At 41.5% G+C, this 144179-nt stretch overlaps 1 protein-coding gene and 2 long non-coding RNA genes across 4 annotated transcripts; 2 read left to right on the top strand and 1 right to left on the bottom strand.

Moving 5' to 3' along the window:
- Nucleotides 1-67325: 67325 nt before the first annotated feature.
- Nucleotides 67326-68571, top strand: SMIM2 (small integral membrane protein 2). Its single transcript, XM_058438162.1, has 2 exons — nucleotides 67326-67367; nucleotides 68141-68571. Exons 1-2 carry the CDS (start codon nucleotides 67326-67328, stop codon nucleotides 68552-68554), a joined length of 456 nt encoding a protein of 151 aa, XP_058294145.1. The 3' UTR covers nucleotides 68555-68571.
- A 12409-nt stretch (nucleotides 68572-80980) lies between these two features.
- Nucleotides 80981-86680, bottom strand: LOC116466415 (uncharacterized). 2 transcript variants are annotated; one of them, XR_009213246.1, is made up of 4 exons: nucleotides 86065-86680; nucleotides 85257-85441; nucleotides 82155-82228; nucleotides 80981-81076 (listed from the first exon to the last, which is right to left on the bottom strand). It is a non-coding gene; the product is annotated as an uncharacterized LOC116466415 (long non-coding RNA). The 2 variants fall into 2 exon arrangements; XR_009213247.1 differs by having other exon boundaries at nucleotides 86323-86680.
- On the top strand, nucleotides 81267-121177 carry LOC116466416 (uncharacterized). Its single transcript, XR_004247535.1, has 4 exons — nucleotides 81267-81418; nucleotides 91520-91702; nucleotides 120052-120176; nucleotides 120811-121177. It is a non-coding gene; the product is annotated as an uncharacterized LOC116466416 (long non-coding RNA).
- The last annotated feature ends 23002 nt before the right edge of the window (nucleotides 121178-144179 follow it).

Genomic DNA, 144179 nt, shown 5'->3' with positions numbered 1-144179 from the left:
TGGACAGAAGAATCTGGAGCCTAAGGAGGAGGTTAGGGCTGTGTTTATTTCTTATCAGTTTTCTTAGCCCCATTGATGCTTCAGCAATGTCGTGAGCAAGCAGGCAAATATATGGTTCAAATTTTACCAGTGCCATCATGACAGGATGACTGACTAGCTGTTCACCAAAAGTTCTTACTCCCCAAAGAATAGTTGTTGCTGGAAACAGCTGCCCCCTCAGACTAATTTCTCAACCCCTCTTGCATTTGGGCAGGAGTTTCATGACTATATTGATCCAGGCCAAGACATTTACAAAGTGGCTCAGTCTTATCAATTCCCTCTCTTATAGTTTAGCTGGCTACATACAGAAGATGACACGTCCGTTGGGCAACGTTTCTCAACCCTAGCACCAATGACATTTTGGACCAAAAAAATACTTTGTTGTAGGAGCCATCCTGTGTACTATGGGATGTTTAGCAGTGTCCCTGCTCCCTACCCACTAGATGCCAAGAGAATCTCGCTAAGTAGCGACAATCAAAATACCTCCAGACATTGCCAAATGTGCCCTAGGGGACAAAGTCACCCCTGGCTGGGAACCACTACCCTCAGATGGTGATGCCACAAACTGGAAGGACTTGGGTCCCTGAGACACTGTATGGAGGAGAGCCATCACCTGCTGAAAACCCACATCGTATTGTCACATGCATGATAAATAAACATTTATTGTGTTAAGCAATTGAGCATCAAGGGCCTCATTTGTTACAGCAGCTATTTTACTCTGAGAAGTCCAGCACCATAATAATGCCATAAACAAAGACCAAAAAAACAACAAAACCTAGAAACTAGAACCTTCTTGTCACTTAAATGCCACTAATTACCTTTGTAACTCTATATAAATCACTGACTTCATTAGCTTCTCTGAGCCTTAGCTTATTTCTCATCTGAAGATAAGATAATGTTGGCCTCAATATGTGGCTTCCATGCATTAAAGACTGCAACACACAGGAAGAAATGGATTGTGACTGAAGATCCACATGAGTTTCACAGAGCAATGCTTACCGTGAGCACGTAACTTTGATATGGACAGAATACTAAACCACCATTACAGTTATGGGTGTAAAGAGTGCTTAAGAAAATGGGAAAATGTTGATTTTACAGTGTTGAAAAGCAAGATGTCTTAACTGAGTTCCTTCTCATGGCAATTACCTTGAACACCATGCATAAAAGCCCATTTTTGCTTAGAAACGTTGTTTTTCTAATAGAAAGGAAACCTAACACTACATTTTGAATCCAAAGAAAACCCAGATTCTGGCTTCTACAACACTTCTGACAGACTATATAATCTATAAAAGTGGTGTGAGGAAAATATGGTGCTTCCATTAGGAATTCTGGGGGCAGAGACAATGGCATTATTTGTAGTAGTTTCCAAGGACCCATTCTATATAAATACAAGATGTTATTCTATCTGCCTTTCACAATTAAAAGGAAAAAATAGGAAAATTTTTCTTTTCAAACATAAGACTTTGAACCCTGTGTCATTGGTATCATAGACATTGATTACGGCATGGAGGACAAACTCAAAGAGTAACCTATTTTCCTGTCCCCAACTCTTTTTCTTAATTGAAAAATTTCTACGTCTGAAATCTACAGGCTGCAGGATTCCTGACAGCTACAGTGGAAGTGAAGGAATCAGTCTTGGTTGAGACGTTCCCCTTTCTGGAGCCTTCTCTGGAAAGTTTCATGAAAAGTAAGATATAATAGAGTTAATGAGGTAGAAGCATATTTTTTGAAGACTCCAGTTTTTCCTATATGTCCTCACAGTTGCATCCTTTGCAACATAGTCTGGTGGGGTTATACATTACTTTGCCAATTGGTTCCAGAAGTTGGTCAACTGTTTTAATATCCCTCTGAGGAGTTATCCTTTGTTGCTCATAGCATAGACACCTCCTAAGACTGCAATTTCCTGGACCTCAATTGCCTGTGAAATCTCTTTTGGAAAGGCTACATCAAGTATCAAGGGTACCATTATCTTCCTTTTCCTACCTAGATATATTAGTATTTTATGCCTCAGTGGATAAGAAGAGAAATTACGGAAAGTGGAAGAGGGAGGTTTGAAACATATCTAATGCACGGGATAGGGTTGCATATCAGTGGCGAGGACATATAATGAAATGTTTCTTATTCCATAAAGATGGTAGAATGGAACACCATCACTATCGTTCATCCCAAAACTCTCTCACCTTGAATTTCCTAGGCATTCTTGATGATGATGATGATAATGATGGTGATGATGAAGTAAGAATACTGATGCTTAAACAGGGTTAGTAACTTGCCCATGTACCAAAGCCAACAAGTGACACTGCTAGGGTATGAACTTGAGTCTGTTAGAATCCAAGTTTGTGCCCTTAGTCATTATGGTATGCTGCCTTTTTCGTTCCCCTAAGATGTCCACAGTGGAAGTAGCTGTGGCATTCTAGATTATCATGGATAATCAGTGCTAGTGCACCACTGATGATGATGGTATCCTCTTTTGTTGACACCTTGTCTTTTTCAAAGAAATAATGCTTTCTCTAAAATCCTAACATATTAGCTTCAAGGCTTTGTAAGAGCATTTCTTTTTGCTTCTTTCAAGTTTCCCTAGGTGGCCATCTACAATCCCATTTTCTTCTGGAAATATATCCACTTTTGCTGATCACATGCCATGTGGGCATGTGACCTGGGCCCAGCCACAGTGGTTGGGCCACACTTTAGCACATGGTTCAGCTGGGCCAATCAGAGTCATTCCCTGAGGTCTTTCCAACCGGAGGCGGTAGAGAAGACTGTTTAGCTACATGAGTCAATAAATAATCTTTTGTTTTGTTTTGTTTTGCTTATTTTAATTTGGAGTTCTGAAAGAGTCCCAATAAATACAATCTTATCCCCAATTCTTTTCAGCTTTTGTCTTATTATAGGCCCCAGTGTACTTTAGCTATAGGAGAATTTGGTTTTGTACCAATAAAGACCAAGATGTTCATTTGAGAGTAAACCAAACATGAGATAAAGATGAGAATGGTACCTATATGGAAGCATACTTATTGTAAGTGTTGGAGGACATAGTTCCAAGGGAAGTTATATCTTCTCAAAATATTTGTTTAAATATGGTAAGAAATTTTCACAAGGAGGAGGTGCTAGAGAAGATGTTGTTCTGGCTAAATGTAGGAGAGTCCTGAGGATTTTCTGGATCTAATCTCTACTACTTTATGCCAAGTTTGAGGACTCATCATACTTTAGGCTTTATAAAATGTTTCTCCTCTGGGTGCTTCTGTTTGCGTAAAATTTCTATATTGGGTAGGCATGTTTTTTTCTAGTGGAACCTTTCTCCATTGTGTACATCTTTTTCCCCCCTAGGGACCCACAAGGAAAAAATATGTATCAGCTTGTTTTTCTAAATGGAGGTTTGTACTCAATACAAAATTCTAGCTACAAGTAAATTATGCTCTGATCTTGAGGGATAAAATAAACACAAAGCAATGCAGAACTGTGTTTTGCCAGAGCCAAATGGAACATGACGTTCAGAAGTTTCCAGTTGAGTTCCAAAATTAGACTGAATCTTGGCAAAATGCATACTCATGTCCCATTAGGAGTCTTATCATTTGAACTCAGTTCTGACTATTCCACTCCTTACTCATTCCAGTAGCTCCTAGGAGGCCTGAGGACCTGCCTCCGTGTGTTTCAGACCTGCCCCAGGATTGCTGATTTCGTTTTTGCTATTGGCAAGACTATGTCCCAGTTGGGATGGAAATAGGGCAACAAAAACCTATTCAGTGATCTAAGATTTGAAGGCCAACCTTCAGCTCCATTGCTTCTAGGAAGTCCAGTTGTTGCTGATGGGACATTGAGTAGTTATCACCACTTGGTTTTACAACTGTAGCCTTCTCAGAAGCACTTGGTGGTAGGTGCTGGATCTAAGCCTTTTGGCTGGTCCTTGAGTGCTGGCTTACTATGAAAGACTCTCTGGATTATACAGTCTATAAGACATATTTCATTTCCAGATTAGAGGCCTTCTTGGATAGGTACTTGGGTTCAAGTGTGAGTGTAAGAGTCCTTATCAGTTCCTATCTGGAAGTTGTTAAAAGCAGCCATATGATTGCCAGTTAGTGTCAAGCAAGGATACGTAAATACTTGCTGAGTTACCTTCCAGGGGCCAGAATACCAACCTTCACCACCAAAGTGGACTTGAAACTCTTCCTTCTTTTGTTTATGTGCCTCTAAGCACAAGATATTATCTTATCTCCCCCAACTCATGAATCAGAGTGTACATTTTAGTCAACCAGTGTCTTCTTAATCCCTTAACATGCTGAGTTCATTCTAATCTCAAAATTTGACTCATTCCAGTTTCCCCTCTTGGAATGCTTCCCTCCATTCCACTCTCTAACTTCTATTCCTCCCTCAAGCTCATCTCAAATCTTCAAGATCCTCTGTGAGGCATCCCTGTCAACAATTTCAGCTCACTTCAATTGCTTGCTTCTTTCTTTTCTCATTGCCTACTATCACACAATGATGGCCTCATTAATATTCAGGCTTCTATTTTTCTGCAACTGAGTTCTACTATTGTACCAAAGCATTTTGAAGTCAGGGCACATATTTCAAAATTTCTTTTTTATATCTCTTGCAATTTTAAAAGATAGGTATTTGCTCGAAGTTTCATGTACATCCAACAAAAGATGTGCAAAATCTTTATACTAAAAGCTAGAGAACATTACTGAGATAAATTGAAGAAGGCCTAAGTAGATCTTAAGTATTTTCATCACACACACAAAAAAGGTAACTGTGTGAGGCGGTGGACATGTTAATTAGCTTGATTGTGGCAATTATTTTACAATGTATACATATGTCAAAACATCACATTGTACACCTTGAATATGTACAACTTTTATTTGTCAATTATACCTCCTAAAGAAAAAAAAAAGCTTAAATAAGTAAAAGTATAAATCGTGCTCTCGGATGGAACTCAGTGTTATGATGCAGAAGAATATCTTTGCAATAGTGGGAAAGACAAAGCTTTTGTAAGTAGCACATAAAATGTACTAAACATAAAGTTGATTGACATAAAAGAAATTAGACTGCATTAAAAATAAAAATATTTGTTTATCAGAAGACACCATTAAGGGAGTGAAAAACAAGGCCATGGATTGGGAGACGATATTTGTAAATCACATATCTGAAAAAAGAAACAAAACCGTGTATCCAAATATACAAAGCTCTCCTACAAATTAATAAAAAAAAGATAGACATCCCAACAGAAAAATGTGCAAAACGCTCATAGAGTTTACAAAAGATGAACTGTAAGTGGTCAATAAATGCATAAAAAGCTGCCTCTGACTTCATTACTCAACAGAAAAATGCCAATTAAAATCATGAACTTCAAAAACACACCCACCAGAATGGCTAAAAAGAAAAAGACATTCAATACCAAGTGTTGGCAAGGATTTGTAGTATTTGGAACTCTTAAACACTTACACACAGTATACAGTGTTAGTATATAGCTGTTACAACCACTTTTCAAATCTATGCAGCAGGATCTTCAGCTTTAGGACTGAACATACACGTGCCACATGACCTAGCACTTTCACTCCTAGATATACATGAGTACGTATGCATATCAAAAGACACGTAGGAAGAACATTCATAGCAGCACTATGCATAATAATAAAAAAGCAGAAACAACCCAAATTTCGACGGTAGAATGGACAAATAAGTGTGGTATGTTCACACAATGAAATCCTTTCAGCAACAAAAATGAACAAAGTATGGCTACATGTAAGCCTTGATGGATCTCACAGACATTTACTGAGCAAAAGAGGTCAGAGTCAGAGTATCTAGTGTATCGTTCCATTTCTTTAAAGTTAGAAAAGAAACAAAACAAGTCTAAGGAAATCTGTAAGAGGAGGTAGAGATTGAAAGAACAACCAAGAGAGCTTTGTGAATGTGACACTCTTCTATTTCTGCATCTGGGTGGTGGTTACAGGGTTTTTTCTTTTAGTGAAAATTCATTGGTCACTTATGATTAGCGCACGTTTTCTTTATATGAAGTGTTTATGCTTAAAAGCAAAAGGCTGTGTCCTAGGAGGATGAACTCCTGCTCAGCAGGGATTCTTCTCACTGCTTCGCTTCTGCTCATAAGCTCAGGAGTGGGAAATAAGGAAAGTTTGATTAAACAAACAGACTCACAAATCAGTTTTTAAACCTCGTCATGACCCTGGAAAGGATAAAACACTGGTTTGAGCTATTCAGCTCCTGCTGCTTCAACAAATTTACTCATAAAACCATTTTATAGATGTCACTTTGTTAGCTTTCAACAGGGAGAGTATCTTTATTAGAACATTCCCGTCCTCATTATCTCCCGACTGTGGCTTATCTCCTGGCTTAGAATTTCAGGTCTCATGACTGTGATCTTGTTGAATCCTGCATTATAATTGCGTATATTCTTTTCTTATTCTACCACCCCCACCTCCTGAGGGCAAAGTGGCCCTCTGCTGCTCAGTTGTGTACATAGAAGAGGCTCAAGCCTGAAGTTTTATAAAATTTAATTTAGTTGGATTAACTGCAAGGCTCAGTTACAAGTTAAGTGGGTGGCTACAACTTCACCTCATTAGGCCACCATTCCCACCAAAACTCATTGTGGTGCTGAGGCATTTTTGCTGGAGTCTATATGACCATAGGCATGATTTCCTAAGGTTCTTCTTGGATGTGCAAATTGGCTTAGGATATTCCAACTGGAACATTCTTAAAGGTTAAAGGCAAATTAGTAAAGGTATTATCCTAATTTTGTGTAAATTCTATCAATTACACCAAAGTAGGGTGTGAAAGTATTGGGTTTAGAGTCTAGAAGTTCTGAATTTAAAGTTTCTACTGCAGCACTTACTAACTCTGGGACTTTGATGGTGTTGGAGGGGGGCATTTAGCATCTGTTCTCTTATCTTTCCCAATAGGGCAGCAATGCCACCCCTCGGGAGTATTGGAAGGATTCATTCATGCATGCATCCATTCAGCTTTCAACAGCCAACATTTCTTCAAAAGCACTTCATGTGTCAGGCACTCCATTGGCTCTGGGGATTCACAGAGGACTCACGGTCCAGTTGGTGAGGAAGACATACAAACAAACCGGTTCAGTATTTCTCAATCTTTTTTTCATTATTGGCCTCTAAGGAGCCTTGGTAGACATTTTTTCATAATCTTCCCTTCTCTACCCTGTGAAATTTTAATATCACAGATATACTGTATTTGTGTACTATATGCATATCTGTGATTTATAATAAAAAGAACAAAATTTTTCCAGCCTCCCTCGACCAAGAACCACTTCTGGCTCCCTTGAGGATATCAACTCCTTTGAGAATGAAATGAATGATTAAGCAGGAGTGTAGTGAGTGCAATTGGATGAAGGACAAGCTGCCAAGTTTGCCTCACCGTGGGTATGGGAGACTCACTGCAATGGGTGAAGTCAGGAAAGGTCTCAGGGAGAAAAGTAGGATGCCAGCGATCCAAAAGAAGGAACCTGAACTCTCCGGTGGCCACAAGCAGGGGAAGTTCTCTTGGAAAGGCACAGGGGTGCACCTACTCAGGGTAGGCACAAGAAGAGAGGCCGAGGGACAGGAGGAGGGCAGCGGCAGCAACAGAGGGCCTCAAATGCTGAGCCCAGGAGAGCAGACATGACCCAAAGGAAACTGGCAATGCATAAAGTCTTTAGAAGGGGAATGACTTGCTCATATTTATATGTTTCCAAGTTCATTCAGGCTATGTGCGGATGAGTCAGGGAAATCCAGTCAGAGATAAAGGTAGAAATCATGACTTCAATGAGAACGGTTGCCTGTAAGGATGACGGGAGAGAGATTTTGGAATAGGATCAAGCAAAACAATTTATATACAAGCACTTGGCATGCAGTGGGTCACTGATAATAGTGCCTATGACTTATGTTTGGGCATTTGGTACCATTTAGCAGGTTGGCATTGCAGAAGCTTCCTACAGGCCACAGAACCTGATTGCTTCAATGTCTCAGAGACCCAAGGTTTGATATTTGTTAAATCGATGTTTTTCTTTGAGATGAAACTAGGCAGGGTAAACCCGGCCAGTGGGCTCCTGGGGGAACTGCACAGGCTGCTGCAGTCTGGCTGGGCCCTGACCACTCAGCTACCAACTCCATGAATTACATATAAATGTGACAACAGCACAGGCCAGGCCACGGGCATTCTCAGAGCTGTGCAGTGTTTTATTCATTCACTTCAGACGTTCCCTTACCTCAGCTCCAGCCAAATCAGAACCCACTGACTACATTAGCTGCTACATTTGCCATCTCTTCTGCCTGGCTTTGATCTCTTCTGGGAATCACCCAACTGGCCACCAACACCCTTGAGAGATGACCACACTGTCCTGTTTGTGGCTCTTGTTCACAGTAAATGAGATTGCTATGGATTGTCCAACATAAACTTATTCATTTCCTGGTAGTAGTTTTTAGGGCTTTTGAAAAAACTAAAAGAAGTCAGCAGTGATGTAACATGCAGGGAAGAGTGAGGAGTGTTAATGTGTGATGGCTTTTCTATGAAGTGGAGGGGTGGTGCTTGGGGGCCTTTTGGTAATGCAAGGACCGTTTGCCCTTTCTCGAAGCTGAGAAGGAATTCGGGGAGGCAGAACAGGGAGGGCGGTATGCTGGTGGTGCCAACTCTCCTGTCCAGGTCGGGAGCTGCCCAGTAAGGCCTTGGGGTTCGCAGGGAGGTGCCTGCCTGTCCTCTCTGGGACCCTGAGATGTATGCTAGAGCCTGTGGTCTTTAGCCTTATGCAGAGCACGCTTGCTGTGTTTGATAAATGGCTTTGAAGTGAAGATGATGCCTCTTTTTTCTATTCCGAATCAAATCCATCCTCTGGTGGCCACCTCCTTGGCTCTCATCTTTACGGTCCCTTTCAAGGCTTCCAGAGCCCACTGCAATGGCAGCAGAAGTCAAGAACTGCCAAAGCCTCCTTCTCAACTACCCCTTCAAACCTCCCTTCTCTTTGGCTTCCTCGGCTTCTCTTGACTTCCCACGCTGGCTGTCCACATTGCCTAACCCCAGTTGGACTGGCAGCTGTGTCTCAGGCTGTTTACCTTGGCTCTGACACTGAGTGCCTTTAGAGTGCTGCTTTCTGAAATTGTCCTTCATGGGTTTGTAAGGAAACTTGGGCAAAGGGCCCTGCCTCTCTGCTTGCCCAGGGTGCGGCCGTTGGATTCAGGCAGGCCCCTGGGGCCCTCCAATTTCCACTTATCTGTTAGGAGAAGGAAACAACAGTGCTGAGAAGGAGCTCGAGCAGGAGAGAGTTAAGGAGCTTGCTAGTGAGCTCCCAGGTGCTCCATGAGGCCAGAGCGACGGACCTGGCTCAAGTTCCATTCCAGGCAGGGCTTACTTAATGAGTGAAAGGACATATCCAAAGGGTGCTGCTGATTCGTGCATTTTGGTATCTATCTGGAGGCCTTCCTTAGGTACTGTGCTACAGGTTCTGACATAGCCAATGTTTACCAATTAACTGGATTAACAGCTTTGGGAATATGTTAAATAAATACTGACACAATGCAAAGCTGGGAGTGGAGATAAGTACACTGATAAGCTCAGGATTTAGAGCAACTTCAAGAGGCTGAACAACTACCTAACATTCAGGGAAGAATGAGAAATGTTAATGAGAAGGGTGAATGGTTTTTCTCTTAGCTACAAAGTGCAAGAGAGAGGAAATGCGGGATGTTCTCATGAATTAGAAGAGCCTTTACGATTTTAGTTGACAATAAGGTAAAGGGCCTAATGCACTTGATCTGGCATCTCAAATTTCACATACCCAAAACTGAACATGTCAAATTCATACCTTCCCTGTCAGTCCCAATTTCTGTTGATTACAGCTGTTAGCCTCCCAGGATTATTTATTATATGATTGCATTCTGTGACCAACTATTTAATAAACATATATATGGTATATAATCCTATAAAATATTTTAATGAGTCATTTGATCATTCATTCTTTTTTTTTTTTTTAAATGGAGTCTCACTCTGTTGCACAGACTGGAGTGCAGTGGCACAATCTCAGCTCACTGCAACCTCTGCCTCCCAGGTTCAAGTGATTCTCTTGCCTCCACCTCCCAAGTAGCTGGGACTATAGGCATGCACCACCACGTCTGGCTAATTTCTGTATTTTTAGTTGAGATGGGGTTTTGCCATGTTGCCAAGGCTGGTCTCGAACTCCTCAGCTCAGGGAATCTGCCCACCTTCGCCTCCCAAAGTGCTGGGATTACAGGCGTGAGCCACCACATCTGGCCTCACTCATTATTTCAATAAATATTTATTGAGCACTGAGTAAGTATCACACATTGTAGTAACTGAGACATTCGTCTCTACCCTCCTAGAGCTTATTCTACCAGGGGAAATGGACATTAAACTTGTGAATACACACGAGCTTATTCAAAATTATAATCCTCATTGACTTTATGAAAGAAGAAGTTTCTAGACGGCATAGAGTGGGCAGATGAAGCCTAATTTTGGAAGGCGGATTAAGGGAATGTTCCTTGAGGAAGTGAATTTTGAGTTCATGGAAAGTTATACGGCTATGTTGTCCAATATGGTAGCCACTAGCCCCATGTTGGCATTTAAGTTTAAATAAATTAAATGTAAATAAAACTAAAAGTTCAGTTTCTCAGTTGCGCTACCCATATTCAAGTGCTCACTAGCCACCTGCAGCAAGTGGCTACCATATTACATAAGACAGATAATGAATGTTTCCATCATTGCAGAAAATTCTATTGGATGGTGTTGTTACATAGGATTTAACTGGATGAAAAGGCCAGGCACGGTGGCTCACGCCTTTAATACCAGCAGTTTGGGAGGCTGAGGCGGGAAGATCACTTGAGGTCAGGAGTTCAAGACCAGCCTGGCCAACATGGAGAAACCATGTCTCTACTAAAAATACAAAAATTAGCTTGGCATGGGGCTAGGTGCCTTTAATCCCAGCTACTGGGGAGGCTGAAGTGGGAGAATCACTTGAACCTGGTAGGCGGAGGTTGCAGTGAGCCAAGATCATGCCACTGCACTCCAGCCTGGGCGATAGAGGGAGACTTTGTCTTAAAAACAAAAAACAAATAAACAAAAAACTAGCTGAAAAGGAGCACAGGGGAAGACGAAGGAAACACCTTAAGCAAAGAAGATACTACTTAATTTAGAGAAACTCAACTATAACTTAAGATAATTCTTCAGAATGTTCATTGATGGTGACATTGGATGATGGGGTTTTGGGGAAGGATCAGAGGATATTGGGAATGTCTCTTTTTCCTGTTTTCTAACTCAGGGTCTGGACAGTTCATACCTAGCCAATTGTGCAGTGCTTATTAACAGATGGGGCCCCTCTTCTCAACCCTTGCTTTGGTTCCCAGGTATACAAAATAGTGATCAAGACAACATAACAGAGAACAATATTGTGCTTGAATTGTCCAATGAAATATAAAATGAGGGACATAGAATAGGATAATTAACAGTAAGTTTCCAGTTGTATGGTAAAAAGTCACACATAACTGAATATTGGAAGTGGTTGCCCTCTGTGTCTTTTGCCATTTACCACAGTTCCTTGTCCTCTGTCCATCACATAAGCACCAGTGCTCCTGGGCATTCTACCCTGGGCCCTGTTCTTTTTTCATGCCATCTATTCCTGAGCAAGGTCATTCATTCCATGACTTAACATGTCATCCACATGCTGATGGGTCCCAAGTCTGTATTTCTAGCCCCGGACTGCTCTGCTTCAGAAATCCAAATTCAAATGCCCAATAAGAGACTCCAATCAGCTGTCCTACGGACACTTCAAACTTACCCCATATAGTGCCCACCTAAACTGCACTTCCTTCTCAGTTCCTACCTCAACAATGGCAACTCTGTCCACACCAGAAGCCAGAAGACTGTGCCTCGTCCTTAACTTCCGTACTGAAACCCCATCAGTCACTAAGTCCTGTTGATTTTACCTCCCAAGTAACCTCTCGAATGTATTGACTTTTCTCCCTTCCCTTCAGCATCATCCTAACTTGTCATGCACTGCCTGGATAGTGTTACCATTTCCTAACCAGTCTCCTTATTTCTAGTCTTGGCCTGCTCCAAACCGTTCTTCACTCTCCAGCCATAGCAATCTTCCTAAATCTGGTAATGTCCTTCCCTTGCTGAAAACCCTTCAATGCCTCCCCATTACATCGGCCAGATTGACTTTGTGGTTACAAGGCCCATCTAGATTTGGCCCTGATTACTTCTCCAGCTGCTTCTTTTACCCTTTCTTCCTTGTACTGCTAAGTATTCTGTAGACACACTTAGCTTCTTTCAGTTCCAGGTATCCAGGATGCTTAACTTTGTATTGGGATCTTTGCACATATTATTTTCAGAAACACTTTCACTCCTCCACACCCTTCTTTCCACCCTTGCCTGACTTATTCAGTTTAAATGTTAACTTATTCAAGAAGACCTCCCCCAACTTCCCAGTGTGGGGTTACTGCCCTGTCATAAACCCTCTGAAGTGAATTCAGTGGTGATCCCCACCCCTCACCACCAAAGATACATCTACAACCTGATTCCCAGAACTTGGTAATGTTACCTTAGTTTAAAAAGGGCTGTTTGCAGACATAACGAAGTTAAGGATCTTGAGAGGTGATAATCCTGGATTATCCAGGTGGGCCCTTAATACAATGATGAGTGTCTTTTTGAGAAGCATGCAGAGGAGAGACACAGAGAGAAGAGGGAAATGGCATGTGGAGAAGGAGACAAAGACTGGAGCTGTGCAAGCCCCAAACCAAGAAGCACCAGAAGCTAAGACTGGCAAGGAAGGATGCTTCCCTGGAGCCTTCAGAGGGGGCGTGGCCCTGTTGACACCTTGATTTCAGACTTGTCTCCTCCAGGATGGTGGGAGAACACATTTGTGTTGCTGTAAGCCACGCAGTGGGTGGTAATTTGTTAGAGCAGCCCTGGGAAATGCGTGCATCCTCCCCTTACTTCTTCTGTGACACCTCTGGTCACACTGCACTAAAGTGACCCTTTTACTTGTTTGCATCCTTAACTTCATCGGGCAGGGGCTTGCACATGTTATTACAATCATATCCCCCACACTGGCTCAGTACCTCCACAGATTAAGACATCAATAATCATGCAATGTGTGAATGAAGCACTATTGGCTGATATTAATACACAGGGCACACTTTGTGGACTTGAGCTGCTCTGAGAATGTGTGCAGGATTTGGGTAACACTGAGAAGGGGAGTGATTACTCCTAGAAACTGGATTTGTATGAATGAGGGCCTGGAGATGACAGTGTGACTAATACATGAACTCACAGAGATCAGCCTGACTGCAGGATAAGCTTCCTGAGATAAAGCTGATGAGAACTATAGTGAACTCACAGGCTCTCTCTTGCAGACCAGAACTTCTGTCACAGGTGTACTCAGCATTTTTGGTTGAAGCTAAAGGGTCACAATTTGCCATCACATCTGTTTTCTCCTGCATGGCTGGCCAGGCTCTGGGTTTCCAGAGCAGCCCACTGCAGTGTACAAATGTTATTACATTCTTTGTCATTGTTCAGAAAAGATGGAAATACTACTAAGGTTAGAAGTCATCAAAGCTTCTTGAATTGAAACATGAACAGGACCAGCTATATTACTTGCCAGCCCCAGTGCAAAATAAAAATGCAGGCCTTTGTTCAGAAATCATTAGACATTTCAAAATGCAATAGCAAGGCATAAACCAGCTGAGAGGTCCTTCTAAGCGGGATCTTATGTAACTTCACACCCATGAGGCTGACTCTGGCCATGAAAGAAGGATTTGCTTGCAAATCAAAACCATAGTGTGATACCATCTTACTCCTGCAAGAATGGCCATAATCAAAAAATAAAAAATAATAGATGTTGCCATGGATGTGGTGAACAGGGAACACTTCTACACTGCTGGGGGAATGTAAACTAGTACAACCACTATGGAAAACAGTGTGGAGATTCCTTAAAGAACCAAAAATAGAACTACCATTTGATCCAGCAATCCCACTACTGAGTATTTACCCAGAGGAAAAGAAGTCATTCATTATACAAAAAAGATACTTGCACATGCATGTTTATAGCAGCACAATTCACAATTGCAAAAATGTAGAACCAACCTATATACCCATCAATCAACGAGTGGCTAAAGAAACTGTGGCATATGTATATATGATGGAATACTACTCAGCCATAAAAAGGAATGAATTAATGGTATTTGCAGCAACCTGGATGGGAATGGAGACTGTTATTCTAAGTGAAGTAACTCAAGAATGGAAAACCAAGCATCGTATGTTCTCACTTATAAGTGGGGGCTAAACTATGAGGATGCAAAGGCATAAGAATAACACAATAGAGATTGGGGACTCAGGGGGAAAGGGTGGGAAGGGGGTGAGGGATAAAAGATTACAATTCGGGTTCAGTGTATACTGCTTGGGTGATGGGTGCACCCAAATCTCACAAATCATCACTGAAGAACTTACTCATGTAACCAAATACCACCTGTCCCCACAAAACTTACGGAAATAAAAAAATAAGAAAAGAAGGATTTGCTGAAGATGAATATGAAGGTTTTGAATGGGTGGGGGTATGTTAGGGGGTCAGGTGGAAGGCTACTGCAATAATCCAGGAAGGCAGAGGTGAGGAGTCTCTTGGCTAAGATAGTTTTCTGGGAGATCAAAGGGAGGAAAAAGACGAACCTAAGGGATGATATATGCTCAGAGCCAGGGGGATGCTTCTGGGTCTTTCCAGGCTTAGAGCAGAGGGAGGCCTCAGGAGGGCCCCCGAGGAATCCAGGAGACTATTCGTGTGTTATTGACATTGTACTGGGAGTTGCATCAGACAGGAATGACTAGAATTCAGCAGAGATGAGAGTTACCGCAGGCATTTTACTCCACAAAGGAATCACATACAGATACCGGATTGTTGCCTAACAACTTTATGGCTTTAGAGAGGAATATGGATGTAAAAGGCAGTGGGAGAGAAGTCAAATCCTCAGATGCTCCCAGGGGCCCGGTGGTTGCCTGAATGTGAGGATGAGGAGCAGGTGGACTGTGACACACTCCTGGCTGTCCAAAAGTGACAGCCACTGGACAGCTCCAGCCTGTCATGTTTACATGAGAACACAGGAGCAGGGTAACCAGAACTTCAGATTTTTAAAGCGAAGCCAAAGATTAAGAACTGTGACACCTCTCCCAATTTTTAACTCTTGGCAAATAAGTTAGATTTTTAAAAATAAATACAGTAAGCCATAGCAAACATATCCGTAAGCCAGATCTGGCTCGTGGGACTCAGGTTACAATCTTGGTACAGGATTCTGTGAATAGAGCTGGGGCTGAGTTCCAATCCTGTCTCCACCTCTTAACTAGCTGTAGTCCTCAGGCAAAGGCTTTCTAAGCCTCATTTTTCTGTAGAATGGGGATAATTGTAGTATCTACCTCTCAGGGTAGTGGTGAGGGTTCAATGGCATCTTCTAGGTAAAGCACTGAAGCCAACGTCTTCATACAGAAGCTAAATAAATGTTGGCTGTCACTGTTCTTACCCATTTACTACATGCCCAGTTCCTCACGTGTGTACTTTATATATTCCACTTTATTTTATGCTCACAGTCACCCTGTCCCAAAGGCTTTATTATAGAATATCTATTTCCCAGAGGTGGGTTAGAAATGAGAGGTATAGACAATAACCTCACTTGCTTCATATCATTCTCTATGTGTGAGCAAGAATTCAAATCTTGTTATTTCTGTCTCCGAAGGTGTTGCTTTCTAAACAGTATCTCTTACCCTGTATTGCCTCTAGTATTTCCTAATGGAGGTTTCTAGAAAGAATGTTCTAGCAAATGGTATTTTTCAAAGAAAATTTTAATAACAAAGGAAACTCCAAGAAGAAAAAAAGGGCTCCTCCCCGCCCCACATACTGAAGTGTGCATGAACACGTGCACGCACACACCCAGCCACCCACACACACACATATGCAGGCGTACACGCATGTGTGCTCAAAGCAAGCATAAGAAAAGCTGCCAGTACATTTTCCCCCATCTGATGGACTGTTAAATAACACCGTTTGGGGGAACACATTATCCTTTGTGTTTTCCCAATCCCACGGGACAATTATTGCATTTTTATTCCGCCTCAGAGGTGAAGGAGTTGACAGTATAATGAATAAGGGACCTATGTACAGGCCCTGAGGTGAGAGATTAACAGGTAGGACCCTAATGCCTTTATTGAGCAGACAAACTCCCTTGGGTCCACTCAAGAGTGGTGACAGGTGTCAGAGCCAAGTGTGGGGCCTTAGGGCCTCTGTGCCCTGAAAGGCAATTAGATATTTGCTCAGCGGCCTACACTTCATGTACATGCTCTAGTCGTGGAAACTGATCATTCCATCTCCTTCTTTTACTCAGGGGCTTTAGACTCTAGAGCTCTCTGCCCAGGATCTTCCCGCAATCAGCATTTCTTTTCTTAACAAAAAAAGAAAAGACTTGCATTATTGGTAAGTCTGAAACCAGCAGGAATTTTAACTTGTTCCTGAAACAAATTCTAGAGCATTCGAATTGAGAGTGGAATTAGGGTAGGGGTGGGGGGAGATCCCAGCTGGGCAAGGCAGAATGATGAAATTCATGGCAAACAGCTTTGTTTGATTCTTTTGACTATGGCCAAGCCAGTAGGGCTGAGAGCATGATGTTCTCAGTAACAGCCTTGACAATAACATGATTTGTTTCTCTTCCAAAGCCGAAAATGGCATCTCTGCCTGCAAAGGGGAGCTTTCTTCTGAACCTGTGGGATGAGAGGGCTGCTTTCGTCCTACAGAGTAGGAAACGAAGGCATTAGGCACAGCAGACTGGAATTGAAATGTCATCCGGTAATAACGCTTGCCTAAACAATACATGTTTTATTTTATTTTATTTTGGACTGTTTTCATGGGTAGGATTTCAGACTAAGATGTTCCTTCCTCTTTCCTAACCACCAGATTGAAATTGAATATTACCTTGGTCCAGGGAGCACAATACCTGTGTTATTTCTGTGTGGTTTTCTTTTCTTTACATTTTCTGGATTCTTTCAGGGAACTGGGAGGATGTGAAGTAAGCCTCAGTGCATTCTCAACAGGGAACACTGAAAGCTCGTAGGCATTTATGTCACTAAGAAAAATAATTGGTGCAGTTAGCTAGCAGTTAATAATAATCGCAGTGATTGCAAATCTCCTGTCCTTCAAACATTTCTACAGACAGAAGCAAGTGACAGTTCCCTTACTTTCTTTATCAGTGAAAAGCATAGATTAACCTCAACTCTGGCCAAAGTGATGCTCTAGTGCTGCAAGGAAAAAAACAAGTCAACAAAACATGTGATCCCTGCCCTTACTGAACTTCTAGTATAGTGCAAGAACAAGGTGCACACAGTAGCATGCATGCACACACAGGTGGAAGAGGCAAGTCTCCGAATATGTGCATTGCACAAGTTCATTTCCAAGTCAGTGGTTTGAACTCACATTGCATCTGCCAATATAAATTGCATTATAAGGGTTAAGTACTTAGGCCGGCAAACCACAGCCAATCTGCTTCTTCAAACAAGTGTAGGATTTGTCTACCTTTTATAACTTTGTCTCTGTGGACAAAGGTACTGATTGATTCCCATGGTGTTCATAGCAAAACCCAGAGGCACCAAGTCACCGTCCCCCTCGTTCCTTTTGCATAAATTCTGCTTTCTTAAGAGTTTCAGTGGGAATGAGGAGATGATACTTGGCCATTAGTGGGAGTATTGAGCAGTAGGTGGCTTAGGTGGGAATGGGAAATCAGGGGGCATTCAGGGAGTGGCTCATCTTTAGGAAGAAATTTAAATCTTAGCCATGGCACTTATTAGTTTTGGGGCCTCAGGTAACACCTTCTTGGTGAGACTTTATTTTCTTTCTTTCTTCTTCTTCTTTTTTTTTTTAAAGAGATGATATCTTCCTCTTTCACCCAGGCTGGAGTTCAGTGGTGCAATCATAGCTCACTGCACCCTCCAACTTCTGGGCTCAAGGGATCCTCCTGCCTCAACTTCCAAAGAAGCTGGAATTACAGACTCACACACTGAGCCCAGCTACAGGGAATCTTTGAAGCTCAGTTTTCTCATCTGGAGAAGAGGAATAGCAATAATAATAATTGAGGCTTCCCTCACAGGGTTGTTGTGAAGATAAGGACAGCACCTCATACTATTCTCCATCTCATTGTTGGCATTTCGTAAATATTGAATCTGGATCTGTTAAAGAAAGAGACAGCATGTACAAAGGTATCAGCAGGTACAAATACATTGAATGCAAACTATTTATATGCAGACTGAGAGACAGGTATGGAACTGTTTGGATATGAAGTAATTAGGGGGCAGTAGATAAAGCTAACCAGGTCAGTTCTGGAAAAATTCTATGTGGATGAACCTCTATAGGGCAAATCTTTTAGGACAGCAGTAGCCAGGCTTGGTGGGTTCTTCATGAGAGTTTGGGTTTAGTCAGCACTTTCATGTGGGGCTCTTGGCTCTGCTTCTGTTCCTGTTAAGAGAGGACCAGCTCTACCTGTCTACAGTTGCAAGATTTAGCAAGTAAAAATACAAGATGCTCAGTTAAATAAACAATAAATAATTGTTTAGTATAAGTATATCCCATTCAGTACTTGAGATATACTTATCCTAAAAAAATCCAGTTTTTGATCTGAAATGGAAATGTAACCAGGTGTCCTCTTGTATTTGGCAATGCTTCTCTTGTCATCTCAAGGTCTAAGGGGACAAGAACAGAGCTCAACAGGATACTCCACACTGATGTCTTGGGAGAAGAGGAATTACCTATGCTCCGGGTGGCTGTTTTTCAGGAAAAACAGTGAGTTTGGTTCCGAGTGACACAAAGAAATTTCTGTTGTCAAGAAAGTTCTGTCGCCTGCACTCTCCTTAGCTCTTCTCTTTGGATCAGGGGCTTTCCTTGCACAAACACCAGGACTGATGGCCCTGGACTGTGGTAGCCTCAGGACTTCAGCCTCAGAGGGAGACTGCTTTCTGCCCTGGCTAAGGATCTAAATGCAGTCACATGTGACCATAGGTCAGGAGTTTTTCTAGGTTACCAGTGGTTCACCGCCTCAGAGTCAAGCCTTACAGCATCAAATCCACTGCCCCCTTCAGTGCCACCATCTTTATGGCTCCCTGATGGATACTCAGCCTACACATGGGGACCTTTCATTGGTCCTTTGCTCTGTGGAGATGGAGCTTCGTGAATTCTTCCCACAACAGCATGGCTTGAAGAGAAAGATATAAAGGAGAAAAGAGAACCTTGAAAGTACACAGATAATGGTATCACTGACAGAAGTGTGGAGGGGGGTGCAAAAGTTTAATCTTACACAGTGGATGGTAAACCAATGCTGTCTAAAGCAGATGGAACAAGATCCAAATACATAATTTACAGTGATATGCATAGCCAATAGGAAAACCTAAAAAGAATAATAAAACGAATCAAACTCAAGAAATGGGCTGTATGAAAGCCCAAAGAGAGAGTAAGGGAGATTCATTCTTCATCTTTTAGAATAGGGAGAAAAAAAAAACTATAAAAATGTTTATACATAAAGATATGTAGTATACCAGTTAGCTTTTGATAGGTTATATTGAGGCAACAACTGATGCCCACATATTAAAAGCATACTTTTTTTTTTCCCCCTTAGTCCTCCTGTCTGTGGCTGTGACAGCCAGGCTTCAAGATGGCCCTAGTGATCCTTGCCTCTTGGCATGCACACCCTTCTGTTGTCCCCTCCCACATGGCACTAGAGTTGGTATTCTACAACCAACAGAATACAACACAATACTACAGCAGTGATGAGATACCATTTCTCAGATTAGGTAATAAAAGACACTGTGGCTTCCATCTTGAGCACATGCTATCTCTCTCTTCCTTGGATCACTTATTTTGGAGGAAATCAGTTGCCATGTTGAGAAGCTCTATGGAGAGCCCCATGTGGCGAGAACTGAGACCTCCTGATAACAACTAGCAAGAAATTGAGGCCTCCTGCAGATGTCCATACAAGGGAGTCATATTGGCAGCAGATGCCTGAGCCCCAGTCAAGCCTTCAAATGGCTGAAGACCCATTGGCAGCTTGACTGAAACCTTATGAGACCCTGAGCCAGAATCACCCTACTAAGTTGCTTCCAGATTCTTGACCTTCAGAAATTTTGTGCGAGAGTAAATAGCTTTATGTAAGCTGCTGTTCAATTTTAGGGTGATTTGTTATGCAGCAATAGCTAATTAATACAGTGGCTGTGAGTTTGCTGAGACTGCTCCACAAAACATATGAAGCCCAGGCTGGAAGAGCAGCTCCTTGGACATCTGTTCTCATGGCAGAGGAAAAGAGTCAGAAGGGAGTGGAAGCCTACAATGGCTTTAGGCTTTCTGCTTAGAACTGGTATACATGACTTCTGCTCACATTTCATTGGTCAGAGTGAGTCACAGGGGTGTGTCTGTTTATGGGGTGGCAGGTATGCTTCTTCCACTCCTTCCAGAAGTGCCTCCTTCCAGAAGGCACTGCCCAGCCAACAATGAGGAAAGAGGCATTCCTCTTTACTGGGAAAGGGGGTATCAATAACTGGAAACTGTGATACATTTTATCCCAAGAGGCATGATTTATTTGCAAATCTATGCATAAAATATCTCTGGAAACATACACAGGAGGATACTAACATTGGTTGCCTCTATGGAAGAGAACTTAGTATCTATGAAATAAGGATGGGAAGGAGATTTTTCTCTACATGCCTTTTTGAACCATCCAGGTAAATATAGTACCTACTTAAAAATGCTTACTTTAAATTGAACCACGAAGTGGAAGACGTGAGCCTTCTGTTTTGAATTACGCTGCCTGCAGACACTTGGAGAAGCAGCAGTTACTTACGGAGACTGCAGTGAGGGTAAGGCGGGAGCAACGAGGAGCTGTGATGTTTTCTTTAGGTTGTGTTAGTTATTTTTTAAAAATAAAATAAACGTTTGCTTCTAGAAAGATGGAGTAGATGTACTTTTCCCTATTTCTTCACTAAATACAACTAAAATCCCTGGATATTCGATCTAAAACAAACATGAGATGTTTCTGAAAGGTGGGGAGAAGGAAGCATGAGCCGCTAGGGACCTCGGGACCTGTGAAATGACATAGTGGTGAGTTCCCTGAGTTTTCCTTTTGCTTCATTTACCCCAGGCTTGGAGCTGAGGAAGCCAGCTCAGCTCTAAGCCTGAGAAAGCCTTTCTGAGAACCCAGAAATGCTAACAGGAGCAGACCCCTGGCCCCTGAAAAAAGCCCCAAGGAAAGCCTGCTCTCTTTAGCCAAAGGAAGAGGAAAGGGGCAGTCTAGAAAGACAGACTTTTAGCCAATAACTGCTCTGCTGTATTTTAGCCAAACACCTTAGAAAACACTGTGGTCCCACCCCTACCCATGCCAGTGAAGGCCCGATGGAGAACCTACGCTTCCCCTTCTGTGAGGCTGTATTGAGGAACCCCCATCCCCCAGTGCAGTACTGTCAGAGAAGACCACGTAGGGCACCAGGACTTGCATCTTTGGCCTGTACAAAAGTCTCCCACTCTCCACCAACAGTGTCAGTGGAGATTATATGGGGAGCCCAACTCCCATCTTCACCCAGCAGTAACAAGGAGCCCCCAACTCTGGTGCTTATACAGGCTGAGTGATGGACCTGGATTTCTAGCTCCATTTGGCAGTAACAAGGAGGTGACTTCCATCCCCCACCCACCATCTGTCCAAAGCAGCATCAGAAGAAGCCAGTTAATAACAGGTTTAGATAAGATCCAAAGTCTTGTAACGTATTTTGATATACAGCTTTTTTATTGTTAACTGAGTAGCTTAAAATAACAGAAATTTATTCTCTCCCAGTTCTGAAGGCCAGAAGTTTAAAGTCAAGGTATTGGCACTCAGGTCCTTTCTTCGAAGGCCCCAGGGGAGAATCCTTTCTTGCATTTTCCAGCTTCTGGTGGCTGTCGGCATTCCTTGGCTTGTGGCCTCACTACTCCAAACTCTGCCTCCATGATGATCACATGGCCTCCTCCTTTTCTGTCTGCTTCTGTGTGTCTCTTATGAGGACACTTTTTGCTGGATTGAGGTCTCACTTGGATAATCCAGGACGATCTCATCTCAAAATCCATAACTTAGTTACACTGGCAAAGATCCCTTCTCCAAATGAGGTCACATTCACTTGTTTCAGAGATTATGACATGTATATATTTTTGGAGCTACCACCATTCCACCCACCATAAGGCTTAGCCCAATTCTATCAAAACTTCGGCAGGATTTTTGTAGACATAGACAAGATTATTCTAGAATTTATATGAGAAGGCAAAAACTTCAGAATGGCTGAAAGAATTTTGAAAAAGAAGAATAAGAGGAATCAATCTATCAGATTTCAAGACTTATTAAACAGTTGCAGTTATCAAGACTATATGGCCAGGTGCAGTGGCTCACACCTGTAATCCCAGCAGTTTGGAAGGCTGAGGTGGGCAGATCACTTGAGGTCAGGAGTTCAAGACCAGACCGGCCAACACGGCAAAACCCCATCTCTACTAAAAATACAAAAATTAGCCAGGCGTGGTGTTGCATACCTGTAATCCTAGCTACTCAGGAGGCTGAGGCAGGAGAATCACTTGAACCCAGGAGGCAGAGGTTGTAGTGAGCCGAGATCGCGCCACTGCACTCCAGCCTGGGCAAGAGTGTGACTCCATCTCAGGAAAAAAAAAAAAAAAAAAAAAGACTATATGATAGTGGTGGAGAGATAGACACATGGATCAATGGAACAGAGCAGAGAACCTAGAAATAGACCCACACAAATATTCTCTACTGGTTTTTAACAAAAGGTTTTAAAAAAAAAGCAAGAAAGATAGCTCTGGAGCCATATCCATAGGCAAAAATTGAACCTCAATCTAACTTTCACACTTTACACAGAATTAATACAAAATGAATTACAAACTTAAATGTTAAATTTACAACTATAAAACTGTTAGAAAAAAATAGGAGAATGTTTTTAGGATACAGGGCAAAGAGTCATTAGACTTGATACCAAAAGTACAATCCATTTGGAAAATTTAATTAATTAGAAATGTCAAAATTTTGCTCTGTGACAGACCCTATTAAGTGGAAGAAAAGACAAGATACATAGTGGGAGAAAATATTTGCAGACCACATATCTGACAAAGGACTAATATCCGAATATACAAAGAACCCTCACAACTGAACAGTGCAAAAATCAAACAATGCAGTCAGAAAATGGGCAAAAGATATAAAGAGATATTTCACCAAAGAGGAGAGATAAATGGCAATAAGCACATGAAAAGATATTCAGTATCAGTGGGCATTAGGGAAATGCAAATGAAGACCACAATAAGATATCACTATCCAGCTAGCTGAGCTAAAATAAAAAATAGTGACAGCACCAAATGCTGGTAAGGATGCAGAAAAACTGGGTGATTTATACACTGCTGGGGGGAATATAGAATAGTTCAGACACTCTGAAAACAGCTTGGTAATTTCTTAAAAAAAACTAAAGACGCAACTACTGTATAAGGCAGCAATCATACCCCTAGATATTCATCCTAGATAAATGAAGATTTATGTTCATATAAAAATCTGTACATGAATGTTTATTGTAGCTCTTTTGTAGTAGCAAAAACTGGAAATAACGGAGATGTTACTCAAAGAGTGAATGGTTAAGCAAACTGAGATACATCTCTACCATGGAATACTACTTAGTAATAAAAAGGAACACACTACTGACGCATGCAACAAACTGGATGAATCTCCAGAGAATTATGCTGAGTGAAAAAAAAAAAGATCCCAAAAGGTTACATACAGCATGCTTCCATTTATGTAACAGTCTAGAAATGACAAAATTATAGAAATGGAGAACAGATTAGTGGTTGCCAGGGGTTAAGGAGAGGGTTAAGGAGAGGGTGCCAGGGATTAATTAGTGGGTGTGACTCTAAAAGAGCAACACGAGGCATTGATGCCAATAGCTGGTTGTGATGTTGTGCCATAGCTTTGCAAGATGTTACCACTGAAGAGAACTTGGTAACGAATAAAGAGGATTGTCTATATTATTTCTTATAATTGCATGAGAATCTACAATTGTCTCAAAAGGGTTGAATTAAGAAATCTGAAGCAAACTTTAAAAACTATGTTTTTGTATTGCTTTCAAAACTAAAAATAAAATAAGTGACCTACAGGGAATATATATTTAACACAAATCACAAAGGATTAATATTATTATTATTATAACATGACCTTTATGTGATTAAGAAAAGAGCAGACAACTCAATAGAAAAGTAAGAAAACGCTACAAACAAGGAATTCTCAAACTAAGAAATGCAAGTGGTCAGCCATAGTGTGACCATAAGCCCTCACTGACCCTCCAGTCAGCACCCACTTCTACTCTTAAAATACTCCAGATTGGACAAGAAATGATATGATCATCTTACTAATATACCAATAAAAAGATCTTCACCTTTGTAAGTAGTGAAAGAAAGGTGAACAGAGTTATTGTTTTTCCCTATCAGCTGTTGAAGAATAACGGTTTGCTAATTGTCACTGTTGCGGCAGTGTGGGAAAGGTAAATGCTTATGCTGTCCTCGTGAGCCTATAAATAGACTCAGCTTTTTGGGAGAGTGATTTTCAACATGTTTTTAAAAACCATTTAAACGTATATTCCTATGAACAGCAATTCCGTTTCTAGAAAATGAGACAAGTATACAAAGATGAATGTTCAAAGATTTTCATTGAAATGCTATATATGCATTGAAAAGAAACCAAGCAGCAAGTGTTCGTTAATTAGGGATTAGGGACAGAATGCTTACATAAATAATGGTACACACATACATGTATATTTGATGAAATATTATGAAGCCATTATACACACACACACACACACACACACTCACATGAAGTATATACCAGACATTAATGTTATCATATCTTGGTAAGTGGGATACTTGTTAAATGCTTACTTTTTTCTTTATTCTACCCTATATTTTCTAAATTATTTTCTTTTTTCTTTATATATATATATTTTTATTATACTTTAAGTTCTAGGGTACATGTGCACAACGTGCAGGTTTGTTACATATGTATACATGTGCCATGTTGGTGTGCTGCACCCATTAACTGGTCATTTAACATTAGGTATATCTCCTAATGCTATCCCTCCCCCCTCCCCCCACCCCACAACAGGCCCCAGTGTGTGATGTTCCCCTTCCTGTGTCCATGTGTTCTCATTGTTCAATTCCCATCTATAAGTGAGAACATGCGGTGTTTGGTTTTTTGTCCTTGCGATAGTTTGCTGAGAATGATGGTTTCCAGCTTCATCCATGTCCCTACAAAGGACATGAACTCATCATTTTTTATGGCTGCATAGTATTCCATGGTGTATATGTGCCACATTTTCTTAATCTAGTCTATCATTGTTGGACATTTGGGTTGGTTCCAAGTCTTTGCTATTGTGAATAGTGCCACAGTAAACATACGTGTTCATGTGTCTTTATAGCAGCATGATTTATATTCCTTTGGGCATATACCCAGTAATGGGATGGCTGGGTCAAATGGTATTTCCCAAATTATTTTCAAAAGGCGTATACTGTTTGTATAATCATGATACAGCAAATCTGTTTTTAAAGGATCAAGAAAATTATACCTAGAGGATCAAGGTAACTTCAAAGAGATGAAGTGAAGCAAGAAAACTCAGTGTCACTTAGGAAAGTGGACTTCAGGATGTGGAAATTGATTCGGCATCTAAGAATATTGTTAGGTGGTGCCTAGCCAGCTTGAAAAATATCATCACCTTACTGTTCTGTGTTTGAATGCAGTGGCTTTGCATTCAAAATGAGAACATGAGATAGGTATTTTATAAACAATAGCATGTAATGAAAATGTTGGTTATAATTATTAAAAGTGGTCTCTCCATGGGGCTGAGATAGGATTTAAGGGCTGCTCTGAAACTGATGAGCCAGTTGGATTGTGAACCGGGTCCCCAGCGCTCAGTTTACGCTCACCCTTTGGCCGTCCTTGGGTGCCACGCTGAGATGCCACGTAGTGTGGTACCAAAAGCAAAGATTTGGGCAATGTTTAAAACATGGGCTCAAATTCTGATGGGCCCATTTCCTACCTTAGAAAACCTGGGCAGATTGCTATAATTCCCCAAGGTGCTTCATTCACTTAAAATTGAAGAAAATAATGATTCTCATATTACAGGAGTGTTCTGAGGATCTAGTGACACAGGTCATGTGGAAGGGCTTTGTCAATGCACATCTGCAAAGCTCAGCTATGATTATCAGAGAGGCAGTATCCATACTAGGAAGAGCACGGGCGCTCCAGTTGGAAGCCAGAGTGGCCGCTTTGTAGTCACATGAACTAGATAAGTTACTTAAACTCTAAACTTGTTTTCTTGTCTGTAAAATAAATATAATAGCTTCCTCATGGTGTCTTCCATGAAAACTGAGTGAGATAGTGAGGGAGGGAAGAAAACTCACGTTTATTGAGTACCTGCTTTGTGTCAGGCACAAACTAGGTGCTCTTCTATGACAGTAAGCAAACAAATATAAGGCATATTTTCCCCCAAAGTATCCTTTGATATAGACAGCTTTGCCTTACACTCAGGTCCTTACAATGTTTCTTATATTATGGGGTGTTCTCTGTTATTCTATTTTATATTTTTCAGTTTTATTTGAGACCGAGTCTCGCTCTGTTGCCCAGGTTGGAGTGCAGTGGTGTGATCACGGCTCACTGCAACTTTGGCCTTCTGGGCTCAAGCGATCCTCCTGCTTCAGACTTCAGGGTAGCTGGAACTACAGGTGCACACCACCATGCCCAGCTGATTTTTAAATTTTTTGTAGAGACGAGGTCTCACTGTATTAGCCAGGCTGGTCTCGAACTCCTGGGCTCAAGTGATCCTCCCACTTTGGCCTCCCAAATTGCTGGGATTATAGGTGTGAGCCACTGCGCCCAGCCAATTATTTTAATTTGGAACAACAAAGTACCATTTGGGGAAGGCATACGAGAACAAAATGACTTAATGGTGCTGATTTTGGACACATGGAGGTAATCAGGTGGGACCTGTAAAACAGGAGGCCTATGCACCAAATCAGAAGCAACACTCCAGGGTGGTGAGCCAGCCCATGAGGAGCCTGATCATGAACCAGAATCTGCAGGGGCATTATTTAGCATTCCCCACATCTTCAGTGAAATCACTTCTTTGGTAATATGAATACTGTCAAGACTGGGAGTAGTTAGAAATATTGCACTGACTTCGCTCTCCTTTATGAACAAGGCACAATAAGGTGGTAAATCTAGAACCACAGTCAGTCCGTGACCCTCTGTCCCTTCCTTCACAGAGGACCCTCTTGCCTGATCCCACCCAGAACTGTCCAGTGCTGTCCTAGGACTATCAGGACATCTGCCCCAGCTGGAGTCTTCAATGCATGGTGCTTGCTGGAGTACCTAGGCCAGAGTAGGTCTTCCCCAAACTGCTGAACAAGTTGAATAAGTGTATTTGTGCTTCCTTGCCAATATGCATCTATATGTCACATGGAGTTCAATTAGACATTTTTGAGGTCATAGGGAGGGGATTTATAGTTCCCCAGAAGTCTCTAACCTCAAGAGGTTAACAGTAGTTGTGAAAAGAACCTGAAATTTTCTGAAAGGCTGAATTTGCTTAAGTCAGAAGGCAGCACTGTCTGTTTCTCCCCCAAGACTATAAACTCCTTTAAAGGTAGGGATCATGATATTTTAGCTTCTTTCGAATGCCTAGTATTTGTACTAGCTTTGTACAAAAGTAAATATAGGAAGCAGATATGTTTACTGACTAAAAGTGTGTGATTTGGAATAAAATTTCCTATGTTCTAACCCTGGCTTTTGCATACAGTGAGAGACTTTGGGGAACTTACTTAAGCTCACTATGCCTCAGTTTCCTCCTCTGTAGAATGTGAGTGGTAACAACAGTACCCACTTCATAGAGTTATTGTGGAGATGAATAGATATGTAGAGCTCAGAACAGCATGTGACCTTCAATAAAGGTTAGTTATTCTCAATAAGTAGGTGTAAAATGTTTGTTATGTAAATGAATAGTAGTAATACAGAGTTCTGGCAATTGCTCAAGAGCTCTGTTCAGGCCAGCTATTATTGTGCAATTAGTTGCCATAAATCTGTTACCACTTCCAATATATGTATCCCTGTCAAGAAATCCACCTGCACCTCACACTAAGCCACCGCTGGCAGGGTTGGAAGGAATCTGCACAGCCAGCCTCTCTGTCTCTGGTTCCTGCTTCTCACAAGACAGCAGAATGCTTTCTGGCAAGGCCACCAGGAATCCAATCCCAACTCATTCCTAATGGGTTCTATTTTTTCCTCATCAAGTGACCTCCCCACCAGGATGTTGGTGATGGCAATGGGTAGACATTCTTCTTTGCTCCATTCCATCTCATTACTTAACTCTCCTCCTTCCCCAGCTATGCTAAGTGATTCCCAGAATGTGAACCTGAATATGGTTTCTGTCAGCTCTTGGAAGAGGCTTTTTGCATTAGAGCTGGGTTTGGCAATGGTTCTGTGGTTAGGCTAACATGTGGTGTGCTTGTATAGTTTGCAGCATCATATGGGTTTGTACATGTCCAGAAGCACCAGCACATGCACACAGGATCCACATGGAGTGGTGTACATACCCCATTGCACATACACATGTTCACACCCCTTCTGCTCTTCACACAATGTTCAGACTTATCCTGAAAAGACCTGACATAGTGACCAACGAGTGGGGCCTGGGAGCGCAATCCACTTTAATTCTTTCATCCTGTTGCTTCACATTTGTTTTGAAGAACCAGGGCCCCTACCCTGATGTTTATTCTCTTCCTGTCACCCACTTGGCTCCCATCCTTTCCTCCTCCACCCCTGGGGAGGTTCTGCCCTGCGGTACAAGGCTGGGGTGTGTGTGTGTGTGCTCAGTATGATGACTCGCTCTAAATGCAGCCTTCAGGCCCTTTGTGTCCCACCAGGAGGGAGTCAGGACATGGTCCTCCCATGCTGACAGTCCACCCATTAGCCCCGGGCTAATGTGGTGAGGATAGGTATAGGGGAAGGAACATTCCAGACTTGAGGGCTGAGATTCTATCTTCTCAGGGCTGACTTCTTTACTCTGGTTGTTGCTTGTCTTAGGAGACTGTGCCCCTAAAACTCCTAAGCATTTAGAGGCTGCTACCTCCCATATCCTGGAAATTGTCCAGCTTGTTAGGCAAATCCCTGAGATGGCTGGTGTTGCATGCCAAGAGAGCAAATACGAGCATGGTCTCCATGAGGAGGAGGAAAGGTCTCTCCTCCTTGTCTAAGATGGTGACAACATGGCCTTCACACACAGAGGAGGCTATTTAACAGTTGGTGTCTATGGCTACCTCAGTGTGTCTCTATAAATAGAGAGCTTTCCAGGAAAACCTTCCTAGTGAATTTTCTTATCAGTCCCTTAAATAGTGTTGACTGAGAGGGAGAAGCAAGGCTATATTAGCTTTCCACCAGTAAGTGAAAGGCATGGCTGATAAATGAGGCAAGGGTGATGTTAGTGAGGTTGAGTGGGTGAACTCTCCACCAGAGAGCAATGAGGGATATTGTTTAAGAGCTGTGAACTCTTTCATCTTGCATGTATATTTTCCCCCAACTAATTATACACTGGCTTTGGCAAAGAGAATGGATAATTCAGGTAAGACATGTTTGTATTCTGGTTGTCAAGGAGACAGGGAATCCGTTTGCTTAGCTTAATGCACAGGTACACTTAGTAAGCACACCCAGCATTTAGATTTCTGGACCTTTACCAAATCTCTACATCTCTGCCCCAAATCTATCTTGTTTAGTCATCTGTGGCATATTCTCTTCGTGCTTCTCTTATCTCTATCAGTCCCTCAGCCTATGAAACTGCTGACATAAAATGAAATCCTTTGTGGTGAGAGAGTTTCAGCCAGCAGGAGACTCTGCCCAATGTTGGCAAGCCCCTAGAATGACAGACAGCAAAGGGAACATCTACAGCTCAGCTCCCAGCACCCTTTCCTCTGCGAGGAAAGTAGAGACTCCTCAGCTCACAGATCAGCTGGTTCAAAAGACAAGTGACTTACATGGAGTGATGTGGTTGTAAAAGGCTGGAGGGAAAGGGGCTTGGAGCCAGAGAGGAACATGCTGGACTTGAGGGCAAGAAGGCTGAAGCATAGATGTTGTTTGGATAAGACAACACTGAGTGTTGTCAAAGGCAGGTCAGAAAGTGACAAATGTGGAATTCTGACTAGGAAGGGAGAGAGGATGAGATATGAGGAAACATGGCAGCAAAATGTCTTGGGTCCAGGTGCTGGGATGACAAGGTTTGCCTGGCAGGATGGTGGGAAAAGTTATGGGACCAGCTAGGTGAGCCTGGCCAGCTATACTGTTTCTCCTGGGATCTTCTGTGGAGCTTGTTTTGCTTCAGTCAATGGGTAAACCATTACAGAGCCATAACTAGACTCCTCGTGAGTGTTCCCCAGGCCTCATTAGCCTTAGACCCAAGTGAGACTGGTGACTGCAGACCAGATTTTGCTTGCCCAGCTGCATGCCTCTGTGAGACTTTGGTCCTCCCTTCACAGGACGAGCCCCTCCCTGCCCCAGTATCTCTGAGAGTTCCAAGGCTATGTCTCCTGTGCTCAGTGGTCAGCTCAGCTGTATAGACACTGCATCCTATCTTTGTGGTCTGCTCTTTTAAAGAGTCTCACACGAAGTTGCTTGGACTATAGAAGTTTTGTGGATCAGGTTTGAGTTATATACAATCCTTTCTCTTCAGGACACACTCAGTCATCACCAAAATGGATAGCTAGGATGAAGCCCAACAAAAGCCACGCCTCTCTCTCTCCCATTATCTTCCTTCTCTGGGATCCAACCTCCTTAAGAAGACACACCATTTTCATTTCTTCCAGTCGGCCTTCTTTTATCCTCTCCTCCCCCATTACAGTTCACCAGTTGAGGAGGCACGTTCAGCAAATATATTGCTGCAGATGAATAAATCAACAAATACAGATATATTCTGAAAATTTGGCATAAATGAGAGGAGCAGATGAAGGGTCAGGCACAGAAAGCCCCCTAGGAGAGGTGAGCTGGGTCAGACAGAGAAGGAGCTGACGGCTGATATTATTGGAGATGGGGAAGGTAGATGACCTAGGTGCTTCCATAGCAACCTGGGCTTTCCTCCGAATCATGTACCATAGTGATGGGACTTTGTTATTGCTCTTTCAGCTGTCTTGCACTAATCTAGGAGCATCAGAGACTGGAGTTTTAATCTCTGTATTCCCAGAACCCAGCTCAGTTCCTGATATGGGACAGGTGCTCAAAACACAGAAGAATGGCTCAGGAAAAGATCTGGAGGCAACACAGGCAAATCACAGGCCAGGGGCAGTCAACAACGCTGCTTGGTTTAGAACAATAGATACATGTAGGGAAATGACAGTTAGCCTTGAGTGCTGAGATTTTACTCAACAATGAGTCAGAAGCCAAAATCAATCCTGGAGTGTGGATCTGACAACAGGGCTTGAGAATTAATTTTTAGGTGTTGTATGTGTTGTGGGGCACAGGGAGGGAGAGAGGAGAAAAGAGGCTGTGGGTTGAGGAACCCACCAATGGGGTGCTGCAGGAAGTCAGTGTGAGACAAGGGAGGTCAGGGCTGGAGGGGTGCTTATGGGACTAAAAGGGAGGAGCAGAGGGTAGGGTGAATGAGCAGGAATGAAAGCTGGATTGTATGAAAGACTCAGAGAGTGGGTTTACTCACTTGCTCCTTCACCTTTCATTCATGCATCCACACCTGCCTTCTTCAGCATTGGGTTGTGCAAGTGCCTGGGTTCAGTGATCATCTCTGCTGGCTGTAGAGCAGCAGACAGAGGGGACACCACAGGCCTCCAGAGGGTGGCCATGCAGCACAGTGTGGACTCGAGATTCAGTCTGCGCTGGTTCATGTCCATATTCTGCCTGTGTGGTCCTGGGCAATTTATTTAATTTCTCTAAAGCTCACTCTCCTCATCGAATAATGACCAACTCCATAGGGTTATAAGGAGGACTGCCTGAGATAATGCGCTGAGCTAACAAAAGCTAGCTATTACACGATAAAGGAATGTTTGTGAAGCACCTTCCTATGTGTTAGGCACTGTGATAGATGTCAGGATGCCAAGACAGATAAGACCTCATCTTGTTCCTCTAGCACCCCAAAGACAACCTTAGGGGAGAGGCAGGGAAACTAGCAAACTACACTGTGTACTGTAATGTGGTAAATAATCTAATAGAAGGATGACATTCATGCCATGAAATTCAGACAAAGGGATTAATGGGGCTTGGGGAGTTCAGGCAGATGCCACAAAGGAAATAGTAATTGAACTGGGCTTTGAAAAGGAGTAGAAATTTGGAAGGTGAGTGGAGGGAGAAATCAAAAAGAATTTCAGATAAAAGGAACATCATGGACAAAAGGAACATCACAGACAAAAGGGACATCATGTACAAAACAGCAAAGCTAAGGACCCACCACTCTTGCAGGGTTTTCTTGGGGATGAGCACAGGCACCACATGCAGGGTGGCGGGGCCACAGGTACGGAGGAAGCAGCAACCAACCAGTGAACACTCATTTCCTCCCTCTCTTTGCTGAACTCCACCTATGTCTTCTTTAGAAAGCTTATAGCTCAAACCCAGAAAATGAAGAAACATCTCAAAAAAGAGGAGAAAGAAAGCACAGATCCTGTTCATATCCTTTGCCCACTTTTTGATGGAGTTGTTTGTTTTTTTCTTGTAAATTTGTTTGAGTCCATTGTAGATTCTGGATATTAGCCCTTTGTCAGATGAGTAGGTTGCAAAAATTTTCTCCCATTCTGTAGGTTGCCTGTTCACTCTGATGGTAGTTTCTTTTGCTGTGCAGAAGCTCTTTAGTTTAATTAGATCCCATTTGCGAATTTTGGCTTTTGTTGCCATTGCTTTTGGTGTTTTAGACATGAAGTCCTTGCCCATGCCTATATGAACAGACACTTCTCAAAATAAGACATTTATGCGGCCAAAAAGCACATGAAAAAATGCTCATCTTCACTGGCCATCAGAGAAATGCAAATCAAAACCACAATGAGATACCATCTCACACCAGTTAGAAGGGCGATCATTAAAAAGTCAGGAAACAACAGGTGCTGGAGAGGATGTGGAGAAATAGGAACACTTCTACACTGTTGGTGGGACTGTAAACTAGTTCAACCATTGTGGAAGTCGGTGTGGCAATTCCTCAGGGATCTAGAACTAGAAATACCATTTGACCCAGCCATCCTATTACTGGGTATATACCCAAAAGATTATAAATCATGCTGCTATAAAGACACATGCACACGTATATTTATTGCAGCACTATTCACAATAGCAAAGACTTGGAACCAACACAAATGTCCAACAATGATAGACTGGATTAAGAAAATGTGGCACATATACACTATGGAATACTATGCAGCCATAAAAAATGATGAGTTCATGTCCTTTGTAGGGACATGGAGGAAGCTGGAAACCATCATTCTCAGCAAACTATCGCAAGGACAAAAAACCAAACACCACATGTTCTCACTCATAGGTGGGAATTGAACAATGAGAACACATGGACACAGGAAGGGGAACATCACACGCCAGGGATGGTTGTGGGCTGGGGGGAGGGAGGAAGGATAGCATTAGGAGATATACCTAATGTTAAATGACGAGTTAATGGGTGCAGCACACCAACATGGCACATGTATACATATGTAACAAACCTGCACGTTGTGCACATGTACCCTAAAACTTAAAGTATAATAATAAAATAAAATAAAACATAAAAAATAAAAAAAATGGGGAAAAAAAAGAAAGCAGGGATCCTAAGACCGGATTTTTGTAACTGTGATTAATGAGTGAATGAAGAGAGAGTGAAGTAAGTGTCTGCAAAGGAGGCTGACAGAGGTCACTTGGGGTGAGAGGAGCAGAACCAAGAGGGTTCATGTCACATAAACTAAGGAAGGAGAAGTCTCCAGAATGAGTTTGGTCAGTTATGTCAAATGTAATGAGAGGTCAGAAATGGAAGAATGTTGCCAGGGCTGCTTCTAGTGGCCTTCGGCGGTCTCCTTGGGAGTTTCCATGGTAATAGTGGTTGTTGTGCAGGGCCTGGCCCTCCAGTGTCTGCCACAGCTCAAATGACATTTCTTCTCCCGCTGGTATCCCCACTTGCCCTCTGCACCCCCACCTCAGGACACGACCAGGTCCACAGTGTAGGCAGATCCCAGAGAGGTGGGAGGAAGAGGGTACCCCAGCTCTATCCATGGGCCACCTCACAGACCCAGCCACTCCCCCTGGAAGGCCCCAACCACCTGAATCTTCTGGAAGGTTGTGGCCTCAGGCAGGAGAATCTCAGTGGCATGAAGGACAGCTGCCTGACATTCCTGATTCAGCTTAGGGGAGCAATGAGTTAAGACCAAAATAAAGCAAGGCAAAGGCTCCTTATGTTGCTATGTAGCTGGGGTTGGTCTTCAAACTACCTGGCAATGCAGTTCTCCCAGGAGATGACTTTAAAGGACTCAGACCACAAATATTTAATGACAAATAGACTTGGTTGACAAGATAAACTCCTACAAGACTGGGTCACTCACAAATGCACTGGTAAGTAATGAGACCACGTTAAATCCTTACAATATCCACCTATTCCAGTACCTATGATGAAACTCAGGGAGCTTACAGTTACCAAAAACTACATATTCGTGGGTTTGCCTTTGCTCTAATCTTATGTCAATACATAGGATATGGACTCCCTCTGCTTCACAGTGGAAACCCTGAAGACAGAAATTACATTTGAAAATACGATAATACAGTGGAGAAGACAAACCCAATATGTTCCTTTATTTTCTTGCTTCCTCTTCTTTGCTCCCCAAATTGCCTCATATTTTCTAAAATTTAAACAGTGAATCGATTCTGAAGAACTACAGTAGATAGCAATGTAAACTAATAAATTAATGTTTAATTCACTTTTGGTTTACCAGGCATTGAAAACTTTGAACAAAATGGACTTAAATAAAGATAAAAGATGGATGAAAATCTTAATATAATTTTGGCAGGGAAAAAAGGCAAAAGTAAAGGATTAAGGAGGAAGTAGTCCCATCAGGGGCTGGGCTGTATTTTCACTGGTTCTCATTCTGCTAGATCTTCCTCACTTGCTAGTTGGTCACCAAATATGAATCTAGCATCTGCTAATTGCAAAGCAGAGTATTTAGCACGTGAGAGTACAACAAAGAAGAATGATACTCTAAAAACCCCCTTCATCTTCACCTATCTCCGAGATCCTTTCCTGGCCCCCAGACTAGGTGAGGGCACCCATTGTGTGCTTGTGCAACACCCCGTGTGTTTTTGTTTCTATTTCACAACAGCTATCATGCTTGTGTTTACTTGATCAATATCTGTCTCTCCACAAAATGTAAGCTCAAAGAGGACAATGATTCTTGGTGAATCGATCCCACTTGTATCTGGAACATCTCATACACTGCCTGACACACAGAGTAGGTCTTCAATACACAATGTGTGAACGAATGAAATGAGCAAACAATGGAAAATAAACACCATTTCTAGGTTACTGAGATTATTAATTCATCCCTCTTCTGGAACAGCAATGGAAGTTAGGTCCTTCAAATATCAGCTCACTCCCCACTCCTCCTCTATATCCTTTCTTTCTTTCTCTTTCTTTCTTCTTTCTTTCTTTCTTTCTTTCTTTCTTTCTTTCTTTCTTTCTTTCTTTCTTTTTTTCTTTTTCTCTCTTTCTCTTTCTCTTTCCTTCCTTCCCTCCTTCCTTCCTTCTTTCCTTCCTTCCTCCCTAACTTCCTTCTCCTATTACTTCCATGTGCCCCACTTGCCACCTCTCCCACCAGTCCCTCAAATATTAGAAGAACAACATCATCATCAACAACAAAATGCACTCTGTCTGCATCCTGGAGGAGGAGGTGGTGTCTTCCTGGACTGCACAAGCACAAGCCCACATCCTTGGCTGTGCTGCCTGGGGTTTTTATGTAATAGGAACATGTTGATTGGTATGTTCTCAGTTTGGAAAGAGAAGCCATGCCTTGTTGTGGCTTTGAGTTCAGACCATTTTTCTTTCATCTTTGAAGATGACAAGCGCTATAAGCAAAGAAAGTCAAAATGAGCCTGAATGCTTCAAGCTCTAGGCAAGGCAGGAAGAATGCCGTGTGGTGATACTGTTTAGAGAGAGACTCGGTAATTGCTGCACTGGACAGCCGTCATTTGCAGAACTCAATTGTGTGGCGTCCGACTGAGTAAGTTAGCAAAATAAAGACAGATGGCAATGGATTAACTCCAACGCACCCACCAAACAATGGCAGCCAAAATGGAGAACTGTGGTGTGCTCTAAAACACGCTCTTTCTGGGAGAGTTCACCCGGTGCCTCAATTAGATGCCACCTAGTGACTGACCAAAACATTGCATCTTGCACAACCCTGTATATTTCGGACACAGCTTAAGGAGACCGCACTATAGATTGTTTGGCTTCGTTTTCAAAAGACAGAGGGAGAGATGCCAGGTGACGGCTGACTTGAAAACTTACAGTTTGATGTTTAGTTCACTGAGAAATAATGGTTGAAATCTCTGTTCTTCCTTGTATGCTTAGAGGAAAATAGAAAAACAAAAAAGAAAGAAAACAAATCCTGCAAGACAAGCAACTGCCTTTGATTTAGAAATGCATGACCTAGAGTTAGACAAAAGTTTGAGGACAGTTTGTACATTCTGGTCCTGGCTTTATACAACTGAAACTGAGGATGGCAAATAATTTCATTACATCTAACAGCTCCAGTTGATTGTGAAGGCTCTCTGGACCATGAGGAATTATGAGGTGAGCTCCAAGGCTTGGGTTGGGACCCTGTGGTTATTGATGGTTGTCTGCCATACTGCAGAAGAGGAGAGTGGTGGAAACTGGGTCCTTGTTGAACAACTGTGCATCCTTAAACAATTAGGAAATCTCCTAATTTGTTTAATCGTGAGTGTTTAGAGAAAGAGTTCTCCATATTCCTGAGAGTCTGAGGGCAGAAGCTGAAATGGGCATAGAACATATAGAAAAGGCGACACTTTTCCAACTAAAGGAGAGACGAAGAAATAATGAGCAATTCTGTTACGATCTACCAAACTAAGGTTTCATTATGTTTGCCCCTCATTGTGGAAGGCACTGTTTGATTGGCAATTTGCACCACTACCATATATAATTTAGTACTGGAGTATGTGCCAAGAACTTTGTAATGAAACCCTGGTTATTCCTAACTATAGGATTTATTTTTCAAGTGAAGGTCTAGACAATTTCAGTAACTGGCCCAGAGTGTGAGGTTGAGAACGGAAGGAGCTTTAGTTCCCAGGCTTCTCAACCACTACCTACCATGGTGGGCTGATGTTGCATTTCTTGCTTTTCCCTAGCAGTCACCTAGTCTGTGCTCCTGGCTAAAAGAGAGATCCTTTTCTCTTTTGACCCTTAACATCCACTGGTGACTAGCAAACAGTGCCAGCTATGTCTACAGATCTGGGGGACATGCAGCGTGGAGGGTCAGGTAGTTGTGTGGTTAACTGGTCTAGGTCTGCCCAACGGAGTCCATGTGTCAGGGTAAGAACCTGAATCCCCATCTGCTATACTTTTGTCTTCTCAAGTAACTCCCTAGAGGCCCATGTCTTTTGAGCTCAGTTTATAAACAGGGCAGAAAGCTGCACACACAGGCATCAAACTGCTCAGCCTTTTCTAGTTTTAATTCAACTTAACACTCATTGATTAACTGAATGCTTACCACATGCAAAACACTGTGCTAGGAGTCAAGACCCAGGCGTCAGACAAGGGTTCTAGCTTCAGCCCTGCATGGGGCAAGTTATTTTGCTGTCAGAGATCTCTGCTTCCACTTCAGTTGAATGAGAATACAGAGCTCAAGTAAACCCTCTAAATGCCTTTCTTAATCTAAAGCTTTACGGCTTTATGAAAAGAATGCTTGAAAAATGAGGCTTGGTTTCAGATTTGATGTGTTAAAATATGATAACTTTATTATTTCTTCATTCAAAAATATTTTTGAGTGCCCACTAATGTGCAATGAACAAGACAAAGCCCTTAACCTCACAGAGCCTATAGTCTACTTGGGGGAGACAATGAACAGACTTAACAGTAAATGCAAAATAAAATGTACCAGATGTGCTGTGAAGACACAAGGCAGAATAACGAGAGAAAGGGAGAAGGACCAGAGAAAGCTGCTCTGACTGATGTGGGGGAGAGGGCTATGTGAGGTCTGGAGAGAGTTCTGGGCAGAGATAGGTGCAAACGTGAGGGCTATGGGGGAAAGCAGGCTTGGCAGGCTTGAGGAACAGCAAGGGGGCACTTAGATAAATAGTTTACTCGTCGCCACATGCAACCCACCCATCTGAGGAGCCTAGAAGAGTACCCCCAAGGAGACTGTAGTTGGTGAATGCCCCCTCTGTGCCAGGCACTATCCTAGGCATTAGAGGGCACAGAGATGGGAAGGAGACACTACCTGTGTGGGAGAAGTTCACATTTTAACCAACAGTCAAGGATGCCAATATGATGAAAGAAGCATTGTGACTAAAATTATGGCTGAGGGCAATGGGAATTCAACAGAGAAGGTTGAGTTCAACATTTTAGCTGGGTCTTGCAGGATAAGGGGAGAATTGGACAGGCTGGAGATGAGGGACTGGAGGTTGCAAGGGCAGGCCCACATGGAAATGTAAAGCATAACTGGGAAATAATGAGTCAAAGTCCAGGCTGGCAAAGCAGAGGGCAACAAGACTTTATTGTCAACAAAACCAGAATGGCTTTTGTGTCTCATCTGTTTTGATGTGTCATGTTTGGACTTTTTTCTGTAGGCCAGTGGTCCACAATATTCATTCTTAAGGACTCTCTTTAAATATTTTATTTCCTATGGCTCACGTGTGTTCATAGATTTGTTTTTAATCCCCTCAAATCTTGCAATTAGTAAGAAGTAACTAATTTGTTTCCCTATTCAAAAAAGTCATCCAACATTCATGACTTCTGATCAGAGCCACAGATAACCATGAAATATAGCATGTTACCACATTGAGTTGATCAAATTAGTCCCATGCTCCAACCTGACTGCAAAGGAGGCTGGAATATATAGGGATACACAAGGAATATTTGTTAATCACTAACTACCTCTGCTACATGGCATAAATGTACAATTTTGCCCCTGGATTCTTGGAGTTCAGGGGAGTCTTCAGTTGAGAATCCTACTCTGGCATTAAGAAGCAGAGGAGTGACAGGATTGGTTTGTTTTCCAGAAAGATCACTCAGGTGGAAGGTCAGAGGATGGACTGTCTGGGTAGACTGGAGGCAGGAGGACAAGTTGGGAGGCTCTTACTGCTCCAAATAAGAAAGGAGGAAGGCCTGACTCAACACATTGGTAGTGGGATGGAGCAAGGAACAGGCTCAAAATATAGTCTGGGGTTAAAATTCCTCCGTGTTGACGACCAGGTATGCCATGCATGGGAATGAAGTGTCAGAGTTGATTCTTGGGTTCTTAGGCTGGATGAGTCAAAGGCACCATCACGACCACAGCATGAGTCAGCAAGAGAGGCAGGGCCAGGCAGGCAGGACCCTCTTTCCCAGGGTGCAGGAATAATGGTTGCCAGTTATTCTTTTTTCACTTCTTACCCCATAATTTGCCATATTCCTTTCCCATCCCAGAAAACTCAGGTCTGAGTCACAGCTGTGGGAATGCGAAAGCCAAGACACCCGAGTAAAGGCAGACCTGGCTGGAAGTTTTGGATCCAACCCAGGCATCAAAAACAATCTTAGCTCTACCCATCTAGGCTTAGGTGCTCTGTTGAGTGTCTGGGTCAAAGGCACTTACAATGGCCACCGTGGCCGTCCCCTGGTGCTCCTTCTTCTCTTCCATTCACTTTCCTTCATCAGGTTTCTTCTTTTGGACTCGTCCCACTTGTCCCTACTGACCTTGCCAATTTGCACCAAGCATTATAGCAACCCTCTCAATCACTCAGGGAATACTGAAATCAAATGTATTCATGTACTTATTCAGAAACCCAGTCTGTTCTATCTCCCATTAGACAACCACCTCACCTGTAGAGAGACCATGGCTTTCCAACTGCTGCAAAATAGAACCTCTCCCACCCCTTTCAATAAAGGGCGTACACTCCTTAATAAGGTTAGCCCACTCTGGACATTAGAATCCTGAATGAAAAAAATCAACTGCATTTCTCTGCTTGAAGCATCTTCTTCTTAGCAGAATCTGCATGATAGGGTTTCTTCAAACTTTATATAGGCAATTAAAAACAAAAAAACTTGAGATGAATTGAAACCACACTTAGAGACAAACTCTGCCCAGTTTTCTGAAAGTCCATCCTGTTTACTCAATATGATGAACTATGAATAACACATAATACAACATAATGCTATAGCCACAGTGTGGGACCATTATAATGGATATCAAAAGAGAATGGGCTTGGGCATCATGGAAAACTTTGTACTTGGGTTCTAACTCCACCATGTAGTGCATCTTACAGAGCTTCACTATCCTTATCTGCAAATGAGGGATCCTACAAGTCAAATGGCAGTGCTGTGCTCAGCTTAAGCCCATGATATGTAGAGCACCTAGTGCAGGCCTTGCAGAGTAAGAAACGCTCAATAGAAGGTAGCCAGTGCTGCAATTTTTCGTCCAGTCCCTTCCTGATAACTTTATGGTGTAACCTGAAATGTTTCTGCCTTCCTTCTTATCTAGCTCCCATTCTCTTGTTATCATCCTGACTTTGTGTCCTTCAGTGATCCTCATCCATGCTTCACACCCAACCTTGATGGGCTCATCACTTCCTAGTCTTAGTATTAATTGCAAAGGGTGCTCTGTATATTGTTTGCTCAAAACTTGAACCTAAAAGTAGTCTACATGAACTGCTTTTGTGCATACAGATTGAGCTCTTTATGGTACTATTTGCTGCTCGATGAGACCAGGCAAATACTGGAGGAAAAACGTGCTTCCAGTTCTCCCAGAGCTGCCTGGAAATATCTTGTGGTGGAGGAAGCAGAGCCAGAGAAATGTGTTCAGCTTGAAATAAATGATTATACTACTCATCGATAAATTACTGTAAGGATCCAGCTTACCATGAATTATTCATGTTAGCTACAGAGAAGCTGGGGTTAAAAACTGGACTATTGTTGCCTTGCTGCAGATTTTCTATTCAACCATTCTTCACTCATTTATATGTGTAGGAGCAGTGAGTACAAGGCTGTGTGGTATGGACTGCATTTAAGCTCCTGTTCCACATATTTGATATGTTACCAATATAGTTTGCATGTTCAAAGCTGCTCTATATAGCCTTTCAAGAAAAGGATCTGTAGAAATACACCGAAGCAAACAAATACATACAAACATTAAACGACACATATTTTTCCACCTGGGCCTGCACACAGTGTCTTGGCATCTTTACAGTGTCTTAATGCTTTGATTTCCTTTTACAGATGTTTGATCAACATGTAGAAGTAACCAAAGCAAACCAAGAAGAAGAAAGTTACATCTTGGGAGAGGCAGTGTGGTTGGAGGGTGGCTGAAATAGGAAAAATGTCCATGGTGGAAGAGGGAAGGGGTGGGAAGCATGCTGAATTGTGTCTCCCCAAATTTCATATATTGAAGTCCTAACCCCCAATACCTCAGAATGTGACTGCATTTGGAGATAGGGTCTTTAAAGAGGTAATTAAGTTAAAACGAACTCATTAAGGTGGACTGTAATCCAGTATGAACAGTGTCCTTATAAGAAACGGTGATTAGAACACAGAGGGAAGACCATGTGAAGACACAGCAAAAAGGTGGCCATCTATAAGCCTAGGAGAGAGATCTCAAGAGATTAACCCTGCTGACACCTTGATCTTGGACTTCCAGCCTCCTGAATTGTGAGAAAATAAATTTCTGTTGTTTAAGCCATCTAGTCTACGGTACCTTGTCATAGCAGCCCTAGGAAACTAATGCACATCCCTTGCTAGTATGTAGTCACAAGTGAATATTTCACAAGTAAAGAAGCTACATAATGCTAGAATAAATGATTATGTATCTATAAAATATTGTGGGTAGGCATGTTGGTATTTTATACAATTTGAAAGTGCCCTATACCTTCTATACCTAAAATTATTGTTCAAGTTTAAATTGTTCAAGATCTTGGGGTTTAACTCGTGCAGAATCATACTCGAAGACCCCTCTTTTAAAGAGATATTAAATGAATAATTCTCAAACTCTTCCTTCTAGGTATTCTTAAAAGCAGATCAGAAAAAAATGGATGCAGCAGTGAATTTGCCTGGAAAGGGAGCCTGGAGTAACCTGACTTTCCTTAAAGTTAGATTTGAGATATAATTTACATAAGTAAAATTTTTATTGTATAGTTGGTTGAATTTTTACAAATACATTCAATCATGTAACCACCATCACAATGAAGGTAAAGGGTATTTTTTATCATTCCCAAATTTCCTTATGCTCCTTTGCAGTCAATTTCCTTCCTCTGCTCCCAGCCCCTGGCAACCACCAAGCTAATTTGTACCACTGTAATTTTGCCTTTTTCAAAATATAAATTGATTCAGACAGTATGAAGCCTTTTGTGTCTGGCTTCTTTAGTATTGTTTAAGGCCTGTTTTCCCCCTTTTTATTGGTACATAATAGTTGCACATATTTGTGGGGTACATGGATATTTTCATACAATCATACAATGTGTAATGCTCAAATCAGGGTAATTGGGATATCCGTCACCTCAAATATTTATCTTTTCTTTGCATTCAGAACATTCCCAGTCTTCTAGGTATTTTGAAATTTATGATAAGTTATTGTTAACTGTAGTTGTCCTACTGTACTATAAAACACTAGAAGTTACTCCTTCTATTTAACTGTGTTATTGTACCTATTAACCAACCTCTCTTCATCCCCTTTTCCTCTCCCCTTTCCAGCCTCTGGTCACCACCATTCTGTTTACTACCTCCATATATTTTTCACCACATATGAGTGAAAAAATGCAGTATTTGTATTTATGTGCCTGGCTTATTTCATTTAATAACTTCTAGTTTTATCCATGTTGCTGCAAATGACAGGATTTAATCATTTTTCATGGCCAAATAATATTCCATTACATATATATACCACATTTTCTTTATCCATTCATTTGTTGATGGATACTTAGGCTGATTCCATGTCTTGACTATTGTGAATAGTGCTGCAATAAACACGGGAATGCAGATATCTCCTTCACATACTGATACTGACTGCCTTTCTTTTGGGTATATACTCAGCAGTGGGATTGCTGGATCATATGGTAATTCTGTTTTTATTTTTTTGAGGAATCTCCCTACTGTTTTTTGTAGTTGTACTAGTTTACATTCCCACCAATAGTGTAAAAGTGTTCCTCTTCCTCTGCATTCTCACCAGCTCTTGTTATTTTTTGTCTTTTGATTATAACCTTTTCAATTGGGATAAGGTGATATCTTATTATGGTTTTGATTTGCTTTTCTCTGACAACTAGTGATTTTGAATATTTTTTCATAGACCTGTGGACCACTTGGATGTCTTCCTGTGAGAAATGTCTATTCACATCTTTTGCTCATTATGAAATCAGATTATTTGTTTTATTGCTATTAAGTTGTTTGTGTTCCTTATGTATTATGGTTATTAATTTCTTGTCAGTTGGATAATTTGTTTTCTACCATTCTGTAGGTTGTCTTTTCACTTTGTTAATTGTTTCTTTTGCTATGCAGAAGCCTTTTAGCTTGATGTAATCCCATTTATCAATTTTTGCTTTTGCTGCCTATGCTTTTGGGATCTTACCAAAAAAAAAAAAAAAACTTTGTCTAGACAAACGTTCTGAAACATTTTCCCAAAGTTTCCTGCTAGGAGTTTTATAGTTTCAGGCCTTACATTTAAGTTTTCAATTAATTTTGATTTTTGTATATGATTAGCGATAGGAGTCTAGTTTTATTCTTCTCTATATGGATATCCTGTTTTCCTAGCACCATTTACTGATGAGACAATAATTTCCACAATGTATGTTCTTGGCACCTCTGTTGAAAATTTGTTGGCTGTAAATGCATGAGTTTATTTCTGGACTTTCTATTCTGTTCCATTGGTTTATGTGTCTGTTTTTATGCCAGTACCATGCTGCTTTGGTTACTGTAACTTTACAGTATATTTTGAAATCAGATAGTATGATGCCTCCAGCTTTGTTCTTTTTGCTTAGGATTGCTTTAGCTATTCAGAATTGATATGAATTTTAGGATGGTTTTTTCTATTTCTATGAACAATGTAGTTGGTATTGGATAGGGTTTGCATTGCATCTGTAGATTACTTTGGGTAGTCTGGACATTTTAACAATATTAATTCTTCCAGTGTATGAACATGGGCTATCTTTCCATTTTTGGGGGTGTGTCATCTTCAATTTTTTTCATCAGTGCTTTATCTTTTTCCTTGTAGAAATCTTTCTCTTCTTTGGGACAGGCATGGTGGCCCACGCCTGAAATCCCAAGCATTTTGGGAGGCTGAGGCAGGTGGATCACTTGAAATCAAGAGTCGAAGACCAGCTTGGCCACGTGGTGAAACCCTGTCTCTACTAAAAATACAAAATATAGCTGGGTGTGGTGGCCAGCACCTGTAATCCCAGCTACTTGGGAGGCTGAAGCAGGAGAATAGCTTGAAACCAGGAGGTGGATGACAGAGTGAAACTCTGTCTCAAAAAAAAAAAAAAAAAAATTCTTTCTCTCATTTGCTTCATTTTATTCCTAAGTATTTTATTTCTTGGTAGTTACTATAAATGGGATTGCTTTCTTGATTTCTTTTTTTTCAGATTGTTCGCTGTTGGCTTATGGGAATTGCTGCTGATTTTTGTATTTGATTTTGTATCCCGCAAATTTACTTAATTTGTTTATCAGTTCTAACAGTTTTTTGGTGGAGTCTTTAGTTCTTTCCTAAATCTAAGATCATTTTACCTGTAAACAAGGATAATCTGACTTCTTTCCAGTTTGGGTGTTCTTTATTTTTTTTTCTCTTATTTAAAAGAGATCTGTTGTATGATTCTAGAAACTATTTGAATTTTATATTCAATGCTGACATATATGCTATGTATATCAAAAGTTGAGTAATATATCTATGTTTGTTCTAGTATTGGAATACATTTAAACCTTATATTTGGAACTTAATTAAATTACTTAAGTGCAACTGAATAATAATTAAAGAAAATTAATACTCTGTGAAGATGCATCTTTTTCAAATTTAACAACATCTCTACTAATTATAAAGGTGTTGTGTTCCGCATGTTCTCACTCATAGGTGGGAATTGAACAATGAGAACACATGGACACAGAAGGGGAACATCACACACTGGGGCCTGTTGTGCAGTGGGGGGACGGGGGAGGGATAGCATTAGGAGATACACCTAATGTTAAATGACGAGTTAATGGGTGCAGCACACCAACATGGCACATGTATACATATGTAACAAACCTGCATGTTATGCACCTGTACCGTAAAACTTAAAGTATAATTAAAAATAAATAAAGGTGTTGTGTTAGAAGACACCCCCAAGAAAGTTCAAAGAGAGATTCGTTAAATACTAAAAATATATGAAGCAGGCAATAATGAGCAGTAGCCTTCTTACCTTTACCAGAGATTGAGATTATAAGTGTCTTACACCAATATTATATGTGAAATAAATGAAAAACATTTTTAATAAGAAATACATCCAAATAGGCCACATGAAATGCTCAACAGTAATGAGTCATTGAAACATCATGATACCCCAAAGTCTAAAACTAGTACATAACAGTAGGAATAATAGTAGTAATGGCCGTGGGCCGCTGATGTTAAGTTAGTAACCACTAAGCCAGTTCCTTACAAATGGAGTCGTTTGTGGTTGGTTGTTTCCCTGGGCATGACTCATTTGTTGGATATGTTTAATATCTGTCTCTGTAATGTTTATTTTTTTAAAAAGTTATTGTATGAAGGTTGTTCTTTTCACTGAAGGTCTAGGTTATGGATGAGATAAACACAAAAAGAAGAGGCACCCACTTGGTCAGCTGGACAAGCTTCCTGGGCTGCTCTTCTCAGCCATTCCTTACTGAATTCTTTAAGATCCAGATCAAGTATTGCCTATTCTGTGCTCCCATCATGACCCATTCCCTAGCCCAAGGCAGAATGATTTTTCTTACTTTTGGCCTCTCATAACACTGTGCACATATAGTTATCACATTTTATGGCAATTAATTCTTATATGTGTGTATCTGCTGCTACACTTTCACCTGCTTGAAGACAAGGATTGTCTGACCTCTGTATTATAGATCCTGGCATATGGCAAATCCTTAATAAATATATGCTAAATTTAGTTGAGCCTTGCCGGGTACAGTGGCTCACGCTTGTAATGCCAGCACTTTGGGGGGCCAAGGCAGGCAGATCACTTGAGGCCAGGAGTTCAAGACCAGCCTGGCCAACATGGTGAAACCCCGTCTCTATCAAAAATACAAAAACATTAGCCAGGTGTGGTGGCACGTGCCTGTAATCCCAGCTACTCAGGAGGTTGAGGTAGGAGAATTGCTTGAATCCCGGAGGCAGAGGTTGCAGTGAGCCAAGATTGTGCCACTGCACTCCAGCCTGGGTAACAAAGCAAGGCTCTGTATCACAAAGAAAGAAAAAAAGAATTTAGTTGGCCCTTGCAATCCATGATATGCCACATGTCACAGAACCCCCCAGTCAGACTTATGAGAACCAAGAACTGGCCTGTGTAGATGGAAAGCTAGTATCTATCCTAATTTGTGCATCAGGCCTCAGGTTTCCTGCCAGTCTGCCAAGCTTTTGACACAGATTCCTTCTCTGAGCCTATTTGCCCAGTCCAACTACAAGTATAATTCCTGCTCTGACCCAGATCCACTGCCCCTTCTTGTTCCAGCTCACCAAGGTCTCCTGGTTTGGCCCCATGTATGAAATCTAATAGGTGACCAAGGCAACCCTGTTGAAGAGCCTGGCAGGGCAAGCTGGCACTGCCAGGTCCCAAGTGATACCCAACTCTCCTGGATGTCTGCAAGCCAACTGGGAGGGCCAAGCAGAATAAACTTTCACATGAGTATTGGGTCAAGTAGCTCATGTACTGCCCACAGCAAGCCCTGAGGCAAGAAGCAGTTGCAGGTGCAGGCCAGGGTGAAGCCCAGGAATAAGCAGATTTGTTGCTTGTGATTTCTTGCTTGTTCTTCTGGCTGTGACCATCCCATCTATGGGAAATAGGCAAAACTGGAACAAGTGTTCAGGGAAAAGAAAAAAGGAAAAGGAAGTACAGGTAGGTCCAAACAAGGTTAATGGGTGCTTTCTATTCGGCCCCAATTAGGGCTCGGTTATCCCTTATAGTGAGTTCAATAGTTGACCCCCAAAGATGTGGCCACATTCTAACCCTCAGTTCCTGTAAATGTGAACCTATCTGGAAACGTGTCTTTGCAGATGTAATTAAGTTAAGGATCTTGAGATTATCCAGAATTTAGGGTGAACTCTAAATTCAAAGACAGGTAATAAGAAAAAGGCAGGAGATTTGGGACAGAAACAGACAGAGGGAGAGGGCCAAGTGAAGACAAACACAGATTGGCATTCTGCTGCCTAAAGCCAAGGAATGCCTGGAGCCACCAGAAGCCAGAAGAGGCAAGTAAATTCTCCTCTAGAGCCTTAAGAGGAGCATAGCCCTGCTGACACCTTGATTTCAGACTTCTGGATCCAGAACTGTGAGAGAATAAATTTCTGTTCCTTTAAGCCAACAAATTTATGGTACTTTCTCATGACAGCCCTTGGAAACTAATGCACCTCTCCTTTGTTTATCTGCCAGAGAAATGGATATGTATTGGAGTGTTTGGGTCTATGAAGAAGGTTCAGAACATTAGACAAAGAGGCAAGCCAGAAGGGGTGTGACTGGCCCAGAACCACGAAGAAACAGCTTCTTTTCTCCCAAAATTGTCAGTTGAGACCAGAAGTATCCACAGGAAGGATTCTATTAATCAATTTAGTTTACCCTAGAAAGAATATTCCACTTACAAGAGAAGTAACAGTAATGGAAATAATATAATTACTGAGAATGACCCATATGTGAGACATTGCACCAAATGTTCTACATATGTCCATTTTTTCTAATGAGAAAATTGAGGCTTAGAATGGTTAGGTAAATCTAGTATAGTACTTACTATTTGCCAAATGCAGTTCTAAGAACTTTATAATTATTAACTCCTTAACCCTCATAATAGCCCTATGAAGCAGGAATTATTATTCTCTGCTTTACAGATGAGAAAACTGAGGCACAGACAGGTTACATAATGTGTCTAATGTCACACAGCCAGGAAGTGGAGAAGCTGAGATTCAATTCTAAGAAGTCTTGCCCCAAAGATTCTGCCCTTAACCTCCACCCCACAGCTCTAGGGTAAAGAATAGGGATTTGAATTCAGGTGTATCTGACCCCAAATCCCATGTTCATTCCATAAACTGCACTGCCTCTTAAATAAACAAGTGATGGAATTGCACTGTGAGCAGCAGTCCTGCCCATATGACTGTCCGTAACTGTCCTGGTCCTTCTGGGTTGCAGGCTCTGAGCGTCTTCAGCCAACAGGTTGATTCCTCCCTGTTCCTTACACAATCTTAAGTACAACAGCCAACACAGATAGGGGCTTAGACCCAGCCCCTGGCAGAGGTGGGCATTGGTTCTGAGGGCAAGTCTCTGGGATATTGCAAAGGAGCCCTGGCCAACCCCTTCCCCATGCTGTCACATGCATGTTTGCCCAGTTGTGTAACTGAGAATTTCATTATTTTAACAAACATTTATCAGGTATGTATTGTATGCTCTGCAATGTACCGAAAGCTGGAGATACAGTGAAGGCCCAGGAGGCCCAGGCATACAGTTCAGAATGATATGTACTATCAAGGAAGAATAATATCAATAGTGGCCACTGTCTTTAGAGTGTTTATGATGTGCCAGTCATTATATCATGCTTGCACATATGCTGCTCTGGTAGAACACAGAAGGGTCACCTAACCCAGTCTAGGGAAGTCAAGAAAGGCTTCCTGGAAGGTCCTGGTGGACACCTGAGGGATGAGTAGGCATTATTCAAGTAAAGAAAGAGTGCCAAGGAGAACGGTCTTCAAGTAGAGGAGTCAAGTTGAAAGAGCACACAGCATATGTTGTAGAGAGGGAAAAGAGTTCAGTGTAGTTGGGGAGCAGGGCAGGAGGTGGGAGTAGCAATGGTTGTGGCAAGACAGTATGTGTGGGCCAGGTGCGGTGGCTCACGCTTGTAATCCCAGCACTTTAGGAGGCCAAGGCGGGTGGATAACAAGGTCAGGAGATTGAGACCATCCTGGCTAACACGGTGAAACCCCATCTCTACTGAAAATACAAAAAAAAATTAGTTGGGTGTGGTGGTGGGCACCTGTAGTCCCAGCTACTCGGGAGGCTGAGGCAGGAGAATGGCACAAACCCGGGAGGCGGAACTTGCAGTGAGCTGAGATCGCGCCACTGCACTCCAGCCTGGGAGACAGAGCGAGACTCCATCTCAAAATAAAAAGAGTATGCCTGCAGGGACAAGATCATCATGACCTTATAAGCCATGCTGAAAGTTTACTAGTCCAGCTGAACTGGAGCCCTCCATATTAGTGCCTGTCAGCAGGACCCTTAGCATCTTTCAGCTCTTGCTGAATCTCTATCCCTTTTCTAGTGTGTGGAGTCCTGATTCCAGCTGGATGGACAACCCAGAACTATTGCCTGACCACCCATCTGACTGCAAGCACTACCACTTCCCAAAAGCTCCTTGGATACTGACAGTGGCCTGAGTGGTGCCCAAGTTCACATCCTCCTGTGGACACCTTCAATTTGACGATTGGATACTATCAGCCGTGAAGAGCAGATCCACAGGAGAGTTACTTCTTTAGCCCTGGCCCAGCTGTCCTTCCTCCCCACTTTCTGATGCCTTAAGGAGCCCCTGATTGCTCCAGGAACATATCTACCCTCTCCAGTTTAAGAAGAGATTCAGAGCTGTGTGTCTTGGTGAAGTCTGCACAGCCGATCAGTGGGACAGGACCCTGGTCTTGTGACTCATGTCTAGGGTTTTCTCTGCTGCTGATGGCTCCCTTTGCCAGGGATGCTCACATTCAGTGATGGGTCGAGGTGGGAATACAAAGTCTGGCCCCCTTTCCCATGGGCTTGGATCTTTGTCATCACTACAAGGGGCTCAATTTCTCCTTCCAAGAGATTGTTCCCTAGAGCAGACTCCAATAAATTTCCTGCATGCGAATCTCAGACTCACATTACCCAAGCCCTAATGATGAGGAAGATGGGATGGTGATTATACCTCACTGTCTTTAAAGATTGAGCCTGAGCTGATATTGACAAGAATATTCAACTGGTGGCAAATGAATCAATTGGCTTATATTTACTGCCTATTTTAAAATATGTTATTTCTTCATTTGAAGTTCCCATTAGGAAGAGAATACACAAACTTGAATTTCAGAAGTATGTGTGAATTATAAAAGTGTGATAGATTTTTAGCAAGAATACAGTTTTAGGCTGCTTTCAGACATTGATGGTTCTCAGTAAGGCATGGAATCTGAGTCGAGAAATATTATCTTTTATGTTAGAACTGTAAACTGAACAACTAATTAATAATTCACTAATAACTGTTGTTACCTATTTCTTCCCAAAGTCTAAATATATCATAAACTCTATTATTAGGCTTAGTAAGAATATAGGACCTTTTGGGAAAACTAATATCCTGATAAATAGAGTTGTCACATTTCCATAATGCTTTACCAATTTTTAATGAATTTTAAAATAGTAAGATACATTTAATACCAAAAGTCTGACACACATAGTTTAATTTTATTTTCGGTAATTCCAAAGACATTTGGCATATGAGTAATTATCCATGTGTTATAAATGTGCAGTGATAACAGTTACTAGAGAATGACAGATAAAGCCAGTTTTAATTTGACCATATCTATGATTATGTTGTATGAATCTTATTGAATATAAATATAAAGACTGTTATAAATATTGGTAATTGGGAATAGAGCTGCTTTTGGGTACCTCAGTAAACTCATTGATTAAAATTGGACTAGACAGATTTTAAAAAGTTTAAATTAAGATAGAATTCACATATACTGTATATTAGGTGTAAATAATCTGATTTATATTGTAGAGTATATAGCCATATATCCAACACACTATTCAAGATATGGAACATCTCCAAAGCAGGGATTATGTGGGAAAGATCTTTTGGATTTCTGACTTTCCTGGACAGTGTGCTCAGCTCCCTGATAGGGCTTGTTGGCAGGTGAATCCTGATGCCCCTCCACCTACCTTCTCATTACTACTATTTCCTGCAACTTCCAGCGCTATTTATTGCATCTTTAACCTGCTGATCCTCACCATAAACAGTTTTTGCCAGATTAGAGGCAATTTATTTCATTTCCCCAGGCAGGGGCTGTTTCAATCTTTTCCTTTTCAGTAGTTCGTTGTTGGTTTACTAGTTTCAAATGATCTTTCCTCACAATGAACACACATGGTAGTCAGACTTCTCCACTCCTGCCAGAAGCGCTCCATGAACCTTTGTTTATACATCTTGCCAGCAAAATCCTGGGTGATGGGCAAGGAGCAAAGAACAGGCTTTGCTTTTGTGGATGGAAACCTTGAAGCAAAGTGAAGTTAAACAGTTTCCTGGCTAATGAGTCTGACACCAACACAGAATCATATGACCCAGTATGTGCCATTGGTTTGAGTTTTTTTCCTCCAGCAGGAGACAGAATATGGTAGAGTTGGCGAGGCAGTTATCTTATGTTTTTAAGCCTCTTGATTTTTCTCACCTCTACTTGAGGGGGGCTAATCCACAGGCCAGGTGTGAGGAAGCAGAGGCTGAGAGTAGGACACAGCAAGTGGGAAAAGACATAGAGAAATTTGATTTGAGAAGCCTGAGGTCTTGGTGGTATTTTTAGGAATTAGGAACAAGGAAGAGAGAGCAAAGGGTCAAAAATGGACCAAAAAAGTCAAAACAACTGTTCTTCATACTTCTTACATTTTTCTCTTCACATTTCTTGCAATTTTATCTTCAGCAACTTGAGAGTTTAATTTAAATATAGGTTAACATTTTAAAATTTGGCTTTCAGGATCAAAAAGGTGATCATGAAAAAGTTATAACAAATTGAGTGAGGCAGAGCAAGATGGCAAAATAGAAGCCCCCAGTGATCATCCACCCTGCAGGAACACCAAATTGAACAACCATCCTCACAATAAAGCACTTTCATAAGAACCAAAAATCAGGTCAGTGATCAGAGTATCTGGTTTTAACATATTAAGGAAAGAGGCACTGAAAAAGGTAGGAAAGATAGCCTTGAATTACCTACACCACCACCCCCTGCCATCCCCCAGCAGCAGCCAGGGAAATGCAGAGGGAGAATCTGTTTGCACAGGGGAGGGAGAGTGCAGTGATTGTGGGATTTTGCGTTGGGACTCAGTGCTGCCCAGTCATAGTGGAAAGCAACATGGGGCAGAACTCAGCTGGGGCCCATGGAAGGAACATATAGACTAGCCCTAGCGAGAGGCAAATTGTCTATCTCAGCAGTTGGAACCTGAGTTCCAGCAAGCCCTGCTACTGTGAGCTAAAGTGCTCCAGTGTTCTAAATAAACTTGAAAGGCAGTCTAGGCCACAAGGACTGCAATTCCTAAGCCATTCCTGGTACTGTACTAGGCAGGGAAGCAGTGGACTTGGGGTGCATACAACCTAGGAAAACACCAGCTTGAGGTAGTCAAGGAAGTGTTTGAGTCACTCCTCCCCCATCCCCAGGCAGCATGGCTCACAGCTCCAAGAGAGACTCTTTCTCTCCACTTGAGATGAGGGGAAGAATAAAGAGGATTTTGCCTTGCAACTAGGATACTGGCTCAGCCACAGTAGGACAGACTACCAGGCAGAGTCCTGAGGCCACATTCCAGGTCGTAGCTGCTTGATAACATTTCTAAGCACACCCTGGTCCAGGGAGGACCTCTCTGCCTTGAAAGGAAGGACCCAGTCCTGGCAGGATTTATTACTTGCTAACTGAAAAGCCCTTGGGCCCTGAATAATCAGCGGTGATAGCCAGGCAGTACTTGCAATAGGCATTGGGTGAGACTCAGAGCTGCACTGGCTTTAGGAGTGACTCAGCACATTTCTAGCTGTGGAGGTTATGAGAAGACATCCCTTCTGCTTGAAGAAAGGAGAGGAAACGGTACAGGAGACTTTGTCTTGCAGCTTGGGTACCAGCTCAGTGGGACAGATCACCAAGCAGGCTCCTGGAATCTCTTATTCCAAGCCTTGGCCACTGGACAGCATTTCTAGACCTGCCCTGGGCCAGAGAGAAGCCCACTGCCCTGAAGGGAGAGACCCAGGACTGGCAGCCTTCAACAAAGCTGACTGAAGAGCTAATGGTCCTTGCGTGAACATCAGTGATAGCCAGGTAATATTTGCCCTAGGCCTGAGACAGTGGTGGCCATAGGGAGAGACTCTTCTGCTTGAAGAAAGGGGAGGGAAGAATGGGGAGAACTTTGTCTTTTGGCTTGGATGCTAGCTCAGCCCACAGTAAATAGAGAACCAGGTAGATTCTCAAAGTTCCCGACTCCAGGCTCTGGCTCCTGGATGACATCTCTGGACATGCCCCCAGGGGCAGGGGGAACTTGCCTGAACTTCCTGAAGGGAAGGACACAAGCCTGGCTGGATTGTAGAGCCCTTGGGTCTTGAGTGAACATAGGTGGCAGCCAGACAGTGGTCACTGCAGGTCTTGGGTGAGACCCAGGGCTATGCTGGCTTAGGTCTGACCCAGAGCAGTCCCAGTGATGCTGGCCTCAGGGGTGCTTGTGCCACCCCTACCCCAGTTCCAGGAAGCTCAACACAGAGAAAGAGATTCCATTTGTTAAAGAAAAATAAGGGAAGAGAAAAGAATCTCTGCCTGGTAATCCAGAGAATTCTCCAAGATCTTACTCAAGACAATCAAGGAGGTATCTCTATGAGCCTGCAAGAGCCACAGTATAACTGGGCTGAAAATGTACCCTAAAGCAGACACAGCTGCAGTGATCAAAGTCTTAGATCACAACACCCAAGCCTCTTTGAATACCTGGGAAGCCTTTCCAAGAAGGACAAGTACAAAAAAGCCCAGATTGTGAAGACCAAAATAAACACCCAACTCTTCAATGCTCAGACACTGATAAACATCCAAAAGCATCAAAACTATCCAGGAGAACATGAGCTCACCAAATAAAATAAATAAGGCACCATTGACCAATCCAAGAGAGAGAGAGATATGTGACCTTCCAGACAGAATTCAAAATATCTATTTTGAGGAAGCTTGACGAAATCCAAGATAACACAGAGAAGGAATTCAGAATTCTATCAGATAAATTTAGTGAAGAGATTGAAATAATTAAAAAGAATCAAAATGTCTGGAGCTGAAAAGTACAAATGGCATACTAAAGAATGCATCAGAGTCCCTTAACAGCAGAATTGATTAATGAGAACAAAGAATTACTGAGCTTGAAGACAGGCTATTTGAAATTACACGGTCAGAGGAGACAGAAGAAAAAAGAATAAAAAACAAAGGATGCCTACAGGATCTAGAAAACAGCCTCAAAAGGGCAAATCTAAGAGTTATTGGCCTTAAAGAGGAGATAGAGAAACAGATAGGGGTAGAAAATTTATTCAAAGGGATAATAACAGAGAACCTCCCAAATGTAGAGGATACAATATACAAGAAGGTTATAGAACACCAAGCAGGTTGAATGCAAGGAAGTACCCCAAGGCATTTAATAATCAAACTCCCAAAGATTAAGGATAAAGAAAGGGTAAAGATCAAGGATAAAGAAAGCAGCAAGGCCGGGCGCGGTGGCTCACGCTTGTAATCCCAGCACTTTGGGAGGCCGAGGCGGGCGGATCACGAGGTCAGGAGATCGAGACCACGGTGAAACCCCGTCTCTACTAAAAAATACAAAAAAAAAATTAGCCGGGCGTGGTGGCGGGCGCCTGTAGTCCCAGCTACTCGGAGAGGTTGAGGCAGGAGAATGGCGTGAACCCAGGAGGCGGAGCTTGCAGTGAGCCAAGATTGCGCCACTGCACTCCAGCCTGGGCTACAGAGCGAGACTCCGTCTCAAAAAAAAAAAGAAAGCAGCAAGATAAAGGAAACAAATAGCGTACAAAGGAGCTCCAATACACAGCATCAGACTTCTCAGTGGAAATCTTACAAGCCAGGATAGAGTGACATGATATATTTAATATGCTGAAGGAAAAAAAAACTTGTATCCTAGAGAGGTCAAGCAAAATGGCAGAATAGAACTTCATCAGTGGTCCCTCTGGCAAGCCCACCAGTTTAACAACTATCTACACACACACAAAAGCACCTTCATAAGAACCAAAAATCAGGGGACCACTCACAGTACCTGGTTTTAACTTCATATCACTGAAAGAGGCACTGAAGAGGTAGAAAACATAGCCTTGAATCCTGACACCATCCCACTCCCATCCTTCTGGCAGCTGCAGCATGGTTCAGAGAGTGTCTCTGGTTACTGGGAGAGGAGAGTACAGCAATTGTGAGACATTGAACTCAGTGCTGTCCTGTTAGAGCAGAAAGAAAACCAAACTCAGCTGTTGGCAACACATAGAGGGAGCATTTAAACCAGCTCTAGCCAGAGGGCAATTCCTGATCCCAGTGGTGGAAAGTTGAATTTTCCCAAACCTCACCACTGTGGGCTAAAGTGCTCTTGGGCTCTAAATAACCTTTAAAGGCATCCTTAGGCCACAAAGATTGCAACATATAGGTGAATCCTAGGGATGAACTGGGCCCAGAATCAATTGACTGTGGGGTGGGAGCATGTTACCTCTGACACACCAGCTGGGGCAGCTAAAAGAATGCTGGCCTTGCCCCTACCCTAACCTCAGGCTGCACAGATCATGGCTCTAAAAGAGACACCTTCCTTCTGTGTGAGAAGAGAATAGGGAAGAGTGGGGAGGACTTTGTTTTGCATCTTGGATCCCAGCTCAGTTACAGCGGGATAAGTCACTGGTCAGAGTTGCAAGGCCTATTTTCCAGGCCCTAGTTCCCAGATGACATTTCTAGACATGCCCTGGGACAGAAGGGAACTTGCTGCCTTGAATGGAAGGACTCAGTCCTGACTGCATTCATCATCTGCTAACTGAAGAGCACTTAGGCCCTGAATAACCAGCAGCAATACCCAGGTACTATGTCAAGGGCCTTGGGTGAGACTCTGAGACTTGATGAGTTCAGGACAGATTCAGCACATTCCCAGCTGTGGCGGCTATGGGGCAAGAATACTTCTACTTGAGAAAAGCAGAGGGAAAAGTAAAGGGGACTTTGTCTTGTACCTTAGGTACTAGGTTGGCCACAGTGGGTAGAACATCAAGTGGGCTCTTGGGATGCCTGATTCCAGGACTTGGTTTTTGGATGGCATTTCTAGACCTGCCCTCGACCACAGGGGAGCCCACAGCCCTGAAGGGTGAGTCCCAGGCCAGGCAGCATTCACCACAAGCTGACTAAAGAGCCTTGAGCCTTAAGGAAACATTAGCGATAATCTGGCAGTACTTCCCATGGGCCTGTGGTGGCGGTGGCCATGAGTGAGGCTCCTCTGCTTTTGGAAAGAGGAGGGAAGAGTGGGAAGGACTATGTCTTGTGGTTTCAGTGCCACGTCAGCCACAGTGTAACAAAACACTATCTAGATTTCTAAGGCTTTTGACTTTAGTCCCTGGCTCCTGGACAGCACTTCTGGACCCATCTGGCACATGGGTAATATCGCTGCCCTGAAGAGAAGGACACAGGCTTGGCTAGATTTGCCACCTGACGATTGTAAAGCCCTAGGATCTTGAGTGAACATAGGCAGTAGCCAGGGAGTGGTTATAGCAGGTCTTGGGCAAGACCCAGTGCTGTGCTGTCTTCAGGTCTGACTCAGTGTAGTCATCGTGCTAGTGGCCACAGGGGTGCTTGTGTCACAATATCCGCGGCTTCAGATGGCTCAGAACAGAGTGAGATTCCATTTTTTGGGGAGAAAGTAAGGGAGAACAAGAGTCTCTGCCTGGCAATCCAGAGAATTCTCTCAGCTTTTGTCCAAGACCACCAAAGTGGTACCTCTACAAGTCTGCAAGAACCACAGTGCTTTGGCCTTAGGTGCCCCCTAAAGCAGATATAGTTTAGATCACAACGCCCAAGTCCTTTTGAATATCTGGAAAACTTTGCCAAAAAAGGATACAAACAAGCCCAGCCCACGAGGACTACAATAAATACCTAACTTCAGTGACCTGAAACAGATGAACTTCTCCAAATATCAAGACAATCCAGGAAAACATGACCTCACCAAATGAACTAAATAAGGCACTAGGGTTCAATTCTGGAGAAACAGAGATATGTTATCTCACAGACAGAGAATTCAAAATAGCTTTTTTGAGGAAACTCAAAGAAATTCAAGATAACACAGAGAAGGAATTCAGAATTCTACCAGATACATTTAACAAAGATATTGAAATAATTAAAAAGAATCAAGCAGAACTTCTGCAGCTGAAAAATGCAATTGGTATACTGAAGCATGCATCAGCCTTTTAATAGCAGAATTGATCAAGGAGAAGAAAGAATTGCAGTAAGTAATCACCTGAAGGTACAAAACCCGCTAGTAAGTACACAGGAAAACACAGAACATTATAACACTGAAACTGTGGTGTAAACTACTCTTATCCTAAGTAGAAAGACTAAATGATGAACCAACCAAAAGGAATAACTGCAACAACTTTTCAAGACATAAACAGTAGAAGAGGATATAAAATAGAAACAACAAAAAGTTAAAATGCCAGGGAACAAAGTTAAGGCATAGAGTTTTTATTAGCTTTCTTTTTGCTTGTTTGTCTGTTTATTCAAAGTGTTATCAGCTTAAAGTAATGAGTTATAAGATAGCATTTGCAAGCCTCATGTTAACCTCAAACCAAAAGAAATGAACACACAAAAAATAAAAAGCAAGAAACTAAATAATATTATCAGAGAAAATCACCTTCACTAAAGGAAGACAGGAAGGAAAGAAAGAAGAGAAGACCACAAAACAACTAGAAAACAAATAACAAAATGACAGAACTAAGTCCTTACTTGCCAGTAATAACATTGAATGTAAATGGACTAAACTTTCCAATCAAAAGCTATAGAGTAGCTGAATGGATAAAAAACAAACAAACAAGCAAACAAGACCTACTGATGTGTTCACTACAAGAAACATACTCTACCTATAAAAACACACATAGACTGAAAATAAAGGGTTGGAAAAAAGATATTCCATGCCAACAGAAATGAAAAAAAGCAGGAGACTCTATACTTCTATCAGACAAAATAGATTTCAAGAAAGAAATTATAAGAAGAGACAAAAAAACTCACTATATAATAATAAAGGGGTCAGTTTAGTAAGAGGAATTTTAAATATATATGCACCCAATCTTGGAGCACCCAGATATATAAAGCAAATATTATTAGAGCTGAAGAGAGAGATAGGCCCTAATACAACAATGGCTGGAGAGTTCAACACCCCACTTTCAGCACTGGACAGATCATCAAACAGAAAATCAACACAGAAACATCAGAATTAATCTGCACTATAGACCAAATGGACCTCATAGATATTTACAGAACATTTCATGCAACAGCAGCAGAATACACATTCTTCTCCTCAGCACGTGGATCATTCTCAAGGATAGACCATATGTTAGGCCCCAAAGCAAGTCTTAAAAAGTTCAAAACAATTGAAATAATGTTAACTATCTTCTCTGACCACAAAGAAATAAAACTAGAAATTAATAAGAAGAGGAATTTTGGAAACTTTACAAACACATGGAAATTAAACAATATGCTCCTGAATCACCAGTGAGTCTGTGTAAAATTTTCTTTCTGTTTTTTTTTTTGAGACAGAGTCAATTTAAAATTTTTTTTCTTTCTTTCTTTTTCTTTCTTTCTTTCTTTCTTTCTTTCTTTCTCTCTCTTTCTTTCTTTCTTTCTCTCTCTCTTTCTCTCTCTTTCCTCTTTCTTTCCTTCCTTCCTTCCTCCCTCTTTCTTTCTTTCTTTCTTTCCTCCTTCCTTCCTCCCTCCCTCCTTCCCTCCCTCCTTCTTTCTTTCTTTCTTTCTTTCTTTTCTCTTTCCTTTCTTTTTTGAGACAGGGTTTCACTGTATCACCCAGGCCACAGTGCAGTGGCGCAATCTTGGCTCACTGCAACCTTTACCTCCTGGGGCTCAAGTGATCCTCCCACCTCAGCCCCCCAAGTAGGTGGGACCCATGGGCATGCACCACCACACCCAGCCAATTTTTGTATTTTTTTGTAGAGATGGGGTTTTGTCATGTTGCCCAGGCTGGTCTCAAACTCCAGGGCTTAAGCAATCCACCTGCCTTGGCCTCCAAGAGTTCTAGAATTACAGGTGTGAGCCACCACACCTGGCCTAAATTTCTTAAATGAAAATTGAAGCACAATATACCAAAACCTATGGGAAACAGCAAAATAAGTACTAAGAGGGAAGTTTATAGCAATAAGTGCCTACATCAAAAAAGTAGAAAAACTTCAAGTAAACAACCTAAACATGCATCTTAGAGAATTAGAAAAGCAGAGCAAAAGAAACCCAAAATTAGTAGAAGAAAAAAAAATAAACATCAGAGCAGAAATAAATGAAATTGAAATTAAAAAATACAAAAGATTAATGAAATGAAAAGTTGGTTTTTTGAAAAGATAAATAAAATGGACAAATCTTTAGCTTGACCAAGAAAAAAAGAAAGAAGGCTCCAACAAAATCAGAGATGAAAAAGGAGACATTATAATCAATACTGCAGAAATTCAAAGAATCATTAGAGGCTTCTATAACTAACTGAATGCCAATAAATTGGAAGACCTAGAAAAAATGGATAAATTCCTAGCCACATACCACCTACCAAGATTGAACCATGAAGAAATCCAAAACCTGAACAGACTAACAAGTACCGAAATCTAAGCCATAATAAAAGGTCTCTCAGTAAAGAAAAGCGGGGGACCCAATGGCTTCATTGGTGAGTTTTACCAGATATTTAAAGAAGAACTAATACCAATCCTACTCAAACTATTCCAAAGAATAGAGGAGGAGGGAATACTTCGAAATGCATTATATCAGGCCAGTATTACTCTGCTATCAAAGCCAAAGACATGAAATAAGGAAAACTACCAGCCAATATCCTTGATGAACATTGATGCCAAAATCCTCAACAAAATACTACCAAACTAAATTCAACAGCATATTAAAAAATTACTCATTGTGACCAAGTGGGATTTATCCCAGAGAAGCAAGGATATTCAATATACACAAATCAATCAATTTGATATATCAACAGAATGAAGGACAAAAGCCATATAATCATTTCAGTTGATGTGGAAAAAACATTTGACAAAATTCAACATGCCTTCATTTTAAAACCCTCAAAAAACTGGGCATAGAAGAAATATACCTCAACATAATAAAAGCCATATAGTATGACAGACGCACAAGTAATATACTGAATGGGGAAAAATTGAAAGCCTTTCCTTTAAGATCTGGTATATGACAAGGATGCCCACTTTCACCAATTTTATTCAAAATAGTACTCAAAGTCCTAGCTAGAGCAATCAGACAAAAGAAAGAAATAAAGGACATTCAAATTGGAAGGAAGAAGTCAAATTATCCTCATTGCAGATGATATGATCTTACATTTGGAAAAACCTAAAGACTCTACCAAAAAGCTATTAATAGAATTGATAAACAAATTCAGTAACATTGAAGGATACAAAATCAACACACACAAACCAGTAGCATTTCTATATGCCAACAGTGACTAATCTGCACAACAAATCAAGAAAGTAATCCCATGTACAATAACTAAAAATAAAATAAAATATATAATAATTGCATTAACCAAAGAAATGAAAGATCTCTACAATGAAAACCATACAACACTGATGCAAGAAATTATAGAGGACACCAAAAACTGGAAAGATATTCCAGTTCATGGACTAGAAGAATCAATATTATTAAAATGTCCATACTATCCAAAGCAACCTACACTTTTAATGCAATCCCTATCAAAATACCAATGACATTCTTCACAGATATAGAAAAAATAATTCGAAAATTATATGGAACCATGTAAGACCCAGAATAGCCAAAGCTATCCTGAGCAAAAAGAACAAAATTGGAGGAATCACATTGTCTGACTTCAAATTATTCTACAGAGCTATAGTAACCAAAACAGCAGGTACCAGCATAAAAACAGACACATAGACCGATGGAACAGAATAGAGAACCCAGAAACAAACTTTGTGGGGAACAAGTTTACTGCGCCCAGGCTCTGGAGCCAGGCTCTCTGTGTTTGAATCGTGGCTTTGCCATTAACCTTGGCTAAATAGCTAAATCTCTGTGGACCTTAGCTTCCTCATCTGTAAAATGGGGGAATAAGGATACTTCTCTCATAGGGTTATATAAATGAGTAAATGACATGATGGATGAAAAGGGTTTAGCAATAGTGCATGTATGAGGCAGGTTAGATGTTGCAACTATCAAATCCCACAGTGTAGTCATGATGGTAAGGAGATGAGGTGAACTGTGAGCCAGCCAGTAAGCATGGCACATAGTATGTCTTAGCTTGGTAAATGTTAATTTTTGTTTTCACATGTGGTACACAGTACGCATGCAATAAAAATTTGCTGGATCAAGTGAAAAAAAAAAGAAAAAGTTATACAGAAGACACTGAATTTTCTGGGAAGCCCTCCTTCCTCACTCCAAACGTTCCTCTCTCCAAATATTCTTCTTTAACTGATTGACTTTGTTGAAACAGGCACATTTGGTTATTAGGGGAAATATATGGTTAGAAGCTTAGGAAATTGTGACAAAGGATTTTCCATGCTTTCAGCAATAGGAGGCGTAGTCACCCAGTGTGTTAAACTTTGTAAAAAGGAATTGCGGGACTGGTTTCGCCCCTGCCCTGCCTCCCTAGACAGAACCAAGAGATGACCGTGATTGGAAATGGTACCACTCAGCAGCTGTTCTTATTGGCTGGCTCACAGTTCACCTCATCTTACCATAATGACTACACTGTGGGATTTGACAGTTGCAACATCTAACCTGCCTCAAAAGCTCTTCCTCACTTCCAGGGAGTTCCACTGTCCCTCCCTTAGTCTGGTGTAAGATGTAACCACAGCTTTAATTATTAGTCTTGAGAGAAACAGAGAGGCAGTATCACGACTCCATCTACTCAGCTATGAATGAACAACCCAGCTCTTTACGACTAACTCCCAAAACAAACGTCAAACCCCAAAGCATGAATAAAATAGCTATATTCATCATACAACATAACCAGGACATGCCTCCTTGTTTTTGCTCCTAGTGCAATATTTTTACATTCATCTAAAGCTTGAGTACAACTTTTCCTGGTACTTTCTTCTGACTCATGAAAGCATCCACTTAATCCCCTGTAGACAATAGAGGATTCTATTTAGCTGTAATTGTGGAAAAAGCATCATCAAGGTTGCTAAGCAGCAGAAATTGGTTTATTGGAAACAACTTTCTGTGAGGAAAGCACCCCTTGTTTTCCCAAAGATTTGTGTCTTCTTGTTGATTGACTTGCTAAGTGAATCTGCAAAAGATTTTCCCCTTATACCTATGGGAGGACTGGGAAGGCAAAGTGGTAGAAAAAGACTCAATGTTAGAAAGTGGATGAGGCACTCTTAAGCAATTAAGGGACCATGTTTCTTCTGTCCAGAAACCTCTAATTAGGAAACCTGAGGCCCTGCTTGGCTGTGTGTCCTTTGCCCTGCTGTCAGTCCTCATTATGGGCTCCACCAGGATGAGGAAGGAACTCAGAGACAGAGAAGGGACATGTGTCATGCTAGGATGGCGATCAGTCAACCCAGGAAAGGATGTGGACTTAAGCTATTCCTAGTGGCTTGAAGTATCACAGTTGCCAAACTCATTTAGTTTAATTATCTATACTAGCAGTTATGCTCATGGGACCATGAAGGTAAGAAAAACAGTAAAGCTACCTGTGTAAGTGTATGTGTTGGGGGAAAACCATTGGCATTTATTGAATGATTAATATGTGATAGTTTTAAGCATTTTTTGTGTACAAAAATTAATACTATTAGTTTAACACTCTTTAAAGATGAGAAACCAAGGCTCTGAGAGGGTACATTCATGAATACAGTTACTGTAAGTCAGCAGGGATGGAATTTGAACCCTGGCAGCCAACACACCTGTCTGCTGGACTATCCAGGCCCTCAGTCTTAGATGATTGTGCCCATGGGAAAACTATGGCCCCAAGCTGCTAGATCTTTCCTTTTTTTGAAAGGTGGCAGCTTATCTGAACTTTTAATGAAAAATATCTGAATTTTTAAATTGTTGGCAACACCTTTAAAATTTTTTAATCTTATTTCAGGTCAACTACTGAGTATAAGCTGAGTGTAGCATAGGATTACTTTCTTCTTGACCAAAGTCATTAAGTCATTGCTCAAGCTGCAACTCCGTGAGTATGTGGGATAAACCTGGACCAAGGAAGGGGAAATGTAAACAGAAACCCACACCAGTTGCATTTCAGGAAATAGCCTTTGAGGAAGCTTGGCAATATTGGGTTATCAGAGGCAGTTTGATCTCCTAGGCTTTGCTAGTTTCACCAGAAACCTAGGGAGACTGTGGATCAAGATTTCAGATTTGTGATGGAGTAGAGTCTAGACATGCCTGTTTAGGCCACAGTGCTGTAATCCTATAGTTCAAAGATTCCCAACCAGCCACATAGTGGTATGTAGTCAGTGGGTCACATGTGAGCTGAAATACTGACCCTCTCAGTCCTCAGGAGTCTAGGTAGTTTCAGTGGTCATGAGGCCACTCAGGTGATCATGTGTGGCCATAAGAAGATTCTCCCCTTTCAACTTAACCTATGCTGCAGATGTTATAATTTTTAATAAATGCATGACATTAGAAAGTTATGAAGTTAGAAAGTTGTGAAGCAATACTATGGTCTGTTTCCTATGTAATATGGATTGTCCTGACTTACCCATCAAGTGAATGGGATCTATATCTCTATATAAATTCTTCAGTGTAACTTTTCTGCTCTTCTGCTCGTCTAGATAATAGGATATCCTCCTCCGTATTTTTTCCAACATATTCATGAAGGTTTTCTTTAAAAAAAATCACTACATTTCATTCATTCATCCCTTCTAGTTCTCTTCCTGACCACAAATATCACATAGCAATTCGCTACTATCTAGTATCAATTCATTCAATCGCGGTTTGTTTAGAAATGTCCCTGGGTGAGGGCATGGGGCCTACCAGGGTGACCAGCTTGTCTCAGTCTGACAGGAATACTCCTGATTTTAACACTGAAAGTCTTGTGTCCCAGAAATCTCCTCAGTCCTGAGTAAGCCAGGATCGTTGGTCACCGTAGGTCTAACACACATGCAGAGTTGTAATTACAGACAAAAGAAAGACCCTTCTTTGTATGAGTAGGTGGTTTGGGGAGGAGGGAAGGAGGAGAATTTGGCTTCATATGGATAGGTAGGCGTAGGGATGATGGGGGTATTTCACACAAAATAACCTCATATTTTCTTTACTGGATAGACACAAGGTCATCTGCAGAGAGGAAGGTGGGTCGATGGTAGAAGAATTGTCACTTAACAAATCCTACTTCTTAACACATTCTTTTAAAACAACTCAACAATTTAGGTGCATTTATATGCTTTGCATGAATGTACTCTGTCATTTCTGTGAGGAAGCAAATTATTATGAATAACTACAAAAATGAAATGGTTATATATTTATTTTTTCAAAAACAAAAGGCAAATTCCAAAGGTATAATCTAAGATGAGGCATCATGATCACTAGAGGTGCCTGTTCCCATTACTGCCATGCTTTAATCCACTTGCCCTCAACTGTCTACCATCCTCTGGCTCCCCATCCCTCACATCCTAAATAACACACCTGGCTTAAGTAACAATTACTCACTTAAAAGTGGGAAAATATGGTCATTATTGAGGGAGTGTAGCACCAAAATCTGTATCAGTCAAGGTTTTCCAGAGAAAGAGAACCAACAGGATATGTATGTATGTATGTATGTATGTATGTATGTATGTATCTACTATCTACTATCTATCATCTATCTATCTATCTATCTATCTATCTATCTATCTATCTATCTATCATCTATCTATCTATCATCTATCTATCTATCTATCATCTATCTATCTATCTATCTATCTATCTATCTATCTATCTATCATCTATCTATCTATCTATCTATCTATCTTTCTATCTATCTATCTATCTAAGAAGGGATTTATTATAGAAATTGGTTCATGCAATTTTGGAGGGACAATATGCCGCCTGCAAGCTGGAGACCCAAGAAAGCTGATAGTGTAATTCAGTCCAAGACGAAAGGCCTGAGAACCAGCGGGGGAAAGCTGCTGGTGTAAACCCTGGAGTGTGAAGGCCTGAGGACAAGGAGCTCTGATGTCCAAGGACAGAAGATGGATGTCCCAGCTGCAGAAGAGTGGAATCTGAATTGTGGTTCTCAAAGACCCACTGGAGGGCAGACACTGGCAGACTGTGGGAGAAGCTGAGGATAGGGTGAGTGAAACTCCACAGGTGACCTTGGACAAGTGCCTAAACTTTCTATGCCTCTGTGTGTACATCTGCAAAGTGAAGTGGTGGACTAGGTGAGCCCCAAGGTTCCTCATGCATTCTAGAATTGCAGCACTTTTTGAGGGATTGTAAGAGGAAAGAAGCAGTTACAGAAACACAATTTTGAAATGCTGGGTCTTTGGTATTTGAAGCCAAGGAATTGACCAGGGGTGTCTGAAAAAAAAAAATAGGATCATGAATAAGATGGAACCAGGCAGCACCCTAAAAGTTTGTGACAAAGGAAGTCTCAATCCTCACATCAGAAGCAAACTTCTCACTGTATACCTTTACATTTTATAAAACATGGTCACATGGAACAATAGCTTGCAGACTGGGAAGCACTTGAACATAATAGTGTTTCATTTGATTCTCATACACTCTTGGCAGATAGAAAGCATTGTTTTTACTGTCTCCATTTTATGAACAAGGAAAATCAGTTTCCAAGTAGTTAAGGTCACAGAGCTGAGTATTGGACTCTGTTCTTATGGATTTCTGTACCCTCCATAGAGAATGGGGTCAGTGGGGTCTTATCCTTGAATAGCCATGTCAGAAGTGGGAGCCCTGGGCATAGAGCCTTAGGGACTTGCGGAACACACTGTGTCCTCACTGGGCTGGAGCAGGGACTATGGTTGTGGATGCCATAGTTGGTCTGCTTTGGAAAGGGATTCTTTTATCTCCACCAAAGAGGTATCACCAAAGATCTGGGGGTAGCTTGGCCAGTCTATGTGCTGACTCTCTGCTGGAGCTGTCTCCTAACCAGGTCACTGCTAGAGCTCATCTTCCTAAATGTCCCAGTGCCATGACTTTGGTGCTCTAGCTTGTGAGATTGAATCAATCTAAGAGTCCAGAGTCTATGGGGACTCCTTCTCTATTGTATGCTGCAGTCTGAAGCTAAATGCTATTGTACCAGTTTTGTTGCTGTTTAGATTTTTTTTTGTTCCCAGATTATTTTTCCAAAAATAGACCTATGATATATTCTTATACATTTGAATTTAATTAAGAACCTTTTTCTCAATGACATAAATGTGGTTTTACTGTTTCTAGCCAGGCCAGACAAAGATGCCTGAAGACAGATTTCTAAATGATGCTGTGCGCCAATTTCTCTGATCTTTTTAATATTGTAACTAAGGGGCCTTGCTCTGAGATGGTGATTTATGACTTTGACATGCTGTCCTGTACCACTCTCTGATCACTAGGGAATATGTAGAAACTCACCAAAGCAACTGCTCTCAGGCATCAAAGTGGAGCCACATTGTCCCTTGTAATCTCACAAGGATCCTTATGGGATTCAAGATGATCACATTTTCAGTGTTCTAAGGACTGTCTCCGTATGAGCCCAGCCATACCATGCCCATTACTGATGTATTTGACCTGTTGAGCCTCCAACAGCATTGCAGACTCCACTTTTTGTGTTGCAACAGGACTAAGACCAGAAGCGAATGTCCTATTTTTTCCTGCCATTTCTCTGCTGAGCAACAGCTTACCCTTGGAGCTGCTGCTGCCTAAAGAACAGGAGAAGATTCAGGAATGCTAACAATAGTTACCTACAAATCCCATGCCATCTGCCCTTGCCCATTGTAACAGCCTCGCCACTTGGGTCAGTAAGAGTCCATACTTGCTCAGTACATCTTTGTGCTCACTTCAGCTGTGGGCTCTGATTTAAACATTCAGCTCAGGGGATGCCTCTTTGGTGCATGTCATAATCAGGAGAAGAATGCTCTCTTTGGATTCTGGAACTGACTCCATTTGTAGTGAAGAGTTTGGGGAGCATCAATAATGGGATGGCAGCATTCATTCATTCATTTATACCTCTAACCAGTCTTCCCTCACATAGTGGTTGAGTACTCAATACGTGCCCTGTGCTTAGCTGAGTACTGTTCAATGGTGAACAAAGAAGACATGGTCTTAAGGAGGAGTTCCTATTTCAACAGAGTAGCCCAAGGAACTTCAACCACTTTTGCTACAGGTGTATTAGTTACTGCCAAGAGTCTGTAAGTGTTCATGGGCCTCATTAAGCTCTGCCTTCCTTCTGCTTTTTGGAGCCTGGCCTTTGGTTGGCCTTGAATGAAGAGTGGGGCCCCCAAAGTACCACTGTCAGCACTCTCCAGGTGAGTATTATCCTGGGAGGGGCCAGGGCATGAGGAGGGCCAGGGCGTGGGGCCCTCTGAAGGCTGTGTCATCCCAGGCTTCAGCCACAGAGGTTTTATTATGGAGGAAAGCTGAGCTGTGAGCACGTTGCTAGGCTGTGGCTATTTATTTTTATAAACGAGCCTTGTGCTTAATTTAGAAACCTGCTTTTTCTTTTTCTTTCTTCTTTCCAGCATCATCTGGCTGTCTGGCACCGTCAAAGAATTGCATTTCTGACCCAAGAAGAGCTTATGGGTGGATGGGGGTGGGATAGAGGCTGGGGAGAGGATTGATGCCAGCCAGCTGCCTCACGGGGTGCTGGAAACACGTGGCCATGCCATTAGCATCCTGTTCGGCTTCTGGACCAGTTTCATCTGTGACACCTACATAGTCCTCCCTTGGATCAGCAAGATAAAAGGCAGCCCTGATGTTAGTGCCTCCTCTGATGAGCCATACGCGAGAATCCAGCATAGCAGAAGGCAATGCCACGCAGAAGAGGACCAAAGTCAGGTGCCAGAAGCAGGTGACATCTCCACTCTCAGTTCTTTGGAGGAAGCTATTTTAATAGAACCACTTTACTGCAGCTATTTTGACATGAGGATATTTTGGTATGGCTCAAAAATTCAGCCGATAAATGTTCAGCTTTTTAAAAAATAAATGATGAGTAAAATAGGCATCTTGCAGGCCATCTGTGAGCTTCACCTCAAACTTGATCTTCACCCCCCTGCATTGTCAATCTTATCTCCAGGCATCAAGGGTATATGGATTGGGAACAGATGAAGGAAAGGACTGGTAGAGGCTCAAAATGAAAGAAATAGCAGGTCAGGACTCCAGGAGAGTTGAGGGTCTTTTAAAGTGAAACAAAACAAACAAACAAACAAAAAAACAGGGTCAACCAAATTCAGAAATCAGGTAGAAGTCAGAGAAGGAATGAAAGATGGGAAATTGGTTATAAACCAAATACAGCGAGTCTGAATTTTGGCTTACTTGTTTTGAGGCTGCTGTATCCAAACAGTTGTGCTGGAAGAGCTGCACGAAATTGTTGGGCAAGAAATAGTCCACTCATGATTCAGATAAGCTCATTTTGCCTCTTCCATGGTCGATTCCTGACTCATAAATGTCTATACATTTCACTTTATGGCTTGTGTGAGCCTCAGTTTCCCCGCACAAAATGCAGATGATGATGTCGGCCCTTCCTCTTTCCCCACCTTTTGCTCTCCTTCCAAGTGACATGATGAGGAATGAGCCAGCATCTTGTAAACTGCTCCAGGCCACCTGGAGAAATGTGCTTGCATAAATAGTTGGCATTAGTATACGTGAGTCTTCCATGAGTAAAGAATTTCAGAGTTGGCAGCCGTCTCTGCCTGGTGATTCATGTGGGCACAATGATGCCCTTAGCTACAATGTATGGTGTGGGTGATGAATTTGTTCTTGTCACAGCAGAGGACTGAGTATTCTTTACCCAAATGCTGTAGATTGAGTTTGCACATGGGAACTAGATTAGCTCTGAAGAGAGTTGAAAGGAACCTGACATTTCTGCCTGCAATCTACAGTTTCATTGTAAAAACAACCGCAGCAGCACATTTGTGCCCAACCATGGCTTCCCTTTGCCAGCAAAGAAAATCTTCTAAATTCTTCTGCCATTTGTCAAACCTGCCCAAGTCCCTGGAGGCAGTTCTGGTATAACTGAAGGTGGAGAAAGAGAATATTCTCTCTACCAGGTTTCACTACTTCCTGTGTTGGTTGTTCACAAGGGGAGAGCTTCTGCATCACAGGATGAAGCTTCGGTGATTTAGATGTGGAATATCCTTCCAGGATTAGGGCAAGGAGGCCCCAGCTTCCAGAATCCTGTCCTGCAGCCTCCGCGTGGCTGGGCAGCGGCCTTCCTTTGAGCCTTCAGGGTGGAAACGAAGGACATGTGTGTCTCTGCAGCACCTCCGGCTTTCGCTCAATCCTATTTTCAGAGCCAAAGCGCCATCTCCTCTGGTACAGTTAATCTTTGTTCCTGCCACTGACCCATCTATCTTTATTACTTTTCACCACGTCCTGGCCTTCAGATTTCTTATGGATTTCTTTCTCAGGCATTGTGTTTTGATTCCCTCCTCACATTTACTTCCAAGTGCCAAGAACAACTCTGTTCCGGCAGGAGGATATTATTTGGCTTAAAAAGGAGAATGAGCAGTGGCTTCTCTCCATCAGCATTCTTTAGGTTTACGTGAGAATTCATTCTGGGAACCATTTAGAGTCTCCTTCAAGCCTCTCCCTGACCGACAAAGTTTCTGTCCCAGAGAGTTACTTTGCTTCCATTGTTTCTAAATGGATGATAAGAACCTTTCTTTCTGAGCCTGTGTAGAAGGACTCAACACCCCTCCCCCCATTACTCCCCAGAGATCTTGGCTGGGTCCACAATGGATACACGCTGGGTATTGTTACCATTGTTATAGACTTCAGCATCAACTCCAGTATTTGATGGTCCAATAAACCTTGAGTGCTCTTCAAGAATTGTTAGTTTTTCCCACCTTTGAGAACCACACTCACCCTTTAGGGCAGCTCTTCCTAAGTGACTGACAAACACTCCCTGGTTGAGCTGGTGGGGGCAGGTCCAGCCAACAATGGCTTCTCTGTTGACACCACACAGGCCTTAATGACACAGACTAGGCACAACAGCTGGTGCCCTCATGAGTGCCTATTAATATTTTGGGTAAGTTGTGTTGCCTCATCCACCACTCTGTATAGTGATTCTGGAATTTGCTATGTGATACGAGCAAATGAAGAGATGGAAGGGGCTGTTCACCACTCAGGCTGCAAGCAAGCCTGTCGTGCCCATCTGCCAAGAGGCCTCCTTGTGTGCCTCCAAAATGGCCTGGTCCTTAACTTGATCTGCTTGGACTGATTGCAAACAGTGACTTAGCTTCCTCTAGACCAGAGGATATTCTGTGCTCCCAAAACAGAATGCTACACATGGGAACAAGGGAAAGGGAGGCTTTGAGAGGTCAGCCAGCAAGGCCCCTGCTTCAAGCCTAAAACCAACGTAATTAGGTGAAGACTGAGCAGGATAAGGCTTTGCAAGGAACATCCCTGGCATGTCAAGGTGATCCCAGGTACGTGAATTGGCTCCTTTTGAGTCTTCCTACAACTCTTGGAGGCAAATAGGGTGGGTATTATTACTCTAGTTCTACCAAGGGAGAAACTAAGTTCTAGAAGTCAACTAAGGAAGTTATGTAACTTACTGGCAGACAGGACACAAGAAACCTCAAATTCCTGACATCTGTTCCAGTTTTTCCCATCACCCCATGTTGCCCTTCAGCAGGGCTTAAGCAAAACAGCCAACGCAAGTCCTAGCCTTTCCAGCTGGGCTGAAGTTAGAAACTGGCATGGATTTACATTGGAGTAGCTGGGGCCTGGGAGGCTACAGATACTACTTCTACTTGCTCGTATTGCAAGGCAAGGCTATATGTCTCAGCAGGGTTGAGACTATTTGTAGACTCGATTTTTATATGGTCATGGTGAGAGGGAGTGCAAATGAGAAAAAGGTACAACAATTTGCATTTGTGTGTGTGTGGGTGTGTGTGAGTGTGTGTGTGCATACACATGTGCACATGTTTGGGCACACAGATGAGAAGACATTACTGTCATGATGGCTGTTGCAGGTGGATGGAGCACGTTCCCTTGCAGGTCATCTGCAGCTTCATGGACACACTGTGGCTTCTTACCTAAAGCTTCCACATCTCTGCCTGATGGATCTCTCTGGCCACAGAAATTTGTTAAGCCCCACGCACGGGGAAGCCCAGAAGAGCATCAGAGTTAAAGGTGCCTGGAGCAACCCTTAACCAATGAAGGATGGAGCTAGTTAAAAAAAAAAGTCTCTGTCTTTTTATACCCCCTGCCAACAGGAAAATCGAGGTGTTTTCCACTGAGCCTTTGAGAGGGACTCCAGAGGAAGTAAAACCCAAGTGCTCTGTGCAGCATCCTGCTCATGAACACCCCCTTTATTGGCTAACCCACCTCTCTCTATCTTGCTTCTCTAATCCCTCACTGTGTTTTTGGGGATCATATCCCCAGTAAACATGTGCATCTAGATTCCTGTTTCAGGAATCGAAACTAAGACAGTGGCCCAGTTCCTGCCTCCTGGGAGTGCCTTGTATGTGGTGGGTTTTCAGCCCCGCCAGATTCCTGCTAAGCGTGGCAGGTATGCATTTCCATGTTGAGCATTGCCCCCTTTCAGCCATTGGCCAGGAAGATTTTGGCTCTGGTAGAAATAATTATAGAGTTTTTCAGCTTGGAAGAATCTCATCTCCAGGAGGACCCCTGCAGTAGGCCAGCAAGGATAAGAAACAAAGAATGAAGATGGGTGCATGCTTGTGGTCTCAACTGGGGAGGCTGAGGTGGGAGGATCACTTGAGCCAGGGAGTTTGAGGCTGCAGCGAGCTAAGATGACACCACTGCTCTCCACCTTGGACAGAGACCCCATCTCAAATAAATAAGAAACAGTGAATGGAATTAAAACAGTGAATGTTCATTAAAAGCAATGCCAAATTGAAGCAAGCTTGGAGTTTTCTTGTTGAGCACATGGGCTCCTGAGCAGGTGCAGCCTCAGCTACTCCTCATTACCTTTCACCGGGCAAGCCATGCCTATAAGAGCTCACTTTCACGGGGCATGTCTGGATTGACTTACTGTCTAAATTTCTCTTAGTGCTGCAGCAGGAGAATCCTCTGCAGCATAGGAAGGCAGCATCAGAACTCCCTGGGGTAGGATCAGGTTCCTGGATGCTGCATTCTTATCAGTTCTCCTGAGTTCCAGCAGACAGCAGATTCGACTTGCAACCAAGCAGACACATGAAAGTAATGTGCACTCCTAACATTTTGTAACCTGCTTCCCACAAAACAGAAGGCAATCTTCCCTTTGCCTTATTCCCTGCCTTGCTCTTGACATTTTTACAGCCGACTTTGCATTTCTGACACCTCCCACTTGAATTGGCTCCTGGTCTCTCCTGGCCTGAGAATCCTAGTCACATGACCCATCCCAGTGCACACTCTCAGCTCTCTTTTCGGCCAGGCCACACACCTCCTCGCCTTGACATTTAGGGCTTGTCATTTCTTTTCCTCTTCTGCTGCAATAAATCAGGACCAGTCAACATTCACTGCCCCCTGGGTGGTATTTAGGGAAGCTGATACTGGGCTGAGGAGGCTTTTCTGTGTGCACGGGGGTTGAAAGCAAGCATTGCCTTTCCGCTCCCAATCTGTGGCTTTGCGACAGTGATAATGAAACCCTGGTCAGGAGCCCAAGCTCCATGTCCAGGCGTCTTGTCTGACTTGTACAAAGCTGAGTGCTCAAACCAGACAAAGCAACAATGGCCTGTTCCTGGGTGCTGCCTTGTTTGTGGCTCAGACCTGTGCCGCTGGTTTAGCTCGTTCACCTCAGAAGGTCTGGTGTGGAATGGAATGATCAGCAGCCTGAGAACACAGAGGCTGTGCCAGTTCTGGCCCTCCCTGCCTCCCATACCACATGCTGGAACGTGGGTTTAATCCAGTCTAGAAGCAAAGGGGAAGCAAACCTCTTGAGTGCCTAGTGGCGGGTGCTAAGCAATGCCCTTCAAGGGCATGAATGTATGGGAGGATAAAGTCATCAGAAAGAGAGAAAGCAGAAAGCAAGGGAAGATAGGAAATGGGAGAAAGCAAAATGAGAAAAGAGGAAAATGAATACACAAAGTGATCATTAGGCAGAGGAGTAGCTGGCTGCCACTTACAACTCTTTGAGTGGCACTGATGCCATTTGTTATCCATCCCTGTTTCAAAGTCAGGTCAGGAGCTAGTGGATGCATGTGCTCTCTCCAGAGAAGACACACAGCTCAGATTTTCAAACCATGTTGCTTCCCATGGTTCCCTATATTAGAATTCAGCACAACTCTACTTGCTCAACTGTGAGAGGTCTTAACCAAAGGGTTTGAAGATGCTTTATAACAAATAAATAACCTGTGCAAATGTAAGATGATAAGATGATATATTTTTCCTCCTGTTTACCACAAGACTTGAATACACATTATCAGCACAATCCCCAAAGGTAATTTTAAGATGCAGGTTTAGAAGATTCTTTTCAAAAGAGACCATGACAGACAGGTAGGCTGAGCATAATGTCTGGCACATAGTAGGTGCTCAATAAATGTCTGAAATTGAGTTAGTGAATGATTGAATATGAGAGACAGATCAAGAAGAATATTTTAACAAGAAGATACCTGAGTATTTAACACTGATACTTTTCAGAACATCTGATTGTTTTTGTTCTGGGCCTCACGGATTTAAGGATGAGTGAACTTTCCAAGTGCACACTCACTGGCTGGCCTGTGATCACACGCACATGCGCTGGGGTGCTAAGTGCAAGGAAGAGTTGGACAATGCACAGTAATGGCAGAGGTTGAATCTGGCCAGGAGATTCTGGAGAGGTCTCTAGAAAAGCAGTTTCCAAAGCTGCTGAGGTCTCACCAAGCAGACCAGGTAAAGATAGCAAAGGTATGAAACAGCCTATTGTGTCAGAGAGGTGCAATAGTATGGCTGGGTCAAACTGGAGAAGTGTGTGTGTGCGCGCGCACACGCGCGTGCGTGTGTGGGTGTGAGTGTTGGAGGGTGGGGCAACCACTGGCCTTTTTGGTCACCATGGGTTTTTCAGTGCCTTCTATGTGACCAAACACTGGCATTAGTAGGTTTCCCTTATTTAGCTCCTCCGGGGAAGCTGAAATCCCATGTGTAAGCTATTGCCTTGTCATGGGGGAGGGTGTGAGTATACCCATGTCTCCCTAAGGCCTCATGATTTGCGGTAGAGGAAAATGATCTTTTATCTTCAAATGGCCTCACGGTGCTTATCTGTTTTCTAGTCTGTATTTCACTCTGCTGTGAACCACCTTGGGGCAAAACCTTCCTGCTTTTTGAGTACAGTGAGCACAAAAGAGTTTTACAGACTGGATGGTTGTATGGGTGGACAATGGCTGGAAAAGACAGGTGGCTGTTCAGAATCCTACGAAAACCCTTAAGCTCTGCTGTTCTCTCCTAAGGCAGCAAAATTCATTTTTTATCATGAGTACTCTTTGTTTATTACTAGCATTGCAAGTTCTCCCCTGAGGCGCAGAGCCCAGAAGAAATCAGTGTGGAATGAAAAGAGTCAAGGTTGGAGCCCCCACAGGACTTAGCAAGAATGCCAAGTAAGGGCTGCTGTATAGGAGGGTGGCCAGCACAGGCCCTGAGGCCTGGGAGGAAGGGGAAGGTCTTGGAGGCTTTGCAGACCCTCAGACTCTTGGGCCCCGAGCAGTACCCGCAGACACAAGTCCTAGTGCTGGAATATTGTGCACACGTCTGCTGCAGAATGCCTTGGGAGCCAAAGGATTTGATGAAGCTCAAATCAGAGTAGATAGAAGGCAATTATGTTTTTGCATCCTCAGCTCCTGCCACCCTGCAGCTCCCTGGGAATGCACTTGTGGCATTTGGGTGTTTTTCTTACAAAGGCCTGGAGAGAGAAAAACAGCCAGTCACCATCTAATAAATTATCCATCATGTCACCGCTTCTGCTGGCCTCATTCTGACACTTCTCCCCTTCTGATTGTAGACAATAATTACCCTCTAATTGCTAAGATAATCTTGCTTATGGAGCTACAGCAGCAATGAAAAGCTGTCGTTTATATGGCTCGTCCTCAATGTTGATTTAAGCTGAATTACACCTCAGTTCGATCTGAAGAGCAACCCCCACTCAAATGAGGCAAGGTCTTTGGAGACCTGGAACTGGGTGCCACAGCATGTTTCTAGCTTCTCTCCTGGCCTAAGGGCTACACCTGAGAGAGGTTACTCATAAGCCCCTCCACAAACAGGGCCCTGCAGTGGGATGGATCCCTTTGCGTCTGAGGGCCACCCACCCGCAGTTGATAGAGAATGACTGCAGGAAGGCAGAGAATGCACCCAATGCCCCCCAACAACAAGTGGATTTCTCTGCAATTCAGATTGGCCTTTGACTCTGTGCCATTATCTCTTTCTTCAAAGCACATAACTGAATGGCAGAAAAATATCACAAATCATTAACATAATTAGTATTTACTGGACACCCCATATTCACATTGCTTGGCACTGGATGCAGTACAGCCTGAGAAGCTTATTTCCTGCAACATGAGCACAGAGTCTGTGCGGAAGGCACAGGGCATATATGGAAATCTGCGGCAGTAGTATTGGACACACTAACAAGCATCAATTTTCAGATGGGGTAAAATGGTGGAAGAGCTTAAGAGAAATGCCTGTGAACTGAAGGGCAGGCTTGACAATATAGGTCACTTGGTTGATTATTTCATTTATCTAACTCTATTTATCGAGGACCTACTAAGTGAGAAGTATGGAACAAGGCACCAAGAATTTTAAAAATAATCAACCATTGCCCAGAGATTTTGAAGAGCTCACATTCTGCTGAGAACTGAAGTGTGAATATACTATATAAATAATTGGAATACAATATTCATGGAGAGTAGGTTGTATTAGGCAAGCATCAAAGAAAGGCTGATGGATTCGGCCAGAGGAGATGGGAGCTAGCTTTGAACTGGGCCTGGAAGGGTTGGTGAACTTTTGATTGGCTGAAGGCATTTTTGGCCTGGAAGCTGGAAGGGCATGGAGTAGTTAAAGTAATGTGAAATAGTTCTGTGCGACCAAAGAACATCTGGGGCAAGGCGTAGTGAGGGGATGCAGCTGGAGAGAGGCTGAGAATAGCTAGTTCTGGAAGCTTCTGAGTATCCTGTGAAGGCTGTGGGCTTTACATAACCGGCTTTAGGTAGACAGAGGGCGTAGAGAGCCTCACTCTGGCCAGTGTGGAAGGGACTGGATGAAAGGAGGGAAGGCCAGGGCCAGCAAGGCCTGCAGGAAAGTGGGCAACATTACTGGAGTTGCAGGAAAACCTTCCAGAGATGCATGGGAGATGGAGTTCATTCGGCTCTTGTGTTGCTTTTCTCTCTTCAATGCCTTTGGGATACCCCTACACACAGTTGTCTTATAATTCTCCTAATTTTCTTATTCTGGAAGCCTTTCCATATATTTCTCTTGGGCTCTGAGTTCTATCCTCTATTTCTGTAATGTCAGGCTGCATGACCAGTTTTGTTTTTGGTTGGGTAAGAGAGACCAGGGTGCACACTCAAGTTAGTGGAAGTTTCCCACCACAGGCTGGACTCAACCTGAAGTCCCTTTTTATGGCCGAAACAACTCTTTTCAAGTTAATAGATTCTCACCTGAAGTGGAAATTATTTGCTTAAGAATCTGGACCCCTTTCTACGTACTCCATCAGGGTGTTAATCATTTAGGGGTCAAAGGTCAGCTAGCCTATAAACACAAATTTATTGGACATCTGCTGTTTACACATCACACTGCTATTCCAGGTTGTGTTCCAGAAAGAGTCTAGACTCTGAGTCTCTGCGAAAGTCCTTTTAATCCCTTCCACTGCCAACGATGCTTGCTGCTGGCTTGGGACAGCCTGCCTATGTGCTGTTGCAAAATGAATCTCTCTTAAAACACTCACAAAGCCTGACACATGTCAGTCAGTTGGACTCCCAGCAGCTGCCAATGGACACAGAAACAAGAGAAGGGCTGGTCTCTGGACTGCTTTCCAGATAATAAATCTAGCCATATGGAGGAAGCAGCCTCTCCTTTGGAGATGGTAAATCAATTTCCCTAAAAACAAACAAATCTGCATTTCTCTGAGCCTGTTTTTCCCATTTCCCAAAGTTAATATATTCTGGATAATAAAACAAAAGGAAAATAATAGGTTGATGCAGCACCTCCTATGTATGTGATTATCTGTAAAGCATCATACTGGGTACTATAGGCTCATAAAAAAACCAAGGCTTGGCCTCTGACCTCATGGACCTTATATTCTACTTGGAGATGTACAGAGCTGGATTAATATATTTAGGGGCTCCAACCTGAAATGATTATAGTCCTTCCCACCCATATACAGATAATTAAAAAAAAACCCAGAATTTATGAGTAAGCAAAATTTCTGCATGTTCTTATCGCAAAACTCTGGTTAAGTTAATTGAATTGAAGATGAGCTTTTCTCATGTTCTAGTACCCTTGTTTTGTTGGTGTTCTAAGCATGGGCTTCATCTGCCTACTAGTAACCTGGATGGGCCATAACTATGCACATCAGAAGCTGTAAAACTGTATATACCAGACAATATTACAAGAAGAAAAATACATGGTGGGTCCCTGTGTCATTCAGGTTCTCCAGAGAAACAGAACCAACAGGAGAGGTGTGTGTGTGTGTGTGTGTGTGTGTATGTGTGTGTGTTGAGAAAGAGGGAGAGAGAGTTTTATTTCAAGGAATTGACTTAAGTGATTGTGGGGGTGGCTTGAAAGTCTAAAAATTTGTAGTGCAGGCTGGCAGGCTGGAAACTCAGGAAGAGGTGAAGGTACACTCCAGAGGCAGGATTTCTTCTTCCTCAGGGAAACCTCAGTTTTGTTCCTAAGGCTTTTCACTGATTAAATGAGGTCCACCCATACTAGTGACAATAATCTCCTTTACTTAAAGGCAAGTGATTGTAGATGTTAATCACATCTACAAAATATTGCCACAGCAACACCTAGATAAGTGTTTGGTTGAGTAACTCGCTATAGCCTAGCCAAGCTGACATGAAACAGACCGTCACAGTACCCTGTAAAGGTGTAGCCATGAGCACTGTGGATGGTCAGAGGTGGGAATCTGAGGATGTGATAGCTGGAAGGGAATTTAGAGATCACCAAGTTTAATCTCCATGCACAGGGAAGGTGCCTGCTGTGCTTGGTTTGTATGAAGTATTGAAAACAGGTTTTCCCAGTCTAGTAGCATGTTTTATGTGAGGGACTCAAGTGGACTTTTACAGAGGCACGGGGTCTGGATTCTTTCTTGATTAGGGTGTGGTGAATCAGAATGTACATAGCAGATGTCCAAATAATATTTTTTAATTAGATCACATTGGATCTAGGCCTGAGGCTTAGTCCCATCCTTTGAGGATAGGATCCAAGACTATCATTTCACTGATATATCCCTAGGGCCTAGCCTAGTCTTGGTACGTAATAGGTGCTCAAAAGCATTGGTGGAATTCATGAGTAGAATGAATGCATGGAATTCAGGCCAGTTGGAGGTGCAATATCCTGATTCTATCATAGGAATGTAGACACAGAAAGGAAATATTCTAAGCATGAATCTGAGTTTCATTTGTCGGATGGAAATGCTAGTATATTACCTTTCTAACAGGTGTATCCAAAGGAGTATCTGAGCAAATACATATATTTAGCACAGCACTTGGCATATAGTAGGTGCTCAATAATCGGTAGTGATTACTATGACAATATTTCTTCTTTTTAACTCTTTTTTTCATTATACTTTAAGTTCTGGGGTACACGTGCAGAACGTGCAGTTTTGTTACATAGATATACATGTGCCATGATTGTTTGCTGCACCCATCAACCCATCACCTACATTAGGTATTTCTCCTAATGTTATTCCTCCGCCAGCCTCCCACCCCACAACAGGCCCCATTGTGTGATGTTCCCCTCCCTATGTCCATGTGTTCTCATTGTTCAACTCCCACTTATGAGTGAGAACATGCAGTGTTTCGTTTTCTGTTCTTGTGATCGTTTGCTGAGAATGATGGTTTCCAGTTTCATCTGTGTCCCCGCAAAGGACATGAACTCATCCTTTTTTATGGCTGCATAGTATTCCATGGTGTATATGTCCCACATTTTCTTTATCCAGCCTATTATTGATGGACATTTGGGTTGGTTCCAAGTCTTTGCTATTGTGAATAGTGCCACAATAAATATATGTGTGCATGTGTCTTTATAGTAGAATTATTTATAATCCCTTGGGTATATGCCCAGTAATGGGATTGCTGGGTCAAATGGTATTTCCAGTTCTAGATCCTTGAGGAATCTCCGCACTGTCTTCCACAATGGCTGAACTAATTTACACTCCCACCAACAGTGTAAATGCGTTCCTATTTCTCCACATCCTCTCCAGCATCTGTTGTTTACTGACTTTTTGATGATCGCCATTCTAACTGGCGTGACATGGCATCTCACTGTGGTTTTGATTTGCATTTCTCTAATACCAGTGATGATGAGCATTTTTTCATATGTCTGTTGGCTGCATAAATGTATTCTTTTGAGAAGTGACTATAACAATATTTCACACAATCCAACTCTGGTGGATGCTGGAGGTGCCATGCCCAGAGCACCTTTACCAGCTGTGCACCCATTCCCCAGCTCTGGATACTGAGTTTCAATAGCCCACAGCTGCTCACTTTTCTAGAGAATTGCTCTCTACTGAAATAAGAGCTGTGTTCACCAGGAGGTTATGGTTCCTGCCCCCAGGGATAGCCCACAGCCAATGACTGATCTACACAGAGAGACAAAGGGTTGGCCAGCTCCATAGCTCAAGGTTATCATGCTGCAGCCAGTCGCCAGCTGAGCTCTCCTCTAGCTTTTCTCCCTGCCTATTATGCTCCTCTCACTCCCTTTCTCCTGAGAGCATGAGCTCAGTAAATCACTTGACTAAGAGTCCTTGTTTTATAATCTGCTTCTAGGGAACCTAACTTAAGACACTGTTACTTGGAGAGAGCCGCCAATTATTTGTCTGTGCAATAATGAGCCATTTTCTGGTTGTGATTCTGATATTCAGACCCCTGGGTGAGTCTCTGCCACAGAATGTTCCTAGCTAGAAGAAGAACATGGCCTTGCAACTGCAGCTGGCAGCTGGCACTTGGCTCATCCACAGCTGACCTCCTCAATCAGCGAGGCTGGTGTACTCACCTTCTTTGTGTTACATTTTGCCTAATTCTGCCTGGCCAAGTCAATTCAATCAGCCTAGCTTGTTCCATAAACCAAATAATCACAAGTTCAACCACCAAGGTTTGAATTTCAGGGAAAACATTCACTCACTCACTCATTCATTCATTCCTCCAACAGTTTACAGAGTGTTGTCCACAGAGCCAGATACTGGGGATGTAGCTACTAACATAGATAAGACATGCCCTCCGGGAACTCACAGTCTGGAGGGAGAAATGGACAAATAAAAACGCAACTGCAAAGGCATTTCTGATCCATTCTATAATATGATGCTATGAGAACACAGAGGAGATGAGCCAGGATGGAGGTCAAAATGGCTTGTTCTTCATTGTGGTTGACCTAAACAGAAATAAATAGAATAGATATCCCCTAGCACACTGCAAACCAAAGTGGTTACTTCAAAGAAGGTGTCACATGTACAAAGATGTGTAGTTTTAAGCACAAAGAATGGTTGCCTAGTGATGGACAGAATAAAGAGATACAAATGCAAAAGGACTCTGCCTTCTGTGTTGTTACTGCTGTAGCTTTTCTCCCACTCAAACACTCACTTCCTGGGACTCAAAGAAAGTGCAGCTGAATTAGATGGTTTCTAGCTGGGGACTGGCTAGATCAGTGGAAATCACAACCAAGTTCTCCCACTGCCTTTCTATCCAACAGCACTGTGGATCACCCGCAGAGAAGGTGAGGATGCAGTGGTCTCACTGCACGGCTGCCTCATTGTTGCTTATTCCTCCTGTGCCATTCATTAATCTACTCTGGCAAGACATGCAGAGGTTATAGCCTAATTATGAGGTTAGGAATGTTAATTGTTCTATGTTGATATTAGTGTAGCTGGTGCTAATGAGAAAATAATTACTGCTCTGTGCCTTTATGGCCATTTTCATTGCCCTCTTGTGGTTTTGCAGTTATTTGGCTATAGATGGTAATGACTTAATATGTGGCTGCTATTATTGCTTTGACTATACAATTGGGAGAGTCAGCAAAGAGGAGGTGTTTGGGAGAAGTTGGAGCCTTTTAAATACTTTTACTTTTCTTAAGTTTTTTTTTTCTTTGCAAGGGATTTTCTTGGGCAGTAAGAATGTAAAATTCTAAAAATTCCAGTGTTTCGGTGTTTCAAGGACCCCAAGATCTTATTCATAAGTCAGCTGTTGGCGATTATGTGTTGGGCTCTGAAAGATAAGGAGTGCTCCTGGTCTCTCTGAATGCCACCTCCCACCCACTTTCCTGAGCTGTAGGCCCAGAGATCAATCTAGATCTCTCCATGTCACTTATTCTCCAGTGCCCCACCTCCAGTCACTCTCAAAGCACATCGATTGTATCCTGAGCATCTCTCTTCTGTTGCCTCCTCTCTGGTCCTGATTACGGCTCTGCTCATTTATCTTTTCCTTGGACCACTGACTGGCAATCACCAACTTACCGGTCTCTGCGCCTCTATTTTCAGACTCTACTTTTCGGTCCGTTATTTAAAATCCTCCAATGGCTCTTCATTAACTGCAAAATAAAATACAAACTCCTTTTCAAGACACTTCAGGAGCTAACCCTGGCCCACCTTTTTAACTTCTTCTTCCACATTTCCTTCTCGTTTCCAATAGCCCCATGTAGCACTCATTTTTTGTTCTTCTTCAGGTACATCGTGCTGTCTCCTCCCGCCTCCATGCTGGCGCATATGCCGCCCTTCCTCCCTGGAATGCCCTCGTCTTCCAGAGGCTGCTTCATTTGAGAGCCTTCCCTGATTCATCCAGGCAAATTAACAGATAATAACTGTTTTAGCTACTAAATATTAAACTCTCTCAAGGCAGGGTCTATATTTGTCTTATTTACCACTGTGGTCACAAGCCTATGGAGAGTACACACTAAATATTCAAAATAAGGAATGAAAAAGTCTCTATTATGGTTTGGATATGGTTTATTTGCTCCCACCAAACACATGTTGAAATTCGATCTCCAGTGTGGTAGTGTTGGGAGGTGGGGCCTAATGGGAGGTGTTTGGGTCATGGGGGCAGATCCCTCATGAACGGCTTGTCGTAGTTCTCACCAAGTGACTGAGTTCCTGCTCTGGGGAGGCTAGACTAGTTCTTGTGAGAATGGATTAGTTTCCACAAGAGTGGGTTGGTATAAAACCAGGAGCCCCTTAGGTTTTGCCACTCTTCACAAATGTTCACTTTCCCGGTGACCTTCTCTGCCATGTTTTTTAACCCAGCACGTGGTTCTCACCAGATGCTGAGCAGATGTTGGCACCATGCTTCTCATACTTCCCAGACTGCACAGCTGTGAGCTAAATAAACCTCTTTTCTTTATAAATTACCTAGGCTTAGGTATTCTATTATAGCAACATTGAACAGACTTAGAAAAGTCCTCAAGGCAACACATACTTTTGACATCTACTTAGACCACAGATTAAAAGGTTACATAACCACATCTCTTTCTAGAGATAGGTTGCAAATGAATGTTTTCGTACATAACATTTCAAGTAATACATTGAAACCTCATCAATTTAGACTAATGGGAGCAGGAAAGAAAAAGGTTCTTTGAAATTTGTGGTATATTTCAATTTCAGGCTTTTTTCCCCAGGCCAGTTTATTTCAACATCTACCAAGCACCTACCATGTGCTAGGTATGGTCCTGGACACAACACTGGCTCTATGAACGTAAATATGACATGGTTCCTGACTTGGAGACGCCTAAAGCCCTTTGATAAATGCCTTTCTGTAGACTTAATATACCTATATTCACTCTAAATATAACTTGTTTCTTTAAATCATATGGTCATCTCTGCCTGGTTTTGTCTGGAACTTTCCTTCCTGCCTTGACTATTCGGTTAATTATTACTTGTCTTTCCCACATCAAAACCTTCTCTGGCTAAGACCACACCTCTCCTTCTCTTCCTCCTTTCCTTCCCCAGAATTATTCTGTCTGTTCCTCTTCTGTTTCCCCAGGGCCCTCCCTATAGCCTTGTCCACTGCACCATCCTCACTCCTTTCCCACTATTCTGTGTGTTCCTTCAGGGCAGTGACCATCATTTTATTCTGTCTTTCTAGCACAGCGACTGACACATGGGAGATGCTCAATGATTTTTGATTTTGTTACAATGAATGAATAAATAAATGAAACTAGAATTTTTAGCTGGAGATCCTGCAAGCCTCTTTTTAATGAATTGTTTATAATTGGGAACATTCACTCCTAGAGACCTAGACCCGCCAAAGTTCCCCAGTTTTCTCCCCCAGTCAACTAAGTTAACATCTCTTAGAATATCTTATTATCTCAGGATTTTATTAGATTCAGCCACAGGAAATTGCTATGTTTTGTGCATCAAAAACAGCTGAGTATCAGCACATCATACAGTTCAAACTAATACTTAACAAATCTGCTCAATACTAATGGCGCCAAGGTGAACACCAAAGTGTCCATATTCAAATGTTCTAGGTTCCAAATGAGAAGACTGGTTTCCTTACTTCATTCTGGGTCTCCCTGGCTTATGTCTCCAAAGCTATTCAGAATGGTCTGCTAAGCCTGCTGCTTCTTTCAGTTTTCCTGACTGGGTCCACAAATGCTTAGAGAGCTGTGCAGAAATCATCCTTTTTAGAGTCACTTATGAAAGGTTAGCACTTATAGCCAATTAGCAAAAGCCCAGTACAAAGCAAATCTATAATGACTGTCTTTGCATACCATGTGGCACAATAGCTATTATTCATGCCATAGAGAGAATATCCAGTTGTTGGATGGAGGGGCTTGGGAGATGGTAGTTTGGTGAGGTCCCAATCTTGCTGGAAAGAGAGTCACATTGCTTGTCCTTGGGCCTTTAACTCTGCAGCCCTGCTCTTGTCCTATGTGGCCAACCCTCCCCACACCTCGCCCCAGGACCAAGCTTTTGTGAGCTTCACAGCCTTTGCTGGAGACTTTGCTCCATTTCCAAAGCAAGTGGTGCCACTGACTCTCAGCCTCTTGCCTCATTTCCTGTCTATCTCACTTTCACCCCTTAAATCTCACAACCAATATTTCTCTACAGGAATCACCCTAGTCATCCCTCCTTCATGGAGACTGCATTTTCTCTGGTCACTCAAAATATCATTTCAGGATGTTGACAGATCACTTGGGACCCAACTTCCAGCACTACTTTTACTTGGCTGATGTTGTCCAGTGCCCCTCTCTGTTCTTTACCAGCCCGAGACAATGATTGAGAGCTAATTGATCCAAAGGGGCAGGAAAAGCGATGAGAACATAGGCCTGCCTCCCAAAGGATCTTCCTTTTGCCATGGGTCAGGTTCAAATGTCAAATAACATTGGTCAAAACTCAGCCTCCACTCACCCAGCTCCTCACACCTCATATTCCCCAGGCTGACCTGGAAAGGTGGAGGAAAAGAAGGCAGAAGGGAGAGATGGAGCCCAAGAACCTGAGTATTTTTCTCAGGCAAGACTCAGGACTGCTCTGGACATTCAGAAGCTGAGTGTGCCAGTGTGCTGTGTAGTTCAAGGCCACCACCACTACAGCGGCCAAGGACACCTTAGTAGGAATTCTAACCTGGCTCCCAGGGAGAGCTGCGTCCACATTTGTCCTGTAGGCAAATTCACTCTTTTCACCCTCCAACTGAGTAAGTCCTTGTTCCCAATTTCCATGGTTTAGTCTTCAGTTTCAGTCTTTGGTCTCCTCTGGTCTATCAGCTCCCATCTCTCTCCCAGTCTTTCTTTTTCTTTATTCTGTGACACCTGTTGAATGAGGCACATAGGGTTTGTAGTCACTGTAGTGTTCCTTGTGATTGTGAGGTAATAGGCTAATATTATCACTTTCTCAGAAAGTCTTCAAAATTATCATGAGGAGGTGATGCATTCATCTGCTGGGAGGTGTCTGTGTGGTCAGATAAGATGATGGCTACATTCCATTCCAATCCTGTCATTCAATCATTCTTCCTCCAGGGAGCCACTGAGGGACATGATAGTCCAAAGCACTCAGCTAAAACGGAATTGCAAACATGGTACCCACAACTTGGGTTTCTAATCATCCATTTGTATATCGGCATGTAGTCTGTCTCTGATTTAGGGTTTAGGTTCCTCTGTATTTTTTTTTTCCTGCCCTTTGAGAGTTTAATAAAAGTCAGAGGCATCTTGTAAATGGTGACACAAGAATCGTTATCAAATACACCTCTTGCACAATAATATATAGTACAAACGTTAAGGTGTGTGGCTTTATCAGCGAGATTGCATAAATGTAAAACAGCTTCCACACTTTTTAGCTGGATAGGTATTTAACGTCTCTGTAAAACGGGAATTATAACAGGATGTACCTTAGTGTTCACTGTAAAGATTGTGACTTAATGTATACAAGCACTTACAACAGTCTCTGGCAAATAGATGACAAAATATATATTATCCGTAACAGATGTGGTGGAAATATCTCTATTAAGAGTGTTCCTCTGCAGTTTAGAACCCAGCGACCCCCTTGAAGAAGCCCCTGGATCTCCCCGAAGTCTCTGGACCTCTAAGAATCCCTAGTTTAGCAGAAAGAGTCCCAGACTAGAGGTCAGAAAACCTGGGAATGTCCATAGCCCCACACACGCCATTAAGAGCCGACCACGGGCCAGTCCTCTTACTAGATTCTTCTGTCAGTTTACCAATTCTTCACCAGTTATGCAAGGTGGCTATCTTTTCCCCATTTCACAGACGAAATAAATTCAGAAGGGTTTAACGACGTAGTTAATGCTAGGAGCAGAAAACACGGGTCTGTCCGGAGCCACTGTTAAGATCCTCCTTTAAAATCCCGCCACATGGTTCTGAGAGTCAATCTCTCTTATTTCTGTCGGCGTCAAACGGGAATATCACTATCCTGCCCACCTCGCAGGGTGAGATTCCAACTAGAAAGTGTTTATGCAAGTCCGCCGTGGGTCGCGAAACGGCTGCTGGCGTTGGAACTGCGATGCCAAACACAGTAAACCTCAAGGACAAGCGAGGCGAGGCGAGCCGAGCCGAGCCTAGGAGACTTGGGATCCCTCCTCCAGGCCCGAAGCCGGGGTCGGGCGCTTGGCTGAGTGGCAGGCGCACTAGCCAATAGAGTTGCGGGAGGCGGCGGGGGTGGGCTGCCCTTTGGCCGCGCTCGGCCTTGTGGGAGAGCTAGCGGCTGCCGGCTTGTCAGCGCCGCTCTCAACGCTGGTGAGGGTCAGCAGAGAGCCGCGACCTGTGGGGCGTTGTCTAATCCCAGAGCGCTGACGGCCGGCACCGAGAATCCTGGCGTTAGTCCAAGGGGCCTGGCGAAATCTCGTTAACGAGAACTGCAGGCTGTTGGTGAAGTCACGACGTAGTGCCAGTGGCCTTGACCCCCTCTATGCGCAAGGGACCCTCACAGGCTGTGGAATCCGGGCGTCGGGACCCCCGGGGACCTGGGCCTTCTGCTTCCACTCTCATTCCTGAATGTTAAAGGGGCAGGGCCGGACCGGTAACAAGGGAAGGCTGGAGAAATAGCAGGGACGGATTTTCCTCCCGGAAACAGACATTTGCAGGCCTCCTAAAAGGAAAAATCTAGAAACAGTGGGATTGGGGAAAGAACGACGTGGCGGTTCTTATGTCTTGATGGGATCCCCCTTTGCCCTTGGGACACCACCGTCTCTCACCTGCTTCATCGTCATAATTTTCTGACTGGATTTCCTGCCCCAAGATTTGCCCATTCCTGTCAGGCCCACTCCAGCCCAGGGTGATTGCTGCCAAATGCTGCTGATCACTACATTCCCCAACTTAAATACATTTACAGAGTTCCCCGTTGCCCTCGAGACAAAGGCCTGACACTGAACTTAGCTCTTGAGGCAGTGGAGGTTCTGGCTTCCTGATTACTGTTCCAGCCCCATTTCTGACCACTTTCCACTCCCTTTCCCCCAGTCAGGGGTTTATGAGATTAATAAATGGATGAACAAGCTATTTCTAGAAATATCAGCAATATTATCAGAGTAAAAGGAACCATTATAATCTGAATGACGATGAAAACCTATTGTGCTCATGTACCACTTCAGATGGGGAAGTCAACTCTGTCCTGGAATCCAGGGAACCTGAATTATTATGTTTGCTCAGCTACTAGATTTTTCGCATAATCTGCCACATGTTGCGTCCAGTCTCTGTTCCTTAATTTATAAAATAGGGCCAATGAAGGAATGTTTTCTATACTCATATCTTTACCTTTATGAGCTACTTCAAAGATAAATCCAACAGAACAAGGAGAAGCACTTTACACATTCAAAGTATTACTAATATATAACAAGATACGCGCCATGATACACACCATGAATTACCTTTAAAATCCTTTTCTGGGACACATAGAACTTGCACTTTATATATCATATAAGACAGTGGTCCCCAACCTTTTTGGCACCAGGGACTGGTTTTGTGGAAGACAGTTTTTCCGCAGACCAGGGTGGTGGTGGGGAGAACGCTTTTGGGATGATTCAAGCACATTACATTTATTGTGCACTTATTATTATTACATTGCAATTTATAGTGAAATACACAGCACACCATAAGGAAGAATCAGTGGGAGCCCTGAGCTTGTTTTCCTGCAGCTACATGGTCCCAACTGGCGGTGATGGGAAGCAGTGAGAGATCATCAGGCATTATATTCTCCTAAGGAGCGTCCAACCTAGATCCCTGGTAGGTGCGGTTTACAATAGGGTTTGCACTCCTATGAGCATGTAACGCGGCTGCTGATCTGATGGGAGGCGGAGCTCAGGCGGCAATGCAAACAATGGGGAGAGGCTGTAAATACAGATGAAGCTTCGCTTGCTTGCCAGCTGCTCACCTCCTGCTGTGCGGCTCAGTTCCTAATAGGCCATGGACTGGTACTAATAGGTGGCCTGAAGGTTGGGATCCCCTGATATATGATACCTGAGGTTTATCTTTATATCAGGTATGCATTTAAAACACCCCACAAATTTCTTTTCTTATGGCTGCATTTGAGGAGCAGCCTGGCTTATAAGCCTTGACTACTTCTGATCACCACCTGTACTTAATAGACGGAGCCATGGGGGCCTAGAGAGAAGATGTAGAAGAAGATATTAGCCAAGGAACCCAGCTTGGATGAGGTAAAGATGGTTTTGACTTGAAACTTTAAGAATTAATGTCCACGGAGGAATTGGAATGCCATGAAAAATATTAGAATGTGGAGTCATGGGCTGCTGTAAGTCCTTGCTCACACCACCATCTTAAACACCTCATTTTCTCTGCCTTCAGTGCCCTTTCGCAATCTAGGGTGCTTCTCTCCCTTTCTTCCCCCAACCTCCCAACATGCACACATTTTTCACTTAGCTAACCCTTCGGAGATATAATACATGTTGCATGAATGAATAAAGAAATGAAAAACTGATGGATGGATGAAACGGACACCATGGGCATGAAACCAGAAGATCTGAGTTCTTTCTTGGATCAGCACAACAACCTTGTGAAGGAAGTGGGGCAAAAATTTATGGTGCCATTTTGCAAGTGAGGAGACTGAGGTTCATAAAGTTAAGTGACTTAGTTGAAGACACTTAACAAAGTGGCAGAACTGTCCCTTAACCCTTAAGATTTTTTTTTTCCTCCCACAACATCATAATTCTTGAGGGCAAGAAAGTCTTAATTTCCACATTTTCAACTGAAAGCAAGCCTTCTTTAAAGAAAAGAATGTATACACACCTGTCTTCTTCACCACCTCCCCACCTAGGCATGTGATTGCAGAGGCAAACCAGTATTCACAGGCTAATTTTACAGACAAGTCTAAATGGAAAGTGGCACCTGTTAGGAACATACTCAAGAAGAACTGGACCTTATGAAATTTCAGCCCACTTTTGCACATTCTTCTAGTGGAAGACTTCTGCACAGTTCTCTGTGTATCAAGAGTCTGTTTTCATGGCAGAGGAGGAACTGAAGGGGAAAGAAAGAGAGAAATAATAGAGCATATTTTTTCAGAACTATTTCTCCAGAAACACTGAATAATTCGAAGGGCAAGGGCAATTCAGTGATCAGAAGTGTAGCAGTGAATGAGCTTTAAAAAATAGAACCACTCTTTAGGTCTCCAAGGGACAAGATAAATGAGAAGCTTTGGGCATGAAAATGTTGATGTGAGCTCATACGCCTCACCTTTTTTGCTTGCTCTGATTCACATCTGTCCCTATAGACTGAAGCTAGACTTCCTAGGTTTTGAACACTGGCTCTACCACAAACTAGCTTTGTAATGATTCTTAACCTTAACTTTGCCTATTCCCATCTCATAAAATGGGGATAATAATAATTAATACCTCCCTTGTTGGATGTTGTGAGAATTAAATGAATTCATTTATATGAATTCCCTTAGATCAGTGTCTAGCACATTTTTAATGGTATTGTCACTATCTTCATTACAGCTGCCTCTTGGTAATTGAAACAGAGCATATATTTTTAAGATAGTTATTTTCAACGAGGTTTTTAAAAAGAGGGAAAGATTGGCCAGATCATCTGAGGTGCTTTTACACATTCTGGCTTTCCTCTCTCATTTTCCATTTCTACCCTCCTGGAAGTTAAGACTGTTTAGGTCTGTGAGCTGTGCCTGGTGGCTCACATGTGTAATTCCAGCGACTTGGGAGGCTGAGGCTCTGAGAGGATCACTTGAAGACAGGAGTTTGAGACCAGCTTAGGCAACATAAAGAGACACCCATCTCTAAAAAATTTTTTTTTTTAAAGTTAGCCAAGAGTAGTGACACATGCCTACAGTCCCATCTATTCAGGAGGCAGAGGTAGAGGATTGCTTGAACCCAGGAGTTAAAGATTGCAGTGAGCCATGAGCATGCCTCTACACTCCAGCCTGGGCAACGGAATCAGACCCCAACTCTAAAAAAAAAAAAAGATGATAGGTCTGTGATGGGGCATGGGCATGTGTATTTAGAAAAGGCAAATATGGGCCGGGTGTGGTGGCTCACGCCTGTAATCCTAGCACTTTGGGAGGCCTGGGCGGGTGGATCACATGGTCAGGAGATCGAGACCATCTTGGCCATCATGGTGAAACTCCGTCTCTACTAATAATACAAAAATTAGCTGGGAGTGGTGGCACATGCCTGTAATCCCAGCTACTCGGGAGGCTGAGACAGGAGAATCGCTGGAACCCGGGAGTCGGAGGTTGCGGTGAGCCAAGATCGCAACATTGCACTCCAGCCTGGTGACAAAGCGAGACTCTGTCTCAAAAAAAGAAAAAAGAAAAAAGGAAAAGGCAAATCTGAAATGCTTTCTTTCATCTTACCCCTAAACCTAATATCCCACCAGAATCCCAAATTGAAGAGATTTCTCTGGAGACTAAGAGGTGTTCTTACTTTATGAGGATTACCAAGCTTGGGCAGGACACGCACATGTTATGAAGTCCATCTGTCTGCCTGTCTAAGAAGAGCTGTATTGAAACCACCTCAATTTGTGATTCCAGTTTCCTTTTGCATTATGGATATGCTGATGAGCTGCCTCAAACTTAGAGATGATATTATCATGATGGCACTCTCTGGGGAAAGCCCTAGTAATTTAAAGTTTGATAATATGCTATTGTGTGTGTTACTCTGTAACTGACTTTTTTTTCCATTTAATAATCTATGTGGATATCTTTCTAGGTTCATGCATATAGATCTAACTCATTCTTTTTTATAGCTGCATGATATTCCGTAATAGATATTTCCCATGCTTTCTTCAAACATTTCTTATTGCTAGAAATGCAGATTGTTTCCTACCAGATTTTTTTAACCATGAGGTATCATGTTGTAATAAACATGCTTGAACATATTTTCCTGTGTACTAGGTCATGCTTTTCTTTTCCCTTAGGATGGAGTCACCAAAAAGTGTAATCATTAGGTCACTAGGTGTGCACGTTGGTAATTTTAGAAAATATTGCCAGAGAGATTGAAACAATTCACCACTGCCCCTCCTCCAGCTCCTCCTGGGCATGCCACATACACTGTGGGAAGGCGGAAGGCTGACCTAGAACACCTTCAAGTGGATGCTACAGTGAGTATGACAAGACTATGATTCATGGTTTCTGAAGTGTTTTGGATTTTATGGGTCAGCTAAAACCTCATTTAATAACATGCTGTCTGCCCTTTGCTTAACATAACTGTATCCATGATGTGGCTGAATTAACCACCTACCATTGCACAGCCATAAGTATCAATCCACCCTTCTTCCCTATTTCTAGTTTTGTATGATAACCTGCTTGAGGGAGAGAGGGAGTGGGTGGGAGTAGATGCTAAAAAAAACTGCAGGGGTAGGAAAAGGAACTGTGGGAGGGGAATTCATGTACGCTGAACCCAAAGACCCTAGGAGAGATGACAGGGAGCAGGATAGAATCTATTTCCTTATGTCTCTCTCTGCTCAGAGACATTTTCAGCATAATAGCTGTTGACTTCTGTAACACCCTTCTGTAATCTTTTGCAAATCCAATAGACTCTGTGTTGTCACACTTCATCAGCTGTGTTATAATTCCCAATAACTAGCACACAACTGATGTCCTATCCCTGAAAAGCTGGTCTAAAATAAATGGCTTCAGGGGGCTTAATGATAAATCAGAGGCATTCTGAATGGATTCTGAAAGTATTCTAAGTCAGGACAAATCCTCGTTGGAATCCAATTTGGCTGTTTCATTACCAGTTCTATCTCCCGCATGCAAAAAGATGATAAACAACATTGTAAAGATGTAGATGAGATGGGCTTTTGTGACCTAATGTTTCTGGTAAAGAGAGAAGTACACGTTGTTAAAACAGGAAAAATGCACAAAATCCACTGGCAACAGAATATTATAGCGTTCGTTTTTGAACAGGAATCATTTGTGATTTTATTACCTCAGAAACAAAGACCTGGCTGCTTTTGTATTTTGTAGTGGTTTAATTAACCTTTAAGTGTGCACAGAGAGCTGGTATACTTACTCTACAAACTAAAAGCCACATGAGAAAAAACTAGAAAGTTGCCAGATATTTCTTACCGACCCAGACCAAGATTCTGTAGGGGCATGCATCAGAGTAGTGAGAGCACAGTTTCCAGGACCAGGCTCTGCAGGATTCCAGCAAGTGAGTTAACCTCTCTGTGCCTCAGTTTCTTCATTTGGAAAACAGGCTAATAGTAATTTGGGCATCATTTTTTTTAAGTGGCACTAAGAGCAACCAACAGATAACAAAATGGGAGAGGGTGTATGGACAAAGAGGGAAAATTTAAGAAATAAATCTACCCATAGTGATCATTAAGAACTGTTAGGATTCGGATATCATTTTAGTGGAATGAATGTCTATGTAGGATGCCGGAATTTACAGTATAGTGTAATCTTTCTGTTCGTGGTTTTTGGAGTTGGACACACCTTGGTTCGAATCCTTCCTCTGCTATTTAGTAGCTGTGTGACCTCAGTTTCTTCATTCACCTTATGAGAATGAAATGGAGCACTGTATGTCACACAGTACATACCCAGTACATTGCAAGGGTGCAAGGCATGGCAGTTATGACTATTATTGCATTTAAACTGTTTTGGCTGCTATGTATTGACCCCTGTATCAGTTTCCTATTGGTGGTGTAACAAATTGCCACAACCTTTATGCCTTAGAACAACAGAAATGTATTCTCTCACAGTTATGGAGGCCAGAAATGTGAAATCAAAGTGTCAATAGAGCCACACTACTTGCAGAGGCTCTGGGAAAGAATCAGTCCCTTGCCTCTCCTAGCTTCTGCTGGAAGCGTTCCTTCCTGTTCTTTGGCCTGAGGCTGCATCACTCCAGTCTCTGTTTCTGCCTTCACATTGCTGTCTCCTTTGTGTGTTTAACTCCCCTCTGCCATTCTTTCATAAGGACACTTCTGATGGTATTTAGGGCCCACCCAGATAATTCAAGATGATCTTCTCATCTCAAGATTCTTAATTTAGATGTGTCTGTGAAAACTTTACCATATAAAAGAATATTCACAGATTCTGAGGACAAGGGCCTGATATCTTTGGGGGCACCACTCAGCCCACTTCAACCCTTGCCAATGTGTCAGACTATGTGTCAGGCATGTCCAGGGATTTCTCTCATTCCTAGTTGAGGAAGGGAGGAAACTGAAGGGAAAGCAACCATGATTTTATTTAACCAGAATGCTAAGAGTAAAAGACAATATTTGTCAGTAGAAAACAAAGTAATGGTTTGTTTCTGTGCTACTGGATCATCATCTCAAACATCAGCAATGACCCTACATAGGTGATAATAGCATAGAGGTGGAGACCTTGGATTCTGGACCTAGATGGCCTGGGTCAACAAACCGGGTGTGTCTTGTATTAGGTGTAACTTTGGAAATGCTTGATTTCTCTATGCCTCAGTTTCTTTATCTGTAAAATGAGTTAGCACCTATCTCAATGGGTGGCTATGAGGACTAAATGGGGCCTAGTTCACAGTAAACACTATGTGAGTGTTAGCTGTTATCATACTTTTCTGTGCATACAGGTGGACAAAAGTCTGGGGACCAGGTTAAATACTTGCCACATTTCTGAAATAGAAATCTCCACTATCTGCTTCCGTTCTTTTAATTTCATTAATTGCTTCTAAGAGCATTATGCAGACAACATTCTGCTTAACTAAGAATCATGGTGGCTGGGAGCAGTGGCCCATGCCTATAATCCCAGCACTTTGGGAGACTGAGGTGGGCGAGGAGATCAGGAGTTCGAGACCAGCCTGGCCAATATGGTGAAACCCAATCTCTACTAAAATCACAAAAATTAGCCAGGCATGGTGGTGGGCACCTATAATCTCACCTACTCAGGAGGCTGAGGCGGGAGAATCACTTGAACCTGGGAGGCAGAGGTTGCAATGAGCCAAGATGCACTCCAGCCTGGGCCACAGAGCAAGACTCTGTCTCAAAAAAAAGAAAAAAAAAATCATGGTTATGAGATATCCATTAGTTGAGATTTCCTGTGTAATTATGCACACTAAGGGCGTGCACTACATGGGTAGATATATGAAAGGGCAGATACAACTTAGTAGGGACTGAAACTTATATAATATGGGGGCCCTCTTGATGAAAAGGAATACAAAATCACAAAAGCAAAATTAGGTAGAAAAGTGAATATTAGCTGGGCATAGTGGCTCAGGGCTGTAGTCTCAGCTAATCAGGAGGCTGAAACAGGAGGATTACTTGAGCCCAGGAGTTCAAGTTCAGCCTGGGCAACATAACAAGACCTCATCTCTTAAAGACAAACAAAAATGTAAACATTTACTTAGAATGAGAAGTGAGAGCATAACAAATCACTTGTTCAATGATTTGAAAGGCAAAAGGTCATGAAAGGCAAATGAAATGGAGATTCCAGGGGCTGGCCTGTGCATACGTCCATGGTGTGGGTGGTTAAGAGCAGCAGCTCCAGAGCGGTCTTGATGAGGTGGAGGACCTGATTCACAGGTCTCTCCCAGACCAAGGTCGATAAAGTTAAATCCATTCATCAATAAAGGAGATTTATTACATGTAAACTGCAGCAATTTCATTTGTTTTCCTTTTTTTAAGACTTCATAGATAAAAATATTTACAGATGTGTCTGATCCTACATTCTAATTTGGGATCAGGAAAATACAGTTGTGTGTTTCCTCTTAATCATAACCTTCATCTAGAAAAGGATTCTTCTTCAGATTCTAGGTCTTACCTGGTTGGGGAAGGGAGCCTGGAAATGTGGGCCTGGGGTATCACGTCAAGATTACAGTGCCTTTTCTGTACAGCACACTTTGTTTTGATCTTCTTCTCCTTCTCTCCCATCTCTCTCATGTGTGTGAGTTTTCAGATGTTATATGGCTGACAGAGAAAGTATATGTGTAAGAAGATGTGTGGAGAGTCCTGACCCTGTGGGCTTCTCACGGTTGTCTGGGCAGTTTGGAAGAGCTAAAGCTATTCTTTCGAGAAAGCATTGTCCTGCACAAGGACAGGGAAGGGTGCAAAGCCTATCTGTATCTTCCTCTCATTTCTTTTTCTCACTGTTTTCCTCACTTGTCCTTCTCTCCCTATACCGGAAGCCTACACAAATACTCACTAATTAGATCTCTGAAAGATCCAAAAGCATGAATAGCTAAGGGTGGTAGAGTTTTGGCTACTGTAACAGGAAATGGGAAGTTCAATGTCGGGGGCTGTGGGATGGTCAGCTTCCGGGCACTTATCAAATGACTCAGGCCATGCCTGCCCACTCAGCTTACTCACAAGGCCACTACTGCTCTTGGCAACAAGCTGACCCCTGTATTGGGCGGTGCAGCTGGCCAGCTCTGCCAGGCCCAGTGAGAGTGACATGCCCACGCCAGCCTGTTCACACCTCCTCCTCAGCCAGAAACTGTGGTGCGTAGAAGAGTGCTGTAGATTCCAGTGTAGGACATCATAGAACTAGTGCTTCCTGAAGCCAGGGTTCATCTAAATGGATCAGGGAGGTGCAGAAAGGTAGAAACAAAACTGACATCAGCCCCATGATGGCAAATGAGACCTGATTCTGCTGAGTGACTCAGAGTTTCATCTTGTTAACAAACATATGTAGCAGCCATTTATTCAAGTATTCATTCAATAAACAATTCTTAACATATGCCAGGCATTTCGCTGGTGCAAAAGATATAAAGTTCACATGTTCGTTTATAAAACATATGAATATATCAGAAATAATACAGTATAATGTGATAAATTCTGTAATGAAAGATAAATAAAACTTTAAGTAAGCCAAAAAAATAGCAAAGATTAATTATGTGTATCTGTATATGTGTGTGGGTTCTCATTCAAACCAGGGAAATGTGATTTTTTGTTTCTTAAGGACCTCAGCGTCTCCTGCCAGTACAGCCCCTTTCCCAGTAAGAACCAGCTTTCCCCTCCCACCTTGCCATCAGGGCCACCTTCTTCTAGTGTATTTTGAATGAAAGGGGGTCATCTTACATCCACTCCTGAGGTGAGGTGGCCTGCGCTCCAGCCTCTTCTCCATGACCGCCTCGTCTTAGTGACCACTCACAGCTCCTGCGGTTACTGTCCTATCCCTCCTTCCTCTCACCAGACAGCATCTCACGTCTGTTCTTCCCCAAATATCCCCCCACACAAAGCTTTGTGACTTATGGGAGGGCTGAGGTTATGGAAGGGGTCACAAGATGATGCAGAAGGAAAACTATTTCGAATAAAAAATCAAATGCCACTGTTCTTTAAAATGCCATAGCTATCCTCACCCCAATAAATATCTCACGGTTCTTCTTGAGCCCCTCACGTGCCACATGCACATGACCCTCGTGTCTCTCACAAGAGACCACTGTTTGTTCCCAGCGATGCAGTCCCTGTGGTGTCTCTTTGTTTCCCTGAAGAAAACTCAAAATTCCCGTTACTTCATTCAGCAAAAGTTCAATAATTCTGTGTCCCAGCCTCTCCGGGTCAGACTCAGACCTCGTGTGCATAAATCATGGCCACACCTTGATGTCTTTTCCTTTGAGGAGCTTCTCCCCTAGATGCAGAACAGCAGCTGTCCTTTTGTTGTTGATGATGTTAAAGCATTTTGTTTTCATTTTTGTATACATGAGAGGTGGAATGAAATTAGTCTGTAGACCAGAGTCTCCTATGGAGTGCCCCATAACCAAGGAGGTGTGGGGAATGATACAGAGCCCAGGGAAGGCAGGGTCCAGAGACGGATGACTGCTTGGGTTGAAGTTTTGCCTGTGAGTCAGGGAATGTGTTCTGACAGTCTTCTTGAATCCTACCACTCTTAAGTAACATGGATTTGATGTTTTCTTTTTTGCTTCAAACTTGTGGTTCTAAGCCATGAAAGGATCCAATGGCTACCGTGACACGGCAGTCTCCCAGTGTGGTGTGGATGGCAGATGCTTATGTATATCCCACCTCCTCGCCCACATGGCTTCATCTGTTTGCCAACTCAGCACGGCCAAGTAACCTGGTCACAGTGCATCAGATAATTCAGAATGAGAATAAGCCAAAGGGAAAAAAAAGCAAAGAACTGGAGAAAACCAGTTTTTAAAACTCGTATGCTTACTATATGAGAAATGATACAATTTAGCCATTGAGTTGTAAGTTGAACTAAATTGAGTAATAATTATCATAAAAAGCAAATTGGCACTATAAAAAACTATTCTCCACCTAATTTTTTGGTCCAAAATTATTTTTAAGGTTTTTATAGGAAAAAGTTTTAAACATAAGCTAAAGCAGAGGAAACAGTATAACTAGCCCCTATATAAGCATCATCTAGAGTCCAGAAATTTTAATTGAATTTTTCACTACTTTTGCTTCATTCTTCCCCTTTTTAACCCAGAGTCATTTAAAAAAAACTCTAATTATAAAACCCAGATATGTTATTTATCCCTGTATACTTCAGCATGCATCTTTTAAAGATGTGGACCTTTTTTTTAATAACCATAATGCTTTCATCCACTTAATGAGCATCAACTTAATATTAACAGTAGTTCCTGGGTATCATCTGAACTTGTCAATTGTCCAGAACATCATTGAAAAGAAGGCCTGTTACTCAGCCCTGTCACAAGGAGCCATGCTGGGAACTGACCTTGATTACACCTAAGGCCAATTCTTACTTGGTAGTAGTAGCAGAATCTGAGATTCATAATCACAAGCCCTTAGCTTCCTACTCTCTGGCCTGGCCATAGGACTGGCCTGGAGTCCAGCTTTCTGGAGAGAGGCTGCCAGGTTTCAGATAGCTGATGGTGTTTAGAGGGCTGTGTGTGTGTGTGTGTGCACCTAACCCAGGAGCCATCTTTGGGGGTATTAAGGTAGGAATAGATTTCAGATTTCAGGGATGAGGGATGGAATTCAGGTGTCTGTGAATTTAGATAGGAAAAAAAGATACCACTGAAGTTTTTACTAACCTCTAATGGAAATTTTAAATCTCTTTCAACTATGATGATAGGCAGCAAACTGCAGAAGTAGTTGCAGTATCTGTGACTGTCACCAATAGAAAGAAAAGTATTTTAATATCACATCACATTTTTGCAGGTATTGTCAAATATTGTGAATACTTATTACTTTGAAATTTTGTTAATTCTTTTCTCACCTCTAGATCTGGTTGTGGAACATGTCAGCAAAGAAACACATGTATTATTAGATCACAAACTTGTTTTTGTTTCTACAATTCAGATAACTGTATTTCAGTATGCTTTGTTTCCTTTGTAATTCCACGTATTTTATTTTACACATTTTAAAACAATATTCTGAAAAGGAGTCTGTAAGCCTTTACCAGATGGCCAAGGAAATTCACAGCACAAAAGGCAAAGAACCCCTGGGATGGAGCCAGCCTGTGTGGAGATACCCAGAAAACATCTTCAAGGATTGTTCCTTGATTAATTCATCAATTTCTTGAACATAATAACCAGGGGTGAGAGATCGGCCCCTATAAGGAGTCTCGGAAGTTGCAAGCACCATGTGACAGCCTGTCTCCAAAATGGCATTGCTCCTTGTGTTGGCATATGAGTCACAGACTTTGGCCAGCTCTTCTGAAAAGATGCTCCAAGTACTCCAGAGTACTATAAATATCCAAGGTATTAATAGAATTCCTCCCACCTCAAGGCTGCAGTTCCTCCCACTGCCTTCCCGCTGCATATTGGGCACATGTGGGGAGGACAGTTGGAGAAGCTCAGCTCACAGGCAGAAGCCTATGTGTTCTGTAGCCATGACACTGACTTGCCGTCCTGCGTGTGGGGAGAGGGAGGGAAAGCAATTTGTCTAAACTCCCTTTTCTGGAAAATGAAAGTGATGCTACTTGCCACCTACCTCACAGAGTTTGAAGTCAATCAGCACAGTTTATACGTGCAATCTTAGGAATATCACATTGTCATATCATAAAAAAGTTACCAAGCTCTGCTAAATGCAGAGGGTAAAATTGACCAGCTGTTGCCAGAATCACATAGACGCCTATTCTTTACCTGAAAATTCATCAATCTTGTTTGCTTCTCACTGTCTAATGACTACTGGCATTATGCAATGAACTGCATATAATTGCTTATACAGTATATAATTGCTTTACATGGTAACATATCTTTAAGTTTTCTGATCAAGATAAAAGATCCTTTACAGTTATTTTTGCTTCCTACGGCCACAGCAATTTATCAGCCCTTGAATTTCACATTCACATTTGGTGCGGCTTTTGGCAGGGGTATGTTAATAACAATCAAACATTAAAAACAGGCTGGTAAGTGTTCACATTAGCCCTAAACCGAAGATGATCCAAATGTCCATCAACAGTAGAATGAATGAAATAATTTATGACACATCCCCACAAAGGCATACTATACAGCAATGAGAATAAATGAACTATTGGCTACTGGCAAGGCCATGTATCAGTCTCACAAACATAAGTTAAGGAAAAGAAGCCAGACAGTAAAGAGAAACTACTAAATTATTCCATTTATGTAGAGTTCACAAACAGGCAAAGTGAGCCTGGGGTGTTCGCAGTTAGAAGCGGAGGTTACTTGTGGAGAGGGAGCAGTGGCTGGAAGAAGATACGAGAGGGTTTCTGGATGTTAGTAATAATTCTGTTTTTTGACTTGGGTGCTGGTTACTTGGATGTAGTCATTTTGTAAAACTTTATTGAGCTGTACACTTAAAATTTGTGCACTTACTTTTCTGTGTGTATGTTAAACTTCAAAACAAAGATTTAAAATTTTTAACAAAGAGAAAAGAACAGGGTACAAAAAATTGTTTTCAAACGCTCTTCTCCAGTGTACATAGCTTCTTGGAGAACTGGTGATGTTTGAAAACAATGTTAAGAAATCCGAAATTCTTGGCCAGTGCAATGGCTCATGCCTCTAATCCCAGCACTTTGGGAGTCTGAGGCGGGCAGATCACTTGAGGTCAGGAGTTCAAGATCAGCCTGGCCAACATGGTGAAACGCCTTCTCTACAAAAATTAGCTGGACATGGTGGCAGGTGCCTGTAACCCCAACTGCTAGGGAAGCTGAGGGAGGAGAATCACTTGAACCTGGGAGGCAGAGGTTGCAGTGAGCTGAGATTGTGCCACTGCACTCCAGCCTGGACAACAGAGTAAGACTGTCTCAAAAAAAAAACAAAAAATCTGAAATTCTTAATTAGGATTTCTGGTAATATGAAAGTCACCAGAAAATAACCTACCCTGCCTTCTTTCCCTCCTTGGATTATAATCCTCTTGATTGACATATTTGTTAACCTTAGGGGGCAGATGTCATAAAACCAACCAGAATCTGTTCTAATGACTTGTTAAAGTGGCCTTAAATAAAGGGAGCTATGATGAGGGCTGCCCTACTGAGAGCCCCACCCAGGGGGCTGGGTGATGATGTGGGTTTTGCTCTGACAAGGGCACTCAGCTAAGCCAGGGTAGTCGGGGCTGAGACCCGCTCTTGTTCGGCCCCTGTGATGTGTGCAGCATGGGGCTGGGTCAGCGAGATGAAAGGGAACCTTCTTCTAATTGGTCAGCAGAGAGGGCCTTTTTTCCCTAATTGGTAGGCCCAAAGTGGGTGCCATTTGCTAAGCATGGCTGCTTGTGTCTCCTACAGGGTCCTCCTTTTTTCATCACTTCCACTGCTGGGCCCGTGTTGGCCTGGAGCAGTGTCCATGGCTTCTCCAATTGCCTGCCTTCTATTTTCCTGCTTTTACATAGGAGGCCTCTGGGAACCACCTTCTTTCTTGTACTTCTCCCTTCGCTCACACAACACACTCCAGAGCACAGCCACAGCATAGCCGTAGGTTGTTTTTTTGCATTGTTGGGATACAATGCAGGAGCCCTGTTTAGGAGTCATTGAAACTCGGTTCCTATCCCAGTGCGTGGTGTTTAGGAGGAGCTTAATAAATATTTTTTCAATGAAGGAACTGCAGATTCTTCATACCTTTTTTGGCCTCTTGGGGTATTTGTTCTGAGTATCAGTGTGGTATAGTGGAAAGGGGGGATATCAGAATCAGAGCCCATGCCAGAATCCAGCAGGTTGCTCTTTAGGCCCTGGGCAAATTACTTTCTTCCTATTTCAGTTCCTCATCTGAAAAATGGGGATGATACATCTTCTTTGCAAGGGGCTGGGAAGGCTTACATAAGCAAAATGTATGCTGTTCCTTGAACAATGTTTGCACATTGCACTGCATGTTCTTCATTTATTCACTCATTCAATAAACATCCTATAAAGTTGGAATCAATGCCAGAAACCAGCCTGGCTGCAGTGACGCATAGAACAGGGTTCCCACTCTCACTGAGTGCAGAATCCTGTGGGGGATATATTTGTGATCATTAAAGGCAAATAAAAAGTTCTTGTGGGTCTTATAATAGAAATACGTGCAGGGCTATATATCTGTCTATCCATCATTTAGCTTTCTAAGCATCCATTCTTCTATCTCTATATGGACATAATTCTTCTATCAGTATCTCACGTGGTTTAGATCTGTGTCCCCACCCAAATCTCATGTTCAGTTGTTATCCCCAGTGTTGGAGGTGAGGCCTGGTGAGAGGTGATTGGATCGTAGGGGTGGTTTCTCATGAATGATTTAGTACTATCCTCTTGGTGCTGTTTTTGTGGTAATGAGTGAGTGAGTGAGTGAGTTCTTGCATGAGCTGGTTGTTTCAAAGTGTATATCACCTCCCCTCTCTCTCTCTTGCTTCTGCTTCCACCATGTGAGACGCCTCATTCCCTCTTTGCCTTCCTCCATGATTGTAAGTTTCCTGAGGCCTCTCCAAAAGCGGAAGTGCTGTGCTTCCTGTACAGCTTGAAGAACCATGAGCCAATTAAACCTCTTTTCTTTATAAATTACCCAGTCTCAGATAATTCTTTACAGCAATGCGAGAACAGACTAATACAGTATATGTATATAATAATAATAAGTACTATATGTGTGTCTACTGTTATTATTAATATTGTTATAATTCTGTACATAGAAAGATGACTGCTATAAAAATACCTAAATTTATAGGTGTTTATATTATGATTATTTCTGGAGCATAGGATTTGGGGTGGATTTTTGTTATGTTTTTCTTTAATATTTTCTATATTGTTTGAATTTTCTATCAACAGGTATCATTTTCAAAAAACACTGAAATACTAGAAGAGGGATGTGAACTTATTAAAATATAAACATTTTGAAAACCTAATCAAAATGAAAAAATATTAAATGCCAAAACTGACATAAAGAATAGGACACTTGACTAAACCAACAGATTTTAGAGATTAAATGCAATCAATGACCTCTCCTCTCAAAAAATTGTAAGCCCAAATGGTTTTACAAGTGCATTCTATCAAACTCTTGAGGAGCAACAAATTCTAATCTGTATTCTAAATTATTCCAAAAGAGAGCAAAAGCTACTGAGTTCATTTTATGATGTTGGTGCAATCAGATGGACATTTTACAAATGATGGTGTTTTACAAAGAAAGAAAGAAAATTATAGCTCAATTTCTCATACTCAAGTAGATGAAAAACATCTTTTAAAATATTAGCTAATTGAACCCAATAGTATGTTTTAAAATAATACAGCTTGATTAATGAATGATTCCTTATTAGGGATTCTGACAACAAAATTAAGAACATTAGTAAATTAAATTTTTTAAAATCTCACAATAATTTCAATTGATGCAGAAAAAGTACTTGATAATTTCTTTGCTTATTTATGATAAAAACTCTTAGCAAAGAGTAGAAAAGGATTTCTTTAATTCTCCTAAGTGGATTTTGGTTATATTCCAAAACCTCCACAAACATTATAGTTAATGGAGAAAATTTAAGTGCATTCCTATTAAGACAAGCATTCTCACTGTGAAAAGCCACTATATAACACAACCAACTATACTGTTGGTAATCCTAGCCCACATTGAAGGAAAGAAAGATAAAAATGGTGATTGAAAGGAAGAAATTAACTGTCAGTGTTTGCAGATTTTATATCCATCTACTCAGAATAAACAATAGGATCAACAGCTAAACAATAAAAACTTGGTGGACATTTGATCAAACTATAAGAGCATTTCCAACGGCAAGCAAATATAAAATGTTTTTTTTTTTTTAAAGCAAGACACCATTTTCAATAACAACAACAACTAAAAATATCTGGTAATTAAACAAGAATACATACAGCCCCCTTGAAAAAACTTACATATTCTAATAACACAGAAAAAAACCTGAATGAAATATTTCTTATTGCTACATGGGAAGATTTAATATCATAAAGATATTAACCCTCTCTACATATATCTAGTAGGCACAGTGTAATTCCGTCAAAATTCTAGTCTGAAATTCATCATAAATTTGTTCTAAAAATGTATTTAATGTTGGGTCAGTAGAGCATTTCAAAACTTAAGCAAAAACTTCAAAAAAGCCATGTGGTATAACATTGATTCTTGATATATATCAAAATTAAGTTTTTTTATTATACAGAAAGACACATGACATGGATAAAGTTAGAAAGACATTTAAAAATAGGAACAGAGACTTATAATGTTCAAACAGACAAGGGATGCCTATCTAGAATATACATGAAGAGACCAGATCAAAGAAGAAGTCAAATCAAACAAGGTAAAGAGAGTAACTTCATTTAGAGAAATGGGCAAAATATATGAACAGGCAATTTACAAAGCAATAAACCCCCAAAAATGAACAAATCATAAGTACCTCAGTAAATTAACATAATAATGAGATATAATTTTATGCCTATTTGGAGAACATTAGCAAGCTGAATAATTCCATGTGCTGGGGGATGTGGGAAAATGTTCTGCTGATAAGAATAAGAACTTGGCACAGCCACGGGGAAGCACAATCTGTACTGCTCAGGCAAAGTAAGAATACCTGTGTTCTATAAACTGGCAAGATTGAAAGGAGGGTAAAGAAACGAGAGCAGCTGAGAAAAGAATGAGGTTTCTGGCGTAAGTGAGTAGGTAGATTCAGGTGACTATACCTAAGATAGAGAATGGAGGATGAGGAGGAGCTGGTTTGGGGATAAAGATGATGTTTTCCCAAACACCGCATGTTCTCACTCATAGGTGGGAATTGAGCAATGAGAACACATGCACACAGCAAGGGAAGCATCACACACTGGGGCCTGTTGTGGGGTGGGGGAGCGGGGAGGGATAGCATTAGGAGATATACCTAATGTTAAATGACGAGTTAATGGGTACAGCATACCAACATGGCACATGTGTACATATGTAACAAACCTGCACGTTGTGCACATGTACCCTAAAACTTAAAGTATAATAAAACAAACAAACAAACAAACAAACAAAAACTGTAAAAAAAAAAAAAAAAAAGAAAGATGATGTTTTCCATTTTGGACCTGTTAAGAATAATGCATTTATGGGACACGAATGGAAATAGTAGGTGCTCAATGAATATTAACTTCCTTCCCATCAAATAAGTTTCCCTTTTCTTCTGTGTTTAGGAAAGACAGAAGCTTAATTTGTAATTTTCTCCAGTTTAAATTCATAGGTTAGAGACCAATGTTTCTATTATTATTCCTTCTCAATAATAAAAAATATATAACACTGATTTTCAGATTATCAAAATTTTAAAGCTGTAATTAGGAACTAATGGAGTAGATACTCCTATTTTTTCCAGGTCACCTGATGTCAACATTCTTGGGAATTTTTTTTTTTAAAGAATACTTAAGAGATATCATTTCAGACTGTAAAGCTCATGTTTTCTACTGCCAGAAACCCAGATTTTAAATACCAGCTCTGTTAGCATGCTATAAAATTTTGGGCAGAATACTTTCAACAAATGGGCTAATAATAATTACTTTTCATAAATGTAATTAGAATGAAATAAAATCATATAAAATGCCAGACATAGTAAATGTGCCATAAATGCTAGTTATTACCATAGGCCCTTACCTTCAATTATTACCTTATTAATTCTACATTTCACAGAGTAGTCTACACCAGCACTATCTAATAGGAATATAGTGCAGGCCACATATGTAATTTTAAATTTCTAGTAGCCATATTAAAAAAGTAAAAACAAATAGGTCAAATTGATTTTAATGATATATTGAATTTAATCCAGTATATACAAAATATTATCTTGTTAACATGTAATCAATATAGTTACTAATAAGATATTTTGCAGTTTTTTCCATTTGACTCTGGCTCATGTGCCACTGTGACCAGGCAGCCATATATTAGACTATTCTGTTTGGAATAGGTTTGGGATGAGGCAGAGAAGAAATTTGTATAATTGCATACCCTTATGGCAACCACAAATTGAGTAAGACAAGAACTAATGATGCTTGGAAGAAATGAAAATATATGAAATTATTACCTTTTTTCTGCCATATCTAATGGCAAATATAAATTTTTTGGTGAAAAAATAGAAACAGAAATTTTTACTGGGCAACAACTATATGCTATATGCTATACATGTGAAGCCTATATTTGTGTCAAGGAACCAGGAAGCTGGAATCCTCAGACTCCAGTTACTGTCGCTATAGTTAGGACTTCCTTGAGACTTAGAACTTTAAGTCCTAAAGAGCGTCCCAGGGAATAGACAAGCATTGTGTCTAATTTATATTCTATTCCATGCTCTTCAGCCAGGAACATTATAACTCCATGTTTTCTCACTCTCCAGGGGGATGATCCAGGCCCTCAAATTATGGGGAATATGGAGAAGTAAGCATGGAGAATGTGTGTGGCCTTGAATGAAGTGGGGATCAATTCATAAGCCACATCTTTCATGCTCAGTGACTGGGTTGAGACACAGGATGGCAATCAGGAAGCTGGCCAATAGCAAAGAATTCCACATCACCAGACTTCGTCCTTCCCACTCCTGATACTTTTGACATCTCCAGAGCAGTAGGCAATTCAGCCCTGCCATGTGTATCTTAGGTCAAAGGGAAAAAAACACAGAGCCTCAATGTGCGATTCCCAGCCTGAAAGGAACTAAGTGTCTTCTGATATACAACACTTGAGACTTTTTTTTTTTTTTTAATGAAGGCATTAAACTGACCTTCTTTTGAAATGGGCTAGACAGGGTAAACAAGGAGAGATTTTGTTTTTCCTTCGTCCTGGAAAAATAACATTTCTCGCTTTCCAGCTCAGTACAGTTGACTGAATTGGAAAGGAATCTATTTTCTCTGGAAAGACTTATTTGCCCAACAGTTGTGTTTTTGTATATGTGTGTGTGTTGGCAAGATAGATAGATTTTCCAGAACAAGGGTCGTCTTGTTCACGGTTTAAAGGGGCCTAAGAGCTGACAAGGGAATTTAATGTCAGAGACAGCTTTTGCAGACTTCAGCGTTATGTACAGATTCAGAAGCATCCTAAGTTGCCCTGGGCACTAGGACAGGGAGGTGGTAGTGCTGAGGCAGTGACTGTGTGGCACTGCCCCACTTGCCAGAGAGCAGAGAGAAACATCTCTATCTCTTCACCTTTCTGAGTACAGTCTCAAGGCATGGGACCATCGGCATCTGTTAGGAAGCATCTATGTTTCTATTTTTCATATATAAAAATTGTTCCCCAAAAAAGTAAAATGATTTTTTAATAAAGCCATGTGGAAAAGCTAAGAGTAGAATTTTCTCCTCTCCCTACAACCGGATTTCTTTCTCCACCTGGGGACACATGTTTTGGAATCAAGCAAAGAACAACATGTAAATCCCTCTGTGGCTGAATGAGAGAAAACACTGATAGATATTGTTAGGAGTCCCTGTTTTCTGCCTCCTTCTTTTTTCAGCTCCATAAAAGACTAGCATCACATTGGAAATTTTAGAGCAAATATGTCCTACTTTATGGAAAATGGTTTTCACTACTTTTCATTTTCTCCCATTTCATTTCAAGCATTAATATAATATAAATTAAAATGGTATGTTTTGGGATATTTTCTTGAAAACATTTCTTTGAAGGTGAATTCAATCTACTCCTTGTCATAGAACACCAAAAATAAAATATATCTGAAGATGAGTTTCTTTCCCTTAATTTTTTTGTTTCCAAGTCACTACTTGCTAAGCTCAACTGACAGCTTGGCTGGATTTTGCACAAATGACTTTTCACTCAGCTGGTCTTTGCCTTGCCAGGCATGGCTGGCCAATGTAAAGGAAAGGAAAGGAAAGGAAAGGAAAGGAAAGGTGTTTTTCCTTTTAGCATGAGCATTAAAACTTTTACCACATTTTCCATTGCCCAGTGTCTGTTTTCAAGAAAGCACAGGCCAGCAGAAACCAGAGGAGTCTTGAGATTTCTCCTTTGTAAATGTTGGATCCCAGCCTCTTAGTGCATTTAATTTAGCAAAAATCCACATAATTAAATGAAAGGAAATATTTTTCTTTGACGGCAAATTGCTTCCCTGAGGAGAAGCCATCTGATGGCATCCACTCTGAAGTGTTGCTGGAAGATCTCACTGCCCCTGGGCACCATCCTTCAGGACTAGGCTGTCCGCATTCCCAGGGCTGATAGGACTAGGGCTGAACAGCTTTCTACTTTGTTTGTTTGTTTTTTTTTTGAGACGGAGTCTCGCTCTGTCTGTCGCCCAGGCTGGAGTGCAGTGGCGCAATCTCGGCTCACTGCAAGCTCCGCCTCCCGGGTTCACGCCATTCTCCTGCCTCAGCCTCTCCGAGTAGCTGGGACTACAGGCGCCCGCCACCACGCCCGGCTAATTTTTTGTATTTTTAGTAGAGACGGAGTTTCACTATGGTCTCGATCTCCTGACCTCGTGATCCACCCACCTCGGCCTCCCAAAGTGCTGGGATTACAAGCGTGAGCCACCGCGCCCGGCCCAGCTTTCTACTTTGTAAGTGTACACTTTCATAAAGCATTTTTAACTTTTATAAAAACATTTTTATTGTGTGCCAAAGTCCATGTATTTGGCAAAACTGGAGATTTCACTAATTCCTATTGTGTTCTTTCTTCCCCCAGTAGGAAGCTGATTGGGACCGAATCTGGGCAGAATGTCTGTCGCACTTGCTTTGAAGTTATGAGCAGAGCAGCACCAGAACGATCAGCAGGCATCTCCGAAAGTTTCCAGGGCAGGGTGCGGGCATTTTCTTCTCAGTCTATTCTCCAAATATCTACCCCAGGCCTGGTGTTAAACAAATATTAATTGGAAATGCTGATCATGAGATCAAAGGAATAGAGGAAAGAAAAAAGGCAGCTTGCTGCACATTAGCAAAACGTAAAACAGGGCAGACTTGGACCTAATTTTCAGTTACTGAAAATTGAAAATTATTCTCGCAGGGCTCCCAGACAAGTCAAGCTTTGAGCCTGTCTCTGCCATGGTCCCTTCTCTGAGTCGTCTCCAGTGGTGCCACCTAAACTCTGCCCTTTTGTCCTTTGATCAGTGCTCTTTCTTTCCCATCCCCATAATGCTGAGAGCCTTCCCAGGTAACCGCTTCTCTTGCCTCACTTTCTGTCTCCTCACCTCTAGTCAGTGGCCTCAAGGGTTGGAGAAAATTAAAAACAGCTTGCACACCAAGAAGCCCACAATCTCTAGAATGGAATATTAGTTAAGGGTTAATGAATCCTGCACCCTGGGTTTCTGAACAAAGGACAAGAGGCAGTTGCCTTGAGTTGTAAGAGAGAGAATTAAAATGGGATATCGAAACTTGCTATGTAACTGTCAAGGTTGGTTAATCTCAGAGATGCATTACTTATTCCAGTTGTGGACAATCTTAATGCCATCTAAGAAAACAGACTATCTAAGCAGCTGGCTTCAGAATTTCTCCTACCTTGATGAGCCAGCCTGATGCAAAGAGTTGAGCAAAAAAGCCTAAGGAAAGTTATGGAAGGGAAAGATAGGACAAAGACAGGGTTGACTTGCTCTGCATAAAAAAAGGAAAGTGTACTATTTTTTTACTAGTGAAAATCTGGGTAGAAGGGTGGGGAGATTGTTGAACCACGTGGTACAGGCCCCAGTTGATGGGAAAAAATTATATAACATCAATTTTTAATTGTTTTAATTTGTTGGAATTGGTATCATATAAACCCCTTTATTTATCCAAGTCTTCAGCAAAGGATCTAAAGTACATATAAATTACAAAACAGAACAGATAAAGACGTGTGTGTGTGTGTGTGTGTGTGTGTAAGTTAAGGGAAGGGATTGGATTTTTGACATCCAGATCCACACGTTAGAGAAAGCCCACAGTGGACAACGTGGTGATACACATATTTATACATAGATTTAATATTTCTGTGGAAAGAATTGGAACTTGACCAGCAGTATGTAAAGCTACACCTTCCCTCTCCATCTAGAATCCAGGAGGAGAACGGGGTGCAAGCATCCCTCAGATGGGAATATGAGGCAATTCATTTGAAACTCAAAGGACAGATTTTGGTTTTCTCTGAGACTTTGGGTAAATTAAGAGGACATTTAGCAGAGAAGGGGAAGGTGCCTGGGCAGCCATTTATCTGACTTGGTTTGAATCTAGTATTATTCTTGGAAAAAGAGCCTATACCAATAGAATTATGAAACTTCTGTCCGGCACTTTGACTATATTAAAAGAGAGGTTGGCTTTCTTTCACAAAAATTTATGAATCACAGACATGTGGAATCACCCAAAAATGTTAATGTTAGGAACCTACATTTGGCAAGGGTCATAGAGCTATAAATTCAGCCTCTGGAACCAACTGCATGAACTTGACCCCACTTACTTGTATGTGGGGTCAAGTTCCTTAACCTCTCTGTGTCCCAGTTTCTTCTTCTGTAAAATGAGAATAATCATAGTTTCTAGCTCACAAGGTCCTTGAGAAGATTAAGTAAATGTGCAAAAAGCATTTAGAATAGTTCTAGCACATTCAGAATCTGAATTATTACTCTCTTACCTTCCTACAAGAATCTGGGAAGGGGCCTGTATGCTAAGAAATGTAAGCACATTATCTCAATCCTCCCAACAATTAATTTTCTTAACAGTGGGGGCATTATTAATCCTGTTTTTTTTTGTTTGTTTTTTTAACTAAGACCTGAGACCAAGGAAAATAAGTAACTTGCCTAAGGTCACACAACTAGCTAGAAGCAGATGCCTTTGTAGGTCACTGATTATGTAATTTACACAATAAAATTAGACTTACTGATTAAAGCCCACACAGGGAATAGTGCAATATCTTTTACAGTATTTAAATAGAAAAGGAAAACCAAACAGGAAATGGCTACGCTAAGTGCATTAGCTCAGCGACATACCATTTTAAATGGGAAAGTGTGAAATGAAATGAAACGGTTACAGTTAATCTCTGAGCAGAAAGTCCACAGAGTAAGTAGTGTAATCCAGCTGACACATCTGAGGGAGCCTGCATATCTCTCAATTTGTGGTCTGTTACTGCTTGAACTTTTCAAAACCATATTAAGGGTGGATGTAGCCAACATCTCAAATATTAAATATATTTGTATTAGTTGAAAGAGAAACAACTTTTCTCCTTAAAGCTATGTTTAAAGCAAAAGTTCCTTTTTTTCTCTTAACCACTTTGAGCAAGCCTGGTTTACTGGAAGTCAGCTTTGATGTCCCCCTTGTGGTTTACAGGCTGCTGTTGGTAACAGTTCTAGGGGTGGGTTCATTGAGTACCTCCTGTTGTCACCACCATGCTAGACATTTGGCATCCATCCTCTTTCCCAAACCCCACAGCCAATTTCTGCTGACGTGGTTTAGCACACAGCCCTGTTCCAGGTGCACAGGAGGTCTATCTTGCTGCTGAGCCAGTGTAGAAAACAGTACATGATTCACACTGAAGGCACAGTTAGAACATGATCAGGCCAAAATCTTTTCCTCTCTTGTTTTTCTCTGGAAGAGTAGGGAGCCAGACTACATAGCCTAGAGCTTCCCAGCTCGTGTTCCCCACAGAGATGAGTTACAGGTGTATGGAGAGAAAAATGTCTCTCACCCCTCAGGGTGGCTGGGCCAGGCTTGTAACCACCCAGTCTCCAAGGATCAATGGCCTCCGTCCATTACTCCAGTGTGCCTTACAGATACACCATGTGGGTCCTGTGAGCACACACACTGCCAGGGGAAATGGCATCATTTGGATCTGACATCCTATCTGTGGGCATAGCAGGAAAAGCCAGAACTTGGAGTCAGGAGCTGTATCCCAAACCCATCCCTTACACCTGTCTGTCTTTGAGCAAATCATCCAAACTTTCACTGCTTCTGCTTCCTTGGGGATTTTTCTTCTTCATCTCCTTTTTTGTTTTGTTTTATTTGGTTTTACACTGGCTTATTTAGGGTTATGCAAAAGCTGTGATTCGAGGTTTCCAGGCCCTTTCTGACTTTGGCCAGAGCAGCTCCCTTCGGTTTCTTTTACATACTGGGATAGCTGAGGGACCTCCCCTGGAGAAGGGATTCCACAGCTGTACTGCCACTGGGCTAGTGACATCCATGCCCCCTTTCAATGCTCACCTCCTCTGAGTCTGTGAAAAACTATTTCCTATCACTCTGTTAAAAGTAAGTACATCAGTGCACTTTAGGCCAAAACTTTTTCATTCTTAACACAGATTGTTTTTCTAATCTGGTAAATTGATCATTTGGTTTTCTGAGAAAGTAAAGCCTCTAGGTGAGGGAAAGGCTTTAACGATGTGGGTGTAAAGTCACCCAGTGGACGGTGAATACCTTCCTCCTCCTGGAAGATTGTGAGTGTCTTTTGGGAGCATAGAATGCCATCAATTTTATCTTCAGGTGGCTTGTTTCTCCCCCTCCCTGTTGAATATTATGTGACTGTGAGCTAATTTTAGAAAAATACAGTCTGCAGGATTTGTGCTGTTCATTTCTTAACCCAACAAATAATTGCTAATGGTGACCATTCACTGCTTGCCCAGCAGTCTAGGTTTGACTTGTTGTGGGTCAGGTGATCTCTACTGACTCTTGCTAACACTCCCTTTCACTCCGCATGGTGGGAACCTCCTCTCTGCTCCTCCTCCAGCTGGGTTAGTAGAGATTCACAAATGATTCCTCTTATTCAAAACAGAGAATTAGGTCAAAACAACCTCCCAGAATCTCTGTTTCTGAACCTTAAGGTGGTTAGTAGTAAATAAAGGAGAGTGGGCCCTGAACGAATTACAGGATTCAGAATCAAACCCTGTAGCTTAGCCCTGATTCAATCTTGGATATTAATTTGTAGAAGATTCTGAATTCATGCTTTATCCTCTGCTTTTGTGTAACTGTGGCTTATAACAATTTGATATTGTACATTAAGATTTTTGTCATTGGCCTGCATCTTGACAGCTGCGGAATGTTGCTTGCTGGGTCAGAGATTAGTCTTTGAGGCAAGATTTAACTTGATGAATGAAGATAACTTTTAGGTACAAGGCTCCTCCCTCATCATTCACAAGCATAATTTATTCACTCGTTTCCACACACTGGCTTCTGTCTCCATCTGGAGAACTGGAAAGAAGGGTCTTGTTTATATAAGGTGGTTGTAAAATGAATCCACCCCTACAAGGCCTTCTCCTTTGCCACAGGAAGGACTCCCAGACATGCTCTGCACCCTATAAACACAGCCTTTCATCCACACTTGGCACACCTTCTCCATTTATAGGCGGTGAGCTCCCTTACTCTATTCTGACCTGGTAATGCTTCTTTCTTCATTTGAAAACTTGATGTGGTTTCTGGAGTCCGTTCTCTCTTAATCTCCAGCCAGAACATGGTAAGGTCCCATTTAAACACAATCTTTTCCAAAACCTTTACTGACCCCTAGGTAGAAATACACTCTCCTTCCTGTTAGTGCCTATGCTATTTATCCATATCCTCTCTCCTTGCATGTATCACTTTTTACCTTAAAATACAGTAATTTGCTTAGTGCATGTAGCACTCCCATTATTACTATAAACTCCTGAAGGGCAGGAGCTCTGCATCTCCATCAGGACTGGGACTAGTGTGAGGCCACTGAGGTGTTTACCTCAGACACAAAATTTAAAAGGGCCCCCCAAAGTCAAAATAAATAATATTTTAATGGGACTAAAAAATGAGTGCAAAATGTTGTGAATAAAGACAGGATCAGTATTTTTCCTTCTACTTTCTCTTTTCCTTTCAATTTTCTCCTTTTGCCTCAGGCACTAGTATGGCCTGGCTTAGCACTGTTACTGATTCTGTCTTTATTACAAATTTTTTTTTTGCATTACTTTTGACTTCTTGAAATATTGCATTAAGGCATTATTTATCTTGATTCCTGCTTTTTTGTGTGTGTCCCGTTAAACGATGCCCCTGGGATGAGTGCCCCACTTGCCTTACCCCGGGCCTGGCTCTGATCACTACGGCTACTAGCACAGATCTTTGCCTGTCGATATGCACTCAATCAGTATTTCATGAATGAATGAATGAATGCAAGCAGAGATAATTTCAGGTGCTTTTCTCTTTTCTTTTTTTCTAAAAGCAAAACAACATCTAACACACAACCCAGCGTCTACCAGCACAGAGACATGCAACAGTGAGGAAAGTTATAGTGGTCTCAGGTGGCTGTCTGGGGTCTCAGTCAGCACTGCTTCTGCCAATTAAAATTATTTGTCCTGGGCTTCTTTCACTGTCACAGAGCACCCTCTCCAGTCTTGCTTGATTTCATAAGCAAACAGTTCTCAAGGAGTTAAATAGCCACAGAGGTACAGAATTATCTTTCACCATCTTCCAATGAGTTGTAAGTCACAAACAACAAAAATAACCTCTTGAGAAGCCCAAATATTGAAAGCAGTGGTCTACTAATGCATTTCTGCAGACAGAGGAAGAAGGCAAATGGCTGGAATACCAAGAGGGATGAGATCTACCTCTGCCAGTTCCACTACCCAACATGACAGAAAGTAAATTTTCATCTCTACGCAATAGCACAGACACGTAGGAGGGATTCCTAACTCTCACAGGAAAAGGAAACAGGTCATGAAGGTGTTAAGTCTGAGACTCACACATACCCTGAAGATTGTAGCTGATTTCTCAGTGTATTCATCACCATTTATCTTTAAAAGACAAGCACAACCATTTGTGAAATCCTCTCACAAAATCATCTCTAGAAAGTTGAGCCTGTAATAACAAAATTATTTCTATGCCTTGGTAGAGGGCCCACGAAAATAATATTTTTGATTTAGTTACAGGAATTCTCTTCAGCAAACAATACTGTTAAAGTGTTTTCTCTGGGCTCTGTCCACCTAATAGTTACTGTTTCTAAGTGGGGAAAATGGATTTTGTTCTGTTACAGTTACTATGATTTATACTTTTTTGTCCTGTTATCAAATTATTGTTAACCGTTATCTACCTTCACTCTTTTTAACCTTAAATAATTCGACTGTGCGAAAGTTATCTAAATTACTTTTAAAAAGAATCTAAATAATCTACTCCCAAATCCAAATCTAGAAGAAAGAAAATGATTCTTAAGAGACTACTTCCTTGTGTCTCTGAGAGTCTTCAAATCACTTACTTTCCATTTAGTTTCTTTGCAGTTTCATTGTGAAGTGACTGAAACTTCATTTCTATTATATTCTGGAAATTTGCAGATCTGAGATCTAGCAATGTACTCATTTTAAGAAATTACCTTGCAGGAAAAATGTTGAGACATTCCCTGGAGTGTTCCTAAACCAGCTGTGCTAAGGTGTGGGGTTTGGAATCCACATTGAGTGAGGGCCTGCTGTATACTCACCACCATGCCTGGCAGCTTCTGCTGTCATCTCATTTCACCTTTTGAAAACTCTAGAAGGAGAGCAGGTATTGTCAGGCCCATTGTGAAGAAATTAAAAGCAAGACTCAAAGAAGCTGTAATGTGCCTAGGATCATAAGACCAGTAAGCGCGGGTGAGGCCAAGGCTTGGCCTGGATCTCTTACCTCCACTCCTTATTGCTTGTCACATTGTGTACCAATGTCTGGTTATTTTCCCAGCCTGCCATTGATCTTAGAAGGAAAATTCTGCACTGCTGCTGCTCCAAGAGATACATAGGATGCATTGATCCAACCCAATGTGTTATGTGGTTGATTTCTAAGGTGAAGTGAAATCAGTTCCAAAAAGGTTTGAAGGATTATTTCAAACCATTTGAAGAGATAAGCACTGTCCATCCAAGGTTAAGACCCTATGTGTACCTTTCCTGGAATTCCATATTTATCAGAGACATTTCTGTCTCAGAAAAGTCCCCCTAATTTCCAAAGTGGCTTACAAAGAATAGGTTCTAGATCATCTCGAAAAAATTGGTCAGGTGATTGTGTATAAGAAAGAGAACAATTTTATATCACGAAAAGGAAAATGCACCAACGTTTATATGTTTGAATTCAACTGTATGTTGTGCACAGTTGTGTGTGTATTGGGGTTGGAAGAATATGTGTCATGGAAACTGAACAATGCTAGGAAATACATCCTAATTACTCAGTACCATATGTTTTTTATAAACAAGCAAACAAGAGTCATGGATTCAACTATAATGGATAAAAATCACTCAAGTTAAAAACAATACAAGGAAGTAAAGCAGAATAGCACAGTACAGTAGTTAAGCATGAAGTAGTTAAGCTTGAAGCCAGTTGCCTGAGTTTATAACCCAGTCTGCTAATTACTAATTGTGCGACATTTGACAAGTCAGTCACTTAAAAACAAAATAAAACAAAACAAAACAAACACTTTGTTCAATATTCCCCTCTATAAAATGGACACAGTAATAATAAGTATGCATAAGGATGTTGCAAAGGTTAGATGAGAAAGTGCAAATGAAATGTCTGATACTTCACAGAAGTGTGTTATAAAAGAGAAAAATATATATACCATTTTTGAGCTCCTTCTAATAGAATAATATATTTCTCAGGTTCAAGAAGTTGGGAAAGAGTTAATCACAAGAGAATTGTCACCATGCTAAGAGAGAGAGCAAGTGATTTTACTACTAGAAGCCAGTATGAACCCAATAACGCAGTATGGGGAAGAGAACATCTAACCAATGCATAATAATTAGGATATTGCTGAGACCCAAGCCCTCCAAGCTTCTACATGCCTGTAACAATTAGTAAGTCAATGACCTTGCTCAGTGGATCTCCACTCATCATATGGGAGGCACCAGCAAAATGAAGAAAAACCCGCAGACGCCCTTGTAGGAAATGCAATTAAAGTGGAAAGACCTAAAATAACGTTTCCGTTGTGCCCTTCACTTACATTGGAGAGTCAGGGCCAGACTGGGAGGCTGGCAGGGAAACAGCTTGGCATTGCAGGCCACCTGGGGTCCATTTGCCAACAGGACTTGTGGCTAACATCCTTTGATAACAAATTTCCCAGAGTCACAGGGCTCTTTCAGATCAGCATGATTCGGGGTCACAAGATAGATGGGAAGCCACAGAGCCCCGGGTCCTTTCCATGAAGTTAAAGATTACACCATCCATAATGAAACATCTTTGTGTCTCCTCGTGGCCACAATTACTTAGTCACTGATTATACAATAAACTCTTCAGAAATAATTCACAAAGATGAGAAATCAAACCCCACCCTTTTATGTTCTGAGGCATGAACCAGCTCCACCTCTTGAGAGAGGGAGGTAAAGCCTATTGCACATCTTCAGCCCATGGTATTTTCCGGCAAATGTGGAAGACCCTCAGTATTGGAAGGTGGTCTGCAGTTCCATAGGGAGACAGTACAGTGGGTGCCTGCCCAGGAATGGCAGTGCCTGGCTTCAGATACGATTTCAACCGATCAGCTCTATAGCACTAGGCAAATTACTTAATTTCCTATGCATCTCAGTTTCCTTATTCACCAAATGGCAGTAATAATTGCACCTACTTCATAAGGTTGTTGGACCTGGCACACTGTAGTTGCTAAATAACTGTCAACTATAATGCCTATTCTCCTGAGTTGTTCACCTTTTAGATAGCCTAGCAAAAAGTTCTTTGAAAAAATGACAATTACCAAAAAAAGTCATATTTTGTATAGATAAAATAACTCACATTGTCCCTTACACATGATAGGGACCTTGCCCATGATTGTGGCCCTTACACAATCTGGATAACCATTTGGGTTTTTATTGATACGTGGTGCTTCTTCTGCAAATGGTATTGTCCTTTGTGAACCCCACTGCTTTTACCTTATCATTGGCAAATACTTTTGGGGTTTACTCGAAATGTATTCACTGGCATGGGGAGTATGGATGGGGTCCCTCCTTCATGGAACTTAGATGCTGGTTAGGCAAGGGGTAACAATAAAGCCTAAGAAGTGTTAGGATCCCAAACTCAGAGTTCAAGGGGCTCATGTGTGAGGAACTCTAGTGGGAGGAAGAAAAGAAGTAAAATTTAAGCTCAAAACCGAAGGCGGCTGAGAGTTATGCTTGAGAAAGTGCCCCAGGTGGGTGGAAGATGTGGTTCCAAGACCTAAAAGGAAAAGAAGCTTGGAGTCGAGAGGAGCCGAGGCCTTCCACCCACCTGCAGCAACGTCAGGCGGTAAGAGGATGATGGTCAGGCTGACATAGGCTTGGAGACCATGTCAAAGGGTCAGGCTTGATCCCAAAAGTATCAAGGAATCACGGGAGGGTTTCACACTGGGAGTGAAATGGTCTGACCTGAGGTGAGGCTGGATCATCTTGGCTGCTCTGTGAGGCAGGAGAGAATGTGGGGATCCTGGTGGGAGGCTGTGGCCATCAAGTCGGCACAAGTGCACCATCTTTTAATGATTCTGGCCCAGACTTGGGTGGTTTGGAGGTAAAGAGGTAGATAGATTTGAGAAACATTTAAACATTTGGCTTAAAACTAAAGCTAGCCCTCCCTGCCCCACGAATCAGGAGAAGTAGCAACATTAACCTATAGTCAGCCCTTCTGCTACCAACACCCAGGACCTTTTTAGTTTGGAAAAAGAAGGGACCTGGTATCTAAAGTGCAGCTTGGGTGTTTTCTACTTAGGTCAATAATCTGCACTGCTCTGCCTGACCCATTGCCACCTCAGACACTGAAGGCTACTCAGCCTCCTCTCACCCTAATTACGCTTATCATTCAAAGCCCTAATACAGCCAGGAAGGGCTCAACACCAGTCCCTCTAGCCAAACAATCAGCAAACTAAGATAACTTTAAAGAGTGTCAAGCCCAACTTTATGACTTCTTCATAGGCACCAAGGGCATTGTCTCAGCAGCCTCAGCCACCAGACGTGATGGCCCAGGGCTGCTTGTTCCTTGACCTGTTGGGACCAACTGTGACTCATCTATTTACTGCAGAGCAAAGGTAACTTGGGATGCACAAGTTGACAGCTGTCTCCCAGGCGACAATCAGTACTGGAAATAAAGGCACTGGGCTTTAACTGGAAAAGTTTCTACTGGCCCAGACCCAAGCTGGATGAGGCAGGGATGTGAGAGATGGCATGCATGTATTTTAAAGAACTGGGGTCCTCACAGCTGACTGGCTATTTCAAGTCGCTCTTGTTATTATCTCACTGAGCAGCTTGGAGGCTAGTGATGTCACTTATATGTGCTCTGTTATTTACAGTTTGGATATTTTAGGCCCATAATCCTACTTCCTTTCTTGGCAGAAGGAAGATTAGGAGCAGCAATAATATTATAGTAATATTGGTATCATTTATTAATGGGATAGTCTATTCCGAAAGCAGTATGTCACTCAGGTTATACACATTGCCTGTAATCCAGGGGTCACAACCTAGGGTTCGCTTAGGAATCTCCCAGGAATCTTCAAAATACTGGTGCCTGGGTCTACTCTCCAAAGACTGATTGGGTTGGATCAGGGCATTGGCACGTTAAGGCTCCCCAGGGAATTCTAATGTGTAGCTAAGGTTGAGAAACAGCTTTCATCATCACAACAACCTGCAAGGTAGGAATTTTTAGCTTCATTGGATAGATAAAGAAAATAGGGCCCAGGGACAACAGACAATTGTGCAAGTACAAGATCAGGGACTTCAACCTTGGGTCTGTCTGGCCACCAATACCTGCTGCCAATTTGCTTCACGTGTGTTTCATGAATCCTTAGGTAAAGAGTAAACAGAGCACACAGATGAGGAAAAGGGAGCCCAGGGCAGCAGCACCCCACAGGAGCTTCGTGCACAGGAGGCTCCACTGCCACCCTGAGCCAGCTGTGCAGCATGGGGGTCGCCTGCAGGTGAGGGTTCCAAAAGGAGAGTAGCCCAAGTGAGCAAATAACAGGTCTTCACAGTTGCAGCAGCACCTGGCTTCTGTCCAATCCTCAGAAGCTGGCACAGAGGAGAGATATTTGGTGGAAAGTTGAATGGGGCATGGCCTGGCTAGGGCAGGTAGCCCCATGCACACTCAGTTACCTACAGTATCTGCAGAGAGATGAACTTCCTTCCCCAGTGTCTGCCTTCTCATCCTGCACTGTGTCAGCTCAGGGCTTGCACCAGGTTCTCTGGACTGCCTCTAAATCGTACTTGAAGATGTTGGGGTTAACTCAAGAAAGTCATGTTGATTGATATATGCTGTCGAATGGGAAGGAAGCATCCTCTGATTCTTGTTTCCCCGAACTAGAGCACCTTTAGCCATAACTGCCTGAAGTAAATATAATCAGGTGGGATTCTGAAACTGCACCTTCCTTCTCCTCTGCTAGGAACCCACCAGGGCAGAGCCTCAGCTCTCAGCCTCCCAGAATGAAGCATGAACCCAAAGCAAAGAGCAGAACTCCTTTGACACCTCCGACTTCACAGACAAAGTGAATCTCCTAAGGCATTTCTGGTATCACTGCTACCAATGACTGAGAGAGCATCAAAGTCTGAGGGGTGGCAGAGGAGAGGGGAAGTTTCTGGAGTCAGGTAGGAGGTGTCTGGCCCTCTGTGTACTCCAGATCTAAACCCTACTCTAATACTCCCCACAAAGGCTTGGATTGGCCACTTTTGTTCATTTATTCACTCAACATTTATGAAGTTTATAGCACTAGGGATTCTTAGCAGAGTAAAACCGGATCTGGACCTTAAGTAGCTCACAGTTTAGCAGGAGAGAAGTCACCTAAAGGGCAAGTGTGATGTCAGAGAAAAGCATGGGTGTGGTGGGAACACAGGAGGTAGGAGAGTGGGTGTCCTAGAGGGGCAATTCCTGACTTGGGACTTATGAATGCCTAGCAGGAGTCGGCCAAGGGGAGAGTGGGGGAAACAGTTTTCTAAGTGGAGGGGGCACCTTCAGCAAAGGAGCAAAGATTCTGTTCTTTGCCTTAATAAAGGGTGCTCCTTGTTGAAAGGTCACCTTGGCTTAGCTCCAGAAACTCTTCCTTCTCTGGACTTCAGGGACTTGGACTTCTTTCTCTGCATTCAGGCCAAAGGGCTGAGTCTGAGTGAGACTAAATTCCTAACTCAGACTTTTTTTTCTTCAACAGAAACATGCAGTTCTGAAGCCTTGCCAGCCACACCAAAGAGCTTTTCGCAAGAAGGCACAGGCCAGGTAGAGGCAGCTGTGCAGTGGGAGGATTGTGATGTTTTGGACTAGAAAATAAGATGCAAATGAGGCCAACAAAACACAGGCACTGCATAAAGGTGTCTTCTCCCCACTTTATAAGCCTTATGTGTGATAATATTCAATGCCATAACAAGGCAAGCAAATAGGTCCTTGGAGGGAGGGATAGCTGGATTTTAATCCTGGCTCTGCACTAAGGTCTTGGGCTACTTACTGCAGGTCTCTGAGCTTCATAGTTTTATGTATAAAATAGGATGAAGACCATCCCCAAATCCACTTCGATGGTGAGAATTAGGTGACATGACAGCAGAAGGGCATTTAGAGCTTGGCACAGAAGGGGTCTCAACAAATGGTAGCTGTGTTTCATCGTTCATTTGAGAACTGATGTTTGGATCCTTTTCTGCATCTTGAAACATCCCAAAATATTCCTCCTTAAGCCCTTCAGTTGGATACTCATTGATACTTCTCTGTTCAATTTATACTGCGAGCAGGGGAGGGAGGCTTGAGCTTGGTTCCATGAGCGAGGGTGAAGGGTGTAGGTCTCCCAGCTTCATTTCTGTCTCCTCCTCACCTGGAGAGCCATGGCCAATTCTCTTCCCAGGTCACTTGACTTCTCCATGACCATGACTTTCACCTTCTGCATTTTGGAACAATATACTCATGAATGCTAAGAAGTTTTGTTTCTTTCTGCCTGTGCTGAGCCTGTCTACTATAAAAGAAAAATCACAATGGTTGTCATAGTTATGCTCTTTGCTTCCTGAGTGGAATAGCACCGGTTTTCATGTTATATTATACTATATTCTGGATCTCTCTTTGATGTTGGGTTATGGAGAAGGTTTTATAGATATATAAAATGCTCACCAACTTTGAAAAAACATATTTAAACACCTGGAGTCTGCCATATAGTGGTATTGGGAAAGAATCCAGAAGAAATTGAGGCCATGGGAATATTTTAAAAGGCAAGGCTTGAACACAAATTCCTTCTGCTCCATTTGCATTGTAATCATTTAAGGTGAGGCCTTCTCAGCTCCTATCAAGACTGTTGTAAGAACCTTGCACTTGCTCTCTGGCCTCTTTCCCCTGCAGTGTGTGCTGCTCAAGTATCTCAGTCATCACGTGATACGCCAGCTCAAAGTTCCCCAATATCTCCCCACTGATAGCAGGATAAAACCCATTGTCCTCAACCAGACATTCAAAATCCTTTACTATCAGCTTCCTTCTGACTTTCCAAGCACTTGACCCCTGTCAGGTGGGTTTGCTCATTGTCTCGGTGTGCTGTGAGAGTGCTTAAATACCTTTATTTTGTGCCCTAGAGTTATGGATCTCTCTGCTTTCCCCCTTCAGAAACCATTTTCCTCTTCCTTGTCTGTCCAAATCTCACCCATGTCCTTTGTGTACTGTGACTAGAAGCTCAGTCTCCACGTAGATGGAGACTGCAAAGGGTACCTGCCTTGATGAGTAGCCATTTTGTGCTCCATTTCCCTTGGCCCACAAATGGATGGATATTCCTGGGCCACATGGTGCCCTGTTCCCCACTTTTTCTTTGACTTTCACTGGCAGCTGTACTATCTTTCCCCTGCTCACTCCGGTGACTTCTTAGTCCACTTTCTTTACAAATCCAGAAGGGAATTGATAGCACAGAGGTATTGTTTCTGTGCTATAATCTATGTCCAAGTGCATTTGCATAGAGTTTTACAGTTTTGTCTCCCACATTGTGCACCTGTCCTCCAGGAAAACTTCCCTGGGCAGGCAAGGAAATGGGGAGTACTGATGTTTCCTGCCTGTCTGCTCTGTGCCTCTCCTGGACACATTTGGGCGCATGTAAATTGATCTACAAGCCTGTCAGGAGGTGTTTTGATCCACATTTTCAGAAAAGAGAACTGAAGCTCAGAGAGAGTTAATGACTTTCTCTGGGAGCATTTGATACCAGATATGATGCCAAAGATGAAAAAAAAAATTGTTGTGGGATGGAGCTTGTTAGAACAGGCTTCACAGCTGTGATGGGACCTGAGCCAGGCCTTGGTCTGTTGGGCAGAAGGAGAGAGCACCATGAGTGTGAGCAGCATCACAAAGATTTCAGACTCAATGTGACAATGCAATCCTTTACGTCTTCCACAGATTGTACCTGATTTCCTTTAAGAATGCATATTAAAGTTAATTCCTTGGTTTTGAGCATGCAAACACTGAAATGTGCTAGAACGGTCAAAGTTCAGGGGTAAGTGAACTTTACTGCAGCATGTTAAGAACAGAATGAATGCTGACAAAGAAGCAGAGACTTTTTAATTTTAACTGCAGGTCAAAAGAGGACTCTTAACACAAGGTAGCTGAAACTGGGCAAACACACGATCCCAGATGGTTTTATACAGCATAAAAATGAATGAGCCAATGTGGGTTCATCGATGGTAACAAATGCACCACTCTGTATGTATGTGAGGGGGTATGTGGGAACTCTCTGTACTTTCTGCTCATTTTTGCTGTGAACTTAAAACTGCTCTAAAAAATAAAGTGTATTTTAAAAGAAAATTAAATTAAATGTTTAAAAATTTTAAATGAATGAGTCTAGTTACCAAAGCTACCAACTGTGGCCTGAGGGGAGGGGAGGACGCACCCTCCTCTTGGTGTTTTGGAGCATAGACTCCTTGCTCAGCTATGTGAGCTTCATCGTCTTTTATTTTTCCAGCTCACTGGGTAATGAAATGCTTACAAGCACTGAAGGCCTACAAAAACAAGGCATGAAATATTAACAAAAGGAGGAAGAAGAAAATGAAGAGAAGGAACAGGAACACATTTTATAGCCCGTATATTGAAAAAAAAAAGCTGGCTGCACGCAACAGGTTGCAGAAGCATAATGATGAGGCGTCCAGGAAGAGGAGTTTTACAGAACATTTTACATATAATGACCACATGAAGTTACTTATCTCTCTAATTTTCTGTTATCTCTTCACTAAAACAGAGCTAACAATACCTGCTTCATTTGGTTATGGAAAGGATTAAATGAGATAAAGTATATAAAATGCTTAGACGAAGAGCCTATATTCATTTTTTAAAAATATTTATTGAGTGCCTATTCTGGGCTAGATATCAAGGATTCAGTGACAAGCAAAACACATGATTCCTGATGGCCCACTGAGTTTTCAGTCTAAGGGGGAAACAGATGTCAAATAAGGAAACATAAAAATAATTATAAACTGTGGAGAGTTCAATAAAGAAAAAACTCAGAGTGATGTGAGGAAATTACAGGACCTCTGAGTAAATGATCAATAAATAGTAGTTAAAGAGACTTTTTTTTGTAACTGTGACAGACTAGCTTCTATTAGACAAATGCTTGACAAAGAACAACTGGGAAAAAAATGGATAATATATTTTAAAAACTACTTGAAGGATTGTCAGAGCTATCAAGGCAGCAAGGGCATCAGTAGACAAAATTCCAGAGAGAAGATAAATACAAAGAAGTTAAGATCAAAATGCAGTTCTACTTTGTCCTTGAAGCATTAGCCTACTCATAAGTGGCTGAAGATAGTTTTCACAATCTCACGAACAAAATTGGAGGTCATGGCTCAAGGAGGAGAGGCACTGAGAAACACCTTAGGCTTTCAGCTGGGATTCCTCAAGGACAGCAATCTAAGCATAAAGGCAAACTAGGTATAGACCAGCTCTCACGAAAAGTAAAAGCAGCTCAGCCCAGTTGGACTAAGGTGACTTGGTTCACTTAACTGCCTAGCATTAACCTCTAGGAAGAAAGATAACATCATCCAGAACTTCAAATAATCTCTATAATTTTTCAAAGAATAAAGCCCAACATTCTTTTTAAAAATATTCTAGAATACAAGGAGATAAGCCAAGTGACCAAAAATCATTTGGAGATAATAGAAAGAGATCCACAGGGGATCTAGATACTATATCGATCCTGGAGTTATCAGACACAGACTTTAAATACTTTATTAAATATATGAATGAAAGTTGTTGATGAGATGGAGAATTTCAACAGAAAACTAAAATCTATAAAAAAGAGTAAGAAGGAAATTCTAGAACTGAAACACAATAAATAACATTTAAATTCAAGAAATTAATTAGGAGCAGACTGAACATAGCTGAAGAAAGAAATAATGAACTAGAATATAGGTCAGTAGAAAATATCTAGACTGAACCACAGAGAGGAAAAGAGAGTCAAACAAGAGAAAAAGACAGTAAAGATATTTAGGACATCGTAATGTCAGGAAGAGGAAAAAAGAAAGAATGGGTAGAAGCAATATTTGAAGTCACAGTTACAAGAAACACTCTGAATCCAATGATAGACAAATACAAATAAACTTCAGCAAGGTGCTCAGTAATAAAATTGTTGAAAACCAAAGAGAAAGATAAAATGTTAATAGCTAGAGGAAAAAGGACACATTATCTTTAAGAACAGTAAGGCTGACAGCTGAATTCTTTATCGAAATTATGGATACAAAAGACAATGGTAGGTCATCCTAAAGTGTAAAATATCCCTGCCAAAGTAAGATAATAAAAATACTGAAGTTGAAATTTTACTAATTTCTAATTCATTTTTTACTTTGTATATTTTTATTGTAAAATAAAAAACACAAAGAAACCACTTAAAACAAATGTATAGCTTAATAAATTATTTTAAGGCAAACACTCTTGTAACTGCCATAAAGAAATAGAACTTTTCCAGCCACTTGGAAATGTTCCTTGTGTGCTATCCTGATCACAATGCACCACCTTCCCTAGAAGCAACCTTTACACTTTTATTGTAATCTCTTTCTTGTGTTTATAGCTTTATTACCCACATATGCATCCCTAGACACTATAGTCTAGACTTGCCCATTAAAAATGTTTGATATGTACACCTCTTTTAATCCACTGCACCTCCTTCTATTCCTTTCTTCTCCTCAGACTTTATCTGTTGAAAATCTAGTGCTGTTTGACCTATAGAATTTCCTGAAGTCTGGATTTAATTAATCTCATAATCATAGAATATAGCTCAACAAGTTCTTTCTTCTCTGTGTTTCCAGCAAAATTTTAGCTGGACCCACAGCCTTGAACACTGTATTTTCCAGAAGAATTTGTCACTAATGCCTGCTCTAAAGGAAATACACAAGGGAGTTTTTCAGGCAGAAGAAAAGTGATGCTAAATGACAGCAAAAAATTGTAGCAAAGAATGAATAGTAAAAGAAAAATAAATATCTAAGGAAATCTAAATAAATATTGACTATATAAGCCAGTACTAATAATGTCCTTATAAAGGTTTTAAATTTTTAATACGTAGATTTAAAATACATGACAATGATAGCCTAAAAGGCAGAAAGAAGATAAAGTCAAAATGTTCAAATATGCTTCAATTGTACAGAAATTGATAAAAGCACAAATTTGTATTATACTTTAACCAATGCAGGATGCATGGTGAATCTCTAACATAACCTTTTAAAGAATGTAAAAAGATTAGTTATAACTGCCAAGATGTGAAAAAATGGAGTCGCAAAACAAATTTGATTAACTCAAAAGAAAGTAAAGAAGATAATGTAGAACAGATGAAACAAATTGGAAAAAATAACATAAAAAACCCCAAGGGTCTCAGCAATTATATTAAGTGTAAATAATTCTTAACATTTATATTGTCAGACTGTATTAAAATGTAACAAGACCCAATAATGCAATGCTTACAAGAGAAGCATCTTGAATACAAGATACAGAAAAAAAGAGTGAAATAATGGAGAGAGATACACCATACAAACCCTAACTAAAAGAAAAATGCCATAGTTATACTAATATTAAACAAAGTAAATTGCAAGTCAAGAAGTACGCTCTGTAAAAGTGTCAGTCCACTAGGATGATAAAATAGGCTTAAATTTGTGTGTTTTATCGTGTAGCTTCAGAATGTATAAAAAAAGATAGAATTAAAGCAGAAATAGGAAAATTCATAATCACAATGGAAGCTTTTAAACATATTTCTCACTGAAACTGGTAGAATAAACAAACAATGATAAAAAAAGTCAGACATTGTCCCCACCTATATTGAACTTACAATAGATTAAAGGATGAATGAACATAAAATTGCACATTAGCTGTTTGCTCTGAAGTAAAGGAAGACAGTTTTATGACAATGAACATGGCTGGACTGAGGGAATCAAGAAAGGCCTTTCTGAGAGAGTGACACTTGATCTCAGCTCTGAAGGATGAATAATGGCTAATTAGGTGAATGGAGGAAGAAGTGTGAACCAAAGAGCATTAGACATTGGGCATCATGTCATCCTCAAAGATGCTGTGGTTGGAAGGAAACATATGAGTTTGAAGAACTGGAAGGAGGTCCAAGTGACTAAAGCACAGTGTATCACAGTGTATGAAGAGAAGTAGCTCAAAGTCAAGCTGAAGAGGTGGGTCAGGCCAGAACATTCAGAATTTTTTCAGTCATGTACAGATCTTGGACTCTATCCAGAAAGCAATATTACCATTGGATTTATGTTTGAAAAAGATTATTCTAGCTGTGGCATAAGAATAAGTTGTAGAAGGTCAGAGTTAATAGAGGAGGCTAGACAATCCAGCAGTTTTTACCAGTGATATGGTTTGGATATTTGTCCCCACCCAAATCTCATGTTGAATTGTAATCCCCAGTGCTGGAGGTGGGGGCCTGGTGGGAGATCAATGGGGCAGATGGATCACATGGGCAGAACCCCCATGTCTTGTTACTGTCTTTGTAGTAGTGAGTTTTTGTGAGATCTGGTCATTTAAAAATGTGTCACCTCCCCTGTACTTCTCTCTTACTCCTGTTCTCACCATTTGATGTGCCTGCTCCCCTTTTGCCTTCTGCCATGATTGGATTGTTCCTGAGGCCTCCCCAGAAGCAGATGCTGCTATGTTTCCTGTAGAGCCTGCAGAACTGTGAGCTAATTAAACTTATTTTCTTATGAATTACCCAGTCTCAGATACTTCTTTATAGCAGTGCAAGAATGGCCTAACGCAACCAGTAACTAGATATGAAGGATGATGGTGATGACAGTGGAGATGGAGAGGAGGCAGAGTCAAGAGATATTTAAGGGGTAAAATCAACAGGCGTTGGTGAAGAATTCTACATGGTGGCTGAGGGCAAGGGAGTCATCAAGGATGTCTTTTTAGTTCTTTGGTTGTACAAGTGGGTTTAACAGTGATGCCATTCTCTAAGAAACACAGACCAGGTTTTGGAGGGAAAGTAATAAATTCAGTTTTAGACATGTTGAGATTGAGGTTTTTCTTTTTTTCTGTAAGAGATTGTTCTATAGGACATCTCTCAAGGCACTTAATATATTTTCTCTTTGTGGTGTTTTTGGTTGGTTTTATTTGCTTGTTTTACTCCCTTCTATCTGACATTTCAAAAATGCAGTTGCAAGCCTTGACCGTGGATATTTATCATGTCACTGCATCAAAATATTGATGCTTGCCTAATTTGAACCTTCCCAGGGAGTAATGGAAACAAGAGAGAAGATGGAAAATGTGTCACTATCCCTAGGAGTGCTTGTGGGGTGCTGAACATTGAACCCAGTCAGAGTCTAAATGTGTCAGGGAATTTTCCTGGCTCTAGGTGTTAAAGGCCATTCAAGGAGGCAAGACTGTTTTCCTGGAAGACGCCACACAAGGATGTTCAAGTCAAATTTAGGAGAATTGGCTCTCAATGCACAGGGCCATTTCAATGAATTAGTAACGAGCTCTCCTTTCATTGAAAATTAATTTTGTCAAGGATATGAATCAGGTGTCATATGAAAAGAGAAGCCAATCCGCTCTTCCAAAGCAATTTCTTGTTAGAACACCAGAGTGGGTGATGCCATTTCTTTTGTTCCAGGCTGGTTGGGACCTTGTTGGCAGGTCATTTTGAAATGCTTTCTATAAGAAAGAACACAGTCGGCCGGGCACAGTGGCTCACGCCTGTAATCCCAGGACTTTGGGAGGCTGAGGCAGGTGTATCATGAGGTCAGGAGTTCAAGACCAGCCTGACCAACATGGTGAATCCTTGTCTCTACTAAAAATACAAAAATTAGCCAGGCAGGGTGGTGCATGCCTGTAATCCCAGCTACCTGGGAGGCTGGGGCAGGATAATTGCTTGAATCTGGGAGGCGGAGTTTGCAGTGAGCTGAGATCACATCACTGCACTCCAGCCTGGGCAACAGAGCGAGACTCCATCTCAAAAAAAAAAAAAAGAAAAAAAAAGAAAGAACACAGTGAAGATGACAGCCTGAAGTGAAGTCTATTTATATCCAGAAAAAAAGACATATATTCATGATTATTTCCCTATTTTTTGGAATATTGACCAATAACCTTATGAGGATGTATCAGGCTCTTTTTGTTCAATGCATTTTTCTTTCTTCTGTCTCATGTCACGTAATTCTTTTAGAATTTAAGTTATAAGAAATTGCATTTCTATTCATTAAGGTCTGATAAGAAATGTGTTACGGTATTTGATTTGAATGAGGGCTGTAAGATTGTTTATGTGGTTAAAATTATGTGTTCTTCCTTAAAAGAGCTTGAATTTTAAGGTTTTGCCCTAAGTCATTATTATTGAGTCTACCTAAAGTTTCAACAGTTGCAGAACTGAAGAGAAGATCTGCTACCTCACTTGGAAGAGAGTCCTGAATTTTATAACTATACAAAGAATATAGTTGGAGACAAATGATTTACAACTATTTCATAAGCAGTGGTAGATGTTCAGGAACTTGTTATTTCTATGGTTTCCTATATTTCTGATGTGTTTGAGGATCATCCCTTAGAAGTCTGTAAAGTATCAGGCTATATATATCTAGCCCAGAACTGGGTGGAACAATGAACCATGACTGCTTAATATCAATGCTGCTTAACATAAAAGCATCATCAAATTTTGAAGCAGGGAGGAACTTAAGCTATTGTGCTTAAGCCACCGCTCTCTGGTGGGCCAGTGATTTAGGATCCTGACTTATTTTAATCCTTCCACCTCCCATTATCTATAAGGAAGCAAAGGCACAGAGGGAAGTGTCCTGCCAAAAGTCACACAATTTGTATTTTAGAATTCACCTTCCTACAAGTTCTTCTTCAGAAAAAAAAAAACTGAGTGTGTGAGCTAATCTTTATCTAACAGACTGATTTCACATATTACAAAGATAAAGTCTTGGATGACAGCACCAGACAGAACTATCCTTCATGAAGTCCCTCTTTGTGGGCTCTGGGAATTGGATGTGGACTCTGGGACTTGGATGGCCATTTTTATTTCCTTTTTGTATTCTTGCAGACTCTGTCATAAAGAGGAAGCTATCAGGTTCTTGGATAATTGCTAAATGGAACTAAGGGAAATGAGAGGAGAGAAGCATCTCAGAGCATGTTTGGACTTGCTGCATGCCTTGGACCTGCTGCATGCCTTGGACCCTGCTACACACTGATAACTGAGTATTGAGCCCTTGAGCTGATAAACAAGGGTCTTTGACTCGAGAGTGTTTTGCCATCCTGTTTGCAAGCTTTGTGTTTGTTTCCTTTCCTCCAAGAGTACATTTTCTTACTCCCCATATGGCCCCAAACCACACACTGAGAAATATGGCCTAGAGTTTGTGATTAATGGAACCCTATCTCCACTCCAACCTCTACTCATTAACCAATGATCTCTACTGGTGCCTGTCACATTTACAAATATGTAAGAGGCCTTAATTTAAATCTGGAACTAAGCTAGTGATTTCAATTACAATATTCTGACTCATTCCGATATTATCATTGGGTAAAATAGCCTCAGTTTTCTTATCTGTAAAATGAATTCAATGTTGGCAACACTGGTCTTAAAGTAAAATAACTTTAAGAAAATTGCTGAAGGCTATGGCATATGACTTAGTGTGTTATTATTTTATAATGGAGAGTTTTACCTACCAAAGAAACGAGTTATCAGCTGCCCATTGCATTGCTGGTAATTTATTATTAATGATTTCTAAAAACTCTAACATTGCAGGAAGCTTCAAGCATCATTACTGCATTACATTTTGCTTTTGTGTTAATGGACAGCTATTTTTCACTGTCATTTTCATGAGTAGCAAGAGAGCACAGATGAACAATTTTAACAAATATAGGACAATAGAAGACATATTCCAGACTTTAGCACTTATTATTAATAGAATGATAAAATTCAGCCTTATCAGAATGGAGAACTTCCTGGTCACAGACAGTAATCTATATACCTCCTTCTCACCAGTACCCTTACCTCGTTAACCCACTGAGAGGCAAGGGTCAGGAAACACTGCACTTGGTACTTTTGTGCTTAAAAAATTAACGAATCCAAATTATCACTTTTTGCTTTCTACATAGCTGAGGAAAAAAAGTAATGTTACAGTCTCAGGCCATGGAGGAACTTCTATTCACTTCAACTGAACTTCTTTACGGATTAGAATGAGGAAGCCCTTTGATGTCACCAAAGAGGTCTTTTCCTTCTAGAAGGCTTTTAAAAAATCATGTCCCAGGGAGAGTTCTCTGTTTTTCAGACAGTTCTTGGAAGTAAAGACCTCCTTCTCCCCCACAATCTGGAATAATCTAAGTCAAGCCCAGTTGCACATACTACAGAAGCGAAACTATCCTAACCCCCAATGTTAAAAAATGGAAGCAATTCTTTTCTATTGAAGTCGCAAGTCCCCATTCTACATCTTCAGCTTATATTCTTTCTCTATTCCTAATATACCATTCATAGTAAAAATGCATGTGCCTAAGGATGGTTCTGTCTGAAGATGCTAACAGTCAGCAGAAACAAAGATATTGGGGGTCTCGTTTTATCTTCTTGTTGCAGGTAGTTAGACATAGACATGAGTGAGTCAAGACAGGGCTTTTCTCTGCCACCCACTAGGAATGTCAGGTGATGGTTCAACAATTATCATACTGACTCTCTAAAAAATGTGGCCAGAGCCAGGGAGAGACAGTCTCCAGCTCATCCACAGCTGTTAACATTAAAGTGTTAATTGAATGCCAATGTCAGGGAGAAGCAACTTCCTGGGCATACGCATTAAGAGACAAAATGGTAGAATATGACCTTCTGGGGGCACACCACCGGAAAAGGGAAGAAAGCCTCAGATGGGCATGACTTCCCTTTTCTAAACACCCTGTGTGTGCTCACTTCCCAAGGGTAAGGAGGGTACTACACATGTGGGCAGCTCACCTCAAGAGAATAATCACGGGCAAGGGATGCAAGATGGCAGCCTATAAAATCCTAGGATCATGGTTAAACACCACACTTGTTCTTCACCCACAATCTGGAATAAGCTAAGTCTTGTTCTTCACATCACCCGCTTCACATTCTTCCAAGTATTCTTTCCTTTCTTTCCTTTTCTAAAGCCTTGTTTTTTGTTTGTTGCTTTTTCGTAGGGTTTTTTTTTTTTTTGACAAAAGTTTCACTCTTTTGCCCAGGCCGGAGTGCAGTGACTCAATCTCAGCTCACTGCAACCTCTGCCTCCCGGGTTCAGGCGATTCTCCTGCCTCAGCCTCCTGAGTAGCTGGGATTACAGAGGCCTGCCACCACTCCTGGCTAATTTTTGTATTTTTAGCAGAGATGGTGTTTCACCATGTTGGCCAGGCTGGTCTTGAACTCCTGACCTCGTGATCCACCCACCGTGGCCTCCCACGTGCTGAGATTACAGGTGAGCCACCACACCCGGCCCTGAAGCCTTGTTAATAAACTTCCACTCCTGCTCTGAAACTTGCCTTGGTCTCTTTTTCTGCTTTATGCCCCTCAGTCAAATTCTTTCTTCTGAGGAGGCAAGAATTGAGGTTGTTGCAGACCCATATGGATTTGCCACCAGTAACTCATATACCTGCCGCCAGTAACAATCTCTTCTTCTCCATGCTACCCTTTGGTTAACTGATGCTGTAAGAACAAATTAACAAGTTTGAATGGTGTATTTTCAAAAGGATGAAGAATGCCAAGATAACAGCTCTCTGCAAACATGTTACAATTAGCAGATGTAAAAGATGGAGGAAGGAGATACTTAGCAAGATGTATACATTCATTCATTATTTACATAGCTTATTTATATAGCTTACAGCTAATGAATTGCATATTTTGTTTTGATATTTTCTAACTTCATTGAGTTTTCCTTTATACAGTCCAAGCATGTGCAAAAAATATTTTTTCATCCAGTTACAGATGGTAGTGTATTTTTTTTCCCAATCAGCAGGGATCTTAATTGTGTAGTAACAGTCAGCAGGAACAAGGACATCAGGGGTCTTGTTTTTGTCTCCTCTTATTTTTCATGCCTGCCCTGTTGTTTGGCTTTAGGTTATCTCATGCCAAGAAACAGCTCTAGATGCATCATATTTTCCATCCATTAATCAATGCTAATCCAAAGAAATGTTTCGTATACTGAGACATGGACAGGGAAGGTCTCGACAGGGAAGGTCTCTTGCCTTCAGTTACAAAACAAGTCATTGTTTATACTTGGAATCTGTTCTAGACAAATTAAAGGACAGAAGAGAATGCACTATCCATTAAACATCATGACAACTTGGCTATAAAAACTCACAATTTGTTCAGAGTCAGTAAATGGATATTGTGGTATCTGTTATATGTATTATGGTCTAGTGAAGTATTTCCAAAAGGGTGTTTCATTGTTTCATGGAAGAGAAGTCCCTGGGGATGCTTGAGAGAAAGGATTCTAGGTTTCAGTAAGTTGAGGAGTGTTTTATACAAGATCTCCCTCTTTGAGACTCATAATGTATATTAGAATTTTATAACTTTGACTGTTAAAAAACAAAACAAACAAAAATTATTATACTTGTGTAACCCAGCATTTAAAAATACATTTGATCCTGGATTTTTTTGAATAATACCTATTAACATCTGAAAGCAGCAAGTGAAACAAGTGATCTATAAATTACAGTTTGGAAATAGATAGGTATTTTTAATCAAAAGATGAAGTTTCCAGGCCCAGCGCAGTGGCTCATGCCTGTAGTCCCAGCACTTTGGGAGGCCGAGGCGGGCAGATCACCTGAGGTCGGGAGTTCAAGACCAGCCTGACCAACATGGAGAAACCCCATCTGTACTAAAAATACAAAAATCAGCCAGGCATGGTGGCACATGCCTGTAGTCCCAGCTACTAGGGAGGCTGAGGCAGGAAAATTGCTTGAACCTCGGAGGCGGAGGTTGCAGTGAGCCGAGATCGCACCATTGCACCACTCCAGCCTAGGCAACAAGAGTGAAACTCCGTCTCAAAAAAAAAAAAAAAAAATGAAGCTTCCAATCTGAGGTCTGCTACTGATTAGTAGAGCAGCACAGTCCATCATCATATCATACTATACTCCACTATGTATCAATAATTCTTTCTTTTAAATGAAAATAACAATACAAGGAAAAATTTGTTAAGTTCTTATGATGTGTCAGGCACTGTACTGAGTGCTTCATATGCCTTATAACTTATAATCTCTTAAACTTGTGTTTATTTTTAATAAACTCAAGTAGTACAGGAATACATTTTCATTTTAAAAAGTTAAAAAAGGTATAAATAAAATTCCTTTACATTTAGTCTGTAAGCATCTGGATCTTTTTCTGTGCATTTAAATAAAAATGCGTCTTTGCAAAAGAACATATGTTTCTCATTTTCCAAAACATATACCATAAACAGAGTCATGTTATGTATATTGTTGTGCAACTAGCTCTTTGCATTTAAAAGTGTATGTTAAACATATTTTTATGCCAGTACCTGTACATTGACCACATTCCTTTTCATGATTTCATGACATTTTATATGTACATCTCATACATGTATATGTACCATAAATTTTTTATGGGTAAATATTCAGATTATTTGCAAATTTTTCACCAACGTAAACAAACAATTTTTGTTTCTGTTTCTTGTGGTATGGCTTATAGATAGCCTTGAAGGATGTGGTAACTGAAACAACCATAATGCTAGAGAAGAAAGAATCTAATGACTGGTGCATAAGGAAGGAATTCACAGAGGTCAAAAACAAAGTGAAAGCAGAGACCCCATGGAGAAAGAGATTGCCAAAGTTGTCTTTCTTTCTGAGATTTTCTGCTGAACTCTGGAAAATTTGAGCTAGTCTAGTGAAATCAGAGGAGTCAGGAAGTGAAACTTAAGGTCCATATAAGGAAATGAAGCCTATAGAGAACACCCAACATAAAGCTGGTATCCAAAGGGCCACACCTTCAGTGTAATAGTAAACAAGGAGTAAAACCACCATTAGAAGGGACAACAAAGAAATTTGCCTGGCCCAACCTGGGTGCTGGGTAGGGGATGGGGGGAATCTCTCCTGAGAATTCAAACCATTAAACCTGACTTCATGGTGGGTTTGGTGTCTAATTCACAATGTCTCTGTGTTTCAAAAAAAATTAAGAATATAAAGTGGCCCCATGTTAGTGGTGTCTTTCATCATATTATTAAGCCAAACAAATCCAAATACTCTTAGAGGAATTTCAAGTCAGGCCTCAAAGAATTCCCACTGAAAATGTTATAAGAAAAATAAGCAGTCTACAGTCAAAATTCACAAAACACTTAAAGAACAAAGAAGCCATAAATAAAAAGCAGCAGAAAAAGTAAACAGAAGAATCAAACTTGCAAAGACTTCATATACTGGAATTATGAGATACTAAAGATAAAATATATTTAATGTTTTGAGAAATAAAGGAAAGGAAGAATACCAACAATAAGAAATTTTCTAAGAAGAACCAAATATATTTGTAAAAGAGTCACTAGAGAAGTTTTAGAACTTCTAGAAGTAATAAACGTACAACTTGAAATTAATAAGGCAATGTAAACAGCAGAAAAGACAGATGCAGCTAGAGAGCGAATTAGTCAATTGGGAGATGTAGCTAAAGAAAATATATAGAACACAGTCCAGAGACATTAAAAGATAGAAAGTATGAAAGAGAGTAAAGAGAGATGGAGAATAGAGTAGGAATATTTGACATAAATTAGTGAAAGCTTTAGAGAGATATAATTCAGATAATGAGAAAAATACAATATTTGGAGAGAGAATGACTGATAATTGCTTTTAGTTGTCAAAAGACTCCAATCCTCATGTTCAAGAAGGCCAATGAGTCACAAGTCTGATAAACAAGAGAAATTCATACTTAAACATATTTCAGTGAAGCAAAACACCAAAAGAGAGGAAGGAAATGATTTTTAAAAACAGCAAGTAGAAGACACATCCACCTACAAAGAAAAGGCAATTAGAGTGGTGGCTAACTTCTCAACAGCAATAATGACAGCAAAAATTTCTTCATGCTGAGAGGATATAAATGTCAACTTAGAATCTTGTACTAGGAAACCATCTTTCAAAAATGAGGTTGAAGTAAAGATATTTTCTATCCTTCTGCTTAGCCATTTTTACTGTGTTCTATTTACCTGTTACAGACTGGTTGCTTCACTTCTGAGCACTGCCTCTGCATTCCAGATAGGAAAATGGGAAATGACAAAGGGCAAGAAAACATGCCAGCTGGGCCCTTTCCTCTTTTCCTGGAAGTCCTATCCACATTTCCATTTACTTCTTATTGGCCAAAACGCCGTCCCATAGCCTCATTTATCTGCAGAGGAGTCTGAGACATGTTGCCTTCCCCAACAAAATGTAGCTTTTGTTTGTAAAAAGGAAGAGTATGGTAGACAGCAGATAAGCTACTAATTAATGATTTCTATTATATCAAGAATAAAACATGGTTCTATCCTCAAAGAAATCATAGTCTAATGGGGGAGATGGACCTATAAGAAATGGTAAATGTAGAATTCCACACAGGTATTTCCATCGCCCTTCTTAAACATTAAATGGGGAAGGTTGACTACCATCATTTTGGATTTTTGTTGGTTCATCATTCAATCAGAAAACCAGCCAGTTGAGGGTGTGGTGGCTCACGCCTGTAATCCCAGCATTTTGGGAGGCTAAGGTAGGTATCACTTGAGGTCAGGAGTTCGAGACTAGCCTGGCCAGCATGGTGAAAACCCGTCTCTACTCAAAATACAAAAATTAGCTGGACATAATGGCGTGCACCTATAGGCCCAGCTACTCAGGAGGCTGAGGCACTGGAATCACTTGAACTGGGGAGATGGAGGCTGCAGTGAGTAGAGATGGTACCACTGCACTCCAACCTGGGTGACAGAGAATCAGACTCTGCCTCAAAAATAAAAAACAAAACAAAGAAAACTGACCAATTGAGTTTAGCAATCAGCCTCTTGTGCTAGGAATTATACTGGGTCAGGAATAAAGAAAAATCTAATGTGGTTCCCACTAGTGGAAGATGTCAGGCAGAAACAAATACTCTAGTTCAAAAAATTATTACAGCATAAATAGAGGAAAATAAATAAAATAGGGTGCTATGGGTGGACTTATTTCCCCCAAAATTCATGAGTTGAACTCTTAATCCCCAGTACCACAGAATGTGACCTTATTTGGAGACAGGATCTTTAGAGAGATAATCTTACAGAGTTAAAATGAAGTCACTGGGGTGGGCTCTAATCTAATAGGACTGGTGCCCTCATAACCAGGAGAAATTTGGACATAGACACACAGAAAGAGAGGTGATGTGAAGACACATAGGAAGAAGGCCATTTGCAAACCAAAGAGAGAATCTTGAATCAAATCATTCTTTTACAGCCCTCAGAAAGAACCAACCTTGCTGACACCTTGATTTTAGAGCTCAAGCCTCCAGAACTATGAGACAATCCATTTCTGTTACATAAACCACCCGGTTTGTGGTACTTTGTTATGGCAACCCTAGCAAATTAATACAGAGAGAGTGGTAAATTCTCCTTGAGGCAAGAAGAGTGAAAATGTTTTAGGAAAGCCCTCATGGATTATCTGAAGGTTGGGTTCCAGAAGGAGCAGACATTCCCCAAGCAGAGTTAGAGAAGAAAGGGCAATAGGAATTTCAGTCCAAAAGGCTGTTAGGAGTAGAGATTCAGGAGTGAGATAAAGCATGGTTTCTTGGTCCATTTGGGTTTCCATAACAAAATGCCACAGACAGGGTGGCTTATAAACCACAGAAATTTATTTCTCATAGTTCTAGAAACTGGGAAGTCCCAGATCAAGCCACCAAAAGTTTCAGTGGTGAGGGTCCACTTCCTGTTTCATAGATGGTCCTTTTTTCACTGTGTCTTCACATGGCAGAAGAAATAGGGATTTCTGGGATCTCTTGTTTAAGGCTACTAATCCTGTGAGGAGCCCTTATGACCTAAAAACCTTCTAAAGTCATCACATTAGGATGCCTCCAAATACCAGCACATCGGGCAATGGATTTCAACACATGACATTCAGTCTCTATCCTGTGGCATGACCTGAGAAAGCACTACAGCAGGAACATAGGTTTTGCGGTAGAATGTCATGAGAGAGGAGACTGCAGTAATAGAGTAGCCAGATTAAGAAGGAACTTTGATGCCACAAAAAAAGTGTCTCTTTGAAAAAGAAATATGAAGTAGAACAGTCTTTGTGACTAATTTTCCATAGGACCCAAGTCTGTTTTCTATTTCTATGATGACATTTAAATGAGCCTTCCTAATCAGTTAAAGCTGATGCTCAGATGAAATTTGCCCCCTCCATTCTCTGGTGAATTTTGCACAATACCCAGGATGTTAGTACATTTTGCATTGCTGTAAAGGAATACCTAAGACTGGGTAATTTATAAATAAAAGATGTTTATTTGGCTCATGGTTCTGCAGGCTGTGCAAGCATGGGACCAGCATCTGCTCAACTTCCAGTGAGGACTCAGGAAGTTTTACTCATGGCAGAAGGAGAAGGGGGAAGAGACATGTCACATGGCCAGAGAGGGAAGCAAGAGAGAGAGGAAGGGGTGCCACATTCTTTCAAACAACCAGCTCTCATGTAAACTAAGAGTGAGAACTCACTCATTAATGCAACAACAGCACCAATACATTCATGAGGGATCTGCCCCCATGAGCAGAAACCCGAGGGAGGTGAGGGAGGTGGCTATTTGGATGGCTGTCTGAGGCAAGGGTAGTCCAGGAAGAGGGAAGAACCAGGGCACAGGATCTAAGCAGCACACAGACTGTGTCAGGGAACCACAGGGAGTTCTGTGTGGCTGAAGCAGAGCGAGGAAGGAGGGCACAGCTATAGCAGCTGAGGTATTGCAGAGGCAAACGTAAGGGCCAGATCATACAGGGCCTTATGGCCATTGTAAGAATGTTGGATTTGATTCTGAGTAAAAGGAGGAGTCTTTGCAGGCTTTTGAGCAGAGGAGTGGCATGATCTGATTCATGTTTAGGAAGGGTCAGTGCTAGCTTCTGGGCTGATGACAGATGGTGGGCAGCGTGGGTAGAAGCAGGGAGACTGATAGGCACTTAGGGCAGTGATCCAGGCAAGAGATAAAGCTGGTGCTGACCTGCTCGGTAACAGTGGAGGTTATGAGAAATGGTTGGATCCCTTCCTCTGTCCTCATCCCACCCTCGAGTCCATACACACTGAGAGATGCACTCACTCTTCCACTCAGCAGAGGTAGCAGAAACTGGATAAAGGAGAAAAGTCTTGACATTCTTGTGCAAATGGAGACTGTAAAATTGACAAGATAAGAGTGTATTTGAGGGTTGATAATTTTTGTAGGGTTAAGTGGTATGTCCAGGGAAATAGGGAAAGTAAAGATACCAAGAAAGGAAAGGAACAAAAACAAGACTCCAGGAAGAGAGGATTGGGATCTAGGAAGGGAAAGAAAATAAATTCACTTGGGAAACAGCCTTCATTGTTTAGTGCAAAGGAAGAAAGAAGTAGCAAGACATCCAACCCCTCCCTTGATCCTTTTACCTTTTGACCAATAGTTCTTAACGGATGGCTCTACCCCTCAGGGGACATTTGGTCATTGTTAACTGCTGGAAAGGAGTGCTGCTGGCATCTAGAAGTAGTAGAGGCCAGGGATATTACTAAACATCCTACATTGACAGGATGGAGCTTCACGGTGAAGAATTATGTGGCCCAAGATGCCGGCAGTGTTGTGGCTGAGAAGTCCTGCTTTACACCTATCAATTGAACCTCTGAGTAAAGAGCTGATTTTGTCATTCTCAGCATGTAGTATATTTATTATCATTGCAAAGAAAGGCAGGTGAATGGTTTCGGAAAAGAAAGGGCCCATGACTCTCCTCCACAGTATTGGTACAACCCATTTGGAAGATGTTTGATTGTCCTGACAACCTCTCTCTGTGCTCCACTGCTCCATTCAGCATCGAGGGGGTTAAGTTGGTGGATATATTCATGGTGGTACAAAAGAATTAAAGTAAAACAAGTGGAGGTTACACTTTCCTGACACTCAGAATTATCCTGATATTGGTTAATTTTGAAAGCTGGCTCATAAAATTGACTTAATTTATTATGTGGCCAAAATAGTATTTTAATTAGTTTAGATTATAGATTAATAGTTATGGTATAGGTTTTTTAAAATCTGAGAAATAACTCAAGACCCTAAGCATCACAACATGGATGCTATGGAAAAATGTATTCTGAGTCAAATATGATAGAAGTACCATACAACTTGACACTGAAGAAACCCTCCTTGACACCATGCCACAAATTCCCTTCAAAGACCCATTTCACATGTACCTTGAAATCAATGGCTGTTTGTTACAAGGGTCTCCAAAGTAGGGTGCAGGCATCCCAGAGCTGAGCATAACAGACTTCTATTTACTTATCTTAAATAATAAATAAAGGAGTAAAATTCACCATTAACGTAAGGACTGATGCAGGTTTCCTCACTTGGTCCAAGCGTTAGAGGTTTGTGTAACCCACAGTTGGCAGGGGTTTCACAAGACAGAGGTGTTAATGGCAGCACCTTCCAGCACTTTTTCATTTTCAGCATACTCCGATATTTTGCAGTTTACATATGCCTGTGACCATGACCACAAAATACTTTTATACTACACAGAGTTTCCTTAGTTATCTCATAGTAAGTTACTTAGAAGAGCTGTTAAATTTTAAAATGAGTTACTTTCTTCTGTAAAGATACTAGTGTTTAAAAATTGCTTACCATTTCTACCATGACAAGTGGCTAATAGTTAAGCTAGTTGATATTTTTAAAATATTAACACATTAATTTTAATGATAAGTAAGAAAGAAATTGCTTTTGAAAGAAATGTGTGCTAAAGAAAGAGAATTTGAAAAAAGATGTTTGAAAATGCTCCTTGGTTATGTGATCTTGATGCTGAAAACAACATACACAACCTATTTAGAAATTTCTTGTCTGTACCATTATAAAATTCAAACAATTTTTTATTATGTCAAAAATCTTTCAGAGAGTTTCATTGAATTTTTAAATCAATGTTTTAAAAAATAAAAAAATGCTCACCTTCAAAGTTGTGAGAAAAATGAATTGATGCCAGAGAAGATGGAAATTAATAAACTTTAACAAAAAGGTTTTTTTATATAATTATGAATGAGACTAAAAAATCAGAATATTATATTGTAAACTCAGTCAACAACTTTCAATGAGATCTTTGTAAGATATCTTTTTAGCTTGATGGTTATTAAAACCAAGTAATGAACTCGACTGTGGTTATAACCCAGAACTTGGAATCACTATATCACAAACTACAAAACCAAGATAAAAAACAATGACAAAGTCCTGGTAGATTGTTTATTAAAGGACTTCACAATTCTCTCTTGATAGCCATGCCTTTTGGGTATTCTCTTCCCACACTGACATGGGGCTTGGTCTATATGACTTGCTTTGGTGAAGAGATCACTAGCAAGTATGATGCAAACAGGCTTGAAAACATACTTAGATAAATTCAAGCAATAAAAAGCTTGAATTTTACTACATACCTGTTAGAGTAACTAAAATCCAAAACACTGACAATGTAAAATGCTGAGTGAGGGTATAGAGCAACAGGAACTCTCATTCATTGCTGGTGCAAATGCAAAACAGTACAGCCATTTTGGAAGACAGTTTGGCAGTTTCTTGCAAACTAAACATAACCTTACCAAATGATCCAGCAATCATACTTCTTGCTACTTACACACATTAACTGATAAATTAGGTTCACACAAAAATCTGCCCATGAATGTTTACAGCAACTTTACTTCAGTGGGTGAATGAATAAACAAAGTATGGTACATTATACAATGGAATATTATTTAGCTACAAAAAGAAAAAACCTTATCAGTCATGAAAAAACAAGAAAGAACCTTAATAACATTTTGCTAAGTGAAAAATACTGGTCTGAAAATGCTATATACTGTAAGATTCCAAATATAAGACATACTGGAAAAGGCAAGTTTCCAGAGATAGTTAAAAAAAAAAAAAATCAGTGGTTGCCAAGAGTATGGGGGGAGAGAGAGAGGGATGGATAGGTGGAACTTAAGGTATTTTAGTGGAACTATTGTATATAAAACTGTAATGGTGAATACATGACATCATGCATTTGGCAAAACCTATAGAACTGCACAGCACAGCATGAATACTAATGTAAACTGTGGACTTTAATTAATAATAATGTATTGATATTTGTTCACCAACTGTAGCAAAAGTACTGTATTGGTGCAAGATGTTAATAGGGAAAACTGTTGGGGGGATGCAAGTGGGTAGAGAAGGGGTATTTTGGGAAGTTTGCTTTTCTGCTAACTTTTTTCTGTAAACCTAAAAATGCTCTAAAAATAAAATCTATAGGCCAATGCAGGCAGATCACAAGGTCAGGAGATAGAGACCATCCTGGCCAACATGGTGAAACCCCGTCTCTACTAAAATACAAAAAATTAGCCAGATGTGGTGGTGTGCGCCTATAATCCCAGCTACTCGGGAGGCTGAGGCAGGGGAATTACTTGAACCTGGGAGGCAGAGATTGCAGTGAGCTGAGTTTGCACCACTGTATTCCAGCCTGGCCACAGAGTGAGACTACAATTAAAAAAAAAAAAACTTACACATTTGGACCTGCCTCTCTTGCTGCTGGGAGCCCTGTGACCATGTGAAAAAGCCCAAGTTATCCCACTAGAGAGGCCACATGGAGGAAAACCAAGACACCTGGGCTGCCAATTTCCAACTTAGAACATCCTGGACCATCCAACTCCAGCTGAGATGCCAGCTGACTGCAGTCACATGAATGAGCCTGGAAGTGAGCAGCCTATGAACCATCCAGAGAAGCAAAGCCCAAGCTGCCACCTCACAGAATTGTGAGCTAGTGAATGAAAGTTGTTTTCAGTCACTACGTTTTTGGGTATTTTGTTACATAGTAAAGGCTAACTGATACAGAAGTATATTCAATAGTAATGTTTGTAGTGAGAGCACATGGGTTCTATTTTATTAAGAAAATATGTATTTAGTAAAGTATTGTTTATTTCTCCTATATTTCATCTTTTAAAATTATTGTACTTGAACATAATAGATGCACATTATATACATTCTTAATATATAATAATAAATTAATATACATATAACTTTTGATGATAAAAGTGAATAATCAAAATATTTGAAAGAACATCCCATGCTGGGGACTCTGGAGACCCAGAAAATTCTTTGCAGTCTTCAGGTCCTAGGAGTGCCCCTCCTCCCTCCTAATCTTTCCAGTGGTTCAGCCATTTCTTAAATATGAGATAATAGGACAGGTAAGTATAATTCAGAGTGGTCTGTAATTATTTTATGCCAAACAGAACTTCAGCCAACAAATAAAGGTAAAATCTACAAATGTCTACTTAATTTTTCATTTTTAAAAAACAAATATCCTCGAGCTGTCATTGTTTTTATAGTTGTAAACCTGTTACTGATTCTAACCTGATGTGAGAATTAGTATGAGTCCTTGATGTAACTGCAATTCTTTCAAACTCAGTTTCAATAGGAAGAATCAATGTCGTGAAAATGGCCATACTGCCCAAAGTAATTTATACATTCAATGCTATCCCCATCAAGCTACCACTGACTTTCTTCACAGAATCGGAAAAAAGTACTTTAAACTTCATATGGAACAAAAAAAGAGCCCACATAGCCAAGACAATCCTGGACAAGAAGAACAAAGCTGGAGGCATCACGCTACCTGACTTCAAACTCTACTGCAAGGCTACAGTAACCAAAACAGCATGGTACTCATACCAAAACAGATACATAGACCAATGGAACAGAACGGAGGCCTCAGAAATAACACCACACATCTACAACCATCTGATCTTTGACAAGCCTGACACACACAAGCAATGGGGAAAAGACTCCCTATTTAATAAATGGTGTTGGGAAAACATATGCAGAAAACCGAAACTGGACCCCTTCCTTACACCTTTTACAAAAATCAACTCAAGATGGATCAAAGACTTAAATGTAAGACCTAGGACCATAAAAATCCTAGAAGAAAACCTGGGCAATACCATTCAGGACATAGGCATGGGCAAGGACTTCATGTCTAA

This window comes from Hylobates moloch, unplaced genomic scaffold (assembly GCF_009828535.3).
Source record: "Hylobates moloch isolate HMO894 unplaced genomic scaffold, HMol_V3 SCAFFOLD_4, whole genome shotgun sequence".
In the NCBI taxonomy this organism is placed as follows: domain Eukaryota; kingdom Metazoa; phylum Chordata; class Mammalia; order Primates; family Hylobatidae; genus Hylobates; species Hylobates moloch.
Note: the sequence above shows the minus strand (reverse complement) of the source record. Positions and strands in the feature narration are given on the sequence as shown.

Bases quoted from the DNA above. Each gene is read 5' to 3' on its own strand.
- SMIM2 (XM_058438162.1), top strand. From the start codon at position 67,326: ATGCCATCTGCCCTTGCCCATTGTAACAGCCTCGCCACTTGG. The intron at 67,368-68,140 runs GTCAGTAAGAGT...TTCTGACCCAAG, and splicing joins GTAACAGCCTCGCCACTTGG to AAGAGCTTATGGGTGGATGG.